Source organism: Akebia trifoliata, unplaced genomic scaffold (assembly GCF_017979445.1).
Source record: "Akebia trifoliata isolate Shusen 1 unplaced genomic scaffold, ASM1797944v1 Contig00608_ERROPOS3031104, whole genome shotgun sequence".
Lineage (NCBI taxonomy): Eukaryota > Viridiplantae > Streptophyta > Magnoliopsida > Ranunculales > Lardizabalaceae > Akebia > Akebia trifoliata.
The window spans coordinates 610697-735009 of NW_028237131.1; the positions used below are offsets into that span (position 1 = coordinate 610697).

Here is a 124313-nt window from a genome sequence, read left to right on the forward strand (position 1 = left end):
ATGCCCGTCAAATATTTTCTTGTAGAATTTTTTTTTGACGGCCCTTGACTATCAAATTATTGGAGAATGAGCTTAAAAAAAAAACAAAAAAAATCCATAGAGTATGACCGTTGAATTTGGAGGTTTAACAAACAATAGCACGGTTCTTTAATTCACCAATCACAATAAAGGAAATAATAATAAAAAATCAGAAAAATAAAAAACAAAAGAAAAATCATAAAACAAACTCCAAATTAAACTAAAAAACTCAAAATTCATATTATATATTGAAATTCCATACAGAGATATATAGATTATATAGTTGATAAGGCAAAATTTGACTGTACACTAGGTTTACAACTCTTATGTCATTAGGGAAAGCTAGGAAGGATACCATCTAAGGGGGATGTTATACACATCAACAACTTCTCACATACTTGTCGTAATTCCGACAAATGACTCATCGAGGAAATACTCGACAATACTGATCTTGCTTCCAGCAGCTCAACCGATATACTCTCCACGACCACATCTTCACTTGCCATGAGGGATGCCATTAGTTTCACAGCCGCCATCTTTTCCTGCATGAAAAAATAGTTTACCGATGGTAAAACACCTAAGAAGTAGGAGATCTCGATGTTGTTATGAGTATGACTCATCTTGGGTAGGCAAGATTTTTTGAACTGTGAGTATGTGTGTTTCCATTCACATATCCAACGTAGGTCTAATATATAAATAACAAAGAAACTTAAGTTCTGTTGTAGATTGTAAGTCAAAGAAAACGTAGAAGGAAATGGATTCCAATGACTAATACATAAATCATGTTTCAATACCCTTTCTACTCCTTTTTGAACAACTTTTACAGAAAGTTTGATTAGATCGAGTGAGTAAGGAAGAATTGCGGATTTGAGATGGTACACTGTTGAGAATAAAACTTGTATGAATGCAGCCCTTACCTCTAAGTCGGCCATCATTTGGCATCATTTAATACAAACACAAAATGTGATAAGAAAATGAGCAATAGGAAACTATGGGTTTTAACATTTAGAAAGACTTTCTAGTGATATGATGAAGACCCCTAATAACCAACAAACCTCAAAGACAAAAAATTTCCCATAATAAATGCACAACAGAATTCAAAACTTCAAATGTACACAAGCCAAATCTGTAATCGAGGAAAATAAATAATAGTTTACACTTCATAAGAAACATCCACCTTCTTTTTATATACGTAAAGGGAACAATGAAACAATATGGCAACTGAGCAATGTATTTATCAAATGGAACTAAACCATCAAAAAAAGACATGACTCATTACAGATTAATAAGAACTCTCCATGAATATGTGAGCGGCTATAGGCAATCCAAAGTAGGCCCAATCACTTGACAAGAAGGCAAGAACAATGCTCAAGTAAAAATACAGCACCCTTGTATTATCCAAATAAACCTGAAATGGTTGAGTTTCATACAAAATGGATCCCAAAAGGATCAATTGAGGGAGCCAACCTATACCCAAGACCCCTAGTCTAGTCAAACACAAAATAAACTATCCCAAAATTTCTTGTGTCCCCCCCCCCCCCTCCCCTAGTACTCTTGTGGCCTTATATAGGCTTCCAATAATTAATAGAAACCAAACCTCCCTCCTATGATAAATATGCAAGTCAATATATGCACATGTTATTGATATGGTGTCTCCTCCAAATGGGTATCCTACCTTTGATATGAGAAAATTCGATTGAAATTACAGAGATGAAGAAGATTTATTAAATAGATGGGATGATTATATCACGTGTAATGTATTTTAACCATTGTAGAACAAACAAAAAAAAAAAAAGAAATTCCAATTCCAATTCAATGGTGTTGACATTTTTTATACTAGAAGCAATTATATCTAGGTACTCCATCTAATTAATTAAATTAGAAAACTCATCGCCAAGGTCTGAAAAGCGATGACAGAGAAAAAAAAAATAGGATAACAAATAATACCAGCAGACAAATGCTTCATACCAGACATGAAAAACAGGATAGAAACTTCGAAAATCTGTCATAGAAGGCGAAGCATAGAAAAAGACAAAGACAAGTATTCTCTGCCAATGCTGTACATATGGCATATCAACCCACTACCTAGTATCACCTAATAAGCCAAAAAAGCAACTTGATCGGCTAGTCATCACCATCTGATCTATCACATTGTATTGGACATTCAGAAAAACATATCCAACAATCTAAGAATTAGTCACCTCAGCCTAGCCTTTATAAACCTAAAATATTAATCAGTTTGAACCAGCAATCTTGACATAAGTATTATTTATCACAAAAAGATCTTGACACAAGTAGTTCTTCTATTAAACACTCACTACGTCATAATACACCAAAATCGACTGTCCAAGACAGTCGGGAAAAAAGTCGTTTTAAAAGGAGTGGTTTTTAAAAAACGACTGTCTTGGACAGTCGGGAAAAACGACTGTCTTTGACAGTCGGGAAAAACGACGGTTTTTGACAGTCGTTTATTTACAAATGCCCACATACAACAGTCACTGTCTGTATTTTTATTTTTTTATAAATAAAAAAAATATTTTTTATATTTATAAATAAAAAAAAATTTCAATAGCTAAAAAGTGCAAATTGAGGCTGTATTATCATTTGTATTATCCATTTCAATGTAATAATTTTTTTTATTAAAAAAAATGTGTGAGATCCAATAGAAAACCCCACAATGTCACGACAAATTAATGCTACGACAATGACTTAATGAAATAGTTTGGGTATTACTTAAAGAAAATGGTTCCATGATAGGTATGAGTCCAGATTCCTATTGAAGAAATTTGAGAGATGCTGCTCTCTACACTTGTTATCCAATCTCTATCCAACTACACCCGTTATTTCTTCTCAACCTCCTCCTCTTCATCATCTTCTTCAACCTTTCAGCGTCACCTCAATCGCCATTATCCGCTTAAGTTCAACAACTGCAAGCAGCACCCTACACTCTCAAGCTCGAGCTCATACACATTCTTAGCCGCTATTTCTGCAAGTTCAATGTCTCCATGATTCCTACATGCCCTTAACAATGCTCCCCACACAAATGAATCAGGTTTGATAGGCATTTTCTTAATCGAATCATAAGCTTCATTGAGATCACCTGCTCGACTTACAAGATCCACCATGCATGCATAATGCTCTAACCTTGGTTCAATCCCATGTTCTTCTCGCATCAAATGGAAAATTTTCCATCCAACTTCAACCATTCCAGCATGACAACAAGCTGTGAGGGCTGTTATGAAAGTCAGGTGATCCAGTTGTACTTCTTCCTTCACCATCCGATTGAAGAGCGCAATTGCTTCATTACAGTATCCGTGATTTGCATATCCAAAAATCATAGAGTTCCAAGTAACCGTGTTTTTCTTGCTCATCTTGTTGAAGAACGTCCCAGCTTCGTGTATGAAACCACACTTAGCATACATGTCAACAAGAGAGCTACTCACGAATATGTCTTCTTCGCCACCAATGCATAGCCATGAATCTCTTTCCCACGTTTTGAATCTGCCACAGTTGCACAAGTAGGCAAGATGCCCTAACTGTAAATTGGGCTTTTCTCCTGTTAATTTCAATACCAAATCAGGTCCTTATCATATTCGAGGTAGCAATTCAGGACTCCCTGAGTCTTAAATGCAAATCAAGTTCGGGAAGATTTAGCTTCTAATTTACGCATATCCCATATGCAGTCCTCTGGCAAGGCCTGGATAATGACCATTCTACTATGATCATACGGAAAACGAAATTAGTTAAATGATATTTATATGGAAAGTGCTACTTACTCGAAGCATGGCTGCTACTTCTTCCTTGGTGATGCATCTTGACCAGTTGTATCATACATCTGATAGCCACATAAAAAACATAGCAGATATTAAGTCATGTAACTCCAAAAGATTTAATACTCAATAATTCTGCAAGGTTCAATAAAATTTATCAATAGATATATAAAGTAGAACATCAATTAAACTCGGCTGCAGGATGGATCGATCAAGATAAGAGGAAGAACAATGGTCTCGAGATGCTTACTGAGGAACATTCAGCAACGAAATGGAGAGCTTGACAGGCACATAAAGCACCCCATTGAGATTCAAGAACCTCATCTAGGAGACATATATTTACAGATGGAAAGCAGACATATTAATACAGAAGCCAACATGGTTACTAATGTGGAGCTCACAAACATGTTAATACATTCACAAACACTTTGTGAATGTGGAAAGTGTACTGGCATTGGCTGTTACCATCCTGAGAACAAGTCTTCCATTTAATCTATATAAGCTTTGTAAAGTCAAAAGTAAGAGGTGGGAGTAGGGAAAAAAAATATCACCTAGAAACAGAGATTAAGAGCATCATCTCCTTGTGAATTCCTGAGGCTCGAGAATCCACAAAGTCCCCAGTTGTTGATGAATTGGACCATGATTCATATGGACAATAAGTTTGAGAAGCCTACAAAGCAATCATTCCCACAACTTAGAAGAAGTTCTGGCTGAAGAAGATTGCAGTGAAGCCCCACAAGTTTTGTTGTTCGAGCGCATATCCACCCTGCAAAGAGCATAGGGGAATAATAGAACCCAATTCAGTATAAATACTTGTATTTTATAATAATAACTGTGCTATAATAATAAAATAAAGTGCCAAGTAAACAAAAAAAAAAAAAGAGATTACTCACAAGTACAAATAATAAAATGGTTCAACTTCAAGAAAACCCCAACAAATTGGTTTGCTCTGTTCCCAAGCCCTATCATCACTGTGTTGCAGCAAGAGATAAATATTTGTACATTAAGGATATTCATCACCTACAAATAAAAAACTACGACACAAAAATGGAAAATATTCATATCTCATCAATTCGATCTCTATTTATTTCAAATCCCTTGGAAATGAAATTATACAATTGGAAATTGTTGCAGGTGTTAGTACTCTGTTATGAAGGAAGTAAGAGCATCGTAATAGAAGAAGTGGGAATCTGATTAACCTAAGATATCTAAAATTGTGGTTTCTTAACTTAGAGAAGCTTCCAGAGAGTATAGGCAATCTTCGAAACCTCCAAAATTTGGATATAGATTGTTATTCGCTCAAAAAAGTACCAAGTGGAATTCGGAATCTATTACAATTAAGGCACCTTAAAATAAACAGATACAATTATGGGGAGGAATGAACCTTAGCCCTTATAGGGATAGGGAAATTGATGAACCTCCAGACCTTGAGTGGTTTATACATCGGTGATGGCATTGCCAGTGAGTTAAGTAACTTTACCCAAATCAGAGAGCTTCGAATTCTTCAGTTAACGGAAGAAGATGCAAGTGAGTTATATGCTTCTATAATGAAGATGACTGGACTTCTCTCCTTATCTCTATCAGCATCAGCTTCGAACAACTATTGTTTCAGCCAAGAAGAGTTGCTACCTTCTTTTGAACCATTCTCACCTCTGCCTCTCCTTCAAAAGCTTTGTCTAGTAGGGTGCTTACAGGAAATGCCTGATTGCTTCAGCTCCATGAAAAACCTCACTCGATTAGTTTTAAGCTATTCTAATCTATTGGAGACCCAGTTTCTGTCCTTGAGTCTCTTCTTAACTTGTAATTTCAACAGCTTGGCCTTAATCATTGCCACCATCTCCACTTTTTACTTTCAATGGGAAACTATAACCAAATATGCAACCAGATTTGGATTTAGTCAATAAAAAGAAGGATAAATATTACATAAGAATAATGTAATTGCCATCATCACTTATCATGGATTAAGAACGCTAAGGATAGTGAAAGAAATAGTAATAAAAATAAGCAATACAATTGCTTGTTGTAATGAAAGGGGACTTTCGACCAACATTTAGAACACCCAGAGGAGCCCTAGCCTGCCATAAATATTACACATAAGAATGTAAGATTGTCCCAAATGAAAAGGAATGTCTGTGGGACTAGCATTTCCACATAATCCATATAAAATTTAACTTGAGACTCAAGACAAGCACATAAATAAATACTACTAAAAATGTGTCAAACTAAATAAGGAACCAAAGTACAGATATATTCTAACATCAACGACTGCAAACTACTAACAATATTGAACCAAGCAAGATAAATCTTAGGTCAGAAAATACAGTGTAAATCAAAACAAAAGCATTCTCCCGGAAGTTGATTGTATCTTTCCTGACTCCCATTCACCATTTGATAGTTGACACCAAACCTAAAGTTTCTGAAACAAAACATTTCAGCTCTATGAATCATGTACTTGACGATCACCTTATGGCAGGGGCAGCTTTACAGTGAGGGCACTTGCCCCACAAGAATTTTTAAAAACTATAACAATCAATACAAGTTACAAGATGAAAATAAACAACATTCCTACAATAAGAACCTGCACCATGGATAAATGCCATGTGGCACATTCAGGCCAACCGGTACCATGGATAAATGCCTCAGCTCTCAGTGGGCCTACACAAAATCAGTCCGATTGGTGATTTCAAGATGTTGATTCGAATACCCAAAACGCATGGTCAAATCAAATGACTGAAGACCACCTACGAGAATGATAAAATTCAAGGGCTAGAAATCACCATTCAGACCATTGTTTGCTGTCTAGGGTCACCAAAGGGTAAGTCCAATATCCACTAGTAAGTTGGGCACAAAAGAGTGTTTTCCATGGCATTAAGGGATGCAAGTGTCAAACTTATGACACGGACATTCATATAAAAGTTGAACTCCCAATCATGTCCGACTAGTTGAGAATCTCATCTACTCACCATTTTGTTGAGAGAGTTAGGCCCCCAATTGTCTAGTGCTGGCTTCCATTGAATTACTACAGTAATCTTTCCCTTTTCTCCACACGATATGTAACTCGTCAAGAATTTTCTTCAAATTCTTCTTTATTTCCTTCTTTTTCTTTTATTTTTTCTTTTTTTTTTCCCTTTTTTTTTTTTTTTTTTGCTAAGCTACACGCTATCCATTTTCAATTTACAATCATTTCTCTATTTCTTGTGTTGCCTGCAAAAATAAAGAAAGATACTTAACAATCTCACACACCATACAACCACTAACAAGATATAAATAAACCAGAACAAAAAGGTGAAATAAAGAAACATTAAATGTTACAGGTAAACACAACACCAATGTGGAGATAAAGTGCATGCTTAACACCTTTAGGGCTTTGGATTCATGCCTGGATTGGTCTATACATAGGAAAGCTGCATGAAAATTATTTAAATTTAGCTGTATTCTCCACCAATTGGGGTGGAACAGAGGGTATAAGAATGCCATCTGAACCAAGCCTAATTAAATTACTCCTGAATCAATCATATAATGACAAGGTTTTGAATAAATACTCAAATATTAACAAAACAATATACCTTGCAGCCTCTATAAGGACAATATATGAACAAAAGATGTATTCTCGAGAAAATCAAAATCATGTATCAACATGTAAGCAGTCTAAATAGGAAGGGGGGAAAGAACTATTAGCATAACCCTCGCCATCAATGGCATCACTTCAGTCTCAAATTAAACAAGCTTTGATTTCTCATCAACAATCTAAATTATAAACTTTTGAGTTTGCATGGATGGACATGCATGTATTGTCCTTACACCTCTGTGTTAGACTGTTAGGTTATCCAAAAAAACAGAATACACTAATTTTTTTATTTTGTATTATTTAGGGTCAAGAAAAACAAAAACGAATTGAACACTTCAATGTTATTAAATCCTAAGATTGTGTGAATAGAACACTTCAATATGAAGTATGAATTTCTATTAAAATTGTGTGACTAGAACACAAAAAACAATTGGCCCACTTTAGTGAATTGTATGAATTAAAATTGTAGGATTTTTTTTACTTTTTAGATTATAGTATTTAGGTTCTAAGAAAAACAAAAATGAATTTTATTCAGACCATCAAAAATGAATTGTATGTTTGGGTCAAGTTAATCTCCATTTTGAATAGAACACTTGATATCTAAAATGATCTTTACCTTAATTATCTTCGAACATCAAATGTTGATGCAAGGTGAATCTAAGATTGTCTCCCATCACTATGCAAAGGGGGGGAACCAGATACCGAGGAAATTGGAAGATGCCTCTTCACAAATGGATGGTCCAAGAGCTTAGAAGCAGAGGGCCGATCGTTTGGGTTAACTTGTAAGCATTGGTGGATGAAGTCCCGTGCATCACTTGAAAGGGTATTAGGGACTGGTGGTGGGATACCCCTGCCAATCCTAAATAATGATGGCATCTGTCATACAAGAGAAATCTTAAGAGAAAAAACTACTAAAGCTTGAAACCAATACCGCATACTTGGGATAAAAACCCCTTCACATTTAAACCTACAAAAAATAAAAAATAAAAATAAAAAGAGGTTGGAAACAATATCCAAAGTGGGTGCATGCAAAATTTGTATGGAAGATTGAAAGGGTGAAATATTTGCCTAAATATTATCAGATATGTGGCACTTGAAGAATTTGGCACTCTTGACACTTGAAGTTTTGAATCATCAGATTGCCAAATAGTGCAAGGGCAGAGATAAAGCAACTTAAAAAAAATAAACTTAGAAAAGACCAATTGCGTACACATCCAGAATGCAGTGCCTTTGCAAGATTTCACATCGTTTAGTTTGGTTGCCTGAGAAGGTGCAAACCAGCAATGTAAGATAAAAGAAGTTTACAAATAAGAAACATGGAAGAGATAGCAAGCTGAGAAGAAAGAAACCTTTGCCAATCCAAAATCTGCAAGTTTTACAGATCCATTTGCATCCACCAATATATTAGCACATTTGATATCCCTTGAAAATGAGAAGCAAAAAAGAAGATTACTTAGAGAAAAAAGAATAAAGTTTTTAATGATGTTCCTATATCATCAAACACTGGAAAACTGGCAACACACTTATACATCCAAGTCATCATATGTAAACAATCCTGAATGCTAAAAAAAGGCTCATGATTTAGATGCAAGCGAATGAAAGAAAATATTTATCGAATGCAATCCATTTGATTGGCCTAGGTAAAAAAAAATTGTTTAGCGTTGCAAATGCGTAAGGCTGTTTATAGTGAGATCAGTAACTCAAAAGGTGCAGACAGATCACAAACCCAAGATCTGTTTCTCAACAACTAGGCCGTCACCTACCCAAACAAGTAGGTTTATTCTTAAATGTCTAGTATTGCCATCTCAAGTCAATGTAGGATACCAAGACATGAATCCGAGTAAAAGTTACATGAATGAAAACTAATGGTTCCTTGAACTATATCCAACCTTTCCACAAGGAAAAGCCTAGGTAGAGAAGACCATATTTCCTTAGGTAGTCGTAATCATATAGAGCAAGAAATATTGCATAAAATCAAATCCAACGGAAATGAACCTGAACCAATCACAATAACTAACTCTATATCACATAAAACTAGGTAAATCCTCATACGCTAGCAATTCAAATCATTCAAAAAAAATTATAAGAATAAACTATATCACATAAAAAAAATTTCTCCAATATTTTCGTTTTTTGTTTAGGAGTTAAATCTGTGGACATAAACAAGAAACAATAGAAGGTGACAGTAGTTGGGTATGTTGAGGCAAACAAGGTCTTGAAGAAGGTTAAATCAACAAGACACAACAGTATTTGCTCTAACAAGGAAGAAAACATTTAAAACCCTAAATTAATTAAGGAAAATCTGATATTCAATCAAAAACTTTAACATACCTGAAGATTCGATCAGAAACCAAGCAAAGGGGGAGAGATCGAACAAAGCCCTAAAGCTTTCGATCAAACGCCGATCGATTTCTTTCCAAAAAAAAAAAAAATCCGATCAATTTACTTTCCAAAATGAAAAAGACTCTGATCGATTCTCAGAGAGAGAGAGTCGAGTGTGAGCGAGAGAGAGATATGCTAGATCAAAATCGAGACAGAGTCGACTAAGAGAGAGAGATAAATTTGAGAAAAGCGACGGATTCAAGAGAAAGCGCGAAGACAAACAAAGTCGAGAGAGAAGAGCAGTAGAGTGAGAGTGAGAGGAGAGACAGAGACGAGTAGAGAGAGAGAAGAGCAGTAGAGTGAGCGTGAGAGCAGTCGAGCGGGAGAGATATAGAGGAGAGCAGTCGAGTGAGAGAAGAGAGAAGAAGTTCGACAGAGATCGAGCTTCTGTAAACGAAGGTCTCGAAACAATTTTTCTTAAGAGTGACTATTGGCACCCCAATTTTTACTTATTAACGTCAGTTTCGTTGAAACGACGGTTGAACGACAGCTAAAAACTGTCGCAAAAAACGACAGCCTTTAGCAGTCGTTTTTAGCGCAATTTTGGCGTCGCAAAAACCCCAATATGACGTAGTGACTGACCGTACAGGCACATGAACAAATCAATACATACAAAAAGGAAAATGGAATAACAAGAACTCGAGATGGACAATTGAATTTTTATATAGCATAATGAGAAGCCTTGCATAACACCTTACCATGTCTTTAAGCAAAGATATAGTCTGCAGGTCCTCATCCTCAAGTGGGCGGAAATCCATACTAATGCAACATATTGCTTCTGCATGAAATACAACGGGAATATAACACTAAGCCCATCCAAGGCCTAATTTTCTAGAACAAAGCTATAAAGATAATATGGTAAATAGTAACATAATGATGACAAATTGACCATTAAGAAAAAAAGATAACATGTTTCTCTACCTCTCCTTCATGCATCAGGGTCCACCCTTGACTACCCTAACCTGATTGTATAACTTTTTTGTATAAGAAATTCCTCTCTCCAATTCAGATAGAAAATTCAACACAACCTTCAGTAAAAGTACATGAATGGGTGATTTTTTACATAACAAGCCACTGAACTTACTAATTTGACTTTTGAGTTGTTTATCTACTCTTCCATTTCTTTGATAGACTCCTTAAATGGAACATGGCGTGCATTTGTACTTCAACCAGGAAAGGTCGACTTGAACCCAACATTCACACCTAGACAAACAAGTTGTTCTTGATAAGAAGAGTATTCATCAAACTATGCACACAGTAAATAAAAACAGGTCTTGTAGTACATCAATATGTTCTCTACTGGCAGCATGAAACTAGTAGTTGTCGCCTCGACATATAGGAAGAATGTTGCTTCCTATTGTTTACTACAGAATAAGTACCATGCGGTTGTTAGCTCATCACTTGCAATTATGTATGCACATGCTTGTTTGGGATTACAAGAAATATAGAATAGAATAAACAACATGAATTTGACATAAAAGCGGGTAAATATTTTGCATAGCTATGGGATCGCAAAAGAAAATGTTGACTCATTAGGCAATAGAGGGTTATGGAGCGAGATGTGAATACATCTCGTATGCAAGGCAAGCACAAGTGCACCCAAATTCATAATCACAACAGAATTTAGAGGATAAAAAGTGAACCTCTGCTTCACTAATAGAAACATAAACAAAGCAGTAAAAACGAGTTGGGTTGAGAAAATAAGAGCTGCAAGAGTTGCACAGCTAATACAAGAAACAGTAGTTTAATACAAAAATCCTTAATAAATAGCAAGAAGTTTAGATCTTATAATGTCTCAAACAGTTTTTGAAACGAAAAAGAGAATCCTTAGTGGTATATGGGATAAGAAATATGCTCTTTTTGTTTTTTTTTAGCCCTAGTTCTAAGCCAATCAACACACATCCACATGGACAAGCCTATTCATTAATCTCAAACGCTTATAAGATGATGGCATCTTTGGCAAATGCAATTGATACATACAATTTGGACTAAATGAACCCAATCCCAACATCCACTACTAAAAAGAACTCCAAAAAACCCCCCACAAAACTTCAAAATCAAAACAACATTGAGAACTAACATAAAGAACTAATAGCATGACAATCGATGACAGCCAAATAAATTTAATTCAAAATTGTTATATGAGGATTTGGGTGTCACAAATTTTATCCCTAATATAATAGAGGTAATTTCTTAATTGCCAAAATTCTCAATTTCCATTTTCTTCAAAATAAATTTTCCCTTGTTAATTTGAAATTAGAGTTTGTATCCAGCCCGAATGAGGATTGTATACAAGAAAAAATGTCCAGATGACTATAAACAACTTGATTGAGATTCTAAGCCAAAACTACTTTCTTTCAAAAATGAACTTAAAACATCAAAGTGGAATCTACAGACAACTTGCCAACACAGAAACTGAGATAAGTAAAAATGTCCAGATGACTCTCACATAACATTATTAATTGAATGGTTATAATCATCTAATCTGGTTGATTTTAATTGCAAGACATTTCACGCTCCAAATCATAACAAAGGGACGATTGTGCATTTCTAACGGACAATAACCCAAATAGTTAGCCAATCAAGAATAAATTATTATTCACAAATAATTCCATAAGAAAAAAAATTTCGATTTACCATATATGCTAAGATATCCTCAATTTCCACCACAAAAATCAACCCTAATTTGAGTGCAAATCTATGAGAATGAATACAAGATCAAGATCTCAAAATTCTTTCCAAAATTAGAAAATTTTAAGATAATTCACCTTCAAATCTATAGAAACTGAAATTGATTTCCGAAATCCAAACTAGAGCAAAAGAATGAAAGAGTAACCAATTAAGGAGAAAACCAGAGAAGAAGAATACCTAAGACTTTCGATCTTTTCGCTTTCTCCACTCTTCTTCGGTCTCTAACGATTTTGTTGAATCTTCGTCCCTAAGAGATCAGCTCGATCTCTTCGGATCAAATCCAGCACTCCAAGGAGATCGAGAGAATGGAAGATCGAAATCGAGAGAGATGAGGAGATCGAGAGAATAGAAGATCGAAATTGAGAGAGATGAGATCAAAATCGAGAGAGATCGATCGAAGAGCGAGGTCAATTGATCAAGAGACCGACTGTGAGAAAGAGATGGAGAGGTTGATCGTTCAAGAGAGATACTGTGAGAGAGAGAGAGATGGAGAGGTCGATCGATGATGACTGAGAGAGAGAGAGACAAAGAAAGAGAGAATTAGAGATCGAGAGACAGTGGAAGTGGGAGATTGGAAACGTGGTCCGCAGGCCGCGGAATTTGAGTTTTAAAATTCGTTGGGCTAGGCCCAACAAATTTTTCGATTAAAATTCAAGATTTTCACGTAGTGTCTATCGTCAATTGATTTTATATAATTTACTTATAAATAAGAACAATGTAAATAAGTAAAGGATATGAAAAATGATAGAGTGAATAAGAAGAAAATCCAGTCTTGTTTTGTGTCTGATTTTATATTTTCTCAGCACCTACAAGGCTACAACAAGATTTTACTATTTATTTATGATTATGATGGGGGAATTGAACAACTACCTAGACTAGAAGCACTTGTGTTGTGTAAATGTTTGGCATTCTGTTGCGCTACGCAGAGCTACGGAGGTGCAGGGGCACAAAAAAGGCAATCATGTAATATTTTCTTAAGGGTTTCTATCTTTTGGGGGTTTCTATTTTTGAGAGTTTTACATGTTTTGGTAACTCTCAAGTATATAAATAGAGATCATTGTAAAACTTATGAGAAAATAGTGATTGTTCTTGTTCTCCCTCTAGTCTCTCCATTGACTTGGTTTAGGTGGGAGTCAGAGAAATCTCGATCACCACTCCCCTGATTTAGACAGAAACATGTCCACGTATGCAAAGCCTTAACCACCACATAACAAAACTTATCTTTCGGACTTCATTAGTATACATGTCTTCCATGTTTACAATGGTACTTAGTTTTCAAAAACAGTCATTCACCAAAACCATCAATGATAGTACTCCTATGACAGATTAGTGTAGTCTGAGGGGATCCAAGGAGAAAAAAAAAATCAAGCTCTTATAAGTTATAATCATGATAATCTCCAATGGTTGCCTTCCTAAACACAAAACCTGAAATCTCGACCTTATAAAACTAATTGTTAACTAATATATCTTACTCAAATTTAACTTCTCCAAACTCTAAACCCAATAAAAGCAGAAGTCATTTTGTTAGTAAAAAAATAACAGAACAATCTAAACCAACCAATAAGAAAATAAGCAACGTAAATAACCTTAACAAAATCCAAGGACTTCATACTTTAACCCCCATTGTTGGACAAGACCAAGGTGGCACACACAATCTGTACATTTCATACATCCTATTTTAACACAATAAAAAAATAAATAAATAAATAAACATAGATAACCCACTCCTACATATTCCAACACAAAATAACTTGAATTTAAAATGACAGATGAAGCTAATACAAACTAGCTACAGTTTAAAAAGGCTTGACTCTTATCTTTTGCTACCTTCAAGAATCCAAAACAAAGGTTTTGCGATAGTTCTTCCACTATTTCAAGCACTAGTAACTGCAAGTCTAAGCGATTTTGGCAAGAATAACAAGAATATGTAAAAGAACATAATTTATTAGGATTTCATCATTAAAACTCGAACCAATTCTGAAAATTTCCCTAAACATTGAGCAAGTAAAATGTTTAAATTAGTCGTTTCAGTGAGAGGATATGTTTATGTTAGTATAATTTCAACATAATACAGAAATGAAGCTTTTTTGTGTTCCCTTTTTTTTCCCCATCAAGAATTATATAAAGCAATAGATCGAAAATCAAACTATTACCTTACCTTCCTTGTCAAGAGAACAAGTTCTATTCTTTCAAATCGCTTAAAACTCAATCAATTTCCAACTATTTAAACACAAAATTCAATGGTTGAGAATTATTATTGAGATCAATATCTCTGAGATATGTGTTGTTTGTAATACATATATATATAAATTCTAACCATTAGATTTCATGTTTACATGGTCGGGATCATGTATTTTCTCATTGGTCATTTTTTATGATTTTTTGTGTCCATCCATGCATGCAAGTTGGTGTGTGTGAGAGAGAGTGGGCCCATTCCAAACTAATTTATCTCACTTGATGTGTATGCATATGTATTATTGGACAGGTGCGGTTGTAAAGTTACAATGCAACAACAGCAAGCACCCAATCAACATAGAAGCCAGAGCAGACAAGAACGGCTACTTCTACATCCAAGCCCCCAAGAAAGTGAGCAGCTTTGGGACCCACGAGTGCAAGGTGTTCTTAGTTTCATCGCCATTGTATTCTTGCAAGAAGCCCACAAATCTTAATTGGGGATTGAGTGGGGCCTATTTGAGGTACCAGAAACCCCCAGTTCCTATCCCCTTTGCACTCTTCACTGTGGGACCCTTTGCTTTTGCTCCAACCAAATGTCATCACCATTGATGATTTGTTCTATCACCAACTTCTTGATGTTTTACTGTTTTGCTAATCAGCTCTTTGTGGGTTTGTGGCTATTTAGGGCTTTTGTAAGTCTCAGTTTCTTGTATGCGTTACGCATTGTAGTTTGATATCTAGAGTTGCCTACCATTAATAATAAATGATGTTATCTATATTTAAATCATAGAATCTGAGCTATGGGATCTATATTTCTCTTAGTAGCATTTGGAAAATGCTGAAGTAACCTTGAAATTGACATGTTTCACATTATTGATATGGATGTGCGTATAGAACCATAGATGCTTTTCATCGAGATACAAGTCAGAAGCATATATGGTTCTTTGCACATCAATGTGTGAAACAATGTCAATTTCAATGTTATTCCAGCAAGATTCTTAATATTTCTCTTAAGTTTTCAAGCTTATATTATTCTTCGAAGGAGTTGAATAGTACCCAACAATTGATGATCTTATCGGAGAATTATATATGAAGCATTGTAATAAAGTGTACTGCGATAAACTGAATCATTTTTATATAGTTTAATATTGGATCTGATTAATTTAAGGTTAGGAAAGTTTATTTCTCTTGTTAGGATTTACACCTCTTTAGAGTATCTGTAATTGATATTTCAAGTGACCCAATATCCAATTCTAACTTTAAACGAAGTGTAATGATTTTCTAACTCAACTCTAACAGACTAACTCAGAAACACACTACTGTGGCATGTGCAAGAATAGAAGATTTTCTATCAGGATACAATCCTGCACATCCCCATAAAACGTGTGCAGTTATGTATCCTAAGGGAAAAACTAGGGGCCTGTTTGGATACCAGGAGCAGAACTACTCTTCCAAAGAACAGGAGCTGAAGTACTCTATGGAGGAGCTGGAAAAGTAATTCTGTGTAGAAAGGGCGTTTGGCAATCAACTCTATGAAGTACTGGCAGAAGTACTTTTGTGCTGGAAGTCTATTTGGGAACCATACTGACTTCTCATGACTTCTAAAAAAAAGACCAGAATACCCTTATATTATACCAGTTACTGTTTTTTATCTTTTAGTGTCATAATATGCCTTCAAACTATACTGTTTTTGACATTTTAACTATAAATATTAATATAATATAATATAATAAATATTAATATAATATGTTTAAATCCATTATACTCAAAATTTTAAAAAAAAATTGACAGACTGTTTTTGACATAATATGACATAATATTAAAAAAAAAATTGACAGACTGTCTTTTAGTGTCATAATATGCCTTCAAACTATACTATTTTTGACATTTTAACTCTAAATATTAATATAATATAATATAATATAATAAATATTAATATAATATAATATAATATTTTAAATATTAAATATTAATATAATGTGTTTAAATTCATTATACTCAAAATTTAAAAAAAAAAAGTGACAGACTATCTTTTAGTGTCATAATATGCCTTCAAACTATATTGTTTTTGACATTTTAACTATAAATAGTAATATAATATGATATAATAAATATTAATATAATATAATATAATATAATATAATATTTTAAATATTAAATATTAATATAATATCTTTAACTATAAATATTTATATAATATAATATAATAAATATTAATATAATATAATATAATATTTTAAATATTAAATATTAATATAGTGTGTTTAAATCCATTATACTCAAAATTAAAAAAAAAAAATTACTATTAATAAATGTTTCTTTCGTTTGATTTAAGGACAAATGAATTAGGAATATTTTCATAGAAAATTAATAAAGTTAAGAGTATTTTGGTAAAACGAACTGTTAGATTTTGACTCCCCGCAAGATGAGTTTTGAGAAATAGGTTTTCTCAACTTCTTCACAAAGAGTAATTTCTTGCTTTTGCGCGAAGTAACTCTTCAAAGGAGTTGTTCATCCAAACGACTTCTAACTCCCCGCAAGAGTCAGAAGTAGCCAAGGAGTCCTATCCAAATGCCTACTAGGGTTCTTGTACATGCCACGTCAATGATTTTTGAGTTACTCTATCAGGTTGAGTTAGACAATCAGCACTCATAAACTAATTATCTAGTGTCGTGATAATATGACTCGCCAGTGGTATGCTCAATGACTCCATGACATAACAAGTTCGGGTACCGTAGATCTTGACGCATCGGGATACATGATTGCACTTTCCCATAAAAAGTTTATCCCGAGGAAACCATGAATCCTAAGGCGTACAGATCTACGGTTCCAAAACTTGTCCACATCATGGAGTCATTTGAGTATGCCACCTAACAAGTCATATTATCACGACTCAATTAGCTATTCTTAGACTGTAAAATTGATTTTGTAAATCATAGTACATTCTATTATTACGCTTCATAGTTAATACTCTAACAGGTCAATTTTACAAACCAAATGTCCACTACCTATCAATTTGAGATTGTGTGGTTGGACTTTTAGAGATTCCAACACCAATAAAGACCGAAAATGGTTTTCACGAAATTGCAATTTTCTGGTGTATGAATTATGGTTGTGTATTTCGTTCAGAATTCATTTTTCTACTCAAAGCAATTTTCATCTTGGAAAGGAAAATTTTCTATCTATAAGAAAATGAAAATCTGATAATTAGTGGCGGTGAGTGAATCCTTGTGATCATCCAACCACGTATTTATAAATTATTGGAAAACTATTTTTGGAATGATTACATAATTAAATGGTAAAGAATCAAAATATTCTATCCAATTAATTACGAAAATAGAATTTATGGATCTCCAATCCAGGGATTTATTGACATCTTGATTGAGAAGAAGAATGGAGAGAATTTAATTAAATTCTTTCCTTTGATGGCTCCATTAATGGACAACTTGATTGAGAAGACTAATGGAAAGAATTCTTTCCTTTAACGCTCTCACCCCACCCCCACCTGTGATTTTCCCTCCTCCTAATGTTATTCTCTCGGCTAAATGCTAGCCTTAACCCCACAGGTTGAGGCTCTCCATCAACATGACCGTTGAGATGTTAGGGATTTTCAAGATAGATGAATCCCTAGGAAATTTGTATTCATCCCTAGAACATTGGATCTAATCTCTAGGAAATCTGTCGTGCATTGAGACTAGAAAAGTCTCGTTCTCTCATGATTACCCCTCCCCCCAAAATTAGAATCCAACTCTCTTTTTGACATTTTCTTCCATGCAATCTATGAAATCAAATTTTTCATGAAATTCATTTTCCCATGATCATTTCCTAAAGAATTCATATTCCCTTCAAAACAATTTCCTTGCAATTGTTCATATTGTAATAGATTCTCCAAATTAAAAATCAACTGTGAAATTGAACTACATCAAATGATTTGAAACATTGAAACACCTTTTTTTATCGCAAAGTCTATTTTTAATGAGTTCAATAACCCAGTGATGGCAGGAGTTGAACTCAGGTCTCTATTATCATCCTCCAAAGACTTTACCAACGAAGCTAACTAACATCTGCAACATTTAAAAACCTGTATTCTTTTGGATAGCTATAAATCGTAGGTCTAGAGTCTTGAGAAAGAAAAAAATATATACTTTGAATGATTAATCATTTGATGAAATTATTTTTCAATAAAAAATATGGAGACCCTTTTTGTCGTGCCACACGATGGGAACATGTGTCATAGAAGAACGAGCAGGGTCCATTAATAATTGATGGTTCGAAAGCCTCAAGTCAAACCAATGAATAAGAAATGACCGAGTTCTTTTCCTCGAATCGAACAAGTTATACTGAAGGGAATAAAGATACATCATCCGATCAGTACGGTATGAACCGAGCACCATGGTCATAGTCACCACTTCCTTCGATGTTATGGAAGTACAATGGACTAACGCTCTTGTATCGAGGAGAGTTAATATCGTCACCTAGATTGCTAATGACCAAAATGAGAGTCGAGAGTTGAAGATGTACAACGTAGTACCTTATTAAGTGTGGAGCAACAAGTGGAATTTAAACCTAATCCACTAAACCAAATACGAGTCTAGTGAATGACCTTTCTCCTTCTAAAGAGTCTATCGGTTTGATAAGACCATTGCTCAGACCTAGATTCCATATCCTAATAAGACAAGAACTCTTTCATGCGAAAATCCCATCTTTAAATACAGGATGTTAGAACGCTAATCAAATTGGGAGTGATTGAGACATCTTCTAACACACCCACCCCCAAATAGTAAAATCTTACTAATTCAACATTAATGAAGTTGAGATACTACTAATCCACTTGGATTGGGAACATTAATGATGCATGGGATCACAACTCACAAAGGAAGTCAGCAAGCTTCCATCCAGCTATCTACCTAGGTGGCATCCAATCAAGACCAGTGGTGTGGTAACACTTGTCTTAAAGTTTAAGCTATAAGATCTCCACCCATAGATGGAGTGGGGTTTGGAAAAAATCAATGAAAATACCACTAAGAGCAAAAAATCTATGCAACATCACTATTCATATTCTTCTCCATTCTTCAACCTTCACTTTCTCTGATTTACATGGTTGCTAATGAAAGCACCTTGACACTTTTTGAAATAAAAAAAGTTTGTGATTGGGGAATTTGGGGGATTGGGGAATCGCCAATTAATTCTAAGTATAAGAACTAAAACTTGTCTCCAAAAGGATTTGAGTCGGCTCATGAGCAAGAGAAATTGGTAAGGGGTTAGGTTATGAGTTGCATAAGGTGTTAGGCACCGAACCCACTCGATTATAAAATCGGTATCTACTATGATCCAAGATATCCTAAGGTCAATAAGGAAAGACTATGGTCAAGATAATAGGCTAAATAATCATAGGATCGAATTAAGGAGACCAAAGTCATGGTCAATCTCCAAAGGGGTTTGGGTCCATTCATTATCATCTTTTTATGCTATGTTAGCCAATCAAATCCTATGGCTATGATTTTACAAATTTGAAACCTTGTCATTCTCCCAAAATTATATTAAGAAATTTTGAAAAGATTTTATCTCTAAATAACTTCATTAGCTCCATGTGTCATGAAGCGAAACATTATTTTGATGTGCAATTCGAAGAGTTTTCCTATTTCTTTTGAAAAAGAAAATCGACTTAAATCTCATGCGCACAAAAAAAAAATAGTGAGTCGACCCATTGACCACATTTTGAGAAGTGAAAATCAATTTAAAATCCTACATGCACACAAATCAGTGAGTTGACTCATTGGCCACATTTTGAAAAATGAAAATCAATTTAAAATCCTACGTGCACAAAATCAGTGAGTCAACTCGACGATTAATTTTTGATCTGTCAACTCGACGATTATTGAAATGTTATTGATTCTAACATTCTCATTGCCATAGCAATCATGATACCTAAGGCAAGGAAGATACCAAGGTGATAGAATACTTACCTTCGGCAAGATAAGTTAAAAAAACAGCCTAAGTCTTAACTTAGGTTTAAATAATTACCAAAAAGGGTTCAAGTTTCATCATGGCAAAATAAATTATCAAAATGGCTAAAAGGCTTAACATGATCAAAAGGAATTGACCAACACCATCCCAAAACATGCACTTTCACCAATGACTTCATCTCATAAAGTTAGATTTTTTTGGCCACTCTTAGAAAATGTGGTTCTTAAGGTACTGACCCTTATTACTCTCCAAGTAATTCAAACCATCACTACATGAAAACTGAAAATTTTGACAAGAAATTTCGATGGGCCAAAGCCCACAAATTTTAGAAAGTGAATTTTGGTGGCCTATGGCCATTGAAATTTTTTATGATCCCCAATTCGACAGTTTATAGCCATCCATTAATTTAATGGTTCCGGTCCGTTGGAAAAAAAATTTGACAATGAAAATTTTGATGCCTTGGTCCGTCAAATTTTATGAAATTTGACAACCTTGAGCTGTCAAAAATAGGCTTTTTCACGTTGTGCATTGTTGGTGTTTGCTTCCCAAAATCAGTAGCATAAGCAATGAATGTCAACACGGTAAACTGATCAAATGCATGTACATCAAAATGGCAAACCAACTTAAACAAATTAAATGCCATACCATATCGTATTGGCATAAAAACAAAACTCCTGCACTATCCAAGAGCATTTTAAAGATGAGTGGGCAAATCGGTTTGTTAAAAAAAAACTTTGTTTTCTTGTTAAGAACTGCCTCGTGTCAATTTCCTTCAAAACTTAAAATAAAATTGCCTTATCATTTATGATTTAGCAAATCAGACCTCCAAACCCACATAGAATAATATAATACAGGGAAGAGAAAGAAGGTTGAGGGGACCCTTACCTTAGGCCTGATGAAGCGATTTGAACAATACTAACAAAATCTATTCTTAAATCATTAAGCAGCAATAAAAAAAATTCAATATGTGGCCATTGTAAGAGAATGATCAAATAACTGATACCTTGCATGAAAATCCAGCAAGGAGAGAGATGTAACTATGATGAATGAGAGAGAGAAATCTCCAACAAGAAGTCATGGGGGTGGGCTTCTTGTGAGAATTGGAGAAGACTAAAAAACGTGACGAGGGGAAGATGAGGGAGCAAGAGACATGCATCTAAAAAAGGGGGTGCTCCTCTGATCTTCGATGCCTTGAAGATTAGTCAATCAAAGATATTGGATTGTTCGATCTCGCCTCCAAAGTGGGACATCTCTCCCTCTATGCTTGCTTTCCAATTTTAGAAGCTTTCTAATCTTTTAGACATAAAATATATACAATATTTTCTTCCTTCTAGAGTCTGATTATGATTGGATTCTTCAGATTCTTGGGTTTTTATTTTAGCTTTCGATGAACCGTTGGCACGAGTTTTGTCTTAAAAAAAAGAGTGGTTATCATATGACTCGCCAAGTAGCATACTCAATCGACTCTCTAACATGACAAGTTCGGAACCGTAGATCAATATTACTTGGAATACCTTTTTTATGGCGAAGTGCAGTCGTGTATCCCAAGGCATATAGATCTACAGTTCTCGAACTTGTCATATCAGGCAGTCAATTGAGTATGCAACTTGTCAATTCATATTATCATGACTCAATTGTGGGGATTGTAGAGGTCGATTTTGTGATAAACCACCCTCGATCACGATCCCATCATTAAACTAACCAAAGAATAGAAAAAAGTAGAAAAGGTAAAGAACACAAGGGTTTTTTATGTGGTTCGACAAACATGCATATGTCCACAGACTTAGGAAGCCGTTCCACTATAAATCTCATAGTTAGCTTTTGATGTCGTTGGCACGGGTTTTGTCTTAAAAAAAAAAGAGTGGTTATCATATGACTTTTCAAGTGGCATACTCAATCAACTCCCTGACATGACAAGTTCGGGAACCGTCGATCAATACGACTTGGAATACATTTTTTTATGGCGAAATGTAATCATGTATTTTGAGGCATATAGATCTATAGTTCTCGAACTTGTCATGTCAGGGAGTCGATTGAGTATGCAACTTGACAATTCATATTATCACGACTCAATTGTGGGGATTGTAGAGATCGATTTTGTGATAAACAGCCCTCAATCACGATCCCATCATTAAATTGATCAAAGAATAGAAAAAAGTAGATAAGGTAAAGAACACGAGGGTTCTTTATGTGGTTCGACAAACATGCATATGTCCACGGACTCAGGGAGCCGTTCCATTATAAATCTCACGATTAAATGATTTCTCGTCCTTAGTCTCTTCTCCCCTTTCCTCCCCTCTTTACAATGGCCTTAGTCCCTTTTAAATAGAAAAATCCTAACCCTAGCTATAATTAAATAGGAAATGTCATTTTTACTCTTTCAAATAAAATAATTACCTATTAGAGAAGAATCCTCCCAAATTAAAATTTTTCCCTAATTACATAGAATTCTACTCAAACTCTATCAAGTGTCTATCTCGAGATATATGTTGATGGCGCAAATCAATGATCCATATGAAAGCCAATTTTTATCCGTCCATAGGAACCTATAGATTTTATTCTTATCTTACTTTCTAGTACTTTATGTTTCCAATTAGGAGAACATTGGTTGGACGAAAATTTGAAGTTTCCTCCTTTTTTTTGGTTTATGAGTGATAAGTTTTCTGTGACTACGTGAGCAGTAGAGCTACCCTACCTTCTATTGTGTGTTTTAAAAAGATTTATCTGGCAACCCTAGCAAACTATTTCTTTCTTATTACAAATGACTCCTTCAAGGTTTTAACTGGTTTTCAAATAAGCCTTACTTTATGAAGTTCGCTGCCTACCAAACCTTACTTCAATATGTTTGTTATCCAGCAAACCTTGGAGTGGGTCCACGTAAATAAATTAAAATTGATGGGGGGATTTTGTTGTTGAACGTATTTGGAGTGCACCTTAATCACATCAATTTATGCCATCCATTTTCAACTCCTCTGACCAAGCTAAAAAAAAGGATATAAATATTTTTCTAAATTTTTCCATGAGATCTAAAACTTTATGACATTGCATTGCTAACTCGACAATCCATGTGGGTCCCACGACCATTGTACGATAGGAAATCTTACTATATTAGTCATGCTAGCTTGATTCATAAAATAAGGTTTGCCCAATAACAAGCTTGATAAAGCAAAAGAGATTTTTTGTAATAAAAATTGAAATAGATTGATTTGTTGAGTAAATCTTTTTTCTCTTTTTTTTTTTTTTTTTTTTTTTTTTTTTGAATTTTAAGACTGTTCAATTTTTTACTTGATTAGTTTGATCAATTAATTAATTGGCAAAAAAGTATTAAAATGTGTTGGCTCGGATTTGTACTCGATTAGCGATGGGTTAAAATCAATTCTACAAAAATCAAATCTGATTGGTCGATTAGATTTTGATTGATTAGTTTTTAAGTTTTAATTCAAGTTTTGATTTTTTTTGAATTGTGGCTTCAATTTTATTATTGTCATTCCATGTGAAGGAATTCATCATTTTATGTGAAAAATCGTTATTTCATGTGATTATTTTTTTGTTTTTCTAAGCGTAGGAGGTCTCTAGATCTTGTTGATTTATATGACTATTGTCAAAAAAACTTAAATTTATCTTAGAATTTCATTTCTAGATCCCAAAGTCATGTTTTCCTAACAAATCAAGGTCTTTATGTATGAGTTGAGTGTGAGGGTTATTTTGGTTGCTTTGTCGATTTATGTGAATTTTGGTGAGAGGTTTCTTTTAATCCTAACATGATTATTTCTAAATCTCAGGGTCTCACTTTCTTAGTACTAATGCAAGGTTTCGAAGGTCATCAAAATATATAGTGATCCTAAGCGTGCATAATTTCTAAATTGGTGTGCTACAGAAGGAAGAAAAGAAACCAGAGAGGACTTTGAGTAAGAACTCAAATAAAAATATAAGATAATCGAGGAAGTTGAAACAAAATTGGAGGGGATCTTGTGATTTCTCAAATTTATTTTACATTCATCATTAAGATTCCACAACAACTAAGTGACAAGTTGTCGGATTAGACAGATGAAAAATAGGATGCTTACAACTAACAAAATTATCAGAAGATCGTTGGCACACACAATGAAAAAATGCCATATTCGACGGATCAAGACGTCAAATTTTTCACTATCGATTTTTTTTTTCGACAGGTCGAAACCCTTAAATTAATGGAGGATAGGAGAAATTTCATGGTTATAAGCAAATGAGTTGGGGAACATAAATTTTTTTGATAATCATGGACCATCGAAATTCGTGGGCCTTGGCCCATTGATTTTTACTGTCAAAATTTTTAATTTTCACTTAGTGGTAAGCACCACACTAAGGCCTCAATCCTTTTGCCTTCTACTGTTCAAAGCCAAAAAGGAGTTGAAGCGAAACCTCCCGATCAAGATCTTCATCTCGATCATCAACATCAAGGTTCATCTCAAGGTGCGGAAGCCCAAAAAACTCTCTACAAAAAAGAACGCTTTCAACTTGAATTCAGTGGTCATATAAATTGGAAGAGTTACATTTTTTTTGCTAAGCAAGCAAGGTGAATTATATTATATAAGTAAAAATTTGTACATAGGGCAGACCCTAATGATTTACAACTTGGAATTGAGGCAGATCGAGCTTATCTCCTATATAAGCCTTTTTTACAATAAGAGGTAAATCTATTTCTCGTATGAATAACAATGATTGTTGACTATGAATTGCTATAGCTGCAAGAGCGTCTGCAACATCATTTGCCTCTCTGCAAACATGAGTTACTGTAACTTCAATTTTCGATAGCATTGTCCGAGCCTTATTCACCCATTGATCTAGATTCCAAGAGACGACGTGATTTCCAAGACCCTTCACTATGATAGCTGAGTCCATTTCAATAACGATTTTTTTACCAATTAAATCAAAGCTCTCCAATGCAGCCACCAACGCACGGATTTCAGCTATATTATTTGTCGCTTCTCCAAAAAACCAATACCCTGCTGCCACAAGTTCTCCATGTTCATCACGAAGAATAGCGCCTCCTCCTGAAAGACCTGGATTACCCTTAGCCGCACCATCTGTATTTAGTTTAAACCAACCTGGAGGTGATTTTTTCCAGCAAACTTTGACTATACGTCTACAAGGATTCGATCTCCTATGTATACCAATGCCTTGTAGCTTTCTGAGTTCATCATCTGAGGAAGGAAGGTTAATAACTAGATGCTCCTCGAGTTCCTTTAACCATTTCAGACATCTATTTATAACTCCCTGGACAGAAGGCTTCTTTTTTTCAAAGATGTAACTATTTCTTGCTATCCAAATGTTCCAGCAAATTACCCATGGAATCATTCCTTTTGGAAGAGTTACATGCATACATAACCCTAGATGGTTTTTACTCGTATCACACGGAAATAAATCTATGGTAATTGCACATCCCACGTCAGACTTGTGAGAATCGCAGTAAATACTTTTTGTCATTTCAGCATTTTCCAAATTGGAATAACAATAATTTTCATTGTTCGTGATTTATAGATTACATACTATCTTGTATGTAAGGTAATACCGCTTAATGTTTCTATTAAGACATGTTAAGTGATCAAATCATCTACTGCTATGATATGTGAGCAGATGACGTACTACATTGTATTATCCCCATGTTTACTTTAATTTGATTTTTGGCATGTGGTTGTGCCTCTCTCTCTCTCTCTCTCTCCCTGTTTTAGTTGAGAGTGAAAGAACGGTTGTTATGATAAAAAGTAATTTAGAAAGTTATGCTTACATCTTTAAATTCTATTTAATTTTATTTTATCTTTAAGTTATAATGAATTTTAATATTGGAGTGCTATAAGAACAAGTTGATGGGCATATATGGTAATTGAAGTTCAGAGGTTATTAAACAAAAATTTGTCTGTCTTCAAATTTGTAGCTTATAATTTTATGAGGATCATTTCAATAACATAGAAAACAAAAATGTAGTAATAAAGAATAGTAACACTCCACATTTGGGTGAGTATTTGAGATAACCCTTCTGTTTTAAAAGGGAGCGGATCCTCTGTAACGCTTTATTCCTGTAGCTCCGTCTAGCTCTTGTTCTAGAATTCATAAAACACCAAATTGAGAAAAAAAGAATAATAATAGCTCCTCAGACCTCTTGATTTCAATGTTTAGATCAGATTTTAAAAATAATAATAAAATAAAAACATAAAAATAAAAAATAAAAACAAACATTTTTGTTGTGCTTTATCAAACATTTAAAAATGAACTGTTATTGCTCTCTCATACTTAAACGTGCACATGTCTCTATCTGGATGATGTGGCACACTTTCAATCCTTGATAAGAGCTACAGGAACAGAGTGCTACATATCCAGAATCTGCTCCCATTTTAAAATAATGACATATTCCTTTTACAGACTAACAAAAATCACCTAATTAAATTCTTCTTATATGTTAAAAGAGTGCTGATTTTCTAACTCAACCTAAATAACACAAAAACTCACTGACATAGTATGTGCAAGAATCGTAGAATTTTTTCTTGAGGATATACAACTGTACATGTTTATGGGGATGTGAGTTGTGTATCCCGAGGGAAAAAATCTGTGGTTCTTGTACATGCCACATCAATGAGTTTGAGTTAGTTTGTCAAAGTTGAGTTAGAAAATCATTACACATGTTAAAAGTATGAGTCGTGATAATCTGACTCCCCCACGTGGCATACCCAAAATACTCTCTTAACATGGCATGTGCTAGAACCATAGATCTTATGCCTTGAGATACTCATCTCTCACTACAGGAAAACTGGGCTACAGCGACTATTTTTAGAGACGGTCAAAATTTGGTCGTCGCTATCGAACCGTTTATTTTACAAAATCGAAGTCTCTCTCTCATCTCCCCCTCTTTTATCTCGTCTAAACTCGAAGTCTCTCTTTCATCTCCGCCTCTTTCATCTCCGCCTCTTTCATCTCGTCTGAAACTCGAAGTCTCTCTCTCATCTCCGTCTCTCTCTCTCTCTCATCTCCGTCTCTCTCTCATCTCCCCTGAAATTCGAAGCCTATGTCTCATACTTGAAGATCTCGTTTGAAACAGATCACAAGCTCGAAGATCTCAAGCCGCTGAAACTCGAACACTCTTTTTCCATTGATCTTATTGATTTCTCTGCCTTTCATCTCATACTCGAAGATTTTGTTTGAAATTGATCTTCAAATTAAGGATTTATTCGACATAGAGCTTCTCTGCCTCGTTGTCGATCTCTCAAACGCGTGAGGGTTCAATCTAAATAGATCCGATCTGATCTCGGCCTCCCAAAAATTAGGGTATGTTTTCCTACATATTTTGTTAATTTTTCTGTCCAATCGATCCCTAAACCCTGGATTTTTCTTCATATTTTTTTGATATTTTGTTGATTTTGCTGTACAATCCTAATTTCTACAGCGTTGATTCAAATTTTGGTTCGATTTCAATCCAAAATCCCAATTTTGAAATTTTGGTTTGATTCAAATTCAGAAATTTTGATTCGATTTGTAATTACTCTGTTATACATATTCTATATTTGGAATAATATGTTGGATTTGAAAAGATTTCTATTCGTAAGAGTCAATTACTCAAGATTTCTTAATTTTATTTTTGAATTCTTACAATTCTTACACCAATTTCATGAAAATAGATTAAAAAACATTCAGAACTATTGAAGATCTTTACGTTCTTCATCAGCAATAATAAAGCTTCTAGTTTTAATTCATCGAACGTACTTCTCTCAACAATATGTTTGGGGTTGGGTATTTCTAATAAATGATTTAATCAATCATTTATGAATGTCAATGGATCAGTTCAGACCTGATATCTATTCGAATTTGATAATTGTATTATGGATCGAGAATTTGAGTCTATTAGTGATCTGATTTGATAATTTGTCTGATTAGTCATGTTCTGCTACATTGGATGTCAATCCAATAAAATGTAAGAAATTATGCAAATTATATTATACGTTTTATTTAAGGATTAGGTTTCAATGACTCATATATTTATAAATATACAACATTTATTCAAATTTTTGATAGCAAATTGGATTTTATCTAATTTTGATCTGATTGTTATGAAATTGGATTCAATTCTTATTACATCAATTTTGAGAATTTTTTGTCCTTGATCCAACCCTTGTTGGACAGACCCCCAGATTGACCTAATTAGAACAGTGGATGACACGACACAACCTTACAATTTCCATTTCTTGCAGCCACGCCCACATGTGCTAATCAGTTATATCATGTGGATTTGTCCATATAGTTAAATTCCCAGTCCAAAGTCAATTTATGAACCTCATACTAGTTTGACTATTTAGGAAATTTTAAGGGATTAGAAAACATTCAGAACAATTGAAGATCTTTACGTTCTACATCAGCAATAATAAAGCTTCTAGTTATCATTCATTGATCGTACTTCTCTCAACAATATGTTTGAGGTAATTGGCGCCCTCAAATTGGATCTAGATCGGAGATTTGGTTTCAAATAAGGAATGATTTGATAATCTACTGGATTATCAAATAAAATTTTGAAAAATTAAATAAATTATATATTTTTTGTTTAAATATATCAGGTTCTACTTATATTTTGTATATCAAATGGATTCAATCTGATCTAAGGGTTATGGTTAGAATTCGATACTAATATCTAGATCAGATAAAAAAACCGATCCAACAAGTGTCTGATCCAATTCTTACTTGTTATATCCATCATGGGATCGGATCTGATCTTTATCGGATTGATCCAAGCCCAATTCTGATCTGATCAGCTAGATTCGATTACGGTTGAGTTTTACCCAAACCCTGCCCATGATATATGCAGATAATGGAGGACCAATTTGTCTATTTATGGATCCTCGTATATCAACCAAACCAAGCCCAATAATCAGCCCATTAACTACATAATATAATTTACGTACTTCCTTACATTTTGAATCAAATTTTGGTGATGTTATGAAATTCATGTGCAAAGTATAAAAAATGCATTTCGAGAATATATTATAGATCTCTAAGATAAATCTCAATCATTGGATCTTATACATATATATACACGATTGAGATTGTGTGTGAACATATGAGTTCACCTTCATGAGTCTATGGATCCCAACCCATTATGTAATATGTTGGCCTCATTCTTGTACAATATTACGTACAAAGATTGATGAGAGAGAGGATAGGAGAGAAGGAAATGTCCACCATTCTTGCATTATTGCAATATATGTATATGGGAAGGTGATAAGGAAGTTATGTGCAAAGTATATGGCACAACTCTTTTTTGATCCTTGTGTGCTTCTTTTTTGTTAAGGAATGCTAAGCAAATATTGTAATCCGCATTGTAGTAGCTGAGTTGGTTGCCAAGCCCATAGTGAATTCCCCCATCTAAGATTGCTCATTCACAATAGACACAAATGAAATTTGGTAAGCAGAGATGAAATTTGGATCATCCTCATGCATTAAATATTGCTTTTATATCTGGACAGGCTGGTGGATTCAAGAGATATTATGGAACTACAGCTAAAGCAAGGAGACTGTGGACTCATTATAAGGAAAAGGAAGCTTTGCCGCAGCCAGCAGCCGCTCCTATTTTTATCCCGTCACCTCTTAAATGCCCTATGGCGGGAAAATTTTATCGGTCTCCTAGACCTGGGGAACCAACATTTGTGAAGGTAAATGTGTTTGTTGTATGCATAGATGTATAGAAGTTCTACATCTATTGTGATTAAAGAATGCTAAGGTGGACCAGGTAAGCCAATTTGACATAGATGCTCAGGTGATATGGGTTGTAAAGGACACATGCACAAAGCAAAAGAGGACCATACTTGTGTGAAAGACATCCAACATGCCAAAAACTCGTTAACTAGGGTGATATGGGTTGTAGAGAGCATGTATGGGCACATTGCACAAATTCTGGAAGTGACACCTTGAAAGAGAAACCATATATGAACCAATATGGTAAGAGAAATAACATTTTTTTGGATTTGGGACTATTGAATGTTAATAATTCATCTTTTGTCACTATGGCATTAGATTTTTTGTCATCCTCAGAATGTCTACGAGTTTATTTTCTCTTTCGAATTGAGATGTATGGTTCCCGCTCAATAGATGGTCTTATTTGTCCATTTCATTAATTAACCATTTCAGAAATTCTTAAATTGGCATTGCAGATTCGAGAAGGGCTGCTTTATAATCCTTACTTCCCTGGTGGAGCAATAGCCATGCCCAAAATGCTTATTGATGGTGCCATCGAGTATGAAGATGGTACCCCTGCCACAAAAGCTCAGGTATTTCTTCCCAATCCTTCAATTAATATAGGAGATATTGTGATGGCAGAGCCAAAAACTCTGGGATTTCAGGTTGTAAGGGGGATGTGTTTGATTAGTTTCAGGAGAAAAAAAACTCTCTTTCCAGGTTTGGTGCGATCTTTAACATGGCACGGCTTATCCTTGATGATTTTAGACGTGGGTTTGAGAATGGGCCATGGTGGCAACACCTTTTAAAAGGATACAGTATTACAACGTGGATGGTGGTGCTAAATCTGGGATCTACAGGGTTGCTGGTGTCATGGTTAATGAAGTTCGCTAATAATATTGTGAAGGTGGCTCCTTTTCCTTTCTGTTGTTGATTTATCATAGTGCAGTTTTCTCACTTTATCTTTTTTCCATGCTCATAAAACTGATGTTGAGCATGGAAATACAATTTTCTTTTTCTACTACTTTTATGTGTTGGACACAAGTAACAGGCCTATATGTTGACATGAAATTCAGGATGAAAACCTTTGGTGATTTTTTTTCTTCATGTGATGGTGATAGTGTATTGTTATTTACATAATTATTTCTGAGAGAACATCTCTCGTCTGAAAGACCACCTAAGCTAATGAAGCATAGAAAGGATGCAAAAGTCTTCTTTGAACTAAACTGTAGCTGCCACTGGCTCAAAATCTTTCGTTTTGGTTTTCTCGGCAGAGACGTCATGGGATTTGGCCTGGTTGAAATGAAGCATGTCAAGAATTCATTTGTACTGTTGAGACATATAATAACATTCAGAGAAAACGTTCAAAAAAGTAAAACCTTCAAATCTAATGGATAGAGATCACTATAACAAAAAAATGATCAAATCTACTGGCTAGAAATTACCAATAAATTGCTGGTTTTTTTATTATTATTTAGTTCATTTAAAAATTGGAGCAAATTTTTTCGTTCACTGTCAGTTCTATCTATTGTACTTAAAATGCTACGGCCCTCCATCAAATGACACATGGAGCACATTTTCTAGCTCACTCTTCCTAGTTAAACAGTATTTTTTTTCCGAACATGGCTAGAAGCATGTCCTTTTGGAGTTTACTCCACAATCAGCCAATTAAAAATCAGACCTCTTATCCATTTGGCTATGGGTATTTGATAGTTCCTGTGAGCATTTAATATATGCAGTCTACTTTGTATTCTTAGTGTATTGACGTGTACAAATGCATATCAGTACAATTTTTTTTTTGTTGGAAAATGTGGATATAATCAATCATTTCAAGCATACTTTTTCAAGCTTATTTATGAATCAAATTCATTACTTTCGTTATATCTTGATTTTCCGTTGGACTATTTTACTTTCTCTCCATTTTCTCTCTATCTCGTGAATATTTCGTTGTATCCCAATCTATTGAACGAAGCCATATGAGTCATGATTTAGCCATGATGCACTTGTTATTTGCTTTTACATGCTATGATGTATGATACAACCTAGCTCATCACACTTCTTTTTGGCTCTTTCAGGTGTATTCCACATCAATGGCTATGCTATTGACAATGGTTTTATCTATACACATCTTTAATTTCAAGCTTACATTGTGGATATGAACTCAAACCTTGTGGCTATGGTATCCGGATTGCTGGTATTGTAGTATTTATGTAGTGTCTTAGTTTGTTATGTAATTGGGCATATTTGAATGAGCCCAATTATTTGCATGACTTGATCACTAATTAGTAACGTTGCCTAAATGAAAATATACTTGAAAAACTTTCTTCTTGTTATGTTAGTTGCATCTGCAGTCTTCTTTGGATAAAGGTAATAGTTAATTGTATTTCTCTTACATTTCTATAGTCGAAATTGTGTTTGTCCTTGATATATGAGACCTTAGACCAAGCCCAAACTTTTTCAATATATGGCATTTGGGGTGGATATTAGAAGAAAGGAGCTTAATGTGTTGTAGTTGGTGACAAGTGGTTTTAATTTCTCCATGTCCATTAATTTTTGTAATGTAAAAGTAAATTTATTAGCTCGTCAAAGATGTCTGGTGAGAATTTGTATCACATTGATGATTAATAGAGAGAGTTCTAAGATTGTAATCTCCAAAGTTCACTTGTCAGTGAATGATTAAATTATTAGTGGGATTTATTTATTTATTTGGTCATCAATTTCAAAACACAGGGGTATTTTCAATATTCAGCAATACATGAGGGGCTGGTGTAAAATTAATTTTTCTTTTTTTTCAAAAGGTCTTATAACGACGGTCAAAACCGTAGCTAAAGACTAAAATTTTTTTTTTTTAAAATATACTCTATAGCGACGGCCAACAGCGGCTGTCGCTATAAGTCCTATATTAACCACCTTCTTGCATAGTTGGCCGTCGGTATAGGACTATTAGTGACGACAATGCTTTTGCGACGGGTATTTTGTCCCTATAGCGACGGTCACGACCGTCTCTATAGCCCTATTTTACTGTAGTGTCCACATCCCCATAAATATGTGCAGTTTTGTATCCTGAGAAAAAGAAAACATCTATGGTTCAAGCACATGCCACATCAAGAGAGTATTTTGAGTATGCCACGTGGGGGAGTCAAAAATTCGTTACTCTAAAATTATTTTTCACCAGTTCAATGTTGTCTTCAACCTTATGTGGAAAACTTGTATTTTTTCTGCCTGAAATTTCGTATCAAAAGTCTCATTTTATTGTTGAGCTCATAATCACAAAATTTTCAAGAAATTTCTGAAATATTCATTGTAAAGAGGGTCTTGAAGAGATCAATAATTAACAACCAAGTAAAAAAAATTCGCTCTTTTTTTTTTATTGTAAAAAATCAACAATTTTTCAAAAGCTAGCGATTTTTATTATTTATTTATTTATTAATTTATCTATACTTCCCTTGATGTTTTTTTCCCACCTATTCTCCATTCAAATTTTCCCAAATTTATCTGAAATTAATTGAATTATCGCCCCGCTCAACTATAAAATTGCCAAATCTATACTACATGACCATGCTTGAGTTTTTTATGTCGAAGGAGAAAGAAACTTGAGGTTAGAGAAAAATAAAGGGTTCCAGAAAGAGGTGAAAATGTCGTTACGGGGTTTGTCATGGGCTTGGAAAAACAACAAGAAATCTCAAATATTTACTAGCTGCTGCAGTAAGACAGAGGATGTCAAATGAAAAAGGCCATACTTGACGGTCTAAGGCTATCAAAAATTTTGTTGTCAATTTTTTTTTCGACAGGTTAAAACCGTCAAATTAATGGAGGATGGGAGAAATTCGATGGGCAAACTTAAATTTGACCTAAATCATTTATGCCCTTATGGGAAAACTCCCCTTTCGAAAGACCAAACTGACATCCTTCTGCCCAACGGAATTTAATTCGTAATAAGTAGCTTTAATTAAATCAAGGCATGCATGGGTAATGGGTTGATGGCATGATGGTTTAAGAATAATATTAGGAATAATAGGGAAATTCCTCACTTTCACTTAGTCTAAAATTGAGGTAACAAATAAATACTTGGAAATATGAGAGAGAGAGAATAAAGGATTAATTGTTTGTAAGAAGTTCGACACTAACAAAAGCATGTTATATCATGAGGACCTTTATTAAAGTGGAATAATAAAAAATAGCCACCCATTAAGGCAAAGAAATACTAGTCGTGTCCAATGCGACCAAGGCAAGCATATAAGGTACACCTTCTACACTTTATTCCATCAATTTTGTAATTTCTTTTCTCCTCCAACAAGAAAGGAATGAAGAATTAAGGCGTGGAAATGACAAAACTAGCATTTGGACTGAAATGCCTTCCTCCAATACCTTGTTTGGAGGCTGAAATAGAAGAAGGGTTTTTAGGAACTATTATTATAAAAAATTATATTGTATATAAGATTTTAAACTTTTGGGAAAGTTCTGAATTAGTCCATTATAAAAGGATTAAGAAGATCTAAATTTAAAACACTCAGAATTTTCAAAACAGAAAAAAATCAATTTTTCAAAAGGAGTTGTTGTTAGTTATTTATCATGACAGGTCTAACATACCATTACACTATTAAAATAGACAATAGGGATAAAAAGTACTATAACAAAGGAATAAATTTAATGGGCATTTCTGCAACATATTACACTTAATAAGGGTCGTCTTGCCCACTTGGATCAGCATATTAGGAATCGAACACTACATGCCTATAGATGTCAATGAAAAAATAAATTTAAAAATATATAAATATAAATAAATAATCTACTAAGAAAAATATTTTTTCTCTAATACCTTGTTTGGAGGCTGAAATCGAACAAGATTTTCTTGGAACTATTATTATTATAAAAAATATATTTATTATTGTATTTAAGATTTAAAATTTCTGAAAAATTGGAGTGTAATAAGGCAAAGTTGGGATGCCAATAGAAACTCTCATAAATAATTGTAAACGTAGTTCAATGCTTTATATCGTCCGGGACAATGCGAAGGAGAAGTAAGGTCAAAATCGCCGACATCTTTCACCAAACACAATACAACCGTTAGATCTGCATAGATTTAACGGTAGAGATCGTTTAAAACAGCATCTTTTGTAAAGTCATCAAAGCTTTTCTCATCTCATCTTTCAATAAGATTCCTCGCCTGCTTCAATTATAATTCTATAAGATTGCTCATCTTTCAATAAGATGATATTTATATTAATATCCTTCTAGCTGGTCTTTGTTCATATTATTTTAGTTTAGTAAACACCAGTAGTTTCTGTATTAGGTGGAGGCACATTTGAATAATTAAGTTGAAAGATACCATCCCCACTCAAAAGTCATCAAAGCTTTTCTCATCTCTTCTTTCCTCTCTGCATCTCTCCTATTCAGAAGAAACCCTAATCCACAGAAGACGGCGAAACAGGTACGAACCAGAGTCCTCTCTCTTTAAAAAATATATTATTATTATTATTATGTTTAAGATTTTAAACTTGTGGGAAATGTCTGAATCGTTGCAGGTAACTAATCCCACAACAAGAGAGAAGAGAAGAGAAGAGAAGATATAAATTACCAAAATTCTTGTAAGTAGTTATATTTTCTTTCCATTTGTATAATGGTTTTTATCATTTGTTTTAATTTCCTTGTTTTAATGGAAGCAAGAAATAACACAGATCAAAATTCAACGCTGGGTAGTTTTTCTTGAGATAATTATCATAGGGATTTGCATTAAATTCTAACCGTTGGATTATTTGATTAGTTAATATAAGCATATGTTGTTTTCTTTTTTTTTTTCTTTTTTTTTTTTGGGGGAAATTTTTTACTTACCTCTCTTGATAATGAACCATATTTGATATACTTCTCTCGATTGAAAATAAAAATGAGTTGTCAATAAATATGCAGATCAAGTAGTCTATATAGTTGTCATGACTCATGTGGATTGCAAATAAGGTTTTTCATAGGAATCGTAGTTTTGCATGGCTCGGGATACACAATTGCACTTCCTCATAAAAAAGTGTATCCCGAGTGAATCATGTATCCCGAGGGGTGCAGATCTACAGTTTTTGAACATTTCATGTCATGGGTATCAGTTGAGTATGCCATGTGGGTAAGTTAGATTATCAAGACTTTTTTCCAAATTTTAATAGGAATACCAATAACCCTTTCACATCGGTGCATACCACATGAGTTGTGGCACTTTGAAATCATGTCCCTCATGGACACTTTACCATATTAAGAGTCCCTACTAGGACATGTATGAGAGGAAATAGAGGGAGATGGAGGTACTTATAGAATCTCCCACCACCTTAAACGATCAGTTCGGTCAACTTTGATGAGTCAATTTTTCCAAAGACAAAATGTCGTGCTCTTATTATACTATACCATCTAAAGAGTCCCTACCTCTTCACACAAGAGCGTCTCTAAAATTGAATCTTCATCTTTCTTATGTGCGATTAGACAACAAGAATCTTAAATCTTGATTTTAGCACATTACGACTGCTTTTAAGTGATGTAGGACATCTACAGTTCTAGTTAGAATCTTAAGTAGTTTCTTAGTTTTATTAGGATTTTTATTTTCATTGTTATTTTAAGATTACTATTCCTCATTAGTTTCTAATTTGTTTTGAAATTTCTATTTTTGCCTAAATTCGTTTTTAATCTTTAGGCTATAATTATAAATGATTTTTAAGTGTTCAAATTAAATTATATTAAGTTTAGAAAGTTGGTATTATATTATAGATAGATTAAAAAATTACTTTTCAGTAGTTTAAAAGATTTATAAGTTATTATAATGAAGTTATTTATATAAGGAGCTTAAAAAATGAAATTCAATGAAAAAAAAAATATATATCAATCAATTCACTTTTCTTTCTTAATCACTTTCTAGCTCTTTGAATTTCTTTTTTGATCGGTAAGCTCAGTTTCAAGGATCCCTCCATTTCTATTCATTAAACTCGAACATAGTTACACGAAAGATCTCCGGTTACAATGTTCGTAAGATCTCGAGGTATTGAATCAACATCCTTGATTACAAAAAAAAACTCATTCCCTAATCCAAACACGTCACAGATAAAAAACAAAATTAAGGGAGAAAAAGAATTCCTTTGTCATAACTGTCCTTCCATTTTTATAAAAGAAGAAAGAAATCAATCCTACTCTAATTGGCATACTTACATAAAAGAAACCAATTCATATTCTAATCGCATACTTTCTATAAATTGTAAATATTATTTATAGTAAGTCTAAAATAGTAAAATCCTAGTTATTTCTTAATTGGATTAAGAATCCTAATTACGTTAAGAGTAATGTTGAAGTAACATTGTAGGGGACATCGTGAGGGACATTGCTATGCATAGAACCATTGATGCTTTCATCGAGATCTCACTAGTGTGTTGATGAAAAACATCTATGGTTCTAATACACATCCACGTTAGTCGATGTCCCCTACAATGTTACTCCAGCACGACTGCTATGTTAAAACTCTCTCCTACCACAACTTTAGAATCACGATCATGCTAGAGTTCTTTCCCGGTCAAAGATTCTATAAATAAAAATTATAACTTTGACCGTAATTTCATATGGGTAAACGATGTTGAAACGCTTCCGTAAGTTATTCTTGTAGAATGAGCACTTGAGCATTTTGTCGTGTAACCCTCTAAGTCTTCTTTCCAATGCTTTTGGAATCGTCAAATTTCAAGTTCATATGACAAAGTTATACCAAAATTACTATAGGCTATGTATTTAAATTCCCTTGGATCATTTCCACATGCTCCAAGCTTAGTCAAAAAATTTGTCGTTGTTTTTGTTTCGAGTTGTGCTAGAGTAAATCTCGATAAAAAACATCTATGATTCTAACATGCATCCACGTCAGAAATGTCCTCCACGGTATACATTTTAATATTACTTCACCATTATTCATTTGTTTTTCCCCAAGGGAAAACAAAACAACAATCTTGAACTGATCGTGTCAAAATCTGGATCTATGTAATCAATTTTTCATACCTCCAAGATAGGCTCATCACCTTGTTCAAGCAATTAATGGAGTACATTAAGCCCAAACAAATCTAGATTGCTTTGATTTGATTTATTTTCTTTGAAGTTATTGTTTGTTTATCGATAGAATCTATTGATTCACAAGTTTTCACCACATCATGAAACCTCCTTCTTTATAATGTAGTTCCAACAAGAAAACTAAAAGGCTATCAGTCCGACTTTTAGGTGGATAGACTACTTTGGTTCAGTTTGGTCCCACTAACGGAACAAGAACACATTAGCATGTGAATCAAAGCTGAAAGCACAAGTGCACAATCTCAAAAGCGACAAGTTCATGTTTTACTTTATCAATCTCGTCAAGATTCCCTTCAGGCATAATCTTAGTTCAGTATTTTCCTCGGGAGACAAACTACATCTTTTATATTTTATAGAATTAAAAAAAATAAAATATATTATAAAAAAATTATAGGAAATTCTTGTTAAAAAAAAATATAATTTATAAAATTCTTAAATAATTATCGATATATTTAAAATTACACGTTAATGATAAAATAATTGAACATGTCAAAATGGGTTGATGATACTAACCCAAACTTGGGTTGACACTATTATTACTCAAATCTAAATAGATCCAAACTTACTAATTTCATGTGGTGTTAAGATTGCCACTCATAAATTTCCATCAATTTTGTATTTTCTTTGCTCCTCCTATCAAGAAAGGAATGAAGAATTATTGTATGGAACTGACAAAAGTAGCATTTTGACTGAAATGCCCTCCTCTAATACTTTATTTGGACGAAATCCAATAAGATTTTCTTGGAATGGTTATTATTATAAAATGTTATTTATTATTATATTTAAGACTTTAAACTTCTCGACAATTAGAGTGTAATAAGTAAAAGTTAGGATGACAATAGAACCTCTCCTAAACAATCTTCTGAAAGAGACGCAAGGTCAAAATATATTATTATTATTATTATTATTATTATTATTATTATTATTGTGTTTAAGATTTTAAACTTGAGGAAAAAGTCTGAATCGGTGCAGGTAACTAAATCCCACAATAGAGAGAAGAGAAGAGAAGATATAAATTACCAAAATTCTTGTAAGTGGTTATATTTTCTTTCCATTTGTATGATGGTTTTTATCATTTCTTTTAATTTTCTTATTTTAATGGATGCAACAAATAAGACAGGATCAAAATCCAACGGTTGGTAGTTTTTCTTTAGATAATTATCATAGGGATTTGCATAAAATCCTAACCGTTGGATTATTTTATTGAAAATAAAAATGAGTTGCCTTATTGATCATGGTCACTTAGTCAATCAATCAATAAATATACAGATAAGTAGGATCTTATCTAAGTGTTTCAAATATTCCTCAGTTTAGGATTGTATAACTTATTTGCATAAAAATATATTTTATTTATTTTATTCAATTGGAAAAGTCAACTTGTCTGAAAGCTGTAAATGGGTGACCAATTATCCGAGGAAAAACTTTGAAGCGGGCAGCCCACTTTAAAATTCTGACGGAGCCCTGAATTACACGTGGGATTTCTAAGGAGGTGTTTTAAATTTTAATAAAAATGTAGGTGTGAATAAATTCAAAACTCTATGTGTGAGGGTTCCTTCAAAATTTGGCCGTTTCAAAGTCAGACTCATTATTGGATGGATTAGTGGATTAGTTGATTTTTGAGTACTACAAACATGGATATAATTGACAAATAGACATGGTGACTCACATATGCAAAATCTCATGTGAAAAATTAGATGACTCAAACGATATTTGACAATATCAGCCAAGTTAGTAAAACTTGTTTGTGTCAATTGGGATTTTTTTATATTTTAATTAGAATAATTAATTTAAAAAAAATTAAGCATGTAGTATATAAATAAAATATGATTTTATTACTAAACATCTTCTAATCTTAAAAAATTATAATTATTTTTATATAAATATTTATGAAAAAATAATTGTAAACTGAGTTAAATGATTTATCTCGTACAAGATAGCTCGATATCAGTCATGGACGAGACAAGACGTCAATCTAAGTTTTGAAACCTTGGTTTATAATAATTTTTTTTTTTTTAAACTTTAGTCTTCAGCCTCTAGATTCTAGTTCTTTCAACTTTCAAATCACTATAACAAATTGTGTACTTTCGACTTCATTGTTGTCTCGTTTTGCATCGAATTGACTCATTTGAAACTAGATGACTCAATTGAGATAACGGGGAATGATAATATTTGATTTATTCTTTATGATGATTACATGAACCTAATAGGATTTAAATAGAAAATAATAGCAAATTAGATAACCACAATCAATTTAAATCTCTAACTAATCTACTATATCTAAATCTTCATAGATATGATTCGATATATTGTTGTACACCTTATTGCAATGCTTCACATCTAATACTAACATTCCCCCTCAAACTAATGGTGATCAAGGATCAACTTTAGTTTGTTAAAAAATCAATAACTTCTAAGAGAAGGATGTCGAAGAGGTGTCTTCAATCATAATATAAGTTGAAGAAACGATGTTGATGTTGTTAAAATCCATGAAATTTGCTTAACTTGTTGTGCTTGTTTGCCCGAAAAAAAAAATGATGTATCTAAATCAGAATGTTCATGAGAGGAGCTAACCGCTCAACTCAAATGGGCCATGATCGATTTTAGCTAGATCGAAACCTGACGGATTTTAATCAGAAAAGTGGTCTCTAACGGGTTAGAAAAATGAGCTCCATATCGGCTCCATGGGCTCAATCATTGGCAATAACCTCTATTGGATCTTACACATGAAAATGGGTCTCTATGGACCATAATGAGTTTGATCATAAATTATTGTAAGGCTCATGTGCATCTAGGGAGCTTTGGGCATATCAAACTCATAAGCATTTTTTACTTACCAAAAAAAAAAAAAAAACACAAACTCATAAGCATTTTTATTTAACAAAATGAATTTTGGATTTAAAAATGGGCCTCGCTTGTTTGGATTGTGTTTGGGCTCAAACTTTGATGTTGCCATGGTTGTGGATTGAATTGATGTATAAGTTAGGCTTTGGAGTTGTTGTATTCCATATATGAGATGCACCAAATTAGTCTTGCTTGAATACCCATTACGATATCTTGTTAGACCCTGAATTTCAAATCCAATGACCCGACTCAATATTGTTGTCCAATTCAAATATTTAAAACTCAGGTGTGATTGTCATAACATTTAATTGAATTTAAAAATATTAATTAGTTAAAGTCAAATAAATATATAAATAAAGAGAAAAAAAAAAAACATATTAATCTCTAATAGCTAACTAGTTTTAAGATACTTAATATTTTGAAAATTTTTAAATCGGTGTAGAAAATTTATATTGATATTCATAATATCAATTCGGAAACTTTAAGAAATATAGTAATAATTTAAAAATATATTCATGACTAAAAATACTAAACACCTCCAAATATGATAAATCTATTTTTTTTTTATTCAACCTACTGATATTCAATGAACTCAGAAAACTCTAATTTGTATGATTTTTAAAGAATTCATTTAAAGGAATCTCATAGTCTATATTCAAGAGTAAAAATTAAGGATTATAAAATTAATAAATAAATAATTCACTATATGGTATTTTCAATGAGAATATTTCAAAATATAAGTTTTAATTAAACTTTTCCGCGTACTTTGAATCCTGCTATGTGTTTGGTGTAAAACTCATATAAATTTCATTTTATCAATTTTTTAAAAAATCAAAACGGAGTAAAAATAGATAGAAAACTCCACAACTTTCATGATTTACACATTTTCAAAATATGAATAAAAATATGTGTGATTTTGATTGGAAATCAATAATACAACATTTCAGTACAAAAAACAATTATAAATTTTCATCAATGATAAATATGTTTAAAATACTAAATGATCAAGATAATTCCTAAAACAATTCTTACAACTTCTCAGGCATATGAGAAACCTATGATAAAAATTTCAAGTAAAAAACATTTTTATGGAGACCATGAAAATTACAAAAATATAAAAGTCAAATGATTCACCAAAACTTTATTTATTCATCAAAACAAATTCTTCTTAAAAGTATCTTCAACAAATAAATCATCATTCCAATTTAGAAAAAGAAATTATATCTTTAAATAAATAAATAAGTAAAAGATAATAATTTCCTAAAATTTATTCTCCACTCCCGTCAGGCTAATTTCCCAGGTAAACATAACTTGAAAATGTTAATCGCAAGGTTGAGTTTGATAAATCTAAAATATTTCATACAAAATTAATTAATCCTAGTATATTTATTTACAAGACAATCACTAATGCAAAAAAAAAAAAAATGTGAATGCATGACGTCTACACACCTAAATTGACTATTACCTGAGTCAGTCAACTGTGAAGTATGGTGCAATCAATTACCCGGCTCAGCCAACCGTTACGTCATCTCTATAGACAAGATCTTCTTCCAATTACAACTCGCTCTCATCATTGTATGAAATGCATAATTATAATATAATTCACCACACTTTATGCACAAGTATGATTATTCAAGAATTAAATCACAAATCTATATTAACATTCAAAAGAATAATTATTTATGCAAATTTATTTGAGATAATTAGTCTATAGAATACAAAAAATTTCTATTGATCCCATAAGTATATTTTTTGTAGATCAAAAATTCAATTTCTATTAAAAGGGAAAGAAATTGTAATAAAGTATTTAGCTAATTTTTTTATATATAAATTGTAAAAGATCCAACAAAACTCTCTTACCCAAATTTCGATACTACTCACATTATGTTTTCTTTATGAAAAGAAACTTGGGTCCACCTCTTTGTTTCCTATGTTGTCCAGTTCTTCTTCTATGAAATCCGAATCAATTTTATTTTGAGTTTCATCTCTTAAATCTTGATAAAACCTTTGTAAAAAATCAAAGATTTCGATGATGAAACTAGATGACGACTAGTAATAAAGAAACTTAAGAAAGTAAAAGACTACAATGGGATTAGAGTTTTAGTATTTATGGAGTTAAAAGGACGTGATGGTCATTATTCAATTTGTTATGTTTTAATTGAATAGTCCATGTCCTGAATTTCAAGTTTCACGATCTTATAGTCTATTTCGGTGCGAATCTAATGGTATATCGGTTTTATAAAATTCCAACTTTAAAAAAAAATTTCCTATTTGTTGACCTACAAATTTTCTCAAGACACGTGTTTAAAAATCTAGGGCGTTACTTGTCTTGCCCAACAACTAGAACTGACCTTTTCTTCACATTTTTTCTTTTCCTTCCTAGAGTTGGCAAATCTAAAATGTCGAGAATCTTAAGAGGTGGGGTTTATCTCCAACAAGTAATCTTTTAAGAAATGTTTGTTGAGGTAATGCTTGGATGATCTTCAGAGAGGAGTCATAGATCTGATCTTGTTGTTCGTGTGGAGCCAACCTTTTTTTTCTTCTTCTTCTAATTTTAAATTTGCATGTGTATGTCTTTCACGATAGATATTTGACGAAAATTTTGAACAAGAATAGGTGATCTTTTGATGTGTCGACTTAGGGATTTGGATGACAGAAGTTTTGAGTGCTCATGTGATGTTTGATGAAATATAAAAAAGAGATGCAATTCTATGAAATAGATGAGTGGGATTTCGCTGGCTATATGATCACACCGTCGGCAAAAGAATGACGCAACGAGATCGTTGTGCTCATTGGTGCTTGAGCTCTCATACAATGTGAAATGCTAATATTAGATTTATTCTTGAAGATGATTACATGACCAAAATATGGTTTATATAGAAACTATTAACAAACACTAACAGATTAGATAACCACAATCTGTTCAAATCTCTAACTAATCTACCATACTTAAATCTCCATAAATCTTCATAGATATGACTCGACATATCATTGTACACCTTGTTACAATGCTTCACATTTAACCAATAATACAGATTTTTAAACCTCCTCCTTAGCATGGTTTCAAATCTTGTATGAGACCAATGTAATTTGCCCAAGTCATCTCAATATCATTTAGACGATATTTTGAAAATCTCATCCGAGTTGGTAAAATTCGATCGAATCAATCGAGATTTTGTTTATTTTAATTAAAATAATTAATTTTGTTAGAATTTTAATATTTATTATCAAAATAAAATATGAATTTATGATTAAACATATTCTAATCTTCCCTATTTCATAAAAACATTTATAAATTATTTTATATAAATATACACGAATGGATAAAAAAGCAAATATTCGTACCCCAACTATTACTTATTACACTCCAATTAAAAATAAAAAAGATAAGTGTATGGTTGATAATAAGTAAAAGTTGGGTTGGGATGTTAATAGAAGCTCTCTTATGGTAAACAACTGAACTTGTTTGAATGTGTTATAATGTTTTGTAATATTGAATTATAATTTGAGCCAAAACTCTATTATATTTGAAGAGTGTGTTTTACTTTAAGAAATTGGAGTGTAATAAGTAAAAGTTGGGGTGTCAATAGAAATTGTCATAAATTGTAGACCAGAGTTAAATGCTTTATATCATCCAAGACAACATGAAAGAGACACAACATCAAAATGGCCAAAATATTTGGCCAAGCACAATACAACTGTTAGATCTGCATAGATTTAACGGTGGAGATCGTTTAAAAATGGTCTTTTGTAAAGTTTAATTTAATTACATCCTCCCACCCCTCAAATTGCATTGCAGACCCCATACTTTTTCTCTTCCCTCTATCACATAACATGCATTATTTTCACTCCAATCCCCTGTTTCTTGAATTTCTAATTAATTTTTATATTTTTTATTTTTTTATTTTTCACTTCAAGAGAAAAATTATGTGGATGATGACAGGGAAATATAGAAAAGATAACAAGCATACATACATGTATTATTGTAATTACACAGAGAAATTTTAAACTTTACTAACAAAAATGTACACTTGTATTGTTGTAATTACACAGAGAAGTTTTACAAGAAAATGGCAGAAGCAGTTGTCAGTGTTCTAGTAGAAAAATTGCTTGAAAGTCTCTTAAATGAAGGGCGTCAAGTGCTTGAATTCCACAAACAGTTCAAGAAAATGCAAAAGGAGCTTCCTCACATGCAAAGCTTCCTCGATGTTGCAAATAACATGAGGATAAATGATCGAAAGGGACCTTTAAAAATTGTTGCAAGGGAACTAACAGAATTATTATATGAAGCTGAGAACATTACAGAAGATTGTGAGTTGTTTCTAAGACGACGACAAAGACGAAGACGAAAATACAAGTTCCTGTGTTGCATCTCTCTTTCATTATTAAAACATCGTTATCAAATGGGAAAGAGATTGAGTGAAATAAATCAAGAAATAGGAGATCTTAGAGAGAAAATGAAAACTTACATGCCTTCAACTATCAATCTTCCAAGTGATGAACGTGCCGGAACTAGTCGGCCAATAAGATATCCAATCATGGTGAATGATACTGAAATAGTAGGCCTAGAAGATGATGCAAAGAAAATTAAACAATGGGTCATGGATGCAAGTGGACCCATGAGGGTCATTGGGATTGTGGGGATGGGCGGAATAGGTAAAACGACCCTTGCTCAAAAGATAATGAATGATCTTCAATTGAAGGAATCCTTTGAATGTATCTTGCTTGCGACAGTTTCCCAGACCGTCAAATATGATGAATTAATCAAAAATCTTTTAAGAAAACTGACTGTGGACAAGAATTTATCAGACATTGATGTCGGTGATCTATTGGAAGAACTACGTAAACAGTTGGATGAGAAGAGATACTTGATAATCTTGGATGACGTTTGGAGAATAGATGAAGGGTCATGGTGGGAGAGCTTGAAGGCCACTTTGTCTCATACAAACAAGGGTGGTTGTGTTATTGTTACGACAAGGAATGAGGTAATGGCACGATCAATGGGGGCCATTGAGAAGCACATACATCGTCCAAAAGTTCTTTCAAATGGAGATGATTGGTCATTATTCGCCAAAATAGCATTTGCAAACAATGGAGGTCAATGTCCAAATCCAAAAATAGAGCACATCGGCAAGGAGATAGTTTCTCAATGTAAAGGGCTTCCTTTGGCAATCAGAGTTGTTGGTGGGGTGATGATAGGGAAAGGGGATTTTGTCCACGAATGGAAACGAATATCTATGCATCTGAAGCACGCATTGGCGGTCCAAGATGAGTTGATTTTTTCTCCACTGCACTTAAGTTATGAAGAGCTTCCTAAGCATTTGAAGCCTTGTATGTTGTATTTCGCAGCATTCCCAGAAGATTATGTGATAAATATTTCTGATATAGTTTGGTGGTGGATGGCTGAAGGCTTTGTTCGAGAAAGGGATGGAAGGACTGCACAAGAGATTGGAATTGAATACTTTGATGAATTAATCGGTCGTAGTTTAATATTGGGTGTAAAGATGGAAAACTATGAAATGAGAATTGAAAGATGTGGAGTCCATGATCTGGTACGAGACATGATTATAAAGATTGCCAAGGAAGAAAATTTTTGGGGATTGGATGATAGGGGCATGCTATCTTGTACAAACGATTCACGCAGACTACATATTGATAATTCGAAGATTGATCAAATTAATCCCCAATTGTTGCGGACAATGATCGGGATGGATTTGTGCGAAGAGGATTTTGCGTCAAATGTTGGACCCAAATTACCGCAATTAAAATGGTTGAGGGTTTTACACGTCAGGTTCAACACCAATAACATTTCAGAAAATGTCCCTTCCAAGGTGAATTGGTGGAGTGAGATAGGATCACTGTCACATCTAATTTGTCTCACAATAGTAAGGTCGCATTTGGATGAACTCCCGGATTCTATAGAAAATCTTCAAAACCTTCAATCTCTTGTTCTACGTGAGTGTGAGAATTTAAAAAGGCTTGCTAGACAGGTGACGACTTTGGAGAAACTAAGCAGGTTGCTTTTAATTGAATGTGAACAAATAGAGTATCTACCCAGAGAAGTTAGAAATCTAGTGAACCTCACAGAACTTTGGGGGTTTAGGCTTGCAAATTCCAATGTTGAAGATGGGTGTCACCTTTCTGACTTGAAAACGTTGACGCTACTCAGAGAACTCCAGATTATCATCGATTCAGAAGATCATTTAAAAGAAGAGGAGCTGAAAGTCTTATCTGAGCTTAGTCAACTTAAGTTGTTAGATGTAGAATTCAAAGATGGGATAAGTGAGCAAATCATAGGGAAAGTTGATTATGAGATTCCTCCTCTTCAGACGCTTCAAGAACTACGATTCGTAATGTATCCAGGAGAAACGACACCAGCATGGATCAATCCAACTACTCTTCCAAATTTGCAACGACTTATAATCTATTCTTCAGAAAACATTACTGGAATGAGTACAAAGTTCTTTGGGATTGACAATGTGGTTTGGGAATTAGAGAACTTAATCTTGGATATTTTGCCAAAGTTGGAGGTAGATTGGCTTAGGATGAAAAAGGCAATGCCATTCTTAAGACAACTTGAAGTTTGGAATTGTGACAAACTCACATCACCTCCTTGGAGTTATGATGATGGCACTTGGGCGAAAGAAGAGGAGCCTGAAGAAGAAGAAGCAGCAGGACGACTGGGAAATTAAACTCCTTGGAGCTATCTCATATGGTGAGAATCTGTTTGACTAAGGAACTGCATGCTCGCTTTTTATTTATTGATTGTGTGTTTACTTGTTTATTTGTTTGTTTGTTTGTTGTAATGTGAACCTTGAAATAAATCATCAACTGTTGTCTGCTACAATGATATTAAATGTGAGTAGATGAATTAATTAATCTTATTGTTTATCTGTTTTTTTTCCAATCAAGAAACAGAGGTCTTCACTAGTATTAATCTCAGAAAAAAATTTATTTATTGATGTGTGTGTGAAGAGGGGGCTGCACGTGCCCCGTACAATTGCATTCCATATTACTTCATGATGTACACTTCCTGCATTTTATCATCTAACAGTAAGCCCATAAATGGCTTAGTAACACACGTGCAAGGGGCCAAGTTAAGTCTGATCTTCCTAGTTCTTCTAGAAGGTAAGATAAGTTGGTTACTATTCAAAGGAAATTCACATTGACTTAGTGGTTGCAATCATCCAATCAGGTTGGATTTGATCTGGGAGAGCTCTAAGTTTTGGTTTTACATATGTTGATATTCCATTTATCGATTTTATCAATGTCTATAATATTCTGGCAATAGATCTAGCTTTAATTAATTTTGTGTCTTCTGTTACCTGTCCTTCAGGGTGAGAAAGGGGCTCAAATTCTTGTTAGCCCAGAAATGGTTGATTTTCTTGTGTCATAATTTGTCTTCCATTATTAAATAAAAAGTGGTGAACTCAACAGTGGTAAAACCTACCTATTTTCAATTTTTAAGTTTTTCTGATTAAAATACAATGGAAAGATCGACTAAAATCTTTAGATGACGACTTGTTTAGATGATTTCAATTCAAAAGAACTATTCTTGATTGATTTTCTTTTAAAAATTAAAAAATAAATAAATCCTAAAAAAAGGTGTTTTCTTTTTCCTTAAATCCTTTCTAATAGAATTGAGTCTCTAAAACTCGATTGAGATGTTAAAAATTCAATTTTTTGAAGAAAACGATGAGTTTGAACAGTTAGGGCATTCAATTGTGAAAAATGTGAGAGATGAGGTACAGTTAAGCAATCACTGAAATCTTAGGACTATTTAGAAAGATGCCCTTCCACAAGGGTCTTTTAAGTAATTTTCCCAATATTCTTTGGAATTGAAGCATCATTGAGGGTCTATGTCCAATAAATATGCCTATTCAAATTAGTTGATTTGATCAGATACAGCTAGTGACTTATATTTTGTATTTACTTGGTCATAAAATTTCCCAATGCTAGGACTTCAATTGTTGTTATTGTTTTTCTTTATTCCAAAGGACACTACATGGTTGCCATGGTTGTGGATTGAATTGATGTATAAGTTAGGCTTTGGAGTTATTGTATTCCATATATGAGATGCACCAAATTAGTCTTGCTTATATACCCATTACGATATCATGTTAGACCCTGAATTTCGAATCCAAAGACCCAACTCAATATTTTCGTCCAATTCAAATATTTAAAACTCAGGTGTGATTGACATAACATTTAATTGAATTTAAAAATATTAATTAGTTAAAGTCAAATATATATATAAATAAAGAGAAAAAAAAAAAACATATTAATCTCTAACAACTAACTAGTTTTAAGATACTTAATATTTTGAAAATTTTTAAATCGGTGTAGAAAATTTACATCGATATTCATAATATCAATTCGGAAACTTTAAGAAATATAGTAATAATTTAAAAATATATTCATGACTAATAAAAATACTAAACACCTCCAAATATGATAAAATCTATTTTTTTTATCTAACCTACTAATATTCAATGAACTCAAAAAACTCTAATTTGTATGATTTTTAAAGAATTTTGTTTAAAGGAATCTCATAGTCTATATTCAAGAGTAAAAATTAAGGATTATGAAAATAATAAATAAATAATTCACTATATAGTATTTTCAATGAGAATATTTCAAAATATAAGTTTTTATTAAAATTTTCCCCGTACTTTGAATCCTGATATGTGTTCGGTGTAAAACTCATATAAATATCATTTTATCAATTTTTTTTTTAAATCAAAACATAGTAAAAATATATAGAAAACTCCACAACTTTCATGTTTTACACATTTTCAAAATATGAATAAAAATATGTGTGATTTTGATTGGAAATCAACAATACAATATTTCAGTACAGAAAACAATTATAAATTTTCATCAATGATAAATATGTTTAAAATACTAAATGATCAAGATAATTCCTAAAACAATTCTTATAATTTCTCAGGCATATGAGAAACCTATGATAAAAATTTCAAGTAAAAAGCTTTTTTAAGGAGATCATGAAAATTACAAAAATATAAAGGTCAAATGATCCACCAAAAGTTTATTTATTCATCAAAACAAATTCTTCTTAAAAGTATCTTCAATGAATAAATCATCACTCCAATTTAGAAAAAGAAATTATATCTTTAAATAAATAAATAAATAAATAAGTAAAAGATAATAATTTCCTAAAATTTATTCTCCACTCCCGTTAGGCTAATTTCCCGGGTAAACATAACTTGAAAATGTTAATCGCAAGGGTGAGTTTGATAAATCTAAAATATTGCATACAAAATTAATTAATCCTAGTATATTTATTTACAAGACAATCACTGATGCAAAAAGAAAAAATGTGAATGCATGACGCCTACACACCTAAACTGACTATTACCTGGGTCAGTCAACCGTGAAGTATGGTGCGATCAATTACCCGGCTCAACCAACCGTTACGTCATCTCTCTACACAAGATCTTCTTCCAATTACAACTCGCTCTTATCATTGTATGAAATGCATGATTATAATATAATTCACCACACTTTATGCACAAGTATGATTATTCAAGAATTAAATCACAAATCTATATTAACATTCAAAAGCATAATTATTTATGTAAATTTATTTGAGATAATTAGTCTATAGAGTTAAAAAAAATTTTATTGATCCCATAAGTATATTTTTTGTAGATCAAAAATTCAATTTTTATTAAAAGGGAAAGAAATTGTAATAAACTATTTAGCTAATTTTTTTATATATAAATTGTAAAAGATCCAACAAAACTCCCTTACCCAAATCACAATACTACTCAAATTAGGTTTTTTTTTATGAAAAGAAACTTGGGTCCACCTCTTTGTTTCCTATGTTGCCCGGTTCATCTTCTGTGAAATCTGAATCAATTTTATTTTGAGTTTCATCTCTTAAATCTTGATAAAACCTTTGTAAAAATCAAAGATTTCGATGATAAAACTAGACGACGACTAGTGATAAAGAAACTTAAGAAAGTAAAAGACTACAATGGGATTAGAGTTTTAGTATTTATGGAATTAAAAGGACGTAACGGTCATTATTCAATTTATTTTATTTTAATTGAATAGTCCATGTCCTGAATTTCAATTTTCACGATCTTATAGTCTATTTCGGTGCGAATCTAATGGTATATCAGTTTTGTTAAATTCCAACTTTAAAAAAAAAATTCTCCTATTTGTTGAGCTACAAATTTTCTCAAAACACGTGTTTAAAAATCCAGGGCTTTACTTGTCGTGCCCAACAACTAAAACTGATCTTTTCTTCACATTTTTTCTTTCCCTTCCTAGAGTTGGCAAATCTAAAATGTCAGGAATCTTAAGAGGTGGGCGTTATCTGCAACAAGTAATCTTTTAAGAAATGTTTGTTGAGGTAATGCTTGGATGATCTTCAAAGAGGAGTCATAGATCTGATCTTGTTGTTCGTGTGGAGCCAACTTTTTTTTTTTTCTTCTTCTTCTAATTTTAAATTTGCATGTGTATGTCTTTCACAGTAGATATTTGACGAAAATTTTGAACAAGAATAGGTGATCTTTTGATGTGTCGATGTAGGGATTTAGATGATAGAAGTTTTGAGTGCTCATGTGATATTTGATGAAATATAAAAAAGAGATGCAATTCTATGAAATAGATGAATGGGATTCCGTTGGCTATATGATCACATCGTTGGCAAAAGAACGACGCAGCGGGATCGTTGTGCTCATTGGTGCTTGAGCTCTCATACCATGTGAAATGCTAATATTTGATTTATTCTTGAAGATGATTACATGACCAAAATATGGTTTATATAGAAACTATTAACAAACACTAACAGATTAGATAACCACAATCTATTAAAATCTCTAACTAATCTACCATACTTAATCTCCATAAATCTTCATAGATATGACTCGATATATCATTGTACACCTTGTTAGAATGCTTCACATTAACCAATAATACAGATTCTTAAACCTCCTCTTTAGCATGGTTTCAAATCTCGTATGTGACCAATGTAACTTGCCCAAGTCATCTCAATATTATTTAGACGATATTTTGAAAATCTCATCTGAGTTGGTAAAACTCGATCGAATCAATCAAGATTTTGTTTATTTTAATTAAAATAATTAATTTTGTTAGAATTTTAATATTTATTATCAAAATAAAATATGAATTTATGATTAAACATATTCTAATCTTCCCTATTTCATAAAAACATTTATAAATTATTTTATATAAATATACACGAATGGATAAAAAAGCTAATATTCGTACCCCAACTATTACTTATTACACTCCAATTAAAAATAAAAAAGATAAGTGTATGGTTGATAATAAGTAAAAGTTGGTTTGGGATGTTAATAGAAGCTCTCTTATGGTAAACAACTGAACTTGTTTGAATGTGTTATAATGTTTTGTAACATTGAATTATAATTTGAGCCAAAACTCTATTATATTTGAAAGGTGTGTTTTACTTTAAGAAATTGGAGTGTAATAAGTAAAAGTTGGGGTGCCAATAGAAATTGTCATAAATTGTAAACCATAGTTCAATGCTTTATATCATCCAAGACAACATGAAAGAAACGCAACATCAAAATAGCCAAAATATTTGGCCAAGCACAATACAACTGTTAGAACTGCATAGATTTAACAGTGGAGATCGTTTAAAAATGATCTTTTGAAAGTTTAATTTAATTACATCCTCCCACCTCTCAAATTGCATTGCAGACCCCATACTTTTTCTCTTCCCTCTATCACATAACGTGCATTATGTTCGCTCCCCCTCTCTTTACAATCCCTTGTTTCTTGAATTTCTAATTATTTTTTATTTTTTATTTTTTTATTATTCACTTCAAGAGAGAAATTATGTGGGTGATGACAGGGAAATATAGAAAAGATAACAAGCATACATACATGTATTATTGTAATTACACAGAGAAACTTTAAACTTTACTAACAAAATGTACACTTGTATTGTTATAATTACACAGAGAAGTTTTACAAGAAAATGGCGGAAGCAGTTGTCAGTGTTCTAGTAGAAAAATTGCTTGAAAGTCTCATAAATGAAGGGCGTCAAGTGCTTGAATTCCACAAACAGTTCAGGAAAATGCAAAAGGACCTTCCTCACATGCAAAGCTTCCTCGAAGTCGCAAATAACATGAGGATAAATGATTGAAAGGGACCTTTAAAAATTGTTTCAAGGGAACTAACAGAATTATTATATGAAGCTGAGAACATTACAGAAGATTGTGAGTTGTTTCTAAGACGACGACAAAGACGAAGACGGAAATACAAGTTCCTGTGTTGCATCTCTCTTTCATTATTAAAACATCGTTATCAAATGGGAAAGAGATTGAGTGAAATAAATCAAGAAATAGGAGATCTTAGAGAGAAAATGAAAACTTACATGCCTTCAACTGTCAATCTTCCAAGTGATGAACGTGCGGGAGCTAGTCGACCAATAAGATATCCAATCAGGGTGGACGATACTGAAATATTAGGCCTAGAAGATGATGCGAAGAAAATTAAACAATGGGTCATGGATGCAAGTGGACCCATGAGGGTCATTGGGATTGTGGGGATGGGCGGAATAGGTAAAACGACCCTTGCTCAAAAGATAATGAATGATCTTCAATTGAAGGAATCCTTCGAATGTATCTTGCTTGCGACAGTTTCCCAGACCGTCCAATATGATGAATTAATCAAAAATCTTTTAAGAAAACTGAATGTGGACAAGAATTTATCAGACATTGAAGTCAGTGATCTATTGGAAGAACTACGTAAACAGTTGGATGAGAAGAGATACTTGATAATCTTGGATGACGTTTGGAGAATAGATGAAGGGTCATGGTGGGAGAGCTTGAAATCCACTTTGTCTCATACAAACAAGGGTGGTTGTGTTATTGTTACGACAAGGAATGAGGTAATGGCACGATCAATGGGGGCCATTGAGAAGCACATACATCGTCCAAAAGTTCTTTCCAATGGAGATGATTGGTCATTATTCGCCAAAATAGAATTTGCAAACAATGGAGGTCAATGTCCAAATCGAAAAATAGAGCACATCGGCAAGGAGATAGTTTCTCAATGCAAAGGGCTTCCTTTGGCAATCAGAGTCGTTGGTGGGGTGATGATAGGGAAAGGGGATTATGTTCACGAATGGAAACGAATATCTATGCATCTAAAGCAAGAGTTGGCAGTCGAAGATGAGTTGATTTTCTCTCCATTGCAGTTGAGTTATGAAGAGCTTCCTAAACATTTGAAGCCTTGTATGTTGTATTTCGCAGCATTCCCAGAAGATTTTGAGATAAGTACTTTTGATATAGTTTGGTTGTGGATTGGTGAGGGCTTTGTTCGACCAAGGGATGGAAGGACTGCATGGGAGATTGGATTAGAATACCTTGATGAATTAAACGGCCGTAGTTTAATATTAGGTGTAGAGAAGGACACCTATGGAACAAGATTTGAAATATGGGGAATCCATGATGTGGTGGACGACATGATCATAAAGATTGCCAAGGAAGAAAATTTTTGGGGATTTGATGACTGTGGCATGCTAACTTGTACAAACGATTCACGCCGACTACATATTGAGAATTCAAAGATTGATCAAATTAATTCCCAATTGTTGCGAACAATAATCGGGTTGGATTTGTACGAAGAGGAGTTTGCATCAAATGTTGGACCCAAATTACCCCAATTAAAATGGTTGAGGATTTTACACATCAGTTTCAACACCCATAACATTTCAGAAAATGTCCCTTCCAAGGTGAATTGGTGGAGTGAGATAGGCTCTCTGTCACATCTAATTTGTCTCACAATAGTAAGGTCGCGTTTGGATGAACTGCCGGATTCTATAGAAAATCTTCAAAACCTTAGAGTTCTTCTTCTATGTCAGTGTGAGAATTTAAAAAGGCTTCCTAGACAGGTGACGACTTTGGAGAAACTAAGCAGGTTGCTTTTAATTGAATGTGAACAAATAGAGTATCTACCCAGGGGAGTTGGAAAGCTAGCAAACCTTGATGAACTTTGGGAGTTTAGGCTTGCAAATTCCAATGTTGAAAATGGGTGTCACCTTTCTGACTTGAAAAAGTTGATGCTACTCAGAAATCTATATTATCATCGATTCTGAAGATCATTTAAAAGAAGAGGAACTGAAAGTCTTATCTGAGCTTAGACAACTTAAGTTGTTAGTGGTAGAATTCAAAGATGGGATAAGCGAGCAAATCATAGGGAAAGTTGATTATGAGATTCCTCCTCTTCAGAAGCTTCAAGAACTACGATTCATAAGGTATCCAGGAGAAACGACACCAGCATGGATCAATCCAACTACTCTTCCAAATTTGCAACGACTTACGATCTATTCTTCAGGAAACATTACTAGAATGAGTACAAAGTTCTTTGGGAATGACAATGTGGTTTGGGAATTAGAGAACTTAATCTTGGATATTTTGCCAAAGTTGGAGGTAGATTGGCTTAGGATGAAAAAGGCAATGCCATTCTTAAGAAAACTTACAGTTGATAATTGTGACAAACTCACGTCACCTCCTTGGAATTATGATGACAGCACTTGGGTGAAAGAAGAGGAGCATGAAGAAGAAGAAGAAGCAGATGAAGAAGAAAGTAGGCTTTGAAGCAGGACGACTGGGAAATTAAACTCCTTGGAGCTATCTCATATGGTGAGAATCTCTTTGACTACGGAACTGCATGCTCGCTTTTTATTTATTGATTGTGTGTTTACTTGTTTATTTGTTTGTTTGTTTGTTGTAATGTGAACCTTGAAATAAATCATCAACTGTTGTCTGCTACAATGATATTAAATGTGAGTAGATGAATTAATTAATCTTATTGTTTGTCTGTTTTTTTTTCCAATCGAGAAACAGAGGTCTTCACTAGTATTAATCCCAGAAAGAAATTTATTTATTGATGTGTGTGTGTAGAGGGGGATGCACGTACCCCGTACAATTGCATTCCATATTACTTCATGATGTACACTTCCTGCATTTTATCATCTAACAGTAAGCCCATAAATGGCTTAGTAACACACGTGCAAGGGGCCAAGTTAAGTCTGATCTTCCTTGTTCTTCTATAAGGTAAGATAAGTTGGTTACCATTCAAAGGAAATTCACATTGACTTAGTGGTTGCAATCATCCAATCAGGTTGGATTTGATCTGGGAAAGCTCTTAGTAGGGTCCATTGTCTGAACCCCTGATTTTGGTGTTACATATGTTGATATTCCATTTATCGATTTTATCAATGTTTATAATATTCTGGCAATAGATCTAGCTTTAATTAATTTTGTGTCTTCTATTACCTATCCTTCAGGGTGAGAAAGGGGCTCAAATTCTTGTTAGCCCAGAAATGGTTGATTTTCTTGTGTCATCATTTGTCTTCCATTATTAAATAAAAAGTGGTGAACTCAACAGTGGTAAAACCTACCTATTTTCAATTTTTAAGTTTTTCTGATTAAAATACAATGGAAAGGTCGACTAAAATCTTTAGATGACGACTTGTTTAGATGATTTCAATTCAAAAGAACTATTCTTGATTGATTTTCATTTAAAAATTAAAAAAATAATAATAATAAATAAATCCTTAAAAATGGTTTCTTCTTTTTCCTTAAATCCTTTCTAATAGAATTGAGTCTCTAAAACTCGATTGAGAAGTTAAAAATTCAATTTTTTGAAGAAAACGATGAGTTTGAATGGTTAGGGCATTCAATCATGAAAAATGTGAGAGATGAGGTGGAGTTAAGCAATCCCTGAAAACTTAGGACTATTTAGAAAGATGCGCTTCCACAAGGGTCTTTTAAGTAATTTTCCCAATATTCTTTGGAATTGAAGCATCATTGACGGTTTATGTCGTATAAATATGCCTATTCAAATTAGTTGATTTGATCAGATACTGCTAGATGACTTCAATTGTTGTTATTGTTTTTCTTTATTCCAAAGGACACCACATGAATTGTTGATTTGCACTTTTCGCAACCCAGAAATTAAGTTGTAGTACAATGTAACTAAACAAACCAAATTAAGATCTTGCTAATTAAGATCAACCAAATATGTCAAGGTATCAAACATAATGAGATTTGTTGAAGCCCATTTAATTCAATCCCAATGTTTTAGGTAAAGGAAAAATAAATAAATAAAAGAAAAGGATAAGGGAAAGGAAAAAAAGAAAATCAGAATCCAAGATATAAAATAAATAAAAAAATCTAATAAAACTTTCAAAAATGAATCAACTATTGAAACAAAATTGAAGTATGAAAACAGAGAGGAAGAATAGCAACAAGTAGCTTATTAACTGCCAATACCCAATTTTTTTTTTTTTCCATAAATTTTGGTGTGATTTGTGGGACATTTTAAAATTCTCCTTGATATCTAAGCTTGAGAGCTATAATTTCATCTCCCAACCTCTGTTTTTAGTTACTATCATAGAAAATGGTGGCAAACTTGGGCAATTAAGTATTTGATGATACAAGATAGTAACAACAATACTTGCAAAAATTATGTATCAAATTGGCCTTAAAAAGTCAGAAAATAAACATAAGAGTTTATATTGCCACACCAACTTTTCTTATAACACATAAAACAATGAAATTAGAAACCGTGTTTAGGTTCTGATAACTTTCTATTGTTTTATTCTTATTGTTTGAAACGATTAAAATATTTTTACAGAATAGCACACATATAAGTCATCAAAACCCATATTATGAAAATATCATGAATCATCTAGGATCTTAGATGAATCATTGAGATTCGCATTGACTATCTTGCCAAATTGTAGGATGACACTCCATCTCAGTTATGAAACCATGGGGTAAAAAACATCACTTTTTTATTTTTATTTTAGTATAATTTTTCCCTTTGGTGGACAACACTTTTTAAACCAGTCCTAATAAAAACTTAGTGGGCTCAAGTAGGATTCAAGTCTTATAAAAATATGAATTTATGCATATTTTGAAGTCATTTGGAGCCACCTAATATTAATTTTCATCAAAATATGGTCCAATCTCTATCTTAGTTAAAACGATTTGCCTACATCATCATTAATGGTTGCATTGACAATTATCTTTGTTCTGAAATCAGTATTGATAGTTACGTTTCAAGCGATAATGAAAATAATAATAACGACAATTACATTATATCTACAATTGTAATGAAGGTGAAAGTAGTAAAAGCAGAAGTAGTATTAGTTCCACTAACACAAATAAAAGTTTTTCAAAATAATAATTTTTCTACCATAAATAGTTTTAAGAAATTATGTAAATGACCTTTGAATCATGTCTATTGCACTGAAAACTAATAATATTCCTTTCTCAAGTTGGAGTTGGGTCCAACTGCTGATCACTACGTGGAAAAAACTTATATTTGATGGCCCAAGGCGGTCGAATTTTATAAAATTTGACGGGCCAAGGTGTCGAATTTTTCATTGTCAATATTTTTTTTACAGACTGAAACCGTAAAATTAATGGAGCATGGGAGAAATTTGTTGGCTTTAAACCGTTGAATTGGAGAACATAAAAAAATTTTAACGGCCATGGGCCATCTAAATTCGATTTATAAAATTTATGGGCTTTGGCCTGTCAAATATTTCGGTTTTCACTTAGTGGATTCTGATCGTCTAGGTCCAATCCATGGAGAATATGCCACACTGCCACGTATCTTGTAGGATCGATAGCAGTCCAATTCCTTGTTTTGTAGGATCGATGGAGAATGTGCCCCTGAATTTCTTTATTTATTGCCACTTGTTCCGTTGATTGCTAACCTGCTTCAATTATAATTCTATAATCTATGTTTTGTCAGTGGAACCTAATCCATAGGCGACTGCGAAACAGGTACGAACCAAAATCCTCTCTCTTAAAAATATATTATTATTATTATTGTGTTTAAGATTTTAAACTTCAGGGAAAAGTCTGAATCAGTGCAGGTAACTAATCCCACAATAGAGAGAAGAGAAGATCTCCACCAAAAGATGGAGTGGGGTTTGGAAAAAATCAATGAAAATACCACTAAGAGTAAAAAATCTATGCAACATCACTATTCATCTTCTTCTCCATTCTTCAACCTTCACTTTCTCTGATTTACATGGTTGCTAATGAAAGCACCTTGACACTTTTTGAAATAAAAAAAGTTTGTGATTGGGGTATTTGGGGGATTAGGGAACCGCCAACTAATTCTAGGTATAAGAACTAAAACTTGTCTCCAAAAGGATTTGAGTTGGTTTATGAGCAAAAGAAATGGGTAAGGGGTTAGATTATGAGTTGCAGAATGTGTTAGGCACCAAACCCACCCGATTATAAAATTGGTATCTACTATGATCCAAGATATCCTAAGGTTAATAAGGAAAGACTATGGTCAAGATAATAGGCTAAATCATCATAGGATCAAATTAAGGAGACCAAAGTCATGGTCAAGATCCAAAGGGGTTTAGGTCCATTCATCATCATCTTTTTATGTTATGTTAGCCAATCAAATCCTATGACTATGATTTTACAAATTTGAAACCTTGTCATTCTCCCAAAATTATATTAAGAAATTTCGAAAAGATTTTATCTCCAAATAACTTCGTTAGTTCCACGTGTCATGAAGCAAAACATTATTTTGATGTGCAATTCGAAGAGTTTTCCTATTTCTTTTGAAAATGAAAATCGACTTAAATCTCATGCGCACAAAAAAAAAAAAAATAGTGAGTCAACCCATTGGCCACATTTTGAAAAGTGAAAATCAATTTAAAATCCTACATGCACACAAATCAGTGAGTTGACTCATTGGCCACATTTTGAAAAATGAAAATCAATTTAAAATCCTACGTGCACAAAATCAATGAGTCAACTCGATGATTAATTTTTGATTGGTCAACTCAACAATTATTGAAATGTTATTGATTCTAACATGCTCATTGCCATAGCAATCATGATACCTTAGGCAAGGAAGATACCAAGGTGATAGAATACCTACCTTCGGCAAGATAAGTTAAAAAAACAGCCCAAGTCTTACCTTAGGTTTAAATAATTACCAAAAAGGGTTCAAGTTTCATCATGGCGAAATAAATTATCAAAATGGCTAAAAGGCTTAACATGATCAAAAGGAATTGACCAAAACCATCCCAAAACATGCACTTTCACCGATGACTTCATCTCATAAAGTTAGATTTTTTTGGCCACTCTTAGAAAATATGGGTCTTAAGGTACTGACCCTTATTACTCTCCAAGTAATTCAAGCCATCACTACGTGAAAATTGAAAATTTTGATAAGAAATTTCGACGGGCTAAAGCCCACAAATTTTAGAAAGTGAATTTTGGTGGCCTATAGACATTGAAATTTTTTATGATCCCCAATTCGACAGTTTATAGCCATCAAATTTCTCCCATGAAAACAAAACTCCTCCACTATCCAAGAGCATTTTAAAGATGAGTGGGCAAATCGGTTTGTTAAAAAAAAACTTTGTTTTCTTGTTAAGAACTGCCTCGTGTCAATTTCCTTCAAAACTTAAAATAAAATTGCCTTATTATTCATGATTTAGCAAATCAGACCTCCAAACCCACATAGAATAATATAATACAGGGAAGAGAAAGAAGGTTGAGGGGACCCTTACCTTAGGCCTGATGAAGCGATTTGAACAATATTAACAAAATCTATTCTTAAATCATTAAGCAGCAATAAAAAAAATTCAATATGTGGCCATTGTAATTCCTTAAGAGAATGATCAAATAACCGATACCTTGCATGAAAATCCAGCAAGGAGAGAGATGTAACTATGATGAATGAGAGAGAGAAATCTCCAACAAGAAGAAGTCATGAGGCTTCTTGTGAGAATTGGAGAAGACTAAAAAACGTGATGAGGGGAAGATGAGGGAGCAAGAGACATGCATCTAAAAAAGGGGGTGCTCCTCTGATTTTCGATGCCTTGAAGATTAGTCAATCAAAGATATTGGATTGTTCGATCTCACCTCCAAAGTGGGACGTCTCTCCCTCTATGTGTGTTTTCCAATTTTAGAAGCTTTCTAATCTTTTAGACATAAAATATACAATATTTTCTTCCTTCTAGAGTCCGATTATGATTGGATTCTTCAGATTCTTGGGTTTTTATTTTAGCTTTCGATAAACCGTTGGCACGGGTTTTGTCTTAAAAAAAGAGTGGTTATCATATGACTCGCCAAGTAGCATACTCAATCGACTCTCTAACATGACAAGTTCGGAACCGTAGATCAATACGACTTGGAATACCCATTTTATGGCGAAGTGCAATCGTGTATCCCAAGGCGTATAGATCTACAGTTCTCGAACTTGTCATGTTAGACAGTCGATTGAGTATGCAACTTGGCAATTCATATTATCACAACTCAATTGTGGGGATTGTAGAGGTCAATTTTGTGATAAACCACCCTCGATCACGATCCCATCATTAAACTAACCAAAGAATAGAAAAAAGTAGAAAAGTAAAGAGCACAAGGGTTTTTTATGTGATTCGACAAACATGTATATGTCCACGGACTTAGGAAGCCATTCCACTATAAATCTCACGGTTAGCTTTCGATGCCGTTGGCACGGGTTTTGTCTTTAAAAAAAAGAGTGGTTATCATATGACTTTTCAGGTGGCATACTCAATCAATTCCCTAACATGACAAGTTCGGGAACCGTAGATCAATACGACTTGGAATACATTTTTTTATGGCGAAATGCAATCATGTATTTTGAGGCTTATAAATCTATAGTTCTCGAACTTGTCATGTCAGGGAGTCAATTGAGTATACAACCACTATGTGAAAAAGGCCCATATTTGACGGTCTTAGCCCGTCAAATTTTGAAAATTTTGGCATGACTTCATAAATACGATTGGTGCTCAAGATTTGAGGAGAAATTCTGACTGGTTCTCATGGAGTAATAAATCTATAGGAGGTCGACGTATTCTTTGTAGGTTGGATAGGGTGTTAATAAATATGGCATGGATGGTTAAATTTCCTCAGATGTTGCTGAATTATTTACCATGTGAAGTCTCGGATCATGCCCCATTGAAATTGGAATTTCCAAGGAATTCTGCTGGCGGACCGAAAGTTTTTAAATTTTTTTCGGTGTGGATAGGCAAACCAGGATTGCGAGAAGTGGTGTTCAATGCGTGGAATCAGGAAATTATGGGTACTCCAACGTTTAGACTCACAAGAAAGATTCGTGCGGTGAAAAACTCCATAAGAGTATGGAATAAGAATTACTTTGGTTCTATTCATAGTCGAAAAGAAGAAGCAAAGGATAAATTGTTTCGGATTCAAAACCAAATCCAGAGAGAGCCGATGGACAATAATCTTCAAGGCTAGGAGGTGGGGGCTTTGAGGGTCTATAATTCTGAGCTAGACAATGAAGAAAGTATGTACAGACAAAAATCAAGGGTTCAATGGCTTCAAGAAGGGGATAGAAATACACGGTTTTTTTACTCATCAGTAGCCGCGAATATTGCGAAGAATGGGATTATGGAGTTGATTACGGATCAAGGAGCATTACTCAAAGATGAAGAAAAAAATGGGATAGTGGGCTACTCAATTTTTTTCAGCTATGTTTCGAAATCCGAATCCTACTGTAAGTATGCAAGTGCCTTTTATTTCAAAATTTTCTGAAGAACATGTGCAAATTTTATCAAGTCCTATTACAAGGGAGGAGATAAAATCTGTTATATTTGCTTCCCCAAGGAATAAATCTCCAGGACCAGATGGATTTGGGGGTGAATTCTTCGTCAATTTTTGGGATATTGTGGGAGATGATGTGTGTGTGGCAGTGTCGGATTTTTTTAAAAAGGGGAAGTTGTTGAAGGAAATAAATGCCACTTTAGTTTGTTTAATCCCAAAGGAAGAGAATGTCAATCGTTTTGAAAAATTCAGGCCCATTGCACTTTGCAATTTTATATACAAGATCATTTTCAAGTTACTAGCAAATAAGTTAGCCGTTTGCCTTCCTAATATTATTTCTCCTAATCAATCAGCTTTTATTAAGGGGAGAAAAATCCAAGACAATATTCTTCTTGCCCATGAAATGGTCCATAATTTTCATAGTTCAAAATCTCCTGAAGCCTTTTGTGCCAAAATTGATATTAGGAAAGCCTACGATTGTGTTAACTGGGGCTTTTTGAAATCAATACTCCTTCAATTAGGTTGTCCTTCAATTTGGATAGATCGAGTTATTGAATGTGTGTCAACTCCCAGCTTTTCTATTTTTATTAATGGCACCTCTCATGGGTTTTTCAAAAGTGAAAGAGGTCTAAGACAAGGAGACCCACTTTCCCCTTATTTATTTACGATGATTATGGAAGCCTTCTCTTGTATCCTTAATCAATTTGTTTCTTCAAATTATCTGAGTATTTCTAAAGTTATGGGCAGTCTAGGAGTTTCCCATCTGATTTTTGCTGATGATGTTCTAATTTTTTCTAACAATGATGAATCGTCAGTAAAGTCTATTCGAGATATTCTGAACTCTTTTTACAACGTTTCTGGTCTCCAAATTAATGAAGCAAAAAGTCAGATTTTTTTCAGTGAATCATGTAAAAATCAAAATATTATTCTTGATTCTCTTGGATTCTCTAAGGGAAGTCTTCCTATTAAATATTTGGGTCTCCCTTTATTTTCTTCAAGACTATCTCATACGCTATGTCAACCTTTGATTGATAGAGTATCTAAAAGGGTTGAGGGGTGGAGAGCAAATCTATTGTCGTATGCGGGTAGACTTAAACTAATCAAATCTGTTTTATCTAGTTTTCAAGTCTTTCAATATTCCGGTGAGTGTTTTGAAAAAGATTGAGAACATTCTAAATAATTTTTTGTGGAGTGGTCCATCCCTTGTGCGTTCTATTCATCCGATTAGTTGGGCTAGAGTTTGCAAAGCTTATGGGAAAGGAGGACTTGGCATTCGACGTCTAAGAGATATAAATAAAATTGGTATGGCAAAATTGTAATGGAGAATGGTGGAAAACAATTCCTTTTGGGCGGAGTGGATGAGGAAGAGATATGTGGGGGATGCCAACCTCCAAACAATGCTTCTTGGGCATGGAGAGGCATCTTAAATGAGAGAGAATTAGTTAGAAAGCATGTTCGATTTCCAGTTGGAGATGGGAAAGACATACATTTGGAAAGATCTTTGGATACAAGAAGGGAGCATTATTTCTAGATTTGGAAATAGAGTTATAAATCAATTTGATAGTCATTCAAGTGCAGTTATTCGAGACTTTATTGTGGAAAGAAGGTGGGTGTTTCCAAGACCATACAATGATCGTATGCAAACAATTATTGATCTTATTTCAGCAAAACCAATTCCTAAAATGTTGATGAGGGATAGAATAGTTTGGAACCTAACATCAAACAGCCAATTTACTTCGAAATCGGCTCACAAAGCGCTATGTGAAAGGCAAGAGTCAATGGGCTGGAAGAAAATTATTTGGAATAATTATATTCCAAGATTTTCCTTTATTGTGTGGTTAGCGGTTCAGAAGAAGCTATCTACAGTGGAAAATCTGAACAAGAGGGGTTTCAAATGGGTGTCTCGATGTGCCTTGTGTTATAACCATCAAGAGACAAATGACCACTTGTTCTTTCGTTGTTTATATACACGATGGATTTGGACTCAATGTTTGAAGAAGTTTGGAATTTTAAGAACAGGAATAGGATCAATAGAAGATGAAGTACAGGTGATCAAGAGTGTGCAAATTCAATGTAAACAAATTATGCAAATGCTTCATGCATCCTTTTGTGCCATGGTTTACTTTTGTTGGAAGGAAAGAAATCAAAGAATTTTTGAAGACATTAAGAAATCAAAAGAAGCTGTATTGACACAGGTTGGCGAGGCGATAAAAATTCGGTTTGATGGTTTTTCAATTGAGGACAGATTCATGCATACTTATATGCAGATTTTAAATAATTGGAGTTGTTGTTATTCCATTGTTAAATCAGTTACAAAACAGATATGTTGGTCAAAACCAAAGGAGAACGTTGTGAAGATAAACACAGATGGAGCTCGATCTTTACAGGGGTCAGGATTTAGATTTATTGGAAGAAATAGCGTTGGGTCAATGCTTTTTGCAGGCTGGAGTAATATTACAGCAGATGATATTATTCAAATTGAACTTTAAGCAATACTAGAGACGATGAGGTTTGCTAGTTCAAGGGGATTGATTCAACTTCTGATTTCTTCAGATTCATTATATTCAATCAAATGCATAAAAAAAGAAATCATTCCATCATGGAAATATGATGAAAAGTTGCTGGAAATTGTAGAACAAAGATTTTTTTTGCGGATTGTTCTTTTGAATTTGTTTGGAGAGAAACAAATCGGGCAGCGGATTTTTTAGTGAAACAGGGCACTTTTTCAAATGGTTTTTTTTTGTTGATGAAGAAATGTGTAATGTTCCTCAAGAACTTTTGAGAATTATTGAGGAAGATTTATCTTGTATTTACACTCGACAATAGTGTTTTCAGGGTGGGGTCCCTTTAACCCCAGCTTATCAATCAAAAAAAAAAAATTTATTTTTCTATTTAATGATTTTAAAGCCACTTCCATCATGTTTTCCCATGTTGATAAAGAAACCCAATTATTTGCTAGCAAATCACACCAAGAGTTGTTAGAAATAAAATTCAAATAGAAATACAGTTAAAATAAGCAAATTCAAGAATGTAATAAAATTGATTAATACATCAAACTTCTATAGAAATTGTTTTGAAAACCACGAATTTCTTTTTTTCTCACCATAGGGTGATTCTTCTGACTATGCTAACCTTCAATACATATATCTATCAAACCCCAACCTCTCTCACTGTAAATGGGCTCTTGTGTTGGCTCAACTCTATAACTTGGTTTCACCACAACAGAACCGATACACTCACAAAACCCAGTACCACCACCATAAAAATGACATACATTCCACACAATATACAAAATACATAACCCCAAACGCAATTGCGTACATTAAGCCCCTTCCAAGTATGACAATAATGCCTTTCCAAGCATGGTATAAATGTTCACCAGACATAAAACTACTGCACACACCAACACCAACAACACAATATGAGAAGCAATATTATATTATATTAGAAACATCAAAATATCAATAGAGGAATAAAAGGAAGCAATAATTCAATAAAAATGTGGTCCAAATAAATTTTGGGTTCAAATAAACAAAAACCCCAAGAGTCATATACTATAATCGACATTAATAGAAAGAGGCTAAATCCTCTGCCATTACTTATGCCCTAAGTTGATAATTAAAACACTATGATGGTATGTATAACCATATTTGTTTGTGAGTAATGGGAGATCATGTGGCAATATGCTCAAGTAATGCACAACTGATCTCAACCAAATTCAACTACAAGCCTAAAATTAAAACTTTATAGAACAAAATTGATTCACATTTCACCTTTTTATCAAATACATTTGAGTATCACTTGGATTAAAAAAAAAATACAAAAATATGTAAAAATATACGACAAAGGTTCATAATCATAGATAAATCATTAATAAACCCAATTGCCAAATAATGTGCTTAAAATTTGATAAATCACACTTTGTGCTGTAAGAAAATATTAGATTTTCCTAGTTTTTACAGGGTGGGTAAATCAGAGGTCTGTCAAGAAATTCCCTTTATTATTTTCATGATAACTTGAGGGCAAGGGACATGAGACAGAGAGCCTTATCCAGATCATGGATCTAAAATAACTAATTATCTTTTCAATATTATTATTGGATGGATTACCAATTTTACTAAAAGGACCCATCCTTTCATTTTTTTTTAATCTAAGAAAATCTACAAAGTTACTAATCAAGGAGAAGAAGCTCTAGAATTAGATGAACTAAACAATCTATCCATTAGAAATCAAACCCAAGAACCAAAGAAGAAGATTGAGAATTTCAATACAAACAATCAATTAAAAAAATAAAAATCCTTTATTTTATGAAAAACTACAATAACCCAAACACATACTCTTTAACGACAAACCTTGAAAAGGCTCATGTACAGAGTGTTTCCCCCGAAGAGAGTATAGATCGAAACTTCTAACCATACATTGAAAAATTGTTTGGCTCCCTTTAGGGCCTATATATATAGGTAGTGTTCGGAAAACAGTCTTAGGGGAACAACGTTGGGAGACAAAAAATTTCCTATATGACTTAAAAGTTTCGGATATGTGAATTTAATTATACAAATAATGACATTCACCAAACATTAATTAGATGAGGTATTTCTTAGTAATGCTTAAAAAATTGGAAAACCTATTTCTTGAAGGTTTATTGGGGATTGGTTATATCTGCGACTTGTTGGGTGCCTTGGTGAGTCATAATATAATTAAAATTTATATTTTGATAAACAAAAAAAAGTTATATAAAAGAATGAAAAGTAAATTCTATGTTTTAGCCATAGTTGCAAATTTTAAAATTTTAAATTATTACAGCTTGATTGGATCAAGTTTGAAATTAATTTTGTTGACTTCTGAAATCATGGTTTGATATTGGTTGAGTGAGCATCTTATGCCTAGTAGATCCAACTAAGCCACGTTGACTTAGTGGAATTTTGAGTTAACTCTCCTAATCAGAAATGGAATTGTTTAAAACAATGGTCCAAAGTACAAATTAAAGAAGAAATTTCTCTAGCTATAGTACTATTAAAATAAATAAAATGTACTTACAATCCATGCTGTTCAAGCAAGCTCTTGGATTTCAATAACTCGACGAGCAACGTCTGCATCAACAGTGCCTTCCACTGGTTCAATACGTTGAGTGTGTATGACTGGAACTTGAGTGATAACAGTTCCATCAGTTAGTGAAGGATGACCATGTGGGGTTATCAAGCTAGTGATACCAATTCCTTCAGGAAATGCCCAATGAACTTTATCCTTCAATGGTTCAAGTTTGCAAAGGAATTTAAGGGAAAGTCTTGATCTTTCTTCACATTGCATAATCGGACTCTCGACAAGATGCTTGAATAAGGCAAGTGGAAGTTGAGAGAGAAAAAAATGCAACATGTCCACAAAGAGTTGCTCTATCTGCCCATATAGCTCGTTCATTGATGCATACGTCCGCCCATGTGATCGTTGTCCCAAGAAACCTTGTCCCATGATAAGTCCATAGATGATATTTATTTCTCTAACTGTATAAATACCTTCATCAAACGAAAGAAAGGAAGTTCTCTTGCATATTTCTTTTAATTCTTCGATAATCCCGAGTGCACAACTTAAGTCCGATTGAGATTGAAACCCCGCATCCATAGATTTCTTTTCCCATGGTTTAATGAATTTCGTATTGAACCAATGACAATTGTTGTCCCTGAAAATCCATAATTCTTTTGCGAGTGCGTGTCTCTTTCTATCAAAATCATCAGTGAAATTTCTTTTCTTTTCAATGAAATAAATGATTTCAAAAACTTCATCTAAGGTACGAATTAAAGAAGCACTAAGGATATCAGGTAGTGCAATGGTGATTACTCTTATAAAGAGTACCACTAAAAGAAAAGATACACTCTTATCATCATTTGTTGATGTAGAAATTTTATGGGTAATTGACTCTTGAGATGGAGCAGTTTTCAAAAGAAGTTGGATGAGATGAGTTGGCTGAGAATCTCTTTCATAGTTCTCCATCCATCTATTTACTTCTTTCTCATAGTTTCTCTGTATCCATTGGTTCATATTCATATGATTTCTATCTTCATTGTTTCTTCCTCTTCCATAACAGAATTTAGTGGTTTTCATCAAGCACATCGAGGGGATCTTGAACATAAAAGTTAAGATTGCGGTAAACACCGTCAATATCATGATTAATATACTCACTACTATACCTGCGTACCTTGTAAGAGTTTGAAAGATAAACATGAATCCCCCCATTACAGATATATTGAAGAATGACATAATGCGGAGGTTTGAAAAGGTTGATAAAACCCAAGAATACAAAATGTGGAACTGGTGCAAAGTTGATAAAACCCAAGAAGGAGGAACAAAATAATCATCATAAAAATTTTCTTTTCCAAATAAGAAACTGTCAAACCCTTTGACTGATAGCAACCATCTTAATACATTGCCTATACTCCCTACCAAGACAATGAGAAACTGAGACACAACAACCATCCACATTGACCATTTATAATCAGAAACTTCACATCGAAACTCCACTTTCTTAAGAACAAGGGACCGTAATGCAGCTTCTGATAGAACAATTGCACAAATTGTAGAAAGCATGCACATAATAAAGCAAACTGGGGAAGAAAGGAGTTTCAATTCAGGGTCGTGTCGATAGCTAGATGGATAAAATGACTTCATTCTATGCATCATACTTTCACTGTCAGAATTTTGTGGATCAAAGATTTTAAGTTCATCAGCAATGCTAGAAGAGGAAGAAATATATAAAGGGATATGAAAATTGAAAGCGAACCACAACACAACAAGCGATAGTAGCATGCAAGACATGATAATGATATGTTCTAAAATGAACGAGAAGATCACACCAGTGACAATCTGTATACAGATATTGACAACAACAGTTATTACGAAGATGCTCAAGGAGATCAAGTTTGAAAGGCGTTCAGAGTCACTCTGAGTTCCAAGAGAAAGGGTGAAAAAACTCATAGAAATACATATTAAGACAGTACCACTCAACTTAGATAATTGGTCTTGGGCAGAAGGCATTGGAGTAGTAAGATCAACCGGGAGTTTTGAAGCAATTGCAAGAAGGGTAAGTGTAACGGAGTTAAGTGAGAAAAATCGACATGGTATCCATGGCTTCCTATGACGCAATCCATGCGATATATCACAAATCATAAATATAACACATACCAAAGTACCTGCCGCTATGTATAGGCCAATTATTGGTATCGGGGAAGAATACTTGCCATCGTCCAACGTTACATTCAAACAAAATGGTTTTCCCATTTCTCCTTCTTTTGGTTTAGCTAACAAGTAATTTTGTTGTTCATCTTCTCCTCCCTTATAATCTGAATCCGGGTAAAGTAGTTTGCTTTCCTTCTTTCTTCTATGTCTTTTTCAGACCAAGAATCAAAGTGGATCCAATCAAACTCGTCCTTGTGTTGTACACCTCTTAAAGGGGATTCCTTTCAATAGGTGTACGTATTGCTGTCGATCGATTGGATTAGACAACAAAATCAATCTAATCTCATTAGATAACTTGGTTACTTTTTACAGTTGAAATTTAATTTTAGCTATGAAACCATGAGGTAATAAAAAATCACTTTTTTATTTTTATTTTAAAATTTTAATATAATTTTTCCATTTGGTGGACGAAACTTTTTAAATTTCTTTATTTTCCATGGTGATTGCTTACCTACTTCAATGTATAAATTATTTTCTTTTTCTGGCTTAATTATTGCCACTTGATCCGGTAGTTGTTCTTGTGCTTCATATTTATATTTAAGTCAAATTCAGTTATGAATTGATCAATGACACTCTTAGTACCCCAAAGTAGGCAATGGAAATATTGGCGCTAGGGCCGTTCATGGGTGGGTTCAAGCCGGGCTTGGCTATGCCCTAACCCAGTCTTAAAGTGATGAACTGTAATTTAAACCAGTCCTAAAATCCTATCAATCTTAAGTCGTCTGTGGCACCCTAATAAAAACTTAATGGGCTAAAGTTGGATTCAAGTCTTATAAAAATATTAAATTATGCATATTTTAAAGTCATTTGGATTCATCTAATACTACTTTTCATCAAAATATGGGTCCAATCTATATCTTAGTTGAAAGGATTTTCCCACACCATATGTTTGAAAGCATTCTCAATATTCTTTAACAAGTAATGAAAAAGTAGTATGGTCCCTATTCAGTGTTGGCCCCCCTCATAACCTCATTATAAAATAAATATTGTGCTAGTGTCCCAACCATATTATACAAAGTCAAGTACAGAAAGGTGTTTTAGTTACCATCCCAAATGAAGTTTAGAAAACATTTATAAAATATGGTTTGGTCACTAACTAATTTTTAGTTATATTCTGAGTTTCATCTCTGATGATATTTTTTTAGTTAGGGATAGTAATGGTTACAGTTATTCCATATATTTTGATATTGAAAATCAGATTTTTGAGATTAACAATGATCGGTCTTTTCAGAGTGAACTAGAATGTCTTTTCTATCTTAATAATGGATCTAAGACTGACAACCACTACTATGATCGTTACATGTATGATGCTGAAATCAGTATTGATAGTTGCATTTCAAGCGGTAGCAAAAATAACAATAATGACAATTACTTTATAGCTACATTTGTAATGAAGGTGAAAGCAGTCAAAGAATAAATAGTATTAGTTCCACCAACACAAATAAAAGTTTTTCAAAGTAATAATTTTTCTACCACAAATAGTTTTAAGAAATTATGTAAATGACCTTCTTTGAATCATGTTTATTTCACTAAAAACTAATAATATTCCTTTCTCCAATTGGACTTGGATCCAACTGCTGATCACAACATGAAAAAAACCTATATTTGATGGCCCAAGGCCGTCGAATTTTATAAAATTTGACAGATTGAGGTGTCGAATTTTTCATTGTCAATATTTTTTCCATAGACCAAAACTATCAAATTAATGGAGCATGGGAGAATGTTGTTGGCTCTTAGCCGTCGAATTGGGGAACATAAGAAATTTCAACGACCATGGACCATCAAAATTGGTTATAAAATTTATAGGCTTAGGCCTGTCAAATTTTCTTATCAAATTTTTCGATTTTCACTTGTCTAGGTCCAATCCAAGAAGAATGTGCCACACTGCCATGTATCTTGTAGGGTCGATAGCAATCCAACTTCTTGTTTCATAGGATCTAGATAGTCTATTTTATGATCAATTGAATCAAATTCAAGGCCCTAGGTCAAGTATTCAATTTTTCTTTTTTTTAAATGGAAGAAATATTATAGAGATAAGAAAAAATACACCCTTGAATTTCTTTATTTATTGCCACTTGCTCCGTTGATTGCTCACCTGCTTCAATTATAATTCTATAATCTATGTTTAGTCGGTGGAAACTAATCCTTCAATAAGATTCTTACTGTTTTCAAGTGACTAGATTATTAATATCCTCCTAGTTGGTCTTTGTGTGTATTAGGTGGAGGCACATTTGAATAAATAAGTTGAAAGATACCATCCCCACTCAAAAGTCATCAAAGCTTTTCTCATCTCATCTTTCCTCTCTGCATCTCTCCTATTCAGAAGAAATCCTAATCCATAGGCGACTGCGAAACAGGTACGAAACCAAAATCCTCTCTCTTAAAAATATATTATTATTATTATTGCGTTTAAGATTTTAAACTTCAAAGAAAAGTCTGAATCAGTGCAGGTAACTAATCCCACAATAGAGAGAAGACAAGAGAAGATATAAATTACCAAAACTCTTGTAAGTGGTTATATTTTCTTTCCATTTGTATGATGGTTTTTATCATTTCTTTTAATTTCCTTATTTTAATGGGTGGGTTGGGTTCCGTTGACGCAAGAAATAACACAAGATCAAAATCCAACTGTTGGTAGTTATTCTTGAGATAATTATCATAGGGATTTGCAAAAAATCCTAACCGTTGGATTATTTGATTAGTTAAGCGTATGTTGTTCTCTTTTTTTCTTTAATTTTTTGGGAAATTTTTTACTTACCTCTCTTGATAATGAACCATATTTAATACACTTCTCTCGATTGAAAATAAAAATGAGTTGCCTTATTGATCAAGGTCACCTAGTCAATCAATAAATGTACAGATCAAGTAGTCTATATAGTTGTCATGACTCATGTGGATTGCAAATAAGGTCTTTCATAGGAATCGTAGATTTGCATGCCTCGGGATACACAATTGCACTTCCCCATAAAAAGTGTATCCCGAGTGAATCGTGTATCCCGAGGGGTGTAGATCTACAATTCCCGAACATGTCACATCAAGGGTGTCGATTGAGTATGCCACATGGGTAAGTAAGGAATATTTTGCAAATTTCAATAGGAATATCAATAACCCTTTCACATCAATGCATACCACATGAGTAGTGGCACTTTAAAATCATATCCCTCATTGACACTTCACCATATTAAGAGTCCCAACTAGGATGTATATGAGAGGAGACAAAGGGGGATGGTGGTACTTATAGAATCTCCCACCACTGTAAACAATCAGTTCATTCAACTTTGATGAGTCAATTTTTCCGGAGACAAAATGTCGTGCTCTTATTATACTATACCACCAAAAGAGTCCTTACCTCTTTGCACAAGAGCGTCTCTAAAATTGAATCTTCATCTTTCTTATGTACGATCAAACAATAAGAATCTCAAATCTTGATTTTAGCACACTATAGTTGTTTTTAAGTGATGTAAGACATCTATAGTTCTAGTTAGAATCCTAAGTAGTTTCCTAATTCTAGTAGGATTTGTTTTATTTTCTAGTGATAATAGAATTTCTATTTTCATAGTTACTTTAGGAGTATTATTCTTCACTAGTTTCTAATTTGTTTTGAAGTTTCTACTTTTTCCTAAATTCGTTTTTAATCTTTAGGTTATAATTAGAAAAAAAATTTAAGTGTCCAAATTAAGTTATATTAAGTTTAGAAAGTCGGTATTATATTATAGATAGATTAAAAAGTTACTTTTTATAGTTTAAAAGATTTATAAATTATTATAGTGAAGTTATTTATATAAGGAGCTTAAAAAACAAAATTCAATGAAAAAAAAAATATCAATCACTTCACTTTTCTTTCTTAATTACTTTTTAGTTCTTTGAATTTTTGTTTTGATCGATAAGCTCAGTTTGGAGGATCCCTCCCTTTTATTCATTAAACTTGAACATAATTACACGAAAGATCTCCGGTTACAATGTTCATAAGATCTTGAGGTATTGAATCAATATACTCAATTACAAAAAAAAACTCATTCCCTAATCCAAAAACACCGCAAATGATGAACAAAATAAATTGAGGGAGAAAAAGAATTCCTTTTTCATTGTTTTCCTTCCATATTTATAAAAGAAGAAAGAAATCAATCCTACTCTAATTGGCATACTTACATAAAAGAAACCAATTCATATTCTAATTGCATACTTACTATAAATTGTAAATATTATTTATAGTAAGTCTAAAATAGTAAAATCTTAGTCATTTCTTAATTGGATTAAGAATCCTAATTACGTTAAGAATAATGTTGAAGTAACATTGTGAGGGACATCGTGGGAGACATTGTTGTGCATAGAACCATTGATGCTTTCATCAAGATCTCACTCGTATATCGATGAAAAACATCTATGATTCTAACACACATCCACGTCAGCCAATGTCCCCCACAATGTAACTCCACCACGACTGTTACGTTTATTACTCTCTTCTGCCACAACTTCAGCATCACGATCATGCTAGAGTTATTCGCGGTAAAATATTTTATAAATAGAAAGTCTAACTTTGACCATAATTTTAGATGGGTAAATGATGCCGAAATGCTTCCGCAAGTTACGCTTGTGGAATGAGCACTTGGGCGTTTTGCGGCGTAGCCCTCTGAGTCCTCTTTCCAATGCTTTTGGAATCGTCAAATTTTAAGTCCATATGATAAAGTTATACTTAAATTACTATAGGCTATGTATGTAGATTCTCCTAGATCATTCCCACATGCTCCAAGCTTAGCCAAAAAATTTGTTGTTCAATTTGTTTCGAGTCGTGCTAGAGTAAATCTTGATGAAAAGTATCTATGGTTCTAACACACATCCATGTCAGAAATGTCTCCCACTATGTACATTTTAATGTTACTTCAACATTACCCATTTGTTTCCTCACAATGGAAAACAAAACAACAATCTTGAACTGATCGTGTCGAAATCTGGATTTATGTAAACAATTCTTCATACCTCCAAGATAGGCTCATTACCTTATTCAAGCAATTAATGGAGTACATTAAGTCCAAACAAATCTAGATTGCTTTGATTTGATTTATTTTCTTTGAAGTTATTACTTGTTTATCAATAGAATCTATTGATTCACAAGTTTTCACTACATCATGAAGCCTCCTTTTTTATAGTGTAGTTTCAACAAGAAAACTAAAGGGCTATCGGTTTGGCTTTTAGGTGGATTGCCTACTTTGATGCTAATTATTAAGGGGTTTAGTCTAGTCTCACTAACGAAACAAGAACACATTAGCGTTTAAAACAAAGCTGAAAGCACAAGTGCACGATCTCTAAAGCGACAAGTTCATGTTTTACTTTATCAATCTCATCGAGATTCCCTTCGGGCATAATCTTAGTTCAGTATTTTCCTCGAGAGACAAACTACATTAACGATTCAATATTGGTTGGCGATCTAATTTCACTGATTAAAAGGATTAGTATCGACTCTTCAACATTTAATGTGAATTGATCATCAAACATGTCATGTCCAAAAATCCTAACACGCATCCCCATTGTAGATACGTGAGGTTGTAAATGGTTTTGACCTCATCTACGTGGGTTTAGGAGTCACCATCATCCAATGTTTAATGTGTGAATGGACACCATAGAAATAAGTTTTTAAAATATATTTTTTTGGTTTGCAACGACTCACTACAATGGAAAGGGGTCTACCTAAGAACTAGGTAAGGAAGTTTTGTTGAGGGATAAGAAAGGTATTAAGCACCTATCCCACCCTCAAGTGTTGGTTACCAAAGAATGGCAATAGTGAAATAGAAATTTGGTTTTTTTTATAGATATTTTTGAAGTAGAGGAGACGTGAGAAGTGAAGAGTCTAATGGACTATAGATCGGTCTCTAAAATCACAAAATAAAATCATTGAACTAGCCAAGGATGAAAGTTGTGCTTGTCGGACATTTTTTGTGGACTTGGGACTTGAGTGCAAATTCTCTTGGATTTCACTATTTTGGGTCCTTAAGTACTACTATACATTCATTTACTCACTTGGGAGTTATTTTTTGTTGGTTTAGTCCTTGGGACATACACAAATGGATACATTCTTGGCGGAACTTAAATCTTATGCATGAAGATGTGTTCCTATGAGACTATTTTTGTTGGCTTAAAAAATAGGTGTAGATCTAGGGAGACTTCCACCTTTGACTCTTAGTCCTTTTGAAATATAAAGAAAGTGGTGTGTGGTTATTGTGTATACATGAAATGTTCTCATTGGAACTTATTAATGGACTTATAAAAGAGAATATTACATCATAAAGAGGGATTATTCTCTTCCTCCATAACCATGAGAAAGAGTAGCTAAACTAGAAATTTAAGGGAAATTGAAATGAAAACTATACAAGAAATAAAATACTCACTAGATGTTTATTATGGACGTATAAGGGGAGATTACCTCCATAGAGGGTTACTCTCTGCCACCCAAGACATTTGAAACAAAAGTAATCTAGCTACAACTAAATTACTAGAAATTAAAATGGTCAAAATAAAAGAAAGGGGTAGTAGAAGTAGGGGATTAGAGAGAATTTATTACATAAACCAGAAATATAAGACTCTTCTCTTTTTTCTTCTTTCTTCTTCCTTCTTCTTTTTGGTATAGGTTTCTATGATGTATGAGACTAGATTTGGGCAGGGTTTGGGGGTACTAGAAAGCTTCAAGGAGAGAAAATGGCAGAATTTTGAGTCTTAGAATTGTCGATCTCTCAATGGCCTTAGATGGGTCCTCTATTTATGTGCTCTTAGGAGACCCTTGAGGATAAATTTGTCTAATTTCCTTAAGTTCCCAGTATTCACAAGAAAACTATCGTTGGGGGGATCCTTAATCATTTGAATGACATTTTTGGTAAAGTAATGTATTTTATGTTGCACACTAGTGAGTCGAAAAGGCAAGTCAGATTCTCGTATTATGATCTAATTTATGCACATCATGCCTAAACCAACACGATATTTCTATTACATCATATACAATTAAGGAATTTTGTGCACCGTTACAATCCACACACCATAGCATTTCACACACAAGAGTACAAATTTGTTGTGAAAAGTGTTTTGTGCTAAGCTGATGAACAGCTATGATTTTACCATGTGTCCTTAAAATCCAAAAGCTCTTAGCCGTTCAAAAATTCTCTCCTTAGAGTTTCTCTCCACCGACTAATCTAGTGTATTTTTATTTTTTTTAATACACATGGCATCATGCCATTGGTCAATCAACTTAGCACGGAAATTTTAAACAACTAATTCGTACTCCACAATGAAGGCATCTAGAATTACAAATTAAATTGAAAAAAAAAAATCATTAAAAAGGGATTCAACAATGGGAGGACAACATCCAGTTTTTACTAAATTAAGCACCTGAAAATTATGCAATCAATTACTAATATTGGATTTGAGGCATTGTTTTAAATCTCGGTATCGTCCTTGAACAAGACAAATAAACATAGTGACTCACATATGCAAAATCTCGCGAGAAAAACTAGATGACTCAAACGATATTGAAAATATCAGCCAAGTCAATAAAACTCATTCGTGTCAATCGGGATTTTTTATATTTTAATTAAAATAGTTAATTTAAAAAAAATTAAGCATTTAGTATATAAATAAAATATGATTTTATTACTAAACATCTTCTAATCTACCTTATTTTCTTAAAAAAATTATAATTCTTTTTATATAAATATTTATGAAAAAATAATTGTAACCTGAGTTAAATGGTTTCTCTCTTCCGAGACAACTCGGTCTCATTCATGAATGACACAAGACGTCAATATGAGTTTTGAAACCATGGTCTATAATAATTTCTTTTTTAAGAATTTAGTCTTCAGCCTCTAGATTCTAGTTCTTCAACATTCAAATCACTATAACAAATTAGGTACTTTCAATTTCATAGTTGTTTCATTTTGCGTCGAATTGGCTCATTTGAAACTAGATGACTCGACCAAGATAGTGTGAAATGATGATATTTGATTTATTATTTGTGATAATTACATGAACCTAATAGGGTTTATATAGAAACTAATAACAAACTCTATCAAATTAGATAACCACAATCAATTCAAATCTTTAACTAATCTACTATATCTAAATCTTCATTGATATGATTTGGTGTATCATTGTACACCTTATTACAACGCCCCTCAAACTAATGGTGATCAAGGATCAACTTTAGTTTGTTGAAAAATTAATAATTTCAAAGAGAAGGATGGTCAAAGAAGAGCCTTCAATGCTAATACGAGTTGAAAAAACAATGTTGATGTCGTTAAAATCCACGAAATCTGCTTAACTTGTTGTGGTTGTTTGCCTGAAAAAAAATGATGTATCTAAATCAAAGGAGCTAACCGCTCAACTCAAATGGGCCATGATTGATTTTGGCTAGACCGAAACCTGGCGGATTTTAATCCGAAAATGTGATTTCTAATGGGCTAGAAAAATGAGCTCTATGTCGGCTCCATGGGCTCAATCATTGGCAATGACCTCTATTGGGTCTTAAACATGAAAATGGGTCTCTATGGACCATAATGAGCTTGATCGTAAATGATTGAAAGGCTCATGTGGATCTAGGGAGCTTTGGGCAATATCAAACCAATAAGCATTTTTACTTACCCAAAAAAAAAAACACACATAAGCATTTTAAGCCAGAAAAATGGTCCTCATGTGTTTGGACTCAAACTTGGATGTTGCAATGGTTGTGGAATAGATTGTTGTATAAGTTGGGCTTTGGATTTGCTGTATACCATATACAAGACGTACCAAATCAGTCTTGCTTATATACCCATTATGATGTCTTGTCAGACCCCAAATTTTGAATCCAATGACCCGACTCAATATTTTGGTCCAATTCAAATATCTATAACCCAGGTGTGATTGACATGACATTTAATTTAATTTAAAAATATTAATTAGATTAAATTCAAATAAATATATAAATAAAGAGAAAAACAAACATATTAATCTCTAATAGCTAACTAGTTTTGAGATACCTACTGTTTTGAAAATTATAAATCGGTGTAGGAAATTCATATCAATATTCATAATATCAATTCGGAAACTTTAAGAAATATATTAATAATTTAAAAATGTATTCATGACTAATAAAAATACTAAACACCTCCAAATATGATAAAATCTATTTTTTTTATCTAACCTACTGATGTTCAATCAACTTACTAATTTGTAGGATTTTTAAAGAATTCGTTATAAATTGAAATAAAGAAATGTCATAGTCTATATTCAAGAGTAAAAATTAAGGATTATGAAAATAATAAATAAATACTGCACTATATGGTATTTTCAATGAGAATATGTTTTTTTTTTTTTTTAAATACCAAAACGGAGTAAAGATAGGTGAAAAACTCCACAACTTTCATGTTTTACATATTTTCAAAATATGAATAAAAATAGGTTTGATTGAAAATCAATAATATAGTATTTTATTATAGAAAATAATCATAAATTTTCATTAGTGATAAATATGTTTAAAATACCAAATGATCAAGGTAATTCCTAAAAAGATTCTTACAACTTCTCAAGCATATGAGAAGCCTATGATAAAAATTTCAAGTAAAAGGCTTATCTATGGAGATCATGAAAATTACAAAAATATAAACATCAAATGATCCACCAAAACTTTATTTATTCATCAAAACAAATTCTCCTTAAAAATATAGTCAATGCAAAAATCGTGACTCCAATTTAGAAAAAGAAATTATATCTTAAAATAAATAAAAGATAATAATTTCCTAAATTTTATTCTCCACTCCCATTACACTAATTTCCCAAGTAAACATAACTTGAAAATGTTAATCGCAAGGGTGAGTTTGATAAATCTAAAATATTTCATATAAAATTAATTAATCTAACTATATTTATTTACAAGACAATCAATGATGCAAAAAAAAAAAAAATGTGAATGCATGAGGTCTACACACCTAAACTGACTATTACTTGGGTTAGTCAATCGTTAACTATAATCCGATCAATTATCCGGCTTGGCCAACCGTTAGGTCATTTCTATACACAAAATGTTCTATACAGGATTTTATCACTTATATTTTTTTTCAATTACAACTTCCTCTCATCGTTATATGCAATGCATGATTATAATATAATTCACCACACTTTATGCACAAGTATGATCATTCAAGAATTAAATCACAAATCTATATTAACATTCAAAAGCATAATTATTTATGTAAATTTATTTGATATAATTCGTTTATAGAATACAAAAATTTTCTATTGATCTCATAATTATATTTTTAGTAGATCTAAAATTCAATTTCTATTAAAAGCTAAAGAAATTGTAATAAAGTATTTAGCTAATTTTTTTATATGAATTGTAAAAGATCCAACAAAACTCTCTTTACCAAAATCGCAATACTACTCAAATTAGGTTTTCTTTACAACAAGAAATTTGGATCCACCACTTTGTTTCCTACATTGTTTGATTCGTCTTATATGAAAACTGAATCGATTTTATTTTGAGTTTCATTTCTTAGGTCTTGATAAAACCTTCGTAAAAATCAAAAGGATTTCAATGATAAAACTAGATGATGACTAGTGTTAAAGAAACTTAAGAAAGTAAAATACTACAATGGGATTAGGGTTTTAGTATTTATAGTGTTAAAAGGATGTAACGGTCATTATTCAATTTGTTTTGTTTTAATTGAAAAGCCAACGTCCTGAATTTCGATTTTCGCAATCTTATAGTCTATTTCGGTGCGAATCTAATGGTATAATCGGTTTTATTAAATTCCAACTTTAAAAAAATCTCCAATATGTTGACCTACAAATTTCGTCGAGACATGTGTTTAAAAATCGAGGGCGTTACATGTCTTGTCTAGCAACTAAAATTGATTTTTTCTTCGCATTTTTTCTTTTCCTTCCTGGACTTGGCTAACCTAAAATGTTAGGAATCTTAAGAGGTAGGCTTTATCTCCAACAAGTAATCCTTTAAGAAATATTTGTTGAGGTGATACTTGGATGATCTTCAGGGAGGAATCATAGATCTGATCTTGTTGATTCGTGTGGAGCCAACTTTTTTTATCGTCTTCTTCTGATCTTAGATTTGCATGTGTACGTCTTTCACAATAGATATTTGAAGAAAGATCTGAACAAGAATAGGTGATCTTTTTATGTGTCGATGTAGGGATTTAGACGATAGAAGTTTTGAGTGCTCATGTGATGTTTGATGAAATATAAAAAAGAGATGAAATTCTATGAAATTGATGAATTGGATTCCGCCAACATATGACCACACCACCGGTGAAAGAACGACACAACGGGATTGGTGTGCTCATTGGAGCTTGAGCTTTCATACCATGTAAAATGCTAATATATGATTTATTTTTTATGATGATTACATGACCCAAATGGGGTTTATATAGACACTAGTAACAAACTCTAAGAGATTAAATAAACACAATTAGTTCAAATCTCTAACTAATCTATCATATTTAAATCTCCATAAATCTTCATAGATATGATTCTGTGTAATCATTGTACACATTATTACAATGCTTCACATCTAATACTCTAACCAATAATACAGATTCTTAAACCTCCTCCTTAGCATGGTTTCAAATCTTGTTCGAGGCCGAGATAACTTGCCCAAGCCATCTCGATGTCATTTAACAATATTTTGAAAATCTCATCTGATGGTAAAACTCGATTGAATCAATCAAGATTTTGTATATTTTAATTAAAATAATTAATTTTGTTAGAATTTTAATATTTATTATCAAAATTAAATATGAATTTATGATTAGACATATTCTAATATTCCCTTTTTCATAAAAACATTTATAAATTATTTCATATAAATATACACAAATAGATAAGAGAGCTACTATTCGTACCCCAACTTTTACTTATTACACTCCAATTAAAAATAAAAAAGATTAGTGTATGGTTGATAATAAGTAAAAGTTACGTTGGGATGTTAATAGAAGCTCTCTTATTGTAAACAACTGAAATTGTTTGAATGTGTTATAATGTTTTGTAATATTTAATTATAATTTGAGCCAAAACTTTGTTATATTTGAAACGTGTGTTTTAATTTAAGAAATTGGAGTGTAATAAGTAAAAGTTGGGATACCAATAGAAACTATCATAAATTGTAAACCAGAGTTAAATGCTTTATATCATCCAAGACAACATGAAAGAGATGCAACGTTAAAATGGCCAAAATCTTTGGCCAAGCACAATACAATTGTTAGATCTGCATAGATTTAACAGTGGAGATCGTTTAAAAACTAATCTTTTTTAAAGTTTAATTTAATTACATCCCCCCACCTCTCAAATTGTATTGCAAACCCCATACTTTTTCTCTCCCTTTGTCACATAACATGCACTATGTTCGCTCCCTCTCTCTTTACAATCCCCTGTTTCTTGATTTCCTAATTAATTTTTTTTTTTTCGATTTTTTTTTTCGCTTCAAGAGAGAAATTATGTGGATGATGAGAGGGAAATATAGAAAAGATAACAAGCACACATACATGTATTATTGTAATTACACAGAGAAACTTTAAACTTTACTAACAAAAATGTATACTTGTATTGTTGTAATTACATAGAGAAGTTTTACAAGAAAATGGCGGAAGCAGTTGTCAGTGTTCTAGTAGAAAAATTGCTTGAAAGTCTCTTAAATGAAGTGCGTCAAGTGCTTGAATTCCAAAAACAATTCAGGAAAATGCAAAAGGAGCTTCCTCACATGCAAAGCTTCCTCGAAGTCACAAATAACATGAGGATAAATGATCGAAAGGGACCTTTAAAAATTGTTGCAAGGGAACTAACAGAATTACTATATGAAGCTGAGAACATTACAGAAGATTGTGAGTTGTTTCTAAGACGACGACAAAGACGAAGACGAAAATAAAAGTTCATGTGTTGCATCTCTCTTTCATTATTAAAACATCATTATCAAATGGGAAAGAGATTGAGTGAAATAAATCAAGAAATAGGAGATCTTAGAGAGAAGATGAAAACTTACCTGCCTTCAACTGTCAATCTTCCAAGTGATGAACGTGCCGGAACTAGTCGACCGACAAGATATCCAATCATGGTGAATGATACTGAAATAGTAAGCCTAGCAGATGACGTGAAGAAAATTAAACAGTGGGTCATGGATGCAAGTGGACCCATGAGGATCATTGGGATTGTGGGGATGGGTAGAATAGGCAAAACGACCCTTGCTCAAAAGATAATGAATGATCTTCAATTGAGGGATTCCTTCGAATGTATCTTGCTTGCGACAGTTTCCCAAACTGTCAAATATGATGAATTAATCAAAAATCTTTTAAGAAAACTGAATGTGGAGAAGAATTTATCAGACATTGATGTCGGTGGTCTATTGGAAGAACTACGTTTTTTTTTTTTTTTTGCTAAGCAAGCAAGATGATTTATATTATATATGGGAAAATTTGTACATAGGGCAGACCCTAACGATTTACAATTCGAAGTTGAGGCAATTCAAGCTTATCTCCAGTATAAGCATGTTTAACATTAATAGGTAACTCCATTACTCGCATGAACTTCATCGACTGTTGACTATGAATTGCTGCTGCAGCAAGGGCGTCTGCAACAACATTTGCCTCTCTCCAAACATGAGTTACTCTGACTTCGATTTTCGATAGCATTGTCCGTGCCTTATATATCCATTCGTCTAGTTTCCAAGAGACTACATGACTTGCAAGACCCCTCACTATGATAGCTGAATCCATTTCAACAATAATTTTTTTACCAACTAAATCAAAGCTCTCCAATGCAACTACCAATGCACGGATTTCAGCTACATTGTTTGTCGCTTCTCCGAAAACCCAGTGCCCTGCTGCCACAAGTTCTCCATGATCATCACGTAGAATAGCACCACCTCCTGAAATACCTGGGTTACCTCTTGCCGCACCGTCAGTATTAAGTTTAAACCAGCCAGCTGGCGGTTTTTCCCAGCAGACTTTGACTATACGTCTTTGAGGAATCGTTCTCCTATGTATACCTATAGCTTGAAGCTTTTTGATTTCATCATCTGAGGAAGGATATTTGAAAATCTGATGATCTTCTAGTTCTTTTAGCCATTTCAAACAGCTGAATATAACTCCCTGGACAGAGGCCTTCTTGTTCTCAAAGATACATTTATTCCTAGTGATCCAAATGTTCCAGCATACTACCCATGGAATCATTCCATTGGCATTTCCAAATTGAGAATTTTTCGATAGGCCCCAATTAAGAAGTAATCCAGGCGTCATAATTCTGACTTGCTCATCTAGAAGGTGGCAGCTAAAAAAATTCCACACCTTTATAGAAAAAGAACATTTATAGAAAAGGTGTTCAACAGTTTCTTCATCATCTTCACAGCATGGACATCTTGACGCCATGGAGAAACCCCATTTTTTTCGGATCCAATCCACCGGACATGCTTTATGATAGATCTTCCACGCCAAAGTCTTCATCTTGGTGGGTACCTGAGCCTTCCAGATTGCTTTGCAGATATGAGATACATTACCCCTTTCTCTCACTGATTCCCATGCCGAACGGGACGAAAACAACCCAGATTTTGACGGCTTCCAGATTGTTCTATCAAAACTTGTTTGCTGAAGATTAGAAGCAATAATCTCTTCCACTGCATTGCCATCTTGAATTAGGTCTCTAAGTTTAGAAACATTCCAGCCCACATGACTCCATACCTCCTTCACCATAATTTGTTTATTTTCATCTGGGTAGGAATCGATCAACGGAACTGAACCTCTCCAGTTGTGTAGGAAGAGAGAAGTCGTCGCACCGTCTCCAATCAAATTTTTTGAAAGTCTAATTGTTGGATGAAGAAAATTTCGAAAAGTTCTCCAAATCTTGGAGCCCCTCGTTTTTGACGGAGTCCACCAATTTCCATCCTTGACATACTTCTTCTTAAGGTAGTCTATCCACAACCCTTTCTCATTTACCAATCTCCAGCATGTTTTCGTTAAACCTGTTTTATGGATCTCAGCAAGAGTTTTAATACCTAGCCCACCTTCTAGCTTAGGTTTACATACTTTATGCCAAGCAACAAGATGATTTTTCCTTTTACCCTCAGTACTACCCCAAAAGAATTTAGCAAAGCTCGACTCCAAAGAATCTGAAATATACTTTGGAATGGGTAGAATTGAAATTAGGTACACTGGAATGGAAGTGAGTACATGTGAAAGTAAGGTTAAACGACCACCTTCAGATAGAAGATTGGACTTCCAACCCATCATCTTCCTCGAGATCTTGGAAACCAAGCCCCTACACATTTCTCTCGTAACTCTTCCAGTAAACAGCGGAACACCCAAATAATTGGTTGGTAAAGAGCCCTTTGGAAAACCCAGAATTGTTTTAACAAGGGTGGTTGTGTTATTGTTACAACAAGGAATGCAGTAATGGTACGATCAATGGGGACCATTGAGAAGCACATACATTGTCCAAAAGTTCTTTCCAATGGAGACGATTGGTTATTATTCACCAAAACAGCATTTGCAAACGATGGCGGTCAATGCCCAAATCCAAAAATAGAGCACATCGGCAAGGAGATAGTTTCTCAATGTAAAGGGCTTCCTTTGGCAATCAGAGTTGTTGGTGGGGTGTTGATAGGGAAAGGGGATTCTGTCCACGAGTGGAAACGAATATCTATGCATCTAAAGCAAGTGTTGGCGGTCCAAGATGAGTTGATTTTTTCTCCATTGCAGTTAAGTTATGAAGAGCTTCCTAAACTTTTGAAGCCTTGTATGTTGTATTTCGCTGCATTCCCAAAAGATTATGAGATAAGTGTTTTTGATATAGTTTGGTGGTGGATAGGTGAGGGCTTTGTTCGACAAAGGGATGGAAGGACTGTTGAGGAGATTGGATTAGAATACCTTGATGAATTAATTGGCCGTAATTTAATATTAGGTGTAGAGAAAGACAACTATGGAGCAAGATTTACAAGCTATGGAGTCCATGATATGGTACGCGACATGATTATAAAGATTGCCAAGGATGAAAATTTTTGGGGATTGGATGACAGGGGCATGCTAACTTGTACAAACGATTCACGTCGACTACATGTTGAGAATTCAAAGATTGATCAAATTAATTCCCAATTGTTGCGGACCATGATCGGGATTGATTTGTGTGAAGAGGAGTTTGCATCAAATGTTGGACTCAAATTACCGCAATTAAAATGGTTGAGGATTTTACACATAAGTTTCAACACCCATAACATTTTAGAGAATGTCTCTTCCAAGGTGAATTGGTGGAGTGAGATAGGATCTTTGTCACATCTAATTTGTCTCACAATAGTAAGGTCGCGTTTATATGAACTCCCGGATTCTATAGAAAATCTTCAAAACCTTCGATCTCTTGTTCTACGTGACTGTGAGAATTTAAAAAGGCTTCCTAGACAGGTGACAACTTTGGAAAAACTAACCAAGTAACTTTTAATTGAATGTGAACAAATAGAGTATCTACCCGGTGGGGTTGGAAAGCTAACAAACCTTGATGAACTTTGGGGGTTTAGGTTTGCAAATTCCAATGTTGAAGATGGGTGTCACCTTTCTAACTTGAAAAAGTTGACGCTACTTAAAAAACTCAAGATTACCATTGATTCAAAAGATCATTTAAAAGAAGAGGAGCTGAAAGTCTTATCTGAGTTTGTACAACTGGAGATTTTAATTGTAGAATTCAAAAATGGGATAGGTGAGCAAATCATAAGGAAAGTTGATTATGAGATTCCTCGTCTTCAGAAGCTTCAGGAACTAGAATTCGTAGAGTATCCAGGAGAAACGACACCAGCATGGATCAATCCAACTACTCTTTCAAATTCGCAACGACTCTTTATATGTTCTTCAGAAAATATTACTGGAATGAGTTCAAAGTTGTTTGGTGTTGAAAATGTGGTTTGGGAATTAGAGAACTTAATCTTGAATGATCTACCAAACTTGCAGGTAGATTGGCTTAGGATGAAAAAGGCAATGCCATTCTTAAGACAACTTGAAGTTGATAATTGTGACAAACTCACGTCACCTCCTTGGAGCTATGATGATGGCACTTGGACAAAAGAAGAAGAGCATGAAGAAGAAGAAGAAAGTAGGCTATGAAGATGACTGGGCCAGCATGTCCCTTTAGATATTTATTTGTGTGTGTCTGTTTGAGCAGATGACTTACTTCGTTGTATTATCCCATTTTTATCATTTGTTATTCTTATTTATATGTGGTAATGCTATTGTTCTTCTCTTTCTCTCTTTTGTTAATTATGATAAAAAGTTATTTTTACTTCTTTAAATTTTATTTTATTTTATTTTATAACCAAGATAGTCTTACTAAATTAGCATGATTTCAAATCATACTAATGGTCGTTGAGTTCACTTTGTGGTATCCAAATACGTGATTTGATGCCACAACTAGACGGTTGTAAAGGACATAATTCTATGAAGTTAAATTTTTTTTTTCAAAGTTAACTTTTACCGTTCAATTTTTATTGTAATTTTGGGAGTTCAGTTGCCGTCCATTTTCAAAACCTTGGATCAAGCCCAATTTTTTGTATTATTATTAAAATGAAAAAATTGGATATGTGTTTTTCAATGAAATCTAGAGGACTGTCATATTGGATTGCCAAAGTGATAATTTGATTGGGCTCAATAACCCTTAGAAAGATGGATATAGGTGAATGCCCATTCAATTGAAAGCAAAACATTTAAGGGTACTTATGATTGCACATGAAACGATTTTTATGAAGAATGCCATTTTCTAGTGTATGATTGTGTATTTTTCCCAACATTCATTTTTTCCACCCAAAGGAATTAGTAGGAAAATTATTTCCCGACCTCATTATTCTCTCGTGATTGCCCCCACCCCCAAAATTAAAATCCTACTCTCTTTTTTCTTGACATTTTATTCAGTACTATCACTCTAAATTCCATAAAATTCATTTTCATCATGATCACTTAAAAAAAATTCCTTACTATCATATACAATGTAATTGGTCATCCGAATTAAGAATCTACTAAAGCGAAATTCAACAACGTACAATGATCTAGAACGTTTAAATACTTGTATTCTTTTCAGAACTAAAAATAGGTCTAGAGTCACGAAGAAAAAAGTTATCCCTTTTAATGATTAATCACTTGATGAATTTATTTCTCAATCAAAGAGATTGCTCTCAATTGGGGTTCAATGGTCATTATAAATTGGACGAGCAAAAATGTTCATTGCATGTGAGATATGACTTATACATACCATATTGTATATAAAAAGATTCGGGGGTTTTAGTGATTCGGGCTCCTAACATTCACAAGTTACGAGTTTGGGCTTGATCTCTTTAGAATTGGCAGTTTACCTTTCAAAATTGCCACATCAACAAAAAAGTAAATTCTATACCGAAACTACCCTTTAACCATTCTAACACTAAACATGGTACCGTCTTCCGTTGCAAGTATAATGATTACACTTTTCATATTAAAAATAATAAATTCTCACTGTCTTTTTTCTTGTTCTATATATATTGCAGACCAAAAAAATGAAGAACACATTTCTGAGGTTCGAACTGAGATCAAAAGAAGAAGACTACATAAATTCAAGATGGAGATATTGAAAATTCAAAGAAGAAGAATATGTAAGTGGAGATGAAGAAGAAGAAATTCATATGAAAAAGAAGATTTAATATTATTTTTTTGAAAATAGAAAAGCGCCTATTTACAGAGATTTATTTTATTTATACTGTAGTGTAAACATTTTATAAAGAGGCACATTATTTCACGTTATTCATTTGAACAGAGGGGTGTTATTTATTGACGTGTTTTCAAATCATTAAACATCATATCATATTTGACACATGTAGTCAAATCCCCAAACACGTCAGATTAATTTTGAATTAAATTTGAATCTTTTTCATAATAGTGCCCTTGCATTTGTGTCAACGTGTGGTAGTCATCCTTATTGACCATGGTCAAGGGATTAATATGGGTATTATAAATATAGTAACGAGGTCTTTTTAAATTTTTTATTAAATTACAATTAATGTTTGCGAAGTACTTCTAGTTCTTGAGGCCCTAATACTAGGTCATCTTCTTTACGAAGTACTGTATTCAAACACATTCCTCAGGACAAGAAGTGGCTAAGGAGGATGGAAATTGAAGATGCTCTTAAGGGCCATATCTCCAATGAAGTGTTTGTTAAGTTGTCTATGTTGTATGTTTTAACTGACTTTTTGTTGATAAATACAAGTAATTCGATTAGTTGAGAGTATGTTCACCTTACTAACGACATGGTGAAATTAACAACTATCCATGGGGAATGATTTTTTTTTATTTGCTAACTTCGATTGAAAATATCGTAAGGCAAATAAATAAAGATGTTTATAACATTTTCAAATGCATTATAACCTTATAGGTTTGTTAACTTATTTTTATTAATTTTGTACAAAAAATACTTATCATTTTGTGTGATTTTTATTAGTTTATTTTATTATATATTTTGTGTAGATTTGGGCATTCGAGCATGTGTTGGCGCTAATTCCGAAACTTATAAACATCAACTTCCCACGTATATACTAAAATGGCGACCACATAAGTTTCAGAGGGGTTCTATTATGTGAATTTTTTTGAAAGTACTAAGGTATGTGATTTATTAATTATAATAAAAATTAAATTGATTTTAAGTTAAGCTATATTAAATTGATTAATTTTCAAATTTCATACTTGTAGGCAGTAGTGAGTCTTTGGATTTCAAAAAATAGAAAGTGGGAAGGGGGTTATAGCAGATTTGCTAAATGTATATCATATAGTAGCGTTAAACACTTTTAAAAATAATAATATCTTCTGTATTGTAGTACTGGTATGTTTTTGTGTCATATGATGTTAGGCCCCGAAAGATATTGATGAGGAGGAGGAGGAAGAGGAAGAGGGCGAAGATAGTAGGGCTAAGAAGATGAATTCTTATAGTGATTTGGTGAAGAGAATGAATGAGTATGAGATGAAGATTGATAAAATCTTTAATGAAATAAATTTATTGATAGTGAAAAAGAAGAACATGTGCAATGAGAAGGTCTATCAGACATGCTACTAGACATGTGTCAAGCAAGCCTTCTTATGGAAGTGAATATGTTGGCAAGAAAAAGAAAATGAAAGAGCTAGTAGTTGTGGAAACCAAAAAGCAAAAGGTTAGTGATTTGTGACTCGAGAGGAAGAAAAAGAAGCTTAAGTAGGAAAAGAAAAGAAAGCCAGAAAATGAGAAGAAAAGGAATAAGAAAGAGAAAAAGAAAAATGACGGAGAAGATAAAAGAAAGAAAAATAAAGAAGAAGATCAGATGGAAGTGAATGAGGGTGATGAGGGGGAATGGAGAAGGATGAGGGTGATGAGTGGGGAATGTAGAGAATGGTGGAGGGTAAAATAAATCAGATTTTACGAGAGAGGCTATTGGAACTTAAGGGAAAAAATACAACAAAGTTTGAAATAAAGAAAGAAAAAAAATAACTAGAAAAGAAAATAAGAAGGAAGATATGAAGAAAGTAGAGAAGAAAAAAGAACAGAGGAAGAAGGGGTTCCCAAAATGACTGGCGATGAACATACAACATGTGAAAATTCTATAAGGGATTTCCTCTACAGTCTTGTAGATGCATGATTTTTTATATTCGATTATCACCTCTACGAGAGTTTAGAGTCGTCACCATTCCTTTTTGTAAAAAGGTGTCAATGGTCACCCGGAATGTATTTGAAAAGAGTGTCGTTTTAGCGTTTAGTGACTCTCGTACGGATAAAACACCGATCCACCTAAAATCTAGGCAAACGGTTCGATTAGAGAAAAGGGAATGTGTTAAGTACCCCTTTCTCTCCACCAATCGGTGGTAACCTCAAAGTAACTTGGTCATTTTCGGATAAAAATGAAATAAATAAAAAAGTCGACCGATGGACAACTTGTACTCTAAGAATGGATTTACTATCGGCTTGGATTATCGGGATCATCTCATTAAAGGAGATGGTCCTTATGAAAATCTAGCATTGGGAACAATCTTTATTTTTTTTTCTGAAAAGTGTTGGCTAATAGTTGTAGGCCCATTCTCATGGATTCAGAAAGACTCGAATACAGATTGCCTCAAACGAGTTGAAGGATTTAAAACGGTTATCTTTTCAAGGTGATTACAACCCTTATGCTTTCAACCGAACTAAAGTCCGATATACCAGATATAGGGGAGGGGAAACACTACATCTTATAGGTATGTTAAAATAAAATAAAAAATGAAAGTAGGAAATAGAAGAGGGTGATGAAGAGGGGAGAGAAAGGGAGTGCAATGCTGTCCTCAATCCTACCTTGAGATTTAGGTCTTCCCTTTCTTCTCTTGTTCCTTCTTTTCTTCTTCTTGGGTCCTTAGTAAAATTATGAAAATATATTTTTCAAACTAAAGAAATGATGAGAGAAGATGGGAGTTGAGTAGAAGAGAGTTGGGAGATTTTTTTTTTTTAGATTTGGTGCTTGGTGCCCCTTTTTAGAAGGTGGGGAGAGGTATTTATAGGTATTGAGGGTTGCTTTTAGGAGTAGGATGGGATGAAAATGTAGAAAGATGGAAAATGACATGAGGCTTGAAGGTAAGGGGTGTGAAATTTAGGGTTGAGAAGATGGTATTTGTAGAAGGGGAGGTAAATGTGTAGTTTTTTTTATCCAAATGAGTTGAATCCCCCCCAACCCATTTGGGTTGAGTGTTTAATGAGGTGAAGTGATGTGATGTTTAATTAAAAGAATAGGTTGTGTAAGGGATTAGTTTTTGGGAGGGTGGAGATGATGGTAACATGAGTTCAAAAGGTGTGGAGATTAAGTATTTGGATGGATTGATTGGATAGAAGGGGTGTGGGGATGGCTTGTGAAGATAGGTTTAAGGGAAATGATGAGAAAAATGTGTGAGTTGTGACGTGGGTAGGTAATTTTGTTATAAAAAAGTGATGGGTTAAGTTTATGACATAGAGTGTGGGTAGTGGTATGAATGGTGGTTTTGTTAGAGAAAGGTGATGGGTTAAGTTAAGTAGAATGATTTTTTAGAGGTGGGTTGTAGTGAAGACAAATGTCTCATTTGATGATCAAATGTTAATTGGTTGATGTAGATAATGGTTTGTGGATTATGGTTATGGATATGGATGTGGGCTTTGATATGTTGGACTTAAGATTTTAGGTTGTTGAAATAGGTTAAGGTTTATTTTAAGATGAGGATTTGAAGGTAAGTGAGTCTTAGGGTTTGGGATGTATGAAGTTAGGATTAGGCTAAGTCGAGTGAGGTGAAAAATGAATTTTTTAGGGAATTGAGGGTTGGTGGCCTATAAACGGGCTTAGGGTAATTTCAGATTTGAGAATGCAATGGTGAGAGATGGAAGAGGTGAGGGGCATGTAAAGCCTCATTATGAGTTCATGAGACTTTTAGGGGTCTTAGGAACCTTCGATTTAATCAAAATGTCGAGTTTCGACGATTTAGACTTTTTAGGCTCGTTGGCGGATTTTATTAAAAAGTTGATTTTGTTTTATCCTTTTGAGTGGGGACCCATTCAAATTGGGGTATTTACAAGTCTAAAACCAAGTTCAATGTTTACCACAGAGGAAGTGAATGAGATGTACAAGTTTATCAGAAAAATTCCTAAACAACATAAAAAGTACTATTTCATTCAATATTGCGTTTTTTTTTTTTTTTACATACATCTTCAAAATGTTTGAAAAAACCCTTGAAAATGATTTCTTTTTTTCCTTCTCAAATCCTTTTCATCGGAATGGAATCTCCCAAACTCTTTCGAGATGTTGAAAATCTAATGTTTTATTATGAAAGTAGTAAGTTTGAATGCTTACGGAAATGTCAACATTTCAACCGTGAGAAATGGCTAAAGTAAGGTTTAGGAATCGTTTTGAAAATAAGGATTTACTAAATGGATTATTTTCATAACTTGCAAAAGTCAAGGACTAAATTGAAAGAAACGTTAGTGTAGGGATTATTATATAATTTTCCCTATATAATAAGGAGTGATGAACTAATAAAAAAAGAAAACTTTGTTCACTAGTATTACGTTAAAATAAACCTGTATGAGGATATTTTGATTAGGGGTGTCAATGGATAGTCGAAATCCGAATTCGAATTCGAATTCAAAAAATCGAATATTATCCGAAATTTTCAGATATCGGATTCGGATTCGGATGTCATTTTAAAATTCGAATGCGTTTCGGATACGAATTCGGATATTGCGATATCCGATTCGATAATATCCGCTCCGATATAATACATATATTATATATTTATGTTTTACAACAAAATTTTTACACATGTATATATATATGGTGATGTGTATTCGTGTTATACAACAAAATGTTATTTTTAGAACTTTATCTTCTCCAAACAACTTAAACGCTAAAACCTGAACCAGTTGACGGAACCGATTGATTTCGATCGAACTCCCTACCCATTGTCTTTTCTGGCCAGTGAGCATCAGGTACACTCTCTCTCTCTCTCTCTCTCTCTCTGATCTAATTCAAACCAGTCGGACTGATTTTTTAAGAGGAAATCTGTGGGTTCGAGTTTCGACTGTGCGAACTTCGACACATCTTCTCCAGCTGACAGAATCCAGGGACATAATCTCTCTCTCTCTCTCTCTCTCTCTCTCTCTCTCTCTCTCTCTCCGATCCCCGATCCGAACCAGTCGGAGTAATTTTTCCGAGAAAACCTGTGGGTTTCGACTGTGTGAACTTCGACGGATTGAGGATGATGGTATTTTGTATGATTTTTATTGGATCGGATATTATCGGATATTTGATATATTTTTCGGATTCAAATTTGAATGTTTGTTAGGGATATCCGATCGGATTCGAATTCGAATTCGGATAGTATTGTTTTTTTTGGAATTCGAATTCGGATATAGTACTATCCGATCGGATACATATCCGTTGACAGGCCTAATTTTGATCCAAAAAATAGAGTTCCAATAGCAAATGGTCTTTTGACCATTACCCAAAAAGTGGGCCATTTTTGTAATTAAGTTAATAGTTGTGAAATATCTATGTAAAAGGAAAATATGTTTAAATTGAATCCGACCCATAAATAAGTCCGGATGCTTGTGGATTTGGACATATATGATTTTTATTTGACCCAATCTTACTGAACAGCTAGATAGGGCAGGGTCTGGACCAAGTTTTGGTTAGGTTTCGACTTTTGTGGCTTGAATAGCATCGGACTGTTTACGGTTCAACCCGAACCAGTGACAATCACACCGAGTCAATGGATCGTGTTCAGATCAAATCAAGGTTGATTTGGTAACACTCCAATAAGGATTGATCCGATAAGTTTCAAAAGAGTTATAATAGAATCGGGTCTATATCAGGCCAAACCTAATTTTATATGTACACTTTATATATTTTAACAAACATATAATATAAATTATATACTTTCTAACTTCTTATTTGATCGGGTCATGATTGATCTAGATCATATCCAATAAGATATCAGATCAGATTCTTATTGGAATCCAAACATCAATCCTTCCAGTTTAGGGTTACCCAATTCTTTAAAAAGGAATCAAAGCACAAATCGATTAGAATCAAACCAATTCATGGTACAATTCATGGTGGCGAATTCATTATCGTTGACCTTAGTGTTTACTGACTAATGAAAAATGACAAAATACCCTCATGCTCATAGTATAAATAAAAAAAAGTTTGATTTTTTTTCTTCCCAAAATCAACTATCTTCGTTCCTGAGTAACGAATCACAAACTTTAACCCGTATTCAAATCAAGAGAACCGACGAATCAGGTAATCATACATCCAGAACCGAAGTTATTGAATCATAGTGGATCTGATTTTAGGTCGGAGTGGGCCACGATGATGTGCCACTTCGAAAAGAATTCGAAAGTCAGATTTAACCTGACTCCCGTGAGTACAGGATCCAAAGCAGTAGTTTTAAGCCCTTTGTTACCCTTGCGCCAAAGGAAATGGCTGCTGCTGCTGCTGCCACCATCTTTGCTGCTCCAGTTTTTCCAAGAAGAACAGTTGGAGCACTTATAATTCCTCGGATTGCTAAAACCATCAAACACCGAATCCTTCACAGTCACTCTGTTTCTCTCACAACTTCGAATTCTTCTTCAGGTATATATTTTTTTATTTCTTTTTGAAGTTGAAACAGTAGATTCTGTAACTCTATTGAGTATCAAAAGTTAGTATCAAATGAAGAAAAATCAAATTTTGATGTTTAATTTGTGCTAATTTTTATTAATCTTAAGTACCCATTGGCCAAATTTTCCCAGTCAGTTAAATATTATATGTATAGAAGAGGAAAATATCAGCAAACTTGAAGACATTGTAAAATTGATTCAAGTGTTTGTTTCACTCCGTAATTGTCGCATTTTTTATGTAGAATTTGTGCTAATTTGTAGTAATCTTAAGTACCCATGAAGAAATTGTTGAACTGATTCAAGTGTTGTTTTAAGCTTTGTTTCTCTCTATAATCGTCACATTTTGATGGTGAGTTTGTGCCAATTTTTGGTAATTTTAGTACCCTTTGGCCAAAATTTCCCAATCTATTAATTTTTAGATTTACAAAAGTGTTTATTTTTAACTCTGTGGTTCTCTCTGTAATCACTTTCTTGGATTTTCTTGTTTCTTAAAGGTTCAATTAGCAAAGGGTGTTTATTATTTATTACTTTTTCATGAATACTACTTCAAAATATTGGAAGTCAAATAACAACATGTTCATAGAGTGACTGTGACTCATATGAATAGGTTGAGATAGATGAGTTGTAAGACTAAGAAATATATAATTAGAAATAGTTATATCTGAGGGAAACTAAGGATAACCTAAATAGGTCATAAATTGATGGAAAGTCAAATATGGCAAGGGACACATTAGTCTGAAGGAGCGGTCTGGTACGAATTGAAGATTCTAAAAATGAGAGAACATGATGTGGATAGAGTTAGTAAGTAAATATCTGAAGATAAAAAATGAATTTACACAAGATTCATATTGACCGCACCCAATATTTAGCACAAGGCATTGATGATGGTTATGAATGCCACTTATTTATTGTCCCATGCAATGTGGACATAAGAAGTTACAATTAACCTTATAATCAGCAAGATTGTCTGCCTTGTTGGTGTGCATTGTATGACTGCTTTAATGCACACTTATCCTCCTAAGATAGTGAAGGGTACCTAAGAGAACATGGGTCACCTTTTTTATCAAATTCTCATACTGGTGATGAATCTTGGCAAAACCTATTGCCTGATTATTAATGGTTATTGTTGATCACATTACTGATGGACATACATTTTTATAAATATCTCGTTTGCGGTCCAAGATCAATTGGATGAAGTGATATTATTGTTCTTTTATCCATTATCTACAAATAATTCAAGTCTAAAACATTTAACGTGATAGCTGAAGACCGTTATTTCTTATAGTTAATGATATTCTGTGATGTGTAGTAGCAGGGATATGTCATGTGGTGCACGCTTTAAAGAGAGATGATGCTGATGTTTTACTTAAAGGAGTGGGAGACAAAAATACCGCAGAGGCTATTAAGCATATTCTTGAGATAGTATTTACATTACCCATGTTTCAATGTTTAATTCTATGAAAATTTTCAAGAACATGGTACTTCTTGCTACTGCAGAATTGACACTGTCTGCTCACTGAGATGGATGCGAAATGTGGTAATGTAGGAAAAAACATTATGAAAAGTTTCGGGTCCCTCTCTGATTAGTGCTTATGCACATCAACTTTGCTCATTCTGTATCTATTTTCAGTTTTTTTAGCAACGTAATCTTAGAAGTCACCGGGTGAAAAAGCTTCTAATTGTATGTATTCTTACCTTTTGAACTGATTTTCATTCCAACTTCCAAACTTCTGCTAGGCAAGACGAGCATCGTCTAGAAGAGAAGTTCTCCACACAGATTTTCTTAGTCCACCAATATTGAAGGACTCAATGCTTGTAATGGAAAAACTAAGGTGCTGATTGATTCAGCTTCTTCAATCTGCTGTCTGAATCTGTTGTCAGAAGCTGAAACATTGAAAAGCCTCTTTGATAGAACTCTGTAAAAGTACTGTGCTGTTGACCAGAATTTGGTAATTACTGTTTGATACAGCTTCAAGAATCTGCTGTATTAGGGTAAAATGACCAGAATACCCTTAAGGTTGCTAGTGCACCCAGAATGCATTAAAAATTATCAGAATACCCCTACAAATATATAATTACAATAAATATATATAAATATAATAAAATTATATAAAAAGTTAAAAAATAATTGAATTAATTTTAAAATATTTATAATTCTAAAAAAAATATAGAAAATTTATAATTCTATAGAAATTTCGACAGCATCTCCTTTTAAAAATAGACATATGAAATTTTCCTAACAAACAAAATACCTGCATAGTACGCAATCCAACATTTACATTACATCGTATATACATAACACATTCATATTCTGACATCATTTATATTCTGACATCATTTAATTGAATTCTAATTTTTTTTTTTTTGTTTATCCAAAGAAAGATCAAAAACATTGAGTTCGATTTCATGAATTTTGTGAATTTTGTGATTAAAGGCTCAATCTTTCATGGACAAACTACAATAAACTTAGATATAAAAGATTCTGTTTTATTTTTAATTTGTATCACCAATTGTGAAACAAGTCGTCTTCAATCAAATATAATGATTGCTACTATTATCATTCTAAAATCTAAACTGAAACTCTATCAAAACAAAACATCAAGAATTCACAAAAAATAGAAAAATCAACTTGCAACCCTATATTCCTGAAGCGTGCATGGGCATTGCTCATACTACAAATCCATCGATGCGTGGTCGTTTTTTCACCAAAATTCAACAACCATAACAGGGGTGAGGGCTGACGCAAATTCTTTTTCCATCCATTTCAGAAATCCCAAAATTTATACCTAAAAACAAAAACAAGAGATAGAAACCATCCAGTGTTCCTTTAGAGAATCACAATCTGAAGCTTTAATTCCTAAACTTGTAATGACTAACATCATACATGTTTTATGATCTGGTGAGCTCGCAAACACGTGCATCTTTGATAAATAACATTGAATCTTGTCTTAGGTTAATGCAAAGACATACATTGTATACAATACAGACTATATAAGCTTTACAACCACCATTTTCTGAATGTTCTTAATAGTTCTTAATTTGTGGATTTCAATTCTCACTTTCTTCTACATAAAAAAATAGTTGTAAGCTAATTTCAAGGCCTCTATCACTTGATGTTTCTGCATAAACTTTATTAAGTATGGGAGTTGAAAATTTGAAGTTTCATTAAGTTAGAATTTAAAATTGATCCTTTTCTCACCTTGTTTATAATATATTTTGAATTCCCCATATGTGGAAAGACATCACTTGAAGGTGTGGGTTTGTTATTTTGCAGATATTACGCATATTTAAACAACTCATGTTTGACTATCTTTTAAGATTGATTAAAAGATGGATAAATACTTACTTGAGAATCACTCTCTTTCTCAACAATTGACGTTGGACATTATTTACTTGGTGCAAAGAGGAAGCTGAAAACCAAAAGCAAGACAAGTTTGAAACAGAATTGGGAACTTCTAAAGCATCATGTGTGGATGAAAAAACTCAAAACCGTGGAGGTACCCTTAATTCCAAGGTTTTCCCCAAGGACGATATAAAATTTCTAAATGCAAAAGCTAGTGGAGGCATCATGGATGGTCCAAGATTGAGACCATGGTGCAACATGGCTATAGTAGTTAGTGTGCTTAAAGAGATCGAAAAGATCTCATCTACTAATGTATCCACCAAAAATGATACTGGTAGTTAGTTTACCTAACAAAAATTGATGAACAATTGAAAGGCCATATTTGTTTCATTTTTTATTTACAATATGAACATTTCTAATGGTAGAGACAAACAAACCTGTCGGTAAAGACTGTAAAGAGCTGGAAATTGTTTCTTCTTGGCAAGATCACTTGAAGCTCCAAACATGATAATTGAGAGAGATCCAGTTCCTATTTCATTCTCAGAATCTCTTCTCTCTGAGAAAGAGTCACTCCTAAAACTAGATCTTCTTTCGATCGACGATACCATTTTGAATCAGACAAGAACAAAAATTTCCTTGTAAATCTGAATTTAAAGAACAAAAAAAACGAAAAACACAGAGATTCAGCTATAAAATAGAGCAATTCAGCACTATGTACATGGATCCCTTAGTAACAGAGGCAAAAATGAACAAAAAACAAAAGAATATTCAAAAAAAATTCTAAAATATCAGATCAAAAGTTAACTTTGTCATCTAAATTTGCTGAAAAAGATAAAACAGAGAGATCCAGAGTCCAAGAGTCGAATTCAAGATAAAAAATTGCGAAAGAAATCGATAAGCTACTAGTTCACGAATCGAAATAACTCAAATGAAATTAATCTGAAACTAACCAAGAGATTTAATCGAATTTCAACTGAAAAAACTACTAAACTTGATGCAAAACGAGATTAAAGTTTTAAAAAGATCAAACTAAAAAAATCTACCAAGATTTGGAAACCAAAAAGGAAAATTGGAGAAATAGAAACGATGAGGGTACCTTTGGAATGCGATCCTCGAAGAGAAAAAAAATGTGTTTTTTTGTCCTTGATTTTGACGGTTTCGTTGGTCACCAAATCTCTCCGTCTTCTTTACTAGCAGCCGTAGTCGACACTCCACACATCTGAATAATAATACTGGTTTTCTATTCTAGGGTTTCAGATGAACCAGAGTTTCTAGCTAAAGATGGAGAAAGAGAGAGAGAGAAAGAGAGAGATGTGCGAGGTTCTGTCGACAGAGTAGAGAAGAAGAGAGAGAGAGCTGTGAGAGAGAGAGACAGAGAGACTGTGCGAGTTTCCGCCATGTTCGTTGAAGAGAAGAAGAGAAAGAAGAGAAGAAAATAGATCGGGGCATTTTGATCTTTTCATTGAGCCGTTTTTCGGTAGTTCGCTTCTCCCGCAAAAGCAAATTGGAAAAGCTTCTTTTAACTGCTTTTCATATTTGCGTTTCTAAACGCAATTGCATAACGCAATTTCAAAAAATTGAGTTTCGTTGTGTTTGACTCGGCTTCAAAACTCAGCTTCAAAACGCAAACGCTGAACAAATTGCGTTTTGAAGCGCAATCAATCGCCACCTAAGTGACTTCAAAGCCATAGCTCGAGGAGGATATCCTCAGGTTAAATCAACAAATGCTGGTTCATCTTGTGTCAAGCTGTAAATTTCTTATCCACATATGTATATATTTATATATGATGATTTAGTATCCAAATTGCTTTGGCTGAACGTTGCCGGCTTTCAGTTGGACATTCCGAAGCTATGAAAAAGTGCTCCAGATGTAGTTGCGGCACTAAGGTCTATTTACTACCTTTTCACTTTTCTATTGGATTCAGTTGTTGGCATTTGTAGCATCTAATATGTCAACTAGTTTTACCTTTATTTATATGACTAAATAATTACTCCTTCCAGTATCACAGGAAACTTTTGGGTTTCAACCTTTTTCCCATGGTGACTTCCTTGGATCACTACTTCGTACAGGGATTGTAAGAGATTAGGTTGGGAATATTATCTTACAGGTATCATCTCCAATTTACCCAGATAAATGCATAGTTTGGAAGCTTATATAAGTTGATTGGAGGAAGTTTATGAGATTGTGGAAATTGCGTAGTTTTAAATCCAATAACGTGTGAGTGACACTTAAGATTTTTCTTAGTTATTTTGGGTTTTGATCTTATGATATGATAGATTTGACAAATGTAAAAATTCGTATTCCTAGTTTTATAGATCCTTATTATAATATATAAGAGAATAGTAGGACATGTCACACTCGTTTAAGAAACCAAGTCAAGTCTGGTCTTCCTTTTTCATCTAGAAGTTAAGATAAGTTGGTTATGTTAATATTTATTATTATTTTAATAAAATAAATATTTATTAGATTCAATAAAACTAAAAATAATAGGTTTATTTGTTTTTAAAGTTTTTGGGTTAAATTGGGTTTTTTAATAAGTGCATTCTATATTTTGTATTTTAGAGAAAGTGTGGAACTTAGGATTATAATAGATTAGTCTCACATCGGAAAAATAGTAAACTCTCCTTGAGTTTATATGAGATCTCTCAAATCACTAATTTAGTTGTGTTTTAGAGGTTACACTTAATTATAAGCAGCGGCTCATCGCCGTGTTCGGGCACTCCCATTCTGCAAAAGTAGGGGTGCAACTTGGTTCGGGTTGGTTCAGTTTAGAGTAAAATCAGAACCGAACCGATCTTGGCCGGTTCCATTATATATGAATCAGAACCGAACCAAATTAGTCTAAAACCGAATCAACCCAAACCGACTTTAATTCGGTTTGGTTTGGTTCGGTTCCATGGGTTAGAAATACTAACCGGACTACATGTAACCAGCAATTATAGAAGTACAATACACGACATTTCTTTCAGGCATTCTATCAAACACTTGACGAGCATCATCTGTTCGACCACATTTCGAATAAAAATCACAGGTCGTATGTCGCTGGCCGCAAAAAGAGGGAGAGAGAGTGAGAGGGGGGTGAGCCGGTGGCAGCCAGTTGCAGCCGCAGAGACGACAAGAGAGAGAGAGGCAGTCGCAGGTTGCAGCCGATGGCAGCCACAGAGACAAGAGAAAGAGAGAGAGACGAAGTGAGAGATGATGAGGGTTTGAAAAAAAAATAAGGTTTAGGATGACTTACTGTTTCATTGTATGAGGGTTGCAGTCTGTGGCAGTCGGTGGTTGACGAGACAAGATAAAGAGAGATACGAAGAGAGAAACAAGGGTTTCGTTTGAAAAAAAATAACATTTTTTTTTTATAAATAGAATCGGTTTCGGTTTCGGTTTGGTTTGGTTATTTATCAACCCCGAACCGAACTCATCAGTTCTTAATTTCTTTAACCCGAAACCGAACCGCATTTACTTAAAATCGAACCAACCCAATCCAAAATTCACGGATCGATTCGGTTCTCGGTTTGAACCGAATTAAGTTGCACCCCTATGCAAAAGGGCGATAGGACGCTTTAGAGGTGTACTTTGCACATACGCATCACCACGAGGAGCTTGGGGAGCATTTTCTATTTGGTAGATCAAACATCGAGATTTGATCTCAACCGTTGGATGATCATTGTGGATGTAGGACTCTATTTGGTGAATCGGATGGGCTAAACCAACGTCATGGAAGTTGGTCAAATGGATTTGACAACAAAAATGTCTATTAGACAGTTGGTCAATGTAGTTTGACTATGGGTCAAACAACTTGACAGTTAGTCATTGGGGTTTGACCATGCTCCAATGGGTGTTTTTTTTGTTTTATGAAGAGTTACCACTCTTCATAAATTCAGAAAAAAAGGTGTCTTTTTCACCCTATGATCATTAGATCGGATCTAGAGAGATCCAAGCCATCCAATCATGACTGTTAAGACAAACAGTCATGATGACTATTTGAAGAGTTACTTTTTTTTCTATAAAAAGAGATCTGTAGACACAGATCTAAATACACAAAATTTCTAGCCTTTCTTTAAAATATAAAATTCTTAATTCCTTCTTCCTACTTCAATTTTTTGTATTTTTTTCGATTGAGTTATCAAGACAATTCTCCGTCTTTGCAAGACGACTGATTGTGATCAAGAGATTGGGCTCGTTGTATCCTGGAAACCCTTTTGTAAACTGAAGTTTTACTTGAGATGGGAACGAATAACGTTTTAAAGAAAACGATCTCGTGCCTCGAGTTCAACATCTCTTATTTTGTTATATTTTATAGTTATTGTTAGATTCATGAACTTTCATTTAAGTAATTTTCCAACAGGTTATTATTCAAAGGAAATTCACATTGATTTGGTGGTTGTAATCAGCCAATCAGGTTGAATTTGATCTGGGAGAGCTCTTAGTAGGTCCATTATCGTTACATATGTTGATATTTCATTTATCGATTTTGTCAATGTCTATAGTATTCAGGTAATAGATCTAGCTTTGATTAATTTTGTGTGGTTTTTATTTTTGTCTTTTGTTACCTTGCATTCAGGATAAGAGTTAAGGCGACCTATTGATCCAAGTGGTTGGATGTTTGACAATGAAACATTGCGGAATAACCATCACAGGGATGGTTGAATGGTAGACTTGGGTATAATTAGGTTTGCTCCCTAGTTGGTCTCAAATTCCACCAACTATATTCCTGTGTGGCCACTCACTGGCTTGAACCAAGCAGGCACCAGCCATAGACTGGGTGCGGGGCATAGGGACTAGTCAGGATGCGCTCAAGCTAACCCGCATACCCTTCGTTATAAATAAAAAAAAACATTGCAGAATGGGGAGGAGTTCGTTTCATGAAATTAAAGTATGAAAACCCAAGAGGAAGAATAGCAACAAGTAGCTTATTAAATGCCAATACCATTTATTTCCATAAATTCAGGTGTGATTTGTGGGCAGTTTTTCTTATATTTTGTTTCATTGCATCTCCTCAATGCTTGCTTAGTAAAAGGAATAAAGTGTTCTTTTAATATAATAGTTGACTAAATTGAGGGACATTTCAAACTCCTTCAATGGAAAATGTTTGCACATGGAAAATGGTTTTTCACGATAATGCAATTTTATGGTGTATGATTGTTTATTTTTTCCAAAATTCATTTTTCCACCCAAAGCAATTTTCATTTTGGGTAGGAAAATGTTCTCTTGCCCTACCCCACTTGTGATTTTCCCACACCTACTAACGTTATTTCTTAAGATTATCCCCACCCCCAAAATGGGAAAATTATTTCCTCACCTCCTAATGAAATTCTCAGGTAAATGCTAGTTTCAACCCACGGGTCAAGGCCCTCCATTAATCTGACCGTTGGAATTATTTTCTTATAAAATCTCTTCCCATAATTCTCCCACCTACACTTGACAATTCAAATTCAAATCATTCCTCTACAATTTAAATTTGAGGGTCTGATTTAGTACATCTCTCATGCATCAATCTAGAGATGCATCAATCTTGATCCATTTTTGCCAAATTCTTGATTTGATCAATGTAATTATTTTCTTTTCAAACACTACATGTCTCTAGATGTTAATGAAAACATAAATTAAAAAAATATAAATATAAATAAATAATTTAATAAGGAAAGTATTTTTTTCTCTCTTAAATTAAAATTTTAATCATTTATTATTTGAAAAATATCTTAAAACACTTTTTATATTTTATAAAATTAAAAAAATAAAATATATTATAAATAAGTTATAGGAAATTCTTGTAAAAAAATATATATAATTTATAAAATTCTTAAATAATTATTGATATATTTAAAATTACACGTTAATGATAAAATAACTAAACGTGTCAAAACGGACTGATAATCCTAACCCAAACTCAGGTTGACACTATTATGACTCAAATCTAATTAGACTTAATCCAAACCTACTAATTTCGCGTGGTGTTAAAAGGGCCACCCCTAAATTTCCATCAATTTTGTATTTTCTTTTCTCCTCTATACAAGAATGGAATAAATAATTATGGTATGATAATGACTAAAGTAGCATTTTGACTGAATTGCTCTCCTCTAATACCTTCTTTGGACGCTGAAGTCGAACAAGATTTTCTTAGAATACAACCGATAGATATGCATAGATTTAACGATGAAGATCGTTTAAAACAGCATCTTTTGTAAACACCACTCAATTATTATCGCAGGACGCACACGCTTTCTGTCCCTCTCTGTCGCATTTCATCCACTCTATAGAGTCTAGTCTCCTGCAAAACTCAAAACTCAAAACTCCTCAAAAATTTTCTCATCTCATCTTTTCCTCTCTGCACCTCTCCCATTGTCCACAGGCGACGGCGAAAAAGGTACGAACCAAAATCCTCTTTTTTTTTTTTTAATTATTATATTTAAGATTTTAAACCTCTGGGAAATGTCTGAATTGTTGCAGGTAACTAATCCAACAATAAGAGAGAAGAGAAGATATAAATTACCAAAATTCTTGTAAGTGGTTATATTTTTTTTCCATTTGTATGATGGTTTTTATCATTTTTTTTTTAATTTTCTTATTTTAATGGACGCAACAAATAACACACGATCAAAATCCAACGGTTGGTAGTTTTTCTTTAGATAATTATCATAGGGATTTGCAAAAAATCCTAACCGTTGGATTATTTTATTGAAAATAAAAATGAGTTGCCTTATTGATCATGGTCACTTAGTCAATCAATCAATAAATATACAGATCAAGTAGGATCTTATCTAATTGTTTCAAATATTCCTCAATTTAGGATTGTATAACTTATTTGCAAAAATATATCAAGATGCATTATATAAAAGACCCAAGAGATAAAACATACATTTTGATTTAAATTCTGCTCTGCCACCAATAATTTTCTTTCATCACACATGTGACCACAACATGAAAAAAGCTCATATTCGACAGTCAAGTACATTGCATTTCATAAAATCTGACGGATTAAGATGTCGAATTTTTCATTGTCAAATATTTTTTTTCAACGGGTCAAAACCGTCAAATTAATGAAGGAGGGGAGAAATTCGATGGCTCTAAGCCATCGAATGCGGTTAAATCTGGGGAACATAAAAAATTTTGATGGCCCTTGATCGTTGATATTTGATTTCTAAACTTTAGTCTGTCGAATTTTCTTGTAGAATTCTCCAATTTTCATGTAGTAAGCACTAAGTGAAAAAAGGGTAAATTCGATGCCAAGGTCCATCGAAATGATTTGGATTTAGCTAAATCCATGAACCTTGACGTTAAACAGGAGAGTTCGGCAGAATCTGACAATACACAGTCACAGACCCCTACTGGCGTTTATCCGTTAAACCCGTCAAGTTGGACGGCCATTTGGGAAGGCGTAGACGTTAATAAGGGAATCTTTAACGTTCCCCCAATGTCGCCATTATCTCCACATCCGTCTTTCGGTTATCCACAACTTATGGTCATATGATACTTAACGGTCAACATCGAAATTGACTGTGTGATCTTTAAAAAAAAAAAATGTATATATATGGTTGATGGTCTTTATATGTACATTATAACGTATACCTACATAATAAATAAATAAAAATTTGTTTATTCTTTTTAAATGAAAACAATATTATAGAAATAATATTTATTTTATTTTATTCAATTGGAAAAGTCAACTTGTATGAAAGCTGTAAATTGGTACCCAATTATCCGAGGAAAAAACTTTGAAGCGGGCAGCCCGCTTTAAAATTCTGAAAGAGCCCTCTCCACTGAATTACACGTGGGATTTCTAAGGAGGTGTTTCAAATTTTAATAAAAATGTAGGTGTGAAATAAATTCAAAATTCTACGTGTGAGGGTTTCCTTCAAAATTTGGCCGTTTCAAAGTCAGACTCATTATTGGATGGATTAGTGGATTAGTTGCTTTTGAGAACTACAAACATGGATATAATTGAAAAATAGACATGGTGACTCACATATGCAAAATCTCGTGAGAAAAATTAGATGACTCAAACGATATTGACAATATCAGCCAAGTCAGTAAAACTTGTTCGTGTCAATTGAGATTTTTTTATATTTTAATTAGAATAGTTAATTTTAAAAAAAAATTAAGCATATAGTATATAAATAAAATATGATTTTATTACTAAACATCTTCTAATCTACCTTATTTTCTTTAAAAAATTATACTTATTTTTATATAAATATTTATGAAAAAATAATTGTAAACTGAGTTAAATGATTTATCTCGTACAAGATAGCTCGATCTCATTCATGGACGAGACAAGACGTCAATCTAAGTTTTGAAACCTTGGTTTATAATAAATTTTTTTTTTTTTTTAACTTTAGTCTTCAGCCTCTAGATTCTAGTTCTTTCAACTTTCAAATCACTATAACAAATTATGTACTTTCGATTTCATTGTTGTCTCGTTTTGCATCGAATTGGCTCATTTGAAACTAGATGACTTGACTAAGATAACGTGAAATGATGATATTTGATTTATTCTTTATGATGATTACATGAACCTAATAGGATTTAAATAGAAAATAATAGCAAATTAGATAACCACAATCAATTTAAATCTCTAACTAATCTACTATATCTAAATCTTCATAGATATGATTCAATGTATTGTTGTACACCTTATTACAATGCTTCACATCTAATACTAACATTCCCCCTCAAACTAATGGTGATAAAGGATCAACTTTAGTTTGTTAAAATATCAATAACTTCTAAGAGAAGGATTGTCGAAGAGGTGCCTTCAATCCTAATACGAGTTGAAGAAACGATGTTGATGTTGTTAAAATCCATGGAATTTGCTTAACTTGTTGTGATTGTTTGCCCGAAAAAAAAATGATGTATCTAAATCAGAATGTTCATGAGAGGAGGAGCTAACCGCTCAACTCAAATGGGCCATGATCGATTTTAGCTAGCAGAAAAGTGGTCTCTAACGGGTTAGAAAAATGAGCTCAATATCAGCTCCATGGGCTCAATCATTGGCAATAACGTCTATTGGGTCTTAAACATGAAAATGGGTCTCTATGGACCATAATGAGTTTGATCATAAATTATTGTAAGGCTCATGTGGATCTAAGGAGCTTTTGGCAATATCAAACTCATAAGCATTTTTACTTACCCAAAAAAAAAAAAAAAAACAAAACAAAAAACACAAACTCATAAGCATTTTTATTTAACAAAATGAATTTTGGATTTAAAAATGGGCCTCGCTTGTTTGGGTTGTGTTTGGGCTCAAACTTGGATGTTGCCATGGTTGTGGATTGAATTGATGTATAAGTTGAGCTTTGGAGTTGTTGTATTCCATATATGAGATGCACCAAATTAGTCTTGCTTATATACCCATTACGATATCTTGTTAGACCCTGAATTTCGAATCCAATGACCCGACTCAATATTTTCGTCCAATTCAAATATTTAAAACTCAGGTGTGATTGACATAACATTTAAAAATATTAATTAGTTAAAGTCAAATAAATATATAAATAAAGAGAAAAAAAGAACATATTAATCTCCAATAGCTAACTAGTTTTAAGATACTTAATATTTTGAAAATTTTTAAATCGGTGTAGAAAATTTATATCGATATTCATAATATCAATTCGGAAACTTTAAGAAATATAATAATAATTTAAAAATATATTCATGACTAATAAAAATACTAAACACCTCCAAATATGATAAAATCTATTTTTTTTATCTAACCTACTGATATTCAATGAACTCAGAAAACTCTAATTTGTATGATTTTTAAAGAATTCGTTTAAAGGAATCTCATAGTCTATATCCAAGAGTAAAAATTAAGGATTATGAAAATAATAAGTAAATAATTCACTATATGGTATTTTCAATGAGAATATTTCAAAATATAAGTTTTAATTAAAAATTTCCGCGTACTTTGAATCCTGATATGTGTTCGGTGTAAAACTCATATAAATTTCATTTTATCAATTTTTTTAAAAATCAAAACGGAGTAAAAATAGATAGAAAACTCCACAACTTTCATGTTTTACACATTTTCAAAATATGAATAAAAATATGTGTGATTTTGATTGGAAATCAACAATACAATATTGCAGTACAGAAAACAATTATAAATTTTCATCAATGATAAATATGTTTAAAATGCTAAATGATCAAGATAATTCCTAAAACAATTCTTACAACCTCTCAGGCATATGAGAAACCTATGATAAAAATTTCAAGTAAAAAACTTTTTTATAGAGATTATGAAAATTACAAAAGTATAAAAGTCAAATGATCCACCAAAAATTTATTTATTCATCAAAACAAATTCTTCTTAAAAGTATCTTCAATGAATAAATCATCACTCCAATTTAGAAAAAGAAATTATATCTTTAAATAAATAAATAAGTAAAAGATAATAATTTCCTAAAATTTATTCTCCACTCCCGTTAGGCTAATTTCCCAGGTAAGCATAACTTGAAAATGTTAATCGCAAGGGTGAGTTTGATAAATCTAAAATATTTCATACAAAATTAATTAATCCTAGTATATTTATTTACAAGACAATCACTGATGCAAAAAAAAAAAAATGTGAATGCATGACGTCTACACACCTAAACTGACTATTACCTGGGTCAATCAACCGTGAAGTATGGTGCAATCAATTACCCGGCTCAGCCAACCGTTACGTCATCTCTATACACAAGATCTTCTTCCAATTACAACTCGCTGTCATCATTGTATGAAATGCATAATTATAATATAATTCACCACACTTTATGCACAAGTATTATTATTCAAGAATTAAATCACAAATCTATATTAACATTCAAAAGCATAATTATTTATGTAAATGTATTTGAGATAATTAGTCTATAGAATACAAAAAATTTCTATTGATCCCATAAGTATATTTTTTGTAAATCAAAAATTCAATTTCTATTAAAAGGGAAAGAAATTGTAATAAAGTATTTAGCTAATTTTTTTATATATAAATTGTAAAAGATCCAACAAAACTCCCTTACCCAAATTGCAATACTACTCAAATTAGGTTTTCTTTATGAAAAGAAACTTGGGTTCACCTCTTTGTTTCCTATGTTGTCCGGTTCGTCTTTTGTGAAATCCGAATCAGTTTTATTTTGAGTTTCATCTCTTAAATCTTGATAAAACCTTTGTAAAAAATCAAAGATTTCGATGATAAAACTAGATGACGAGTAGTGATAAAGAAATTTAAGAAAGTAAAAGACTACAATGGGAATAGAGTTTTAGTATTTATGGAGTTAAAAGGACGTGACGGTCATTATTCAATTTGTTTTGTTTTAATTGAATAGTCCATGTCCTGAATTTCAATTTTCACGATCTTATAATCAATTTCGGTGTGAATCCAATGATATATCAGTTTTATAAAATTCCAACTTTAAAAAAAAAATTCTCCTATTTGTTGACCTACAAATTTTCTCAAGACACGTGTTTAAAAATCCAGGGCGTTACTTGTCTTGCCCAACAACAAGAACTGATCTTTTCTTCACATTTTTTCTTTTCCTTCTTAGAGTTGGCAAATGTAAAATGTCGAGAATCTTAAGAGGTGGGCTTTATCTCCAACAAGTAATCTTTTAAGAAATGTTTGTTGAGGTAATGCTTGGATGATCTTCAGAGAGGAGTGATAGATCTGATCTTGTTGTTCGTGTGGAGCCAACTTTTTTTTTTCTTCTTCTTCTAATTTTAAATTTGCATGTGTATGTCTTTCACAGTAGATATTTGACGAAAATTTTGAACAAGAATAGGTGATCTTTTTGATGTGTCGATGTAAGGATTTGGATGACAGAAGTTTTGAGTGCTCATGTGATGTTTGATGAAATATAAAAAAGAGATGCAATTCTATGAAATAGAAGAATGGGATTCCGCTGGCTATATGATCACACCGTCAGCAAAAGAACGACGCAGCGGGATCGTTGTGCTCATTGGTGCTTGAGCTCTCATACCATGTGAAATGCTAATATTTGATTTATTCTTGAAGATGATTATATGACCGAAATATGGTTTATATAGAAACTATTAACAAACACTAACAGATTAGATAACCACAATCTGTTCAAATCTCTAACTAATCTACCATACTTAAATCTCCATAAATCTTCATAGATATGACTCGATATATCATTGTACACCTTGTTACAATGCTTCACATTTAACCAATAATACAGATTCTTAAACCTCCTCCTTAGCATGGTTTCAAATCTCGTTTGAGACCAATGTAACTTGCCCAAGTCATCTCAATATCATTTAGACGATATTTTGAAAATCTCATCCGAGTTGGTAAAACTCGATCGAATCAATCGAGATTTTGTTTATTTTAATTAAAATAATTAATTTTGTTAGAATTTTAATATTTATTATCAAAATAAAATATGAATTTATGATTAAACATATTCTAATCTTGCCTATTTCATAAAAACATTTATAAATTATTTTATATAAATATACACGAATGGATAAAAAAAGCTAATATTCGTACCCCAACTATTACTTATTACACTCGAATTAAAAATAACAAAGATAAGTGTATGGTTGATAATAAGTAAAAGTTGGGTTGGGATGTTAATAGAAGCTCTCTTATGGTAAACAACTGAACTTGTTTGAATGTGTTATAATGTTTTGTAATATTGAATTATAATTTGAGCCAAAACTCTATTATATTTGAAAGGTGTGTATTACTAGTGTAATAAGTAAAAGTTGGGGTGCCAATAGAAATTGTCATAAATTGTAAACCAGAGTTAAATGCTTTATATCATCCAAGACAACATGAAAGAGACGCAACATCAAAATGGCCAAAATATTTGGCCAAGCACAATACAACTGTTAGATCTGCATAGATTTAACGGTGGAGATCGTTTAAAAATGATCTTTTGTAAAGTTTAATTTAATTACATCCTCCCACCCCTCAAATTGCATTGCAGACCCCATACTTTTTCTCTTCCCTCTATCACATAACATGCATTATGTTCGCTCCCCCTCTCTTTACAATCCCCTGTTTCTTGAATTTCTAATTAATTTTTATTTTTTTTATTTTTTTTATTTTTCACTTCAAGAGAGAAATTATGTGGATGATGACAGGGAAATATAGAAAAGATAACAAGCATACATACATGTATTATTGTAATTACACAGAGAAACTTTAAACTTTACTAACAAAAATGTACACTTGTATTGTTGTAATTACACAGAGAAGTTTTACAAGAAAATGGTGGAAGCAGTTGTCAGTGTTCTAGTAGAAAAATTGCTTGAAAGTCTCTTAAATGAAGGGTGTCAAGTGCTTGAATTCCACAAACAGTTCAAGAAAATGCAAAAGGAGCTTCCTCACATGCAAAGCTTCATTGAAGTTGCAAATAACATGAGGATAAATGATCGAAAGGGACCTTTAAAAATTGTTGCAAGGGAACTAACAGAATTATTATATGAAGCTGAGAACATTACAGAAGATTGTGAGTTGTTTCTAAGACGACGACAAAGACGAAGACGGAAATACAAGTTCCTGTGTTGCATCTCTCTTTCATTATTAAAACATCGTTATCAAATGGGAAAGAGATTGAGTGAAATAAATCAAGAAATAGGAGATCTTAGAGGGAAAATGAAAACTTACCTGGCTTCAACTGTCAATCTTCCAAGTGATGAACGTGTCGGAACTAGTCGACCAATAAGATATCCAATCATGGTGAATGATACTGAAATAGTAGGCCTAGAAGATGATGCGAAGAAAATTAAACAATGGGTCATGGATGCAAGTGGACCCATGAGGGTCATTGGGATTGTGGGGATGGGCGGAATAGGTAAAACGACCCTTGCTCAAAAGATAATGAATGATCTTCAATTGAAGGAATCCTTCGAATGTATCTTGCTTGCGACAGTTTCCCAGACTGTCAAATATGATGAATTAATCAAAAATCTTTTAAGAAAACTGAATGTGGACAAGAATTTATCAGACATTGATGTCGGTGATCTATTGGAAGAACTACGTAAACAGTTGGATGAGAAGAGATACTTGATAATCTTGGATGACGTTTGGAGAATAGATGAAGGGTCATGGTGGGAGAGCTTGAAGGCCACTTTGTCTCATACAAACAAGGGTGGTTGTGTTATTGTTACGACAAGGAATGAGGTAATGGCACGATCAATGGGGGCCATTGAGAAGCACATACATCGTCCAAAAGAGCTTTCCAATGGAGATGATTGGTCATTATTCGCCAAAATAGCATTTGCAAACAATGGAGGTCAATGTCCAAATCGAAAAATAGAGCACATCGGCAAGGAGATAGTTTCTCAATGCAAAGGGCTTCCTTTGGCAATCAGAGTCGTTGGTGGGGTGATGATAGGGAAAGGGGATTATGTTCACGAATGGAAACGAATATCTATGCATCTAAAGCAAGAGTTGGCAGTCGAAGATGAGTTGATTTTCTCTCGATTGCAGTTGAGTTATGAAGAGCTTCCTAAGCATTTGAAGCCTTGTATGTTGTATTTCGCAGCATTCCCAGAAGATTATGAGATAAATATTCTTGATATAGTTTGGTGGTGGATGGGTGAAGGCTTTGTTCGAGAAAGGGATGGAAAGACTGCAGAGGAGATTGGAATTGAATACTTTGATGAATTAATCGGTCGTAGTTTAATATTGGGTGTAAAGATGGAAAACGATGAAATGAGAATTGAAAGATGTGGAGTCCATGATCTGGTACGCGACATGATTATAAAGATTGCCAAGGAAGAAAATTTTTGGGGATTGGATGATAGGGGCATGCTATCTTGTACAAACGATTCACGCAGACTACATATTGATAATTCGAAGATTGATCAAATTAATCCCCAATTGTTGCGGACAATGATCGGGGTGGATTTGTACGAAGACGAGTTTGCGTCAAATGTTGGACCCAAATTACCGCAGTTAAAATGGTTGAGGGTTTTATACATCAGTTTCAGCACCAATAACATTCCAAAAAATGTCCCTTCCAAGGTGAATTGGTGGAGTGAGATAGGATCTCTGTCACATGTAATTTGTCTCACAATAGTAAGGTCGCATTTGGATGAACTCCCGGATTCTATAGAAAATCTTCAAAACCTTCAATCTCTTGTTCTACGTGAGTGTGAGAATTTAAAAAGGCTTGCTAGACAGGTGACGACTTTGGAGAAACTAAGCAGGTTGCTTTTAATTGAATGTGAACAAATAGATTATCTACCCAGAGAGGTTAGAAATCTACGGAACCTCACAGAACTTTTGGGGTTTAGGCTTGCAAATTCCAATGTTGAAGATGGGTGTCACCTTTCTGACTTGAAAATGTTGACGCTACTCAGAGAACTCCAGATTATCATCGATTCAGAAGATCATTTAAAAGAAGAGGAACTGAAAGTCTTATCTGAGCTTAGACAACTTAAGTTGTTAGTGGTAGAATTCAAAGATGGGATAAGTGAGCAAATCATAGGGAAAGTTGATTATGAGATTCCTCCTCTTCAGAAGCTTCAAGAACTACAATTCATAATGTATCCAGGAGAAACGACACCAGCATGGATCAATCCAACTACTCTTCCAAATTTGCAACGACTTATAATCTATTCTTCAGGAAACATTACTGGAATGAGTACAAAGTTCTTTGGGAATGACAATGTGGTTTGGGAATTAGAGAACTTAATCTTGAATATTTTGCCGAAGTTGGAGGTAGATTGGCTTAGGATGAAAAAGGCAATGCCATTCTTAAGACAACTTAAAGTTGATAATTGTGACAAACTCACGTCACCTCCTTGGAATTATGATGACAGCACTTGGGTGAAATTAGAGGAGCATGAAGAAGAAGAAGCAGATGAAGAAGAAAGTAGGCTTTGACTAAGGAACTGCATGCTCGCTTTTTATTTATTGATTGTGTGTCTACTTGTTTATTTGTTTGTTTGTTTGTTTGTTTGTTGTAATGTGAACCTTGAAATAAATCATCAACTGTTGTCTGCTACAATGATATTAAATGTGAGTAGATGAAATAATTAATCTTATTGTTTGTCTGTTTTTTTTTCCAATCAAGAAACAGAGGTCTTCACTAGTATTAATCCCAGAAAGAAATTTATTTATTGATGTGTGTGTGAAGAGGGGGCTGCACGTGCCCCGTACAATTGCATTCCATATTACTTCATGATGTACACTTCCTGCATTTTATCATCTAACAGTAAGCCCATAAATGGCTTAGTAACACACGTGCAAGGGGCCAAGTTAAGTCTGATCTTCCTAGTTCTTCTAGAAGGTAAGATAAGTTGGTTACTATTCAAAGGAAATTCACATTGACTTAGTGGTTGCAATCATCCAATCAATGTCTATAATATTCTGGCAATAGATCTAGCTTTAATTAATTTTGTGTCTTCTGTTACCTGTCCTTCAGGGTGAGAAAGGGGCTCAAATTCTTGTTAGCCCAGAAATGGTTGATTTTCTTGAGTCATCATTTGTCTTCCATTATTAAATAAAAAGTGGTGAACTCAACACTGGAAAAAACCTACCTATTTTCAATTTTTAAGTTTTTCTGATTAAAATACAATGGAAAGATCAACTAAAATCTTTAGATGATGACTTGTTTAGATGATTTCAATTCAAAAGAACTATTCTTGATTGATTTTCATTTAAAAATTAAAAAAATAATAATAATAAATAAATCCTTAAAAATGGTTTCTTCTTTTTCCTTAAATCCTTTCTAATAGAATTGAGTCTCCAAAACTCGATTGAGATGTTAAAAATTCAATTTTTTGAAGAAAACCATGAGGTCCAGTTAAACAATTGCTGAAAACTTAGGACTATTTAGAAAGATGCCCTTCCACAAGGGTCTTTTAAGTAATTTTCCCAATATTCTTTGGAATTGAAGCATCATTGAGGGTCTATGTCCTATAAATATGCCTATTCCAATGCTAGGACTTCAATTGTTGTTATTGTTTTTCTTTATTCCAAAGGACACTACATGAATTGTTGATTTGCACTTTTCGCAACCCAGACTAGCATAACTTCATTAACGTACCAAAATTAAGTTGTAGTACAATGCAACTAAACAAACCAAAATAAGATCTAGTTAATGATTACATTATAGCTACATTTGTAATGAAGGCCAAAGCAGTCAAAGCAGAAATAGTATTACTTCTACTAACACAAATAAAAGTTTTTCAAAATAATAATTTTTCTACCATAAATAGTTTTAAGAAATTATGTAAATGACCTTTTTTGAATCATGTCTATTGCTCTGAAAACTAATAATATTCCTTTCTCAAATTGGAGTTGGGTCCAATTGCTGAATAATATTGCACTGAAAACTAACAATGGGATTAGGGTTTTAGTATTTATAGTGTTAAAAGGAAGTAACAGTCACTATTCAATTTGTTATGTTTTAATTGAAAAGTCCATGTCCTGAACTTTGATTTTCACGATCTTATAGTCTATTTCAGTGCGAATCTAATAGTATAATCGGTTTTGTTAAGTTTCAACTTTAAAAAAAATCTCTTATTTGTTGACCTACGAATTTCGTCAAGACACGTGTTTAAAAATCTAGGGCGTTACAAGTCTTGTCTAGCAACTAGAATTGATTTTTTCTTTGCATTTTTTCTTTTCCTTCCTGGACTTGGCTAATCTAAATGTTAGGAATCTTAAAAGGTAGGCTTTATCTCCAACAAGTAATCCTTTAAGAAATATTTGTTGAGGTGATACTTGAATGATCTTCTGGGAGGAATCATAGATCTGATCTTGTTGATTCGTGTGGAGCCAACTTTTTTTATCGTCTTCTTCTAATTTTAGATTTGCATGTGTACGTCTTTCACAATAGATATTTGAAGAAAAATCTGAACAAGAATAGGTGATCTTTTTATGTGTCGATGTAGGGATTTAGACGATAGAAGTTTTGAGTGCTCATGTGATGTTTGATGAAATATAAAAAAGAGATGAAATTCTATGAAATTGATGAATTGGATTCCGCCAACATATGACCATACCACCGGTGAAAGAACGACACAACGGGATCGGTGTGCTCATTGGAGCTTGAGCTTTCATACCATGTGAAATACTAATATATGATTTATTTTTTATGATAATTACATGACCCAAATAGGGTTTATATAGACACTAGTAACAAACTCTAACAGATTAAATAACCAAAATCAGTTCAAATCTCTAACTATCTACCATATTTAAATCTCCATAAATCTTCATAGATATGATTCTGTGTAATCATTGTACACATTATTACAATGATTCACATCTAATACTCTAACCAATAACACAGATTCTTAAACCTCCTCCTTAGCATGGTTTCAAATCTTGTCCGAGACCGAGATAACTTGCCCAAGCCATCTCGATGTCATTTAGACAATATTTTGAAAATCTCATCTGATGGTAAAACTCGATTGAATCAATCAAGATTTTGTATATTTTAATTAAAATAATTAATTTTGTTAGAATTTTAATATTTATTATCAAAATAAAATATGAATTTATGATTAGACATATTCTAATATTCCCTTTTTCATAAAAACATTTATAAATTATTTCATATAAATATACACAAATAGATAAGAGAGCTACTATTTGTACCCCAACTTTTACTTATTACACTCCAATTAAAAATAAAAAAGATAAGTGTATGGTTGATAATAAGTAAAAGTTGGGTTGGGATGTTAATAGAAGCTCTCTTATTGTAAACAACTGAAATTGTTTGAATGTGTTATAATGTTTTGTAATATTTAATTATAATTTGAGCCAAAACTTTGTTATATTTGAAACGTGTGTTTTAATTTAAGAAATTGGAGTGTAATAAGTAAAAGTTGGGATGCCAATAGAAGCTGTCATAAATTGTGAACCAAAGTTAAATGCTTTATATCATCCAAGACAACATGAAAGAGACGCAACGTCAAAATGGCCAAAATATTTGGCCAAGCACAATACAACTGTTAGATCTGCATAGATTTAACGGTGGAGATCGTTTAAAAATGATCATTTGAAAGAAGAGGAGTTGAAAGTCTTATCTAAGTTTGTACAACTGGAGATTTTAATTGTAAAATTCAAAAATGGGATAGGTGAGCAAATCATAAGGAAAGTTGATTATGAGATTCCTCGTCTTCAGAAGCTTCAGGAACTAGAATTCGTAAAGTATCCAGGAGAAACGACACCAGCATGGATCAATCCAACTACTCTTCCAAATTTGCAACGACTCTTTATATGTTCTTCAGAAAATATTACTGGAATGAGTTCAAAGTTGTTTGGTGTTGAAAACGTGGTTTGGGAATTAGAGAACTTAATCTTGAATGATCTACCAAACTTCCAGGTAGATTGGCTTAGGATGAAAAAGGCAATGCCATTCTTAAGACAACTTGAAGTTGATAATTGTGACAAACTCACGTCACCTCCTTGGAGCTATGATGATGGCACTTGGACAAAAGAAGAAGAGCATGAAGAAGAAGAAGAAGAAGAAAGTGGGCTATGAAGACGACTGGGCCAGCATGTCCCTTTAGATATTTATTTTTGTGTGTTTGTTTGAGCAGATGACTTACTTCGTTGTATTATCCCATTTTTATCATTTGTTATTCTTATTTATATGTGGTAATGCTATTGTTCTTCTCTTTCTCTCTTTTGTTAATTATGATAAAAAGTTATTTGTACTTCTTTAAATTTTATTTTATTTTATAACCAGGATAGTCTTACTAAATTAGCATGATTTCAAATCATACTAATGGTCATTGAGTTCACTTTGTAGTATCCAAATACGTGATTTGATGCCACAACTAGAGGGTTGTAAAGGACATAATTCTATGAAGTTAAATTTTATTTTTCAAAGTTAACTTTTACAGTTAAATTTTAATTGTAATTTTGGGAGTTCAGTTGCCGTCCATTTTCAAAACCTTGGATCAAGTCCAATTTTTTGTATTATTATTAAAATTAAAAAATTGGATATGTGTTTTTCAATGAAATCTAGAGGACTGTCATATTGAATTGCCACAGTGATAACTTGATTGGGCTCAATAACCCTTAGAAAGATGGATATAGGTGAATTCCCATTCAATTGAAAGCAAAACATTTAAGGGTACTTATGATTGCACATGAAACGATTTTTATGAAGAATGCCATTTTCTAGTGTATGATTGTGTATTTTTCCCAACATTCATTTTTTCCACCCAAAGGAATTAGTAGGAAAATTATTTCCCCACCTCATTACTCTCTCGTGATTGCCCCCATCCCCAAAATTAAAATCCTACTCTCTTTTTTCTTGACATTTTATTCAATACTATCACTCTAAATTCCATAAAATTCATTTTCATCAAGAAATCATGATCCCTTAAAAAAAATTCCTTACTATCATATACAATGTAATTGGTCATCCGAATTAAGAATCTACTAAAGTGAAATTCAACAACGTACAATGATCTAGAACGTTTAAATATTTGTATTCTTTTCAGAACTAAAAATAGGTCTAGAGTCACGAAGAAAAAAGTATCCCTTTTAATGATTAATCACTTGATGAATTTATTTTTCAATCAAAGAGATTGCTCACAATTGGGATTCAATGGTCATTATAAATTGGACGAGCAAAAATGTTCATTGCATGTGAGATATGACTTATACATGCCATATTGTATATAAAAAGAAGAGGTTTTAGTGATTAGGGCTCCTAACATTCACAAGTTACGAGTTTGTGCTTGATCTCTTTAGAATTGGCAGTTTACCTTTCAAAATTGCCACATCAACAAAAAAGTAAATTCTATACCGAAACTACCCTTTAACCATTCTGACGCTAAACATGGTACCGTCTTCCGTTGCAAGTATAATGATTACACTTTTCTTATTAAAAATAATAAATTCTCACCGTCTTTTTTCTTGTTCTATATATATTGCAGGCCAAAAAAATGAAGAACACATTTATGAGGTTCGAACTGAGATCAAAAGAAGAAGACTACATAAATTCAAAGTGGAGAATTTTTGTAAATTCAAAGAAGAAGAATATGTAAGTGCAGATGAAGAAGAAGAAATTTAGATAAAAAAGAAGATTTAATATTATTTTTTGAAAATAGAAAAGCACCTATTTACAGAGATTTATTTTATTTATATTGTAGCGTAAACATTTTATAAAGAGGCACATTATTTCACGTTATTCATTTGAATAGAGGGGTGTTATTTATTGATGTGTTTTCAAATCATTAAACATCATATCATATTTGACACATGTAGTCAAATCCCCAAACATGTCAGATTAATTTTGAATTAAACTTGAATCTTTTTCATAATAGTGCCCTTACATTTGCGTCAACGTGTGGTAGTCATCCTTATTGACCATGGTCAAGGGATTAATATGGGTATTATAAATATAGTAAGGAGGTCTTTTTAATTTTTTTATTAAATTACAATTAATGTTTGCGAAGTACTTCTAGTTCTTGAGGCCCTAATACTAGGTCATCTTCTTTACGAAGTACTGTATTCAAACACATTCCTCGGGACAAGAAGTGGCTGAGGAGGATGGAGATGCTCTTTAGGGCCATATCTCCAATGAAGTGTTTGTTAAGTTGTCTATGTTGTATGTTTTAATTGACTTTTTGTTACTAAATACAAGTAATTCGATTAGTTGGGAGTATGTTCACCTTACTGACGACATGGTGAAATTAACAACTATCCATGGGGAATGATTTTTTTTTATTTGCTAACTTCGATTGAAAATATCGTGAGGCAAATAAATAGAGATGTTTATAACATTTTCAAATGCTTTATAGCCTTATAGGTTTGTTAACTTATTTTTATTAATTTTGTACAAAAAATACTCATCATTTTATGTGATTTTTATTAGTTTCTTTTATTATATTTTTTTTTAGATTTGGGCTTTCGAGCATGTGTTGGCACTAATTCTGAAACTTATAAACATCAACTTCCCATGTATACTAAAATGGCAACCACATAAGTTTCAAAGGGGTTCTATTATGTGAATATTTTTTTAAAGTACTAAGGTATGTGATTTATTAATTATAATAAAAATTAAATTGATTTTAAGTTAAGTTATATTAAATTGATTAATTTTCAAATTTCATACTTGTAGGCAGTAGTGAGTCTTTGGATTTCAAAAAATAGAAAATGGGAAGGGGGTTATAGCAGATTTGCTAAATGTACATCATATAGTAGCGTTAAACATTTTAAAAAATAATAATATCTTATGTATTGTAGTACTGGTATGTTTTTGTGTGATATGATGTTAGGCCCCGAAAGATATTGATGAGCAGGAAGAGGAAGAGGCCGAAGATAGTAGGGCTAAGAAGATGAATTCTTACAGTGATTTGGTGAAGAGAATGAATGAGTATGAGATGACGATTAATAAAATCTTTAATGAAATAAATTTATTGATAGTGAAAAAGAAGAACATGTGCAATGAGGAAGTCTATCAGACATGCTACTAGACATGTGTCGAGCAAGCCTTCTTATGGAAGTGAATATGTTGGCAAGAAAAAGAAAATGAAAGAGCTACTAGTTGTGGAAACCAAAAAGCAAAAGGTTAGTGATTTGCGACTCGAGAGGAAGAAGAAGAAGCTTAAGTAGGAAAAGAAAAGAAAGCCAAAAAATGAGAAGAAAAGGAATAAGAAAGAGAAGAAGAAAAATGACGGAGAAGATAAGAGAAAGAAAAATAAAGAAGAAGATCAGATGGAAGTGAATGAGGGTGATGAGGGGGAATGGAGAAGGATGAGGGTGATGAGTAGGGAATGTAGAGAATGGTGGAGGGTGATGAGGGTAAAATAAATCAAATTTTACGAGAGAAGTTATTGGAACTGAAGAGAAAATATACAACAAAGTTTGAAATAAAGAAAGAAAAAAAATAACTAGAAAAGAAAATAAGAAGGAAGATATGAAGAAAGTAGAGAAAAAAAAAGAGTGGAGGAAGCAGGGGTTCCCAAAATGACTGGCGATGAACATACAACATGTGAAAATTCTATAAGGGATTTCCTCTACAGTCATGTAGATGCATGATTTTTTATTTTCGATTATCACCTCTACGAGAGTTTAGAGTCGTCACCATTCCTTTTTCTAAAAAGGTGTCAATGGTCACTCGGAATGTATTTGAAAAGAGTGTCGTTTTGGCGTTTAGTGACTCTCATATGGATAAAATACTGATCCACCTAAAATCTAGGCAAACGGTTCGATTAGAGAAAAGGGAATGTGTTAAGTACCCATTTCTCTCCACCAATCGGTGGTAACCTCAAAGTAACTTGGTCATTTTCGGATAAAAATGAAATAAATAAAAAAGTCGACCGATTGACAACTTGTACTTTAAGAATAGATTTACTATCGACTTGGATTATCGGGATCATCTCATTAAAGGAGATGGTCCTTATTTAAATCTAGCATTGGGAACAATCTTTATTTTTCTTTTTCTAAAAAATGTTGGTTAATGGTTGTAGGCCTATTCTCATGGATTGAGAAGGACTCGAATACCAATTGCCTCAAACGAGTTAAAGGGTTTAAAACGGTTATCTTTTAAAGGTACAACCCTTATGCTTTCAACCGAACTAAAGTCCAATATACCAGAGATAGGGAAGGGGAAACACTACATCTTATAGGTATGTTAAAATAAAAAATGAGAGTGGGAAATAGAAAAGGGTGATGAAGAGGGGAGAAAAGGGGAGTGCAATGATGTCCTCAATCCTACCTTGAGATTTAGGTCTTCCCTTTCTTCTGTTGTTCCTTCTTTTCTTCTTCTTGGGTCCTTAGTAAAATTATGAAAATATATTTTTCAAACTGAAGAAATGATAAGAGAATATGGGAGTTGAGTAGAAGAAAGTTGAGAGATTTTCTTTTTTTAAATTTGGTGCCTGGTGCCCCGTTTTAGAAGGTGGGGAGAGGTATTTATACGTATTGAGGGTTGCTTTAGGAGTAGGATGGGATGAAAATATATAAAGATGGAAAATTACATGAGGCTTGAAGGTAAGGGATGTGAAATTTAGGGTTGAGAAGAGAGTATATGTGGAAGGGGAGGTAAATGGGTAGTTTTTTTTATCCAAATGAGTTGAATCCCCCCCAACCCATTTGGGTTGGGTGTTTAGCGAGGTGAAGTGATGTGATGTTTAGTTAAAAGAATAGGTTGTGTAAGGGATTAGTTGATTAGTTTTTGGAATGGTGGAGATGATGGTAACATGGGTCCAAAAGGTGTGGAGATAAAGTGTTTGGATGGATTGATTGGGTAGAAGGGGTGTGTTGATGGCTTATGAGGATGAATTTAAGGGAAATGATGAGAAAAGGGTGTGAGTTGTAACGTGGGTAGGTAATTTTGTTATAAAAAAGTGATGGGTTAAGTTTATGACATAGAGTGTGGGTAATGGTATGAATGGTGGTTTTGTTAGAGAAAGGTGATGGGTTATGTTAAGTAGAATGATTTTTTAGAGGTGGGTTGTAGTGAAGACAAATGTCTCACTTGATGATCAAATGTTGATTGGTTGATGTGGATAATGGTTTGTACATTATGGTTATGGATATGGATGTGGGCTTTGATATGTTAGACTTAAGATTTTAGGTTGTTGGAATAGGTTAATATTTATTTTAAGATGAGGATTTGAAGGTAAGTGAGTCTTAGGGTTTGGGATGTATGAAGTTAAGGTTAGGCTAAGTCGAGTGAGGTGAAAAATGAATTTTTTAGGGAATTGAGGGTTGGTGGCCTATAAACGGGCTTAGGGTAATTTCAGATTCGAGAATGGAAGAGGTGAGGGGCTTGTAAAGCCTCATTATGGGTCCCTGAGACTTTTAGGGATCTTAGGAACCTTCGATTTGATCAAAATGTCAAGTTTCGACGATTTAGACTCGTTGGCGGATTTTTTTTTAAAGTCGATTTTGTTTTATCCTTTCGAATGGGGACCCGTTCAAATTGGGGTGTCTACAAGTCTAAAACTAAGTTCAATGCTTACCACAAAGGAAGTGAAGGAGATGTACAAGTTTATCAGAAAAATTCCTAAACAACATAAAAAGTACTATTTCATTCAAATTTTTTTTTTTTTAGAAACATCTTCGAAATGTTTGAAAAAAACCCTTGAAAATGATTTCTTTTTTTTCCTTCTCAAATCCTTTTCATCGGAATGGAATCTCCTAAACTCTTTCGAGATGTTGTGAATCTAATGTTTTTTTTATGAAAGTGGTAAGTTTAAATGCTTACGGAAATGTCAACATTTCAACCGTGAGAAATGGCTAAAGTAGGGTTTAGGAATCATTTTGAAAATAAGGATTTACTAAATGGATTATTTTCATAACTTGCAAAAGTCAAGGACTAAATTGAAAGAAAAGTTAGTGTAGGGATTATTATATAATTTTCCCTATATAATAAGGAGTGATGAATTAATAAAAAAAGAAAACTTTGTTCACTAGTATTACGTTAAAATAAACCTGCATGAGGATATTTTGATCCAAAAAATAGAGTTCCAATAGCAAATGGTCTTTTGACCATTACCCAAGAAGTGGGCCATTTTTGTAATTAAGTTAATAGTTGTGAAATATCTATGTAAAAGGAAAATATGTTTAAATTGAATCCGACCCATAAATAAGCCCGGATGCTTGTGGATTTGGACATACATGATTTTTATTTGACCCAATCTGACTGAACAGCTAGATAGGGCAGGGTCTGGACCAATTTTTGGTTAGGTTTCAACTTTTGTGGCTTGAATCGCATCAGACTGTTTACGGTTCGAACCATTGACAATCACACCGAGTCAATGGATCGTGTTCAGATCAAATCAAGGTCGATTTGGTACCACTCCAATAAATCCGATAAGTTTCAAAATGAGTTATAATAGAATCGGGTTTATATTAGGCCAAACCTAATTTTATATGTACACTTTA

The 124313-nt window shown here is 33.2% G+C and overlaps 6 protein-coding genes and 3 long non-coding RNA genes across 17 annotated transcripts; 7 read left to right on the forward strand and 2 right to left on the reverse strand.

Moving 5' to 3' along the window:
• Nucleotides 1-2634: 2634 nt before the first annotated feature.
• LOC147381263 (pentatricopeptide repeat-containing protein At5g59600-like) lies at nucleotides 2635-10208 on the reverse strand. Of its 9 annotated transcripts, XR_015174681.1 has the most exons (8): nucleotides 9688-10208; nucleotides 8706-8778; nucleotides 7973-8618; nucleotides 5269-6992; nucleotides 4682-4808; nucleotides 4340-4554; nucleotides 3795-3853; nucleotides 2635-3715 (listed from the first exon to the last, which is right to left on the reverse strand). XR_015174681.1 is itself a non-coding variant. In XM_086430657.1 (7 exons), exons 5-7 carry the CDS (start codon nucleotides 4363-4365, stop codon nucleotides 2925-2927), a joined length of 735 nt encoding a protein of 244 aa, XP_086286783.1. In that variant the 5' UTR covers nucleotides 4366-4554; nucleotides 4682-4808; nucleotides 5269-5651; nucleotides 6752-6992; nucleotides 7973-8294; the 3' UTR covers nucleotides 2635-2924. The 9 variants fall into 9 exon arrangements, 7 of the variants coding, with proteins under 7 accessions (XP_086286783.1, XP_086286784.1, XP_086286785.1 ...); XM_086430657.1 differs by lacking the exons at nucleotides 8706-8778; nucleotides 9688-10208 and having other exon boundaries at nucleotides 2635-3574; nucleotides 5269-5651; nucleotides 6752-6992; nucleotides 7973-8294; XM_086430658.1 differs by lacking the exons at nucleotides 8706-8778; nucleotides 9688-10208 and having other exon boundaries at nucleotides 2635-3574; nucleotides 5269-6443; nucleotides 6752-6992; nucleotides 7973-8294.
• Nucleotides 10209-10390: 182 nt separating this feature from the next.
• Nucleotides 10391-12993, reverse strand: LOC147381264 (uncharacterized). The gene is made up of 4 exons (XR_015174703.1): nucleotides 12607-12993; nucleotides 10823-10941; nucleotides 10660-10700; nucleotides 10391-10516 (listed from the first exon to the last, which is right to left on the reverse strand). It is a non-coding gene; the product is annotated as an uncharacterized LOC147381264 (long non-coding RNA).
• Nucleotides 12994-14823: 1830 nt separating this feature from the next.
• On the forward strand, nucleotides 14824-15213 carry LOC147381265 (non-classical arabinogalactan protein 30-like). Its single transcript, XM_086430686.1, has 2 exons — nucleotides 14824-14833; nucleotides 14915-15213. The coding sequence occupies exons 1-2, from the start codon at nucleotides 14824-14826 to the stop codon at nucleotides 15211-15213; spliced, it is 309 nt and encodes a 102-aa protein (XP_086286812.1).
• Nucleotides 15214-30573: 15360 nt separating this feature from the next.
• On the forward strand, nucleotides 30574-33021 carry LOC147381266 (uncharacterized). The gene is made up of 3 exons (XR_015174687.1): nucleotides 30574-30857; nucleotides 30985-31171; nucleotides 32340-33021. It is a non-coding gene; the product is annotated as an uncharacterized LOC147381266 (long non-coding RNA).
• Nucleotides 33022-39313: 6292 nt separating this feature from the next.
• On the forward strand, nucleotides 39314-48013 carry LOC147381267 (disease resistance RPP13-like protein 4). The gene is made up of 2 exons (XM_086430712.1): nucleotides 39314-39367; nucleotides 45232-48013. The coding sequence occupies exon 2, from the start codon at nucleotides 45249-45251 to the stop codon at nucleotides 47868-47870; it is 2622 nt and encodes an 873-aa protein (XP_086286838.1). The 5' UTR covers nucleotides 39314-39367; nucleotides 45232-45248; the 3' UTR covers nucleotides 47871-48013.
• A 5155-nt stretch (nucleotides 48014-53168) lies between these two features.
• LOC147381268 (disease resistance RPP13-like protein 4) lies at nucleotides 53169-55799 on the forward strand. The gene is made up of 2 exons (XM_086430687.1): nucleotides 53169-54947; nucleotides 55273-55799. The coding sequence occupies exons 1-2, from the start codon at nucleotides 53507-53509 to the stop codon at nucleotides 55797-55799; spliced, it is 1968 nt and encodes a 655-aa protein (XP_086286813.1). The 5' UTR covers nucleotides 53169-53506.
• Nucleotides 55800-85423: 29624 nt separating this feature from the next.
• Nucleotides 85424-90083, forward strand: LOC147381269 (disease resistance RPP13-like protein 4). The gene is made up of 3 exons (XM_086430688.1): nucleotides 85424-86451; nucleotides 86539-86965; nucleotides 89880-90083. Exons 1-3 carry the CDS (start codon nucleotides 85424-85426, stop codon nucleotides 90081-90083), a joined length of 1659 nt encoding a protein of 552 aa, XP_086286814.1.
• A 3622-nt stretch (nucleotides 90084-93705) lies between these two features.
• Nucleotides 93706-96982, forward strand: LOC147381270 (uncharacterized). The gene is made up of 3 exons (XR_015174708.1): nucleotides 93706-95124; nucleotides 96460-96687; nucleotides 96888-96982. It is a non-coding gene; the product is annotated as an uncharacterized LOC147381270 (long non-coding RNA).
• Nucleotides 96983-104357: 7375 nt separating this feature from the next.
• On the forward strand, nucleotides 104358-114517 carry LOC147381271 (disease resistance RPP13-like protein 4). The gene is made up of 3 exons (XM_086430671.1): nucleotides 104358-104858; nucleotides 104942-104994; nucleotides 111691-114517. The coding sequence occupies exon 3, from the start codon at nucleotides 111708-111710 to the stop codon at nucleotides 114330-114332; it is 2625 nt and encodes an 874-aa protein (XP_086286797.1). The 5' UTR covers nucleotides 104358-104858; nucleotides 104942-104994; nucleotides 111691-111707; the 3' UTR covers nucleotides 114333-114517.
• Nucleotides 114518-124313: the final 9796 nt, after the last annotated feature.

Coding starts and splice junctions, on each gene's coding strand:
- LOC147381263 (XM_086430653.1), bottom strand. CDS start 4,112: ATGAGGTTCTTGAATCTCAATGGGGTGCTTTATGTGCCTGTCAAGCTC. Junction 3,854..4,038: donor TCGTTGCTGAATGTTCCTCA/GTAAGCATCTCG, acceptor TGTGGCTATCAG/ATGTATGATACAACTGGTCA. Junction 3,575..3,794: donor AAGTAGCAGCCATGCTTCGA/GTAAGTAGCACT, acceptor TGAAATTAACAG/GAGAAAAGCCCAATTTACAG.
- LOC147381267 (XM_086430712.1), top strand. CDS start 45,249: ATGGCAGAAGCAGTTGTCAGTGTTCTAGTAGAAAAATTGCTTGAAAGT.
- LOC147381268 (XM_086430687.1), top strand. CDS start 53,507: ATGGGAAAGAGATTGAGTGAAATAAATCAAGAAATAGGAGATCTTAGA. Junction 54,948..55,272: donor TTCCAAGGTGAATTGGTGGA/GTGAGATAGGCT, acceptor GATGCTACTCAG/AAATCTATATTATCATCGAT.
- LOC147381269 (XM_086430688.1), top strand. CDS start 85,424: ATGGTACGATCAATGGGGACCATTGAGAAGCACATACATTGTCCAAAA. Junction 86,452..86,538: donor ACTTTGGAAAAACTAACCAA/GTAACTTTTAAT, acceptor TTGGGGGTTTAG/GTTTGCAAATTCCAATGTTG. Junction 86,966..89,879: donor ATGATCTACCAAACTTGCAG/GTAGATTGGCTT, acceptor ATATGATGTTAG/GCCCCGAAAGATATTGATGA.
- LOC147381271 (XM_086430671.1), top strand. CDS start 111,708: ATGGTGGAAGCAGTTGTCAGTGTTCTAGTAGAAAAATTGCTTGAAAGT.